Source organism: Corvus hawaiiensis, chromosome Z (assembly GCF_020740725.1).
Source record: "Corvus hawaiiensis isolate bCorHaw1 chromosome Z, bCorHaw1.pri.cur, whole genome shotgun sequence".
Classification (NCBI taxonomy): domain Eukaryota; kingdom Metazoa; phylum Chordata; class Aves; order Passeriformes; family Corvidae; genus Corvus; species Corvus hawaiiensis.
Window position 1 is genome coordinate 46156491 of NC_063255.1, and position 121896 is coordinate 46278386.

Here is a 121896-nt window from a genome sequence, read left to right on the forward strand (position 1 = left end):
GTTTGGGCACAGGTCTGTGAAATGTACACACGCCCTCCTTGACCTAAAATGGGGGACAGAGAGAAACACCCAAATGGGAGAGAGAGAGAAACACCCAAACTGTGGCTGACCCCTCCTTTGCACTCACTAGAGGTGGTGAAGCTGTGTCTGGGTGTAGTAACGCAGCCACCACCCTCCCTCCCTGGGAACAGGGTAAAAATTACTGCTCTTACAAGGCATTTGACACAACTGCAAATGATGAGAACACACACTTGAAGTGAAGCTGAGATGCACAAGGCTCCTTCTGAAACACAGCTTGATGCTGCAAACCACTCAGAGTGTGACTCACACCCGTGACTTCCCCGTCACCACTATTAGGGCTGCAGGACGGCTCTGCAGGCAGCGACAGACTGAGTCACCAGCTCCCCTGTTTTCATGAAGCTTGCAGAGGAAGAAATTAAATCAGACCATGAATCCAGTGAGGTTTTATTGGAGTTTTGCTTTTGGAAAGTATGGTGTGGGTTTCTGCTGGGCCTGAAGTTTTTCCACAAGCCCATCTCAGCAGTTTCCCTGCTGCCTACTTCTACCACTCATTGCACATACACATAGCCTGAATATGTATTCTTCTACCAGCTCAGAAAACATAAGGCTTCCAATTATGATTTTTAAACTTACGAGCAGTAAAAGCAAAACCAGAAAGACAGAACCAGTGGCTTAATTACCCTGAGGATATTTAGAGTAATGTTAAGTGATACCAGTTGTGAAGATTCGTGAAGGTTAACCACACACCTCCTAATTGCTTTGAAATTCTACTTTGTCCCTGGAAGAGAATTCGCGTCTGCAAGGGCTGATAGAAGGAAGTCTGAAGAGTCACAAAGAATGAAAGGCAGGCTAACAAAACGGGGAAAACCTCTAGCTTGTGCAAGGCGGGACATGGTAATTAACAGGAAATCCCTAAGGTTCCATAAAGCCCAAAACATACCAGCTCAAGCCTTCAGATGCAAAACTGTGCTATTTTCTTTTGTTTGGCAGCATGCTACATGCTTATCAGGAGAAAAATCCTCTTAAATGTAAATAGCCATAATGTTGATTAGAAGCTAAATAGTAAAATGTATTACAGCTCTTTGTTCTTTTAGTAGCTCCTTACATTGGGAAAATTTCTTTGCAGTGAGTACTTGTTCTTGAACCATGCACTCTTGTTTTGTGTATGTTCCTTCCTTAGGCTGCTGGGTAGAAATGGAACAAAAAAAAAAAAAAAAAAAAAAACAAAGAAACAAAAAAAACCACCCCAGAATATAAGCAAGACTCAAACACAGAGGCTTGGTTTTGTTCCATCTCTCCTGTTTGGGCTATTCCAAGCAGTGAAAGGATAACTAGAAAGTTTAGAAGTAAGAGACTGTCCATCTTTCTTATTTAGGCATGTACAGTGGTTCTATATTCATTTAATTGTTTAGTTAAAAATATCCACCAAGCAACACTGGCTCAGGTTTCTATGTAGACTAAACCTACAGAAAAAAGGGAGAAAGAACAAGAAGTTACAACTACTAGTCTTTGACTAGATTCACTGCAATGCAGAACCCTTTAATGGTCACAGAGAAGAGGTCATCAGTGAAGTCTTGAAAGGGACTGAGATTCTCACTTGAGTTGACTGCACTACAAGAACATATTGCACCATACAGTGCTTTCCTGTCCTTTGACAGAAGTTTCTTCTCTTTGTAATAGCTCCATTCATTCATGTTTAACTATATGGTGTCATTCATAATTTCATCTATATCTCACAGCTATTTATTCCTGAACATATTTACTTGCCTTTTTCCCAGAGCTCTCCAACAAACTACTTCCATTCTCAAGCAGAACATACCCACAAGCCAATATAGCCATATAATGACAGCCATAACTTAGAAGAAATCTGACAATCACTGGTAAGCCTGTGATAGCTGTCCCCTGAATGCCAGTCTGGCAGGAAAGGATAGGTACCTGCTTCTGTGACCCACATGTGACTGCCACATCACTTATATGGCCCGAAGAAACAAAGTTACACTGCATGTAAAAATGGCATAATGTGATGTTTTTGAGGTTTTTATTCTTTACCCATGATCTTAAAATCCTCACTGCATTTGCAAAAGCTCTTCAGACCCACAATTTCACAACTATTTCAGTTCCTGTATCATCATCCAAATTAGCAGTTTAACGCTGAAACTGTTCAACTGTCACAAAAGCATAAAATAAGTGGTATCACCCGTGTGTGTGTGCAAGGAGATATTTTTCTATCACCAACTGCATTTCCAGTTTGCTGTCACTGTGAGTGCCTCTGGATTCAATTCCAGTAGAGGGCAGAAATCAACATAAGGTTCACCAAGCACAAATTTAATATCCTCAGGTTTTGCCAGAGATGCTCAGTAGAGATGTGGCCAGCCCAAGATTTTGCATCCAAATGGGATTTGAGAGAGTTTGGTGTTGCATGTGGTGCTAAATTCAATGTTCACTGCAGCAGCCAATGCTCTAATGAAAAGTTTGTCATCCAAATATCACCAGCCTTTGGGCATATTGCAGTTTGAACTTGATCCCTGTCATCCAAGTCTCTCTCAGTTGTACAGTTCCTTGTTTCCAGAGAAGTAAAAAGCCATTATTTTTTAAAGCATTTATTGCTGTTAATGTATTTTTAAGTTCTTAGACATAATGCCATTATACGGTCTGTGTAGCATACTGTTCAGTGCCACCTTTCAGTAGTATGCTACTTGTAGCATCTAGATCCTAACAAGACAGAAAACAAAGAAGGAATTATATTTCAGAAAATGGTGTCTGTGCAAAGCAAGTGCTACAGGGGCACAAGCATTTTTCATGCAAACGATACTACCAGAAAGCAAAGTTCAAATATATATGTGAGAAACTCCAGTTTGGAAATGAGCTGTATTTTGAAGCCCTTCTTTTTCCTCTCTTTTTCCCATGAGATCCTTTTCCCATATATCTTTGCTTTCATCTCTTCCCTACTGATGGTGACCCTGTCACCCTTGCACCAGAAAAATAAAAAAGCTCCACAGAAGGTGTTATTTCTACCTCCAAGGACTACTGATGACCTCAGAGAGGCCCAAGATCCTCAAAAGGCAGCAAAATCTCTCACCCTCTTCCCTGAAAAACATTTCTGCTATAATCTGGTAAAAAAAATATGCACCAAGGGTAACACATAACTTGTATCACCTCAAAAAAATCTGAGTTTGTAAGTAAATTATATTCCTAAAGATTATCATCATTTTCTAAATGTTCAGTTGTTATCCTTAATATTATGTATAATCTAGAGTCCCTGTGGCTCTTGGTTTTACCTTCCCTGTCATCTCAGCCTTGCAGGCTTCCTTTCACAAGAGCACTCTCTTGTTTAGGCTTGGTAAAATATGGGATGAAAGATGAACCTATGCATTTGCTTTGCAACTTTAATTTGGTGAAATTCTTAACTGCATCTGTTTAGCTGTGGTAATGGTGGCTAATGAAAAAAATCAATAGCTGAATACTTTCAGCAGCTGAGGTAAGAAAAGGCCTTCAGACAAGAAGGAAAAGAAAAAAACCCTAAAATATGTCTAAAATAAGAACAGAAATGAATCTTTTTCTATTCTAGAATATGAACTGGATTCCTCAGTTAAAATAAGGAGGAAGCATCACACCCTTCAATAAAAAATCTTATTTCTTTATATTTTATGATAGTTTTTTCTTACTTGCATGCACATAGCTAGTCACTGCATATCAGATCAGCAGTCACTACCCTCACCTGTAAACAGAGAAGTGTGGTTCAACAAGACTTTTTGGAAGGAAAACAGGGAGAGAGGTTGCTCTTCAGTTCTGTTTCTATGGCTAAAAGCTTATTTCTGACGAGCTTGATTGGCAGTGGTGTTCAAGCTGAGGACTGCCGCTTCTGAAATATTTTGCAGACGTGTTTCTGGGGACAGCTGCTGTGTGGAAAGAGAGGCAGGGGAGGCACTTCTCCCTCACACCACACACCCTCCATCCTTATCAATGGTTTATAGACCTCAGTGCAGCCTACAATTTTGCCAGGAAAACCATAGTCAGAGGTGAGTATGGAAGAACACTCTGCCCACATTGACTCACCTGGTTTGGTCTACCTGTCTGCACAGCTGAAAGCAAGGGTCCAAGGCTGCAGCTGAAAACATCTCTGCCATGATATTAAAGACCACAGAAGCCACACTGGCAGAGGAACTGATACCTAAAGTGACCTGAGCTGTTGAAGTCTCAGATACATAAGAACTTCCTTTTGTGGTGCACAGACTCATGCTGCAGTGCAGCTCTGTGTGTGGGGAGTCCGCTGTGGCCATGCAATAACCATAAGCAATTGCTTGGTCACATCTCATTTTGTAAATGAAAGCCACTTTGGTTCTCTGGTGGTAGTAAGCAAATGAGATGGCAGGTGATTTACCAGATGATGCTAGCACACTTGGAAACTTGAAATGTCTTACAGAGTCTGAGAAAATTTACCTATTTCATGGAATGGGGCTAAAGGAGGGAGTGGTATGACATTATGTGTCTCTATCTCCTCCCTTCCTTCCTTCCTTCCTTCCTTCTTTCCTTCCTTCCTTCCTTCCTTCCTTCCTTCCTCTTGTGGTGACTGTTAATATATGAGGTTATATGTGCTTAACATCCTGTGCATACTTTACTTCCCCAGTTCACGCCGTGTGTTGAACTGGTCTCTCCAAATCCACATGAGTTCTGCTGCCTCCTCCTCTTGCTTCTCTGCCCCTTCTTTCACCCTCTGAGCTTTCTTCTGAACACAGGACTGCCTCCATGGCAGCCTCCACTTGAGCAGGACTGCCTGCCAGGCTCTAGGAGCCTTCCAGCACAGGATATTTGCAGGGGAGCAGCCTTTGTTCCATGGTTGTAGGAGCAAGAGAGCGCTTTCATTCACTGCCTACCTCCTCAGGCAATTAGCGTGGCAGTAATGACAGTTCTTAAGGGTGAGCTTCTTACAGGGCTACAGTGAGCTTTAGAAGGGACAGGCCTGATGACAGCAACCTCAAGATGTCTGAAATACCACAGGGATCTTCTAATAGGATACAGGAATGCCTTTATTCCTGTTGACTGGCTACAACTGGAAAGACATATGATTTTAATTTTAGCTAGCTCTGCACCATTTCAGAGAAATAGTTACAGGAGTATAAATAGACAGAACAGCTCTTCAGACCAGCTCATTGAAGTACCCCCCCACCCCCAATGCCACAATATGGGACCTACAATAACACCTGATGGAATAGAAAAAAAACAACCATAGAAAGTCTTCATGCTTAACACATGTGATTTTGTGTACTTTTTCCTGCCTGAGTGCATTTGTGCCTGTTCACTGAACAGCCAGGGGAAGATAAATGCCAAACTAGGAATCCACAAGGGTTTTTTTTTAGAAAAAAACACATAGCCTGCCTTCCCCTCTAATAATTTTGTTGGATCCTATAACAGATATTTTATTTGGATTTTTATTTGTTCAATTGTCTTTTATTTAATTAGCTTTTTTAAAAAAAAAGGTTGGTATGGAACTTGAACACTATTATTATAAGGAAAGACACAGCTGGAATAATACACACATTTCATGTGGCCAAAGAAATGATAGGCTGTCTTGAGGAAGATGGCCCTTCTACTGCAAACCTGAAGGTTTCTGAGTACAGTAAAGGCAGAGGAGAAGCAGAAAGTAAATCAGTAGGATTAAGAGGATCCCAATTTGGAACAAATTAGACTTACTCCATTAGCAGAACAACTATGATATGTGTCTGGAGGTCTAGAAAACCCCCCAGGGATAGTTTGTCTTTGGGGTACCTCCTGGTGTCCAGAGCAGAAAGGATGCCATATGCTTTGTAAGTTAGTCCTGTTAGCCAGAAACAAGGCACAGAAGGGAAAGCATCTAAGTCCCGTGAGATATTTTTCAGATTTTTTTTTATTTTATTTTTTTAACTGGCTGTGTTTTGTCTATGTAGCCAAAAGCTACAAAAACAATAAATACTGTTTTAAAATAATGTGTTGAAAGCACTGGTCAGCTCCCTCGCTGTAGGAGTTTTCAGTTTTTCAGTCATGGCTGATACATCTGACTGTGTAAATATGATATGGCTTCTTGTTAGGGACTAAACACTCTTTTAAAAAAAATTTTTTTTTTTTAATCTGACACTGGAGAAACCCAGAGCTTCAGGGAGAAGACAAGGCTCAGTCTGAAAGCTCACAATGGAGCTGGATACTAGGGGACTTTGCCTCTGGCTGCTATCTTGTTGTTTGAAAAGACATTTAATTTTCCTTAAATTTTATTATGAAGAATATCTTGAAACTGTGAGAGCAGAAAAAGAACACAGCAGAAGGACATTTGGTTCATACATCCTCTCAGTAGTCCAGTGTTTTGCAAAAATTGCAAGCAAACAGGGATAAGGGGATTTTATTGGTTTTGAATTGCAAAGATCTCCTTTTATATCCAGTGTACTTGCCAGCACACTGTTCCTTCTTTCCTTATCCATCTTTTACTCTTCATTCCTGGAAAGAAGAGTAAAAGAAGTATCTACTAACCATTTGATGATTTTTGGCACATTGCTAGCCCACCCCCAAGCTTGGCCCCTGCAGCTAAACTTGACCTGATGCTGTTGGTCTCCACTTTCTGTTGTAGAGGTCCTGAGTCTCCGTGCAGTACCAAGAGAGGATGACATGAATATTGTACTGGGGCAATGCACTCACCTACTCCGTGAACTTGTCTGGCAGGGCTCTTACCCTTCAACATTCCTGGTTTGTCTGTGGAAGAAGGGCAGTGGTACTGCTCCAGTGTGTGCGGGGTTGTGACTTGAGTGACATTACAGGCATAAAAGCACTCAGGCCCTGCAGTGCTGCAGTGCTTCAGACAGGTCAGCTAAGTTGAAAATCTTAAGGGAAATCTTACCATGTAGAGACTGAGAGGGATAAATAATGAAGGGCTGCAATTTACCTAGATATGGGTAGTGTCTAGTGTCGTATCTGTCCCTACAAAGCAGGGAACAAAGCAGCAACATACTCTTTGACATGTAATGTCACATCTTAACTCAGAATTGTAACTCAGTGGGAGGATCACTGTGGGAATGCTTTGGTTTTGTTTGAAAGTGGAGCTTGTGAATGTACTGCCTTGTGCACACTGGTACATATGTGCACATTTCAGAAACATACTTGTGTTCCCAGGAATGCTGTGACTTGTCCAGCAGAGCTGGGGAGTCCCAGACCACTCCCAGTAACCCCATTCAGCAGGCAACAAGTAAGTATACCAGTGATACTAGAGACTTGGCTTCACAGAAGTACTGAGTTACTTTCACTTCATAATTAGTCAGATTTACCTTCCTGAAGTCCTACTGGAAAAGTCAACAGAGTGTAAGGGGTTTGTTAGCTTATGCTCTTCCAAAGGATTATTTAATGGCAAAGCACAGATCAAGCAGGTAGCTGGCTCCCTGAGCTCAACAGTGCTGAATATCACACAGGAAAAGGTAACTGAGGTTGACTCAATACAGCATTCTCTTTGCCATATTGGTAATGCTTCTGTGAATACAGTGTTCTGTCTCAACAGTTAAATTGCTGTGTTATCTGAACACCAACCACTGCTAAAAACCCAAAGTCACTTCAAGCTTTCGCCACTCAAAAAGATCAACTTTAGCCATAGCACTCCCATACAAAGGATATCATCAAGATATCCAGGGAATATCTTTGTAGAGCTCAGGTAATGGTTCCCTGGATGCAGGGAGATGACTGCAGAACAACATCCTGCAGCACTTAATGGGTGGATTGTAAAGGAGAGCACTGGGTAAAGAACAACAAAATTATGTGGAGAAGTTGTTTTTGGGGGATCCTTCCTCCATGCCTGATAACAAAGCTACTGGGCACACTACTGCCAGGGTCCTTCTGATGGCCATCTGTGAAAGCCACTCAAAGGAGTTCATTTGTCCAAGACAGGAAACACCCAGGTCTAAAAGATAGAGGATAATTACTTGCACTGGAAAAATCTCCATTGTAACCATTGAAAAGTAACTCAAGAATCAACACAGCAGTGTAGGATCTCATAAGAGTATAGGAGAATAGTGTAGGAGAATAGTGTAGGAGAATAAATACACCAGATGCTCAGGTGCTTAAGCACTGAAAGTGCAAAGAAGTGAATAGGAATGACCATCACCCATGAGAACAATGTCAGCAAAGTATGGCAGGTCTGGGTTAAAGTAAGGGGGAAGCAGCAAATCTCAATATAGTTATATGTTGGGGTCCCTCCCCCGCCGTGTAGCCCTGGGAGAGGGGCCCTGAGGGCACAGACACGGGGCTTCCCTGCCCCTGCTCAGCCTCGTTCCCATTGGTTGGTTTGTGTTCCCTGCGCAGGCAGAAGGACCCTTGGTCCCGTGACTGGAACAGTTCCTGGGCAGAGCTCCGGCCATGCGGCTGGAGAAATAAACATCTCTCTGAAACAGCTAGCAAGAATCTGTCTGTCCATATATATTTCCTTTCCACGGGACTCCTGGTTTGATATATGCGTGTTGCAGGATCCCCACTGCAACAAATGGTGGAGAATTTGAGAGCAGAACGATCCCCGATCCCTAAGCGACTGATTTGTGTGAGTAAACCCTGGAAACTTTGGATTCCTCTTCTTGGTTTTGCTTTGCTATTCCGTATCTAAACTATGGAGGAACCGTGGGAAGACTCTTGGCTCTCAGAGCCGCATATGGACATTTATCTTAAACTTAAAATGATTCTTGAACAACGATTTGTAAATTTTAGCTTGATTCAAGCTCAAAAAGAACTGAAACACTTCCTGGCATGGTTGTTTAAGAACTTTTTCTATGTTTCTTGGGATTTAATTATTACCAAGGGCTTTTGGAAAACCGTTTGGACACAGTTAATACTGGAGTCAAAATATATGCCGATGGAAGAATATTTTCGTGAATATTATTTAGTTACCGAGACTGTTGAGCAATGTCAGCTGTGTCCTGGTGAAGGGAAGCGTGGCGCAGGGACCGTGCGGCCCAGGCCACGTGCACCGAGCGCTCTGAGAGCAGCAGCGAGGCAGTTCCCGCGCGCGGGCGGAGCCACGCGAGCCGCAGTGTCGGTGGCGGAGCGAGGCGCGGCGGGACCCGGCAGTGCCCGCCCGGTCCTGTGCAGTGCGTGGTGGAGCGAGCCCCGTGAACGCCCGGCCGAGAGGGGCGGCGCGCGGGCGGCGGCGGGCGGCGATGGCGGTAGAACGGAGCCGCGCCCAGCCGAGACGTGCGCTGGAGCGGGGCACGGGGGAGTCGTCGCTCGGGGGCCCGGCCGAGACGTGGGTGCAGCGCCCGACATCGGCAGCGAAGCTGCGACCAGAGGAGGCGACGCACGGAGAACTGAGTGGCACGGCCCGGCCCGGCCCGCGCAGCCCCGAACGCGACCCCGGGAAGAGCGCGCAGGCACCAGCAGCTCCGACAATTCCAACACGGGAGCGACCGAAAGAGACAGCAAAGACGCAGCGAGACAGAAAACAGCAGCCACTCGGAAAAAGGAAAAGATCATAGCAACTAAGACCTTAGGGATAGTAAAATGGTATAATGTTAAGCAAAATTATGGTTTTATAACAAGGTGTGACAACCAGCAAGACATATTCGTGCATAGAACTGCTATTAAAAAGAATAACCCTGAAAAATGCATCCCAAGCTTGGGAGATGGAGAGGTGGTGGAATTTAATGTTGTACTAGGGAGAAAAGGGTTACAAGCATCGCAGGTCACTGGGCCTGATGGTGTTCCTGTAAAAGGCAGTATATATGCAAAAAATCGTAGTCATGTTAGACAATATCTCCATTGTAAGCCCCCCCTACAGTTTCCCTTTCCTAATCCCACCTTTCCCTTTTACCCTATATCCTATTACCCCCAGTGTACTCCCAATCCGTTTTTTCATCCATGGTTTCCCTCACAAAACCATGCTTTTGCCAATTGTTTCCCCAAAAATCCCTTTCCAATGCCGAGTGGGGGATGAAAAGGGGGAGGGAAGAAGTTAAACCCTCTCCTGCCTCAGTTTCCCCACAAAGCATGCTCAGAGTTCTGTCTCCCTTCTGTCAGCCCTAAGATGTTCCACAGAATCTGTTTGGACATTTAAAGACTCAGGAGGGTGGCTTGTTTTGTCTTGAATCTGTTCTTGTTATGTTTATCCAGTTGTTTTCATTCTCCTTTTATTAAAATAAAACGGGTGAGGTGTTGGGGTCCCTCCCCCGCCGTGTAGCCCTGGGAGAGGGGCCCTGAGGGCACAGACACGGGGCTTCCCTGTCCCTGCTCAGCCTCGTTCCCATTGGTTGGTTTGTGTTCCCTGCGCGGGCAGAAGGACCCTTGGTCCGGTGACTGGAACAGTTCCTCGGCAGAGCTCCGGCCATGCGGCTGGAGAAATAAACATCTCTCTGAAACAGCTAGCAAGAATCTGTCTGTCCATATATATTTCCTTTCCACGGGACTCCTGGTTTGATATATGCGTGTTGCAGGATCCCCACTGCAACAGTTATAGACACAGTAATGCCTGAAGATATTCACAAGGAAAACCTGCCTCAGGTACTATCTACACAAGAGCAGCATTTATGAATAAACAGTATATTTACAACTCAGTGAACTAGAAGCTATACAGTGAGAATTGGACTTCACTTAGATAAGAGACCTCAAATGTACTGAGAACTGTACCCATGAGGTTTCTTGGGGAGAAAATGGGAACTATTTTTCCACAGGGTGTGTAGATAGCACCCAGTAGGCTGAGGCTTGGTGACAGAGCAACAGGAAGAACTGCCCAGCTACACAACTGACCACAGAACAAAACTGTGTTGGTGAGGATTAGCACAAACCAAAAATTGGGGTAAACAGAGATAGAGTCTTCCTAGGAAAAAAAAAAAAAAAAGAGGAACTAATTAAATACAGCTGCCTATGATAACACAGATCAATAATAATGATTAGACAGTGAAAAACCTCCTCTCATCTGGAAAAATATTCTTCTGACCTCGGGTTCACAGCATGCTGAGCTTCTCACCAGCAGGTACACTGAGACCCCTGCTTGCTTTCAGAAAAAGAGAAAGATGCAACTTTAAACAGAATAGTCATCTTTCTTCATATTTTGAAGCTTCTAGGAATTTAATTACTAAGTTTCAATTCCTTTTGTATACAAAATTAAATTTCCTGGCTATTTTTTCATTAAATATTAGTATTCAATAACCGTAATCATTCTGCTGTGTTTCCCAATTATCTTTTCCAGTAAAGATGTTTCAAAGTCAATTCTTTAGAAATTAATCATAAAGTATTTCTGGGACAAGCAAAATTAGGTTTATCAGTGAAATAATGAAGGTGTCACTTCTTAAATTATGGCTGGAATTAAGATTAATTTGCAACTTGTGAAGGTCAGGGCTGTAGACGAAAATTAAGCGTGCCACTGCAAAGCAGATCCACATTAAGTTTACGAGAACAGACACTAGATTTTCCAATGAAAAAAATTAAAGATTCTGTATCTCTGTCCCTAGAGCAAGCATAAATTTAGGAAGAGAGTTCAGGAAGAAGCAATCAGCATGCCAGTCAGTAGACTTCACAGAACAAGATCTTAGGTCTTACAGTAACAAAATTAGGAACTAGAATGGGAACTCCATTTGAAAGGTTCAGCATTAAGTTTACAGAAGAAGAGATCATGCCAAATAAATGTAGTACAAAGCCACACCATTTTAAGAGAGGAACTGCAGAAAATGAAGCAAACTACAAAGCAAACAGAAAAAGGGAAGGGAAGGGAAGGGAAGGGAAGGGAAGGGAAGGGAAGGGAAGGGAAGGGAAGGGAAGGGAAGGGAAGGGAAGGGAAGGGAAGGGAAGGGAAGGGAAGGGAAGGGAAGGGAAGGGAAGGGAAGGGAAGGGAAGGGAAGGGAAGGGAAGGGAAGGGAAGGGAAGGGAAGGGAAGGGAAGGGAAGGGAAGGGAAGGGAAGGGAAGGGAAGGGAAGGGAAGGGAAGGGAAGGGAAGGGAAGGGAAGGAGCCTACAAGCAGACATGGAGGTTTCAAAAAATATGGTGTTAGAAGCCAAAGTAAACTGTGTACCACTGCTCCAAAAGAAAACAAAGCAAAACAAACCCTTAATCATTCACAGTCTGTAAGAGCTAAAAAGCTTTCAAAAGGAAAACACGACATTTAAAAAATGGAAAGGTTACTTAAATGAAGACAACAGGAAAGTTTTGAAAAGGGATTGGGGCAAATTCACAAATGACAAGTCTGTCAGTGGGCTATATAGTGCATAGGGAAGTGCTCTGGAACATCCCTGACAAAAGAATATATGTTCCCAAGCCCCACCTCAAAAAATTTAAGACAGTAGATTTCTTTTCTAGAGTTTCTGAGAAACTTCTCACAGTGTTCTGTTCATTAATCCAGCAGGGCTAAGATAAGGGCTATACTCAGTGAAGCTGAAGCAAGGGGATATATTCACGGTATTCGGCCCTGTCGTAACACTATACATGTAAAAGCCCCTCTCCCTCTGTCTTATAGCCCCCTTTAAGTACTGGAAGGTGCTATAAGTTCTTCCTGAAACCTTCTCGTCTCCAGGCTGAACAACACTGACCATCTGAGCCTCTCCTCATAGCATCTCCATCTCTCTAACCACCTTGGTGGCCTCCTCTGGACTCACTCCAGCAGGTCTGTGAAATTCCTGGGTTGGGACCCCAGAGCTGGATGCAGTGTTCCAGGTGGTGTCTCACCAGAGCAGAGCAGAGGGGCAGAATCCCCTCCCTCCCCTGCTGCCCACGCTGCTTTGGATGCAGCCCAGGACACGTTTGGCTTTCTGAGCTGGGAGTGCTCATGGCTGGGTCATGTCCAGCCTCTCATCCACAAGAATCCCCAAATCCTTCTTCACAGGGCTGCTCTCAATGAATTCTTGTCCCAGTCTGTACCCACATCTGGGATTACCCTGAAGACAGTCCTTCAAGTAGAAGAGGTAGAAACTTCATTCTACAGGATACCACTTCAATTCATCCAATACTTTGTTATGGTGCAGATACTGCAACACACGTATGAAACAACGAGGCCCATGGAAAATAAATATATACGGACAGATTCTTGATAGATGTTTCAGAGAGATGTTTATTTCTCCAGCCGCATGGCCAGGGCTCTGCCGAGGAACTGCGGCAATCCCGGGACCTGAGGGTCCTTGCCCGCGCAGGGGAGCACAAACCAACCAATGGGGAACGAGGCTGAGCAGGGGCAGGGAAACCCCGTGCCTCCTACCAGGGCCCCTCTCCCAGGGCTACATGGCAGGGGGAGGGCCCCAACAATACTTAGCTTAGGATTTATTTTTTCATTTACTAGAGTGGTATTTAAAGAGCAATGGCAGCAATAAGGAGCAAGCAGTAAATCCAGATTTCTGCTTCCAACAGATAGAAATACAAATTTCATTAGGCATCACTGAGTTACGTCTATGTCTAGTGTTAGTCCAGGTACATTAAAGAGCAATGAGAATAACAGTAAGGATATAATGGAAAGGCAGAGCCTTAGGTTAAAGGTTTGGGATGAGAGATATAACTGATCTATAGAGAAAGCTATGCCAAACTCCTTTTGTTGACTAGTCCCCACAGTCCATTTAGAGTAAATTGTTTCTTAGTATCATATGTTTCAATTTGTGTTTTCATTTGAGTTATAGAAAATGAAGAAATTCTAAGAAAGTCACAAAGGTTAAGCTGTGGCAGCTTCCAGGATAGTGAATTTATGTCTGAGAATGAGTTGTTCGCCGTGAGAAATCCAGGAAAGTAAAAAACCACAAAGTGACAAAATTCTTTTTTAAAAATGTATCTGGGACACGTAGATTATTCCCATGGATGACTGTGGAGCACGAAATGGGCACACTAGGTATTCCCCATAAGGTACTCCCCACACACCACTTCTCTGGGACATAAAGCAGTACTGCAGTCAGATGGATGGCAATGTCTACCTTGATGAGGACAAAACTTGCCATTGGTGAAGTATATCCTCAGTAGTGGAAAATGCTACACAGCTTCATAACGGAAATAAATGGCAAAATTCCCAAAAGACCTGGATCAAGTGTTTGCTTCATGTTTCCTGAAGTTGTCTTCCTACTCCAAACAAACATGATTAAGATGGTTATGATGTGTCTCCATGCAATTTGCAGAGCAACTGCTCTTACTTGCCTCTCTGCCAATCTGTGACTTCAAAAGGTTACCTTACGTTTATATTTAGTGAAGAAATGGAAGCTCTTGCACCAGTATTTACATACTCTCAATAACTCTGCAAGCAATTATGTTCTTTGCCATGTGACACAGCAGGTTAAAAACCCAGGTTTTTTTATTCCTGAAGCCCATTTTCTTCTCTCACAGCAAACGCAGAAATTTTAACTCTTTATCAACTGAAACTGGTCCTTACTATATAACTGGTCCTTACTATATATATGGTCTTTACTAAGCACAATACAATTTTTTTTGTTTTTGTTTCTTATCCCCTTCTTGACATGGGAAATGTGAGTTGGATCTTCAGGGTAATTTCTTCTGGTAGTGAGGGAAAACTTCCATCTAGGGATTAGAGTAGAAGGGCTGTATATCCAAATTAATACAGAGCTCCCCTTACAGTTTGCATCTAGCATCCACTTGAGTCCAGACAGGTCCAAAGAGAGTTTGTTGTTGTAGCAGCCATTTCTGTTGAAAAGGTTTGTACCATACATGCAGCAAAGAGAATTTGGATGGAACAGGCTCTATTTTCTAAAAAACATCAGCCTTATTTTCTTCCCAAAAGCATCTCGTGTGACTGGAACTCTGGCTATGAAATTGTAGGGCTAAATAGGGAGCATAGAGAGAGTCTAGAATATATTAGTTAGTCATTAAGCTGCTCAGTTGTGGGTTGTGAGGATTGATGAGGTTGTTATTTCCATACCAACAGTTTGCTCATCACTCTTTCTCTGAAGAGCTTCTTAGATAAAGGCTGCAATTCTAGGGTACCTCAGAATGGGTAAGAGTTTAAATTAAGTAGAGGGATCTGGACTTCTAACAGGAAAAAGAAACTAAGTTTACTCAAAAATTTCTCATGTTGAAATTCTGGAATTCTCGTAGGGTTTTCTTAATCTTTTGAGTAACTTCAATATGGGAATATGAAGATAAAGAAGGTAATTATTTCCATTAGACAGGAACAATTTGTGCTTCCAGACAAATAAGTCTTACATAAAAGCCCAATAAGGAAGGATTTGTTTGCATCATTCCTATCACAGTTTCCCAGACTAAGAAATTGTGTTAGGCATCTGGATATTTAACTGCTTTTCCAAATACAACTCAAATGTATTGAAGCTGCAGATTACTCCTCACCATGTACAAATTGCTGCTGAAGTCAGACAGAAACCCGCTGCATTCACATGTTTGCAATTGCTCCGTGTCCTCATGGAACTATGCAGCAGCAGGACATTAAATGGCATGAAAAGTATTTGTGGAACTGTGATTTGTTACACTTGTTACCTCTGACCTGCTCATAATTCATACTGAAGGCATAGAGCTCACTCTTACTCATGAACCTTTCCTGTGGCAAGAGTCTTTGTCCTGTGTTTCACTTGCATGCATCTCTTATTTTCCCATTACATCAAAAATTTTGTTGACAAGATGCAAAATATTGGAATATCACAGTTCCTGAAAAGCATCGAATCCTTTACTGAGGAATCTGGATCTGGAGATTATCCCATCCTTTCTTTGCTTGAAAAGAATTTCTGGAACATGAAAGAATGTCATCTCCATTCCTCCCTGCTCTGCTCCTGGTCTGAAAGTAGAGTCATGTCAGGATGCTTTAGTGACAAAATTATCAGTTTTTATTGGCTTTCATTCTATCCAGCATTCACGAGCCACTCAGAATAAGAAGGAGACATCTTCAATTATTTTTTCTACTTTGCTGCACAATAGGTGCTCTGAGGCACATGCTGTGACTCTTGGGGATGGTGCTGTGCAGGGCTAAGAGCTGGTCCTGATGATCCTTGTGGGTCCCTTCCAACTCAGCATATTCTGTGATATTGTGATTTTTTTTACTTTTTTCATTAAATCAATCACATTCATACCAAAGTGGCTGAATAATTGAGACAAATTATATCCATTATATCTAACTTCTTTGTGCATGAAAAAATTTGGGCTTGTCTTCTTGGTTCTGAGAATACTGAGACAATTTTGGCTGATGCACATGCTGTTTAAAATACTATTCATCTTAGCTGATGAAAGGAAAAAAAATGATGGCTTCTTTGCTGGAGGAAAATGGCATATGCCATAAAGTGCCATACAGCACTTCACTGAGTGGAAAACTTCTTCATGCCAACAACAGACAGCGTCTTCCTAATCTCCCCAGTTTTTGATCAACTGAAGAAAGTATTGCTAAGGCACTTGAACAGTTTTCACAATTTCCTGGTGTCTTGGAATCATGTTTCAATTCATTGGTGGTACAAGGTTTCCTTGCAAATCTGTAATGCAGAAGCTGCTGAGGTCATGCCAATACATCAGAAATAGTTCTGCATGTATGCAAGAGGCAGAGCTTTGCTCTTTGAGCTAAAGATCAAGGCAGAAAGGAAGGAATGGCTTGTTTCTTCATGGGATGAGCCAGAGAAATAAAATTATCCTGTATACACATTATGTTCAGTGCAAGGTCATGAGCAACAAAGAGTGTGGGTTCTTGTGTTATTAGCAAGAAGAACAAGCAGAAGTCTTCTTTATTTGACTTCTGTTTGCAGACTGTAAGGAGATTTTCCTTTAAGAATCTGGGTTCTGGAAGATACAAGGAGAGGCTGAACAATTCAGACCGTTTTCTGTTCTAAACAAGAGTTTCCTTCCACTGCTGACTGATTAAATACAATGGTTAAATACGGCAACCCAACTGTTTGGATTTCTAAGGATTGGAAGGATTTAATTAATTTTGGGATAGTCAGTTATATGAGTGCAACGTATAAGCGATAATTAGTTGGTAAAAAGCAGTGAAGCAAAGCAGGAGGAGTTCCCTTTCTTTCTCCCTCTGCTGATAAGCTTCCACAAAATGAAAAGACTCAAGGCTGAGGAAATGTCCATTACAGAATGTGCCCACTTTTCCTTGCAATACCGTGTTTGTCCCTCTAAAGCAAATCAGTGGTTTGGCAGTGCATAATTGTTGGAAATGCAAATGGTTGCAGTGGCAGCTCTGCCCATTGCTTCAGCACAGGCAGAGCTTTCAGTCCTAGGCGTGACCCTTCTATTCCCTCAGAGTCTGCTGCCTGTATCACAAGCTGACAGTGGAAAAATATCCATCAGGCAGAACCACCTCCCACAGAAGTCCACATGTTCACCACATGTTTTCCTGCCTCACCCTTTGAAGACTCTGCTGGGAGCATCTGTAAATGCTTCCTGTCCATATTGGAGGAGGCAGTGAATTCTCACATCCTTGAGTCAAACCCTGCAAACTCTGCAAGAATCTCAACCTGCTACTGACTTAGACCTCCAGTGTTAAGCAGCACCAGCAGAAGGGCAGAGATAACCTTTCCCCAAAACTATGGACCTTGTTACAAATGCCAGTGTGTTAAATAAGGGGTTAGCTAACCTGGTGCACTGAAGTGATCACAAAATGAGTATGCAAAGCTGACCATCACATCCTATACATGTTCACTTGTTCTGTGAATTTACAAAAAAACTCCTGAGAAATGCCACTTTGCAAAATGGACGGGAAAATGCTGTATCCATGACAATAGTGCTCTGTAGCCTAGATGCCTAAAAGGCAGTGCAGGAGAGCTTTAAGAGCCACCAAGAAGTTACTGCAGCTCACCTGTGAGTGACTTGTGGCAAAGAAATCAGGACGTGCATTTATGACAGTGTCCTCCAGGAGAATCAGCACACTTCCATTGTTTGTGGCAGAGGAATGCAAACAACCCAGTCAACTTACAATAGCTGCAGTTTAAGTCTTGTTTGCATCTGATAATATTTTATAACCAGAAAATATGTCTGTCATGTGAATAAGGAGAGGTTACAGAACTCCCCACAGTGACAGCAACGTGATGTGTGCTGCTGCCACAAGATAAATATATTCAGCCTGCTTTCAGGTGCACAGAGAAGAAGAAGACAGTAAGGAGTAACTTGCATGTGTTATTCTGATGGTTGTCTGCCCTTTAGTTTCTCCCAGAGGCCTCTGAAAGCATTCAGGAACTTAGCTCTGCATGTGCAGCCCAGTCAACTTAAAGATGCATGATGGTCCACTCCTTCAAGGAACTACTAGACATAGAGCACATGAAAAAGGTGTGATCACAGGTCACAGCCAGGGCATAACATCTGCCTTTCTGTATCACTTGGCCAGAAACACCAGAAATTTTAGGGTGGTTAGTTTTGCATATATCCTTCCAAAGAACCATCTATTTAGAGTGCGCGTACTCTAAGCAACCATGCAAACACAGGCTGCTGAGACCACTTAAACGAGGTTCAAGAAGGCCAAGAGCCAAGTCCTGATCTTGGGTCAAAACAACCCCATGCAGCGCTATAGGCTGGGGACAGAGTGGCTGGAAAGTGGCTCAGCAGAAAAGGACCTGAGGCTGCTGGTCAGCATCCAGCTGACCGTGAGCCAGCATGTGCCCAGGTGGCCAAAAAGGCCAATGGCATCCTGGCCTGTATCAGCAATAGTGTGGCCAGCAGGACCAGGGCAGTGATTGTCCCTCTTTACTTGGCACTGGTGAGACTGTGCCTAGAGTGCTGTGTTCAGCTTTGGGCCCCTCACTGCAGGAAAGACACTGAGGTGCTGGAGCGTGTCCAGAGAAGGGCAAGAGATCTGGGGAAGGGTCTGGAGCACAGGTCTGATGTAGAATGGCTGAGGGAGCTGGGTTGTTTATCTTGGAGAAAAAGATTCTCAGAGGAGACCTTACCACTCTCTACAACTACCTGAAAGGAGGATGTAGCCAGGTGAGTGTTTCTTCTCCCAGGTAACAAGTGTCAGTACAAGAGGAAATGGCTTAAAGTTGCACCAGGTTCAGATTGGATATTAGGAAAAATTTCCTCACTGAAAGGGTTGCAAAACATTGGTACAGGTTGCCCAGGAAAATGGTGAAGTCACCATCCCTGTAAATGTTAAAAAAATGTGTGGTAATGGCACTTGAGGACACGGTTTGGTGGTGAACATGATGGTGGTGCTACCTCTACAGCTGGATGATCTTAGAGGTCTTTTCCCACCTTAATGTTCTCTGATCTGGCCCTTCTTTCTTTTATGACCACTCCTGAGAACTTGACACATTGTGGCAATGAGCTGTGCCTAGGGACACTTGTGCTATCAAAAGTGTAGAGGCAGTGTCCACACTTAAACAGGATTCATATTGTCAGTGCACACTGACTCTGTCCATCCATGACAAATTCTAATATCAATGGAAGGGAAAAGCAGCCACATTTTTAAGGGGTGTTTTAAGGGATGCTAAATCACTCTTTATGCTTTCTCAGAAGCACTTCACTTTTTTCTTCTTTATTGTTATGAATAACAGCAGGCAAGCTTCTCTAGGACCAAAAGAGTCAATAATAAAGATTTCGTCAAGCTATTTTGGGAGCTTTGAAAGCCAATGATTTGTTTTGCATATATCTACAGTGGGTTAAGTGGATGTATCTGGTCTGTACAGGGCTGAGCCAGTATCCAATCTGTTCCCAAAACTTCCTATCTACTCCTCCTTTTACTTCATGGGGTGCAGCACTTGCAGAAAACTTTTCAGATAAGATACGGCTCGTGACTTGTTTCCACACAAGTTTGCAGACATAGTTCTTGCAATCCCATTTTGAGCATTTTGACAATAATTTTGTGTTTTCAGTGTGCTGGAGGGATCTCATTTCTTTCTCAGGCATCACTGCTGAGTTCTGCCACGGTTTCTTTTAAGTTGTGAATGTCACATATCCTTAGCATTACTGCTAGGACTTTTTTGACTGCTGCTCTGTTGTTTTCCATCTTCTCAATTGCAGCTTATATTGCTGACATTTCTATTACCGTGGTATTAATGATATCTTGGCTAAGTTCCCGCATTTCACTGGATGTTGTATTAAGGTGGAACTAACTCTGTTTGGAAGTCCTGTGTCTTCTATTTTTTTTTTCAGTGTCGTTCTACCCAAATCTGAGGATGTTTTGCACCTTTGCTTTCAATTCACCCATTTCTTCTTTTGCAGATTGTCACTTGGGAGAAGGCTCTGCATTTACCCACTTTACTGTAGTTTCTTCTTCAATCATTAGTTCTTCACTTACTTTTTTTGCATTGCATTTCCCTGCTCTGTCTGCTTCCTTGGGCACCTCCCTCCCTCACCTGGAGTTTTCCAGTGAGCTTTGCAAGAGTTCTCATTGTGGTTTTTTCTTTCCTGAGACGTTCTCCACAACTCTCAGTTTCTCCAGTTCTTGCTCACTAGATCGATATCCAGTTGTTCCACAAGTAGCTTGATGTGTGCTGTATCTGGGTAATGTCAGTTATTCTTTCAGTGTGCCTTTTCTCCTTTCTCTCAATCCATTCCTCAGTAAAGAAGGAGCTTCTTGCATCATTGTCTTTCTTTTCCAGTACATGATCTGCCCTACATTACTGCATCTACTCTCCATTTTCCATTATCTGATTTCTCCTTGCAGGAGCCTAGCTGCAGTGTTAGCTCAGCTCTCTCTACCATGCAACACTGCTTAAAATAAAATCGAGTATTTCTGAGAACTGACTGTTCCTCTTACTGTGACTGCAGGAATAAAAGTGTAACATGATCTTCTTCGTCACAGGAACTATAATGCCTTCTGGCTGAAGGACAGGAGTTCTGTTTCTGCTTTGTGGGTCCTCCTGCCAATGTTATTTGTGCTGAGTTGTGTCTTGCTAAGCTGATTCTGCTCTTGAAATCAAAAGAGGAACCTCAGAATGAGGAAGGGCAAAGGGATTGGTCATAGTGTTATACATTCATTACTAAAGCTTTTGCTCAAAGTACTGGACAATCTTCACAAACCTTAAAAAAAAAAACAAAACAAACAAAAACACTAGCCCAGAACCAGAGCATTAGGAAACATTAGGAACTCAGCAGGAAGGTGAAAAGTTTAAACAAGTGAAAAACACAGTAATAGACAGCTGTTGAAGATTGTGGTGTAGATGGCTTTGTACAAAAATATTAATGAAGTACATTGTCAAAGACATAATACCTCTAATTCACCCATATGTAAACAGGCACAACTGCAAACGAGTAAACCAAACTCAGTCACTTAAACTCCGACTTCATCTTCGTGTGTGTCTGTACACAGAAGCTGCATTTGAGAAAGAAGGGATTTTACTTGTGCATGTTTTGACACATATCAATTATAAAAATCTTTGAGTTTATTTTTCAAGTATATTTTCATTTTCTGTAATTAGAACTGGGCAAATTTTGGACATGTCTAATTTCTTCATTCTGGCACTTGGGAGCTCCAGAATCCTGTTTTCAATTGCTAGATCTCACAGCAATTACATGCACAGCTTTGAGGAAAGCACTAAATCCCTCATTTCTTAGTGGAGAAGATATCTCTTCTCTGTCTCCTGCTCTTTGCTTACTTAGACTGAAAGCTATAGAAAGTATGAATATCTGTTCATATCTGGCACAATACAGTCCTGATCCCCTGGATGGAGTCTCAGAGGCAGGAGAGGTGCTGCTGCAGTAGAAAGAGTTTCCAGATCCACCAGCAAAGGACTGAGGTGCAGTGAAGGGTAAGCAAGCAGGCAAGCAAGAAACAAGCACCTTAGTAGCCATGACTCACAAGAGCTTTCATGCAACCTATTGCTCACTACAGCACAAGTCAAGTGCTGCACAGTTTAAGATTAAACAAAAGAGCAGAGATGTGTAATTACTTCTTGGTGCGTTTGGGTTTTTGGTTTTTTTCAACATAGACATAAGCCTTTTAACACTGCTATAGTTTGGTCTTGTTTATATGTTTATAGCTATGGCTTTCCCACTCCTGCTGATAAATAATCTCTTCTACCAAGGTCAGTACTAGTTGCTTCTGTCTGAGCACACCTCTCAAAGACACAGGAAGGTGGTCTTGTCTGTAAACAACACTGAAAAACGTACTACAAGAGATATTCAGTACAACAGAGGTGTTTATTAGACTGAGCTTAGAAGTCTCCTACATAGACTAAACTGACTGGCATTTTGAAGTAGACACAGATAAAGAGACAAAGGAGGTCAGTGTACTTTGAAAGGAAGAGACCCAAATGAGAAGGAGGAATGTGTGTCCTTCAGCATGTACATTTCTGCTTCAAGCAGTTACCTCGGCCTTTGAAAGCCAGCCTACCTTTTTTCCCTGAAATGTTCAGATACATAAACCATGTATTGATCAAATCTTAATATGAAATCTAAAATCAGTCATGCCTAGAGGGCAAAATATGTCTTTTACTGCTGGCAGGAGAGATTTATGGCATCACCGATGACTTCAGTCTTAAGAAAAATGAAAGAGAAATATGCTTGCTTTTAAAACATTCATCTTAGGTGAGGTCTTCAGGTATGCTCAAAACAGTTTTTTAAAAAAGCACAACTCATTTTTTCTGTCACCATGTTCCTGTAGCATACAGATGACTGGAGACAGACACAGTTCTTTGACTAAATGGAAATTTTGTCTGTTCTCCAGATAATGTTGTTTGCAAAAGGAAACAATGAAACCCATGGGATGATATTGAAGACAAAAGGCATTTTATTATTATTATGCTAGACATTTGGTTTTGCCAGCTTCAGTTTTCTTGCTTTTTAATAAAATTGTGCTCTAAAATCCCAGAACATTATACAGCCTTTCAACATTTCTGCTCTATACCCAGTCTTTTCAGTCCATGTGATTCAACCAAATGCATCTTCTTAGCACAGTTTTTCTGAATGACAGCAGCACACTGACAGTGGTGGAGTTAGAAGAGGGTTTGATAGCCAGGTTTGCATCTTTTGTGTTGTCTGCAGAACCAAGCTATCCATATTTCAAGTGCTTCATGGACCAGAGGAGGAGGAATGTTCAGAATTAGCCTGCTTTCAGATTTGCTGCAGGGTGGAAGGGGAACTTTATGGGTCACAGCTGTGCTTATTTGATGGTTTCCTGGCTTTTTACAATTCTGCCACCCGTAAGCCACCAAGTCTGCCATCACACAGCGGTGGGTGGAGCTTTTACAGAGTGGCTCCAAGCTGTGACATGATCATTTTAAAATCCCAGCACAGGATTTGTTTTGCTGTTGGAGATTGGCCTCCTTTTGTCACAGAGGCCCTATTTTACCCCGTCCTCTGTGGCCCTGCACCACATGTCCTGTGTTCTGCATCACTGAGAGTCAGGTGTGACATTTCCACTGCCAGCTGGCAAAGCCAGGCCAGTATCGTGGCTGTGATGTCGTCAAGGAGCTCCAGTTCATGTCTGTGTCATTATGACAGTGGCATGCTAGTTTACACAGAGATGAAAGTGTGTGGCACAGACTGAAACCAGGACAATGTCTGCTTCAGTAAGAGCCCATAGCAAGACATGGTAAGGAGTAAGGATACTCTATGCCAATGTACCTTTTATGTCATTTGTAACTCCAAGCCAGGAGTCACATGCTTCCAACAGCTAAAGATGTATGGGGTGGCTGTGCACCAACTGCATTTCTGGGGTTTTTTTTAAATTATAGGACTTGTGGGTTGGACTTAAAACTGATGTTTCACTCTTCTGAAGACTGTCAAAGCCTGGTCTCCGCCTCAAAGAGTTTACAAATCCCTGCTGTTGCTTTCACCAAGTTTTGCACTGATGCATTTAAATGGAACATTTGAAGCAAGAATATATTTTTTTTACTACAGTTATTAACTTCAAAGTTTTCAAGGCTCCCCCTCCATTCTGTATTCTGAGGAACTCTCTTCTTGAAACCTCTGACCCTGGCATGCTCCAGAAATCTTGGGAGCTGTTCTGGACTGCAGCAACTGCCCAGCTCACAGGTGAGTCCCAGAACTGCACATGCCACCCTCCTCCCGCACTTCTGTCTCCAGCCGAATCTCCACTACTCCATGTTGATGAGAGTTTCTAAGGATAGTGACCTTTTAGAAAACAGATACTTTTTTTACAGGCAACCATTCACTACTCACCTGAAGATAATCCTCCTCCAGATAAAATCCATATGTGGGTAGAAGAGAAGGAGATTCACTGTTCTTGGTAGACTCTTGGAGGCAGAGTGGAAACTAGAATGGGATGGTACATGTTCTCATCATGCCAACGATGCTGAAAGGAGCTTTTCCTGCTCTGCACAGGAAGCATACTTACTATGAGAGATAATCTGCTATTTCTTGTAGTCAGAGTATTTTGTACTTCCAGCAATATAAAGCAAATACATTTTTTGGCATAAAAAAGCCCAAGCTCCTGACTCAGAAGGAAGCAGAATAGGGAAGTCCTGCTGCCTTTTATTCTCAGGCTTCATTCCAGGGAGCACGGGTATTTGTTCTGCTGAATGAGCAGTGTGAGAAGGTTTGCAATTTGACGAGGAGCACTGTGCACAATCCTCGCTTGAATGACCGACCAAAAGAGCATCTGGAAACCAACCGTTCTGAGTCACAAGGAGCACATTGCTCCACGCTTCCTGGGAATGTGCTAAAATTTAAGGCCGTATTCCTATTTTGAATATGAGGGATATTGTTCTGTCACACTCCTTTCAGGTACTAATGGGAGTCTCAGGCCAAGCTACCTAGGCACGCAGACAGTGGTGTGTACCCCTTCATGTAAAGCCACTTAAATTACATCGGCCCTTTACTGACACTGAGAACTTGATTCTGACCCCAAACATTAACTCATCGTTGCCTATACAACCTTTGTACTTTGTACTGATTTCTGGAGTTCACACAACTTATGCATGTAGCTGTGTGAATGACTTCATGGTCTTCTTCTTATTAGGTACTATCACCCCCAAAAAATGTAATCTTTCACCTACTGTACTAGGTAAAATCTTGGCTGAATCATACTAGGCACAAAGAATGCGTCACAGTTCAAAAGGAAAAAGAGAATAATAGGGTCCATAAGAGTTTGGCTGAGAATATATTCTTTAATGCAATAAATTTAAAAGCTATCTTAGCAAAGTTCATGAACGCATAATAAATCATGGTACTCAAAAGGCTTACTTAGCACATTATATAGATTTTAATTTAAAATTTAGAGACTGTACAAAATTACAGTCCTCTCATAATTTTTTTAAAATAATTTTGCATCAGGATTTTTCAAGTCTGTCACACAATAGGTAACTTCACTTAATCAGTGTTTACAGGACCACATAAGCTCACCTTACCTGAGTTGCAAGAACATTCACTACCATGCAACTGCATTCACCCTCGTCTGGGAAGAACCCAGGGTGAGGAGTGGATTTAACTTGACTCATTCAGCTGCTCAAAGTCCTCAAATGCACCTTGAAGAAGAAAGGTAGATTCTTTTCAGTCACATAAAGAGAATCCTTCCTTTTTGTCATTGCAATTTTCAAACACATATATTTTTTTACTGTGTCTCAGAAAGTAAGAGACATTGCCGGGATGATGGACCAGTGACTCAAAATGGTATCTGGAAGATTTTGTCTGAAAAGGAGGCTTATTTCTGTTTATTTCTTTTTCAGGCTATGAATATTGTCCAATAGATGCCAGCCAAATGGAAAGAGGCACAGTGATACTGCTGTTTCCAGTGATTCAAGCCTTACTCCACCTGAGTCAGGAGTCATTTCTTTGACCAAGAGATTGGGTCAAATCCCTGGCTTAAGAATTTCTTTCCAACTAAAACAAGTTCAACAGAAAACAATCTGAACAGGGCACATTTGTGAAGCCTTGACATTACGTAGCTTAAGTAAGTGGCCACGAGCGTGTGCAATTCAGCAGTAAGGCTCCCAGTATGTAGAGGCAAACAACCTTGCACCCTGACCTATTTCTTCTTGTTCAACCTCAACATTTTGCAACTTTCGTAAGTGTTTTTGCTGAGAAGGAAAAAAATCCAAATAATTTCAATATATCTGCGTAAGCGCTAAAGACCAAATTTCTGGTTGAGCAATTTAATAATGTGGGTTTTTAACTCCACCTTCCTGTAGGGCAAATGCTTCTGCAGTTCCTGTTAACCTTCACAGGGTGTGTAGACCTAGCTCAAAGAAAGAAAAAGTCTTTGTTTTCAGACTTCATGCACAGCTTATTATCTGGAGACTGAATTTTGGCCCAGGGTCTTCTGTGGACAGGTTCCAGAACAATTTGAAGAGATCAGTCTCAGGTGGTATATTAAAGATTTTCTATTGCCTTTGATTGTTGCATCCACTCAATGATCATTCAAATGGTGTCTGTTCCTCTTCATTAACTATATCATAAAATAAATTTTAAAATCATGTTCTTAAAAATTACCATTATTATTCTGATGTTAAGTTCAAATACTCCATTACAGGTTCGTCTCCTAACTGCTATGGGGATAAAAATTAATGCCCATTTTAATCACTCATTGTTAAGTTTCTGGTTGTTAATTTAATCCCAAAACTAGCGAATATCTTCCTCTATTCTACTCTGTTGAATAGTAGTAGTGGGCAAAACCACACAGCATGGCCTGTTTCTAATTATCCTCTCATGTTTCCTCCTAATGAACAAAAAATCTCCATTTGGTACATTGCCTGTTAACCTCTCTAGAGGTCAGTGCCTCGTTCCTGTAATGTAGCACACCTTTTTCCCTTACATTTAACACAGCTATTACTTTCTGGAAGGCAGGATGTTTCATGGTCAGACTGCTGCACAATCAAGCTGCCCTTTTCATTCAATGTATTACGTACTTCTGTATTTGAAGGCTCAGGGAAAGGTAATTAAGTCTGACCATGAGGGTAATAGCTGCCACAGAGGTTGCCTTGGCTACTCATTCTTTGTGTGCAAAATTGATGACTGATAAAACATCATATGATAAAACATCATATCCATTACTACCATCAACAAAACAATAGGTATCAGCAACCCATATTCTTCTGCCTACCAAACAGCTTACTTCTGTCATGGTCTAAGAACCCCAGGTCTGTGACAGGAAATTTCAACCAATATACTTTATTGCTAATTAACAAGCTGCTAGTTACTGATTCCGTACTGAGAAATAGAACAAATAAACACATAGGGAAACATCTCAGCTTTGTGCCTGACACCTCTCCTCCTCTCTTTTTACTCTCTTTGTTGCACTCAGCCCTTCTGACATGTGACTGATGACACAGGGGACTTCGTTGTTGTTCCTTTACTTTTGCTTTTCTCATTTCTGATTTCACTGCCCCAGTACAGGGTCCTGCACAGGCTGTACACCCTCCTCAGCCTCCTCCCGGCCCCTCCTGGGTGACTCGTTGTTCTGTGCTGCTTGACAGGCTCCTGAAGGCAAAAATTAAAAACCAAAATCTGATGGGGCCCCAGGTTTGTTTTATGGCACAGCTCAAAAGCCAGAGCTGGAACTATTTTTTGTTTCTCTCAGTGCTGAGGAGGTCACCATCAGGGCAAGTATGTCTCCAAAGAGTTACTATGGAAATTACCACGCACTTTGAACACCTTTTTCCTACTGAAAGAAAGGAGGACTGGGCACCTAGAAACCTTAGAAAACCACAGAAAATCACAAGCCAGCCAACTTCTGGCAGCTGGTAAAAAAAGTAGATGTGCCACCAAGAAAGGTGTTCTCATATTTTAAAACTATGGGGTTAGACTTCCATCAATTTTAAAGTGGCTTTAGTTGATGAGGTCAAGGACTCTGTTCCCCCACTTTGCTGGCATTAAACAAATGGCTTTCTACTTGTTTTCCATTGTAGCCCTTACTCTTCCTACCCTGTGAAAGAAACATAAAGGAACTACAAGAACAATTGCAAACAAATGCTGCAAATACTATGTGTGGGATTGTAAACACAAACAGTGATTTAGCCCTAAATGGCAAAGGGAGTAGCAGGCAACCAGGCCTTCAATTATTAACTAACAAGGCTGGACTGACCCCGAGGTTTCCTCCGTGCTTGTGAGGCAGAGCAGGGGCATTTCACCGAGTGCACAGCATCAGCCTGATTGGGAAAGCAGTGCTGTGGGAGCCAGCCAGCAGAGCACTCCTAAGGGTGCAGCAGCTGGGTCACATGAGCTTTGCTCCTGTGGTGCTGAGCAAAGCCTTCAGGTATCTTGATCATCCTAGCTTACTCTCTCTGGGTGGGGAACTGAATCCAGACCTACACACCTCTTTCCATCTGGGGTGCCCTAGAGTATCCTCTCCCCCTATTCCAGAAAGACACAGAAGGGTTTTCTGCAGCTTCCTTGTGTGCCCAACACCTACAGGATGGGTGTTAGATAACCCTAACAGTGTCTGTGGAACAAGTAATGAGATGGTGTGGATCCCATTCTTGTAAGGTGGAGATCATTCCCTGTCTTTAGCATCCCTGAGACGCAATGCTGAAGTTCAGGAGAAGCAAATCTCACAGACCATCCTAAGAAAAACCTGGGATGTTCTTCTTAGGGAAATGGAGTTCCCAGCTCTGTTATCTGGTATCCATGTCTCTTGCCTTCCTGCTAAGGAGGGCTGACATGAAAATTTCCCCTACAACCTGACCTCTGCTTCTTTCTCGGTGTGGCTGTGCCCCAAAAAGCTGTATCAGAGATAACTATTTTCTACCAACACCAACAGAGGTTTGGGGGAGCTAGGTGAAAAAGGAGGCAGAAGAGTCCCAGGAAAGAGAAGAAAGCAGAACTTGCCTCCAAGGGTCTTGTGAGCAGTCACCATCCACACTTGTCTACTTCAATTTTTTTCCCTCCTGCTTGTTCTTCGTTGTTTTTTGTGGGTTTTTAAAATTTATTTTACTCTAATTTTAGCTTTCTTAATAAGTGCAACCTCAAAAAGACTGAAATGGAAGTAAAATAAGAAATAAGAGACCTGGTGTCACTTCTGACACTAGGGATCGAAGCCTTTCCAGCCTGTCAAAGACAAGTGTGTAGCAGAAGCCCAGCTCTGGTAGAAAGCCTTTGCTCACAGCTAACCTAGTTCTAGATTTGATTTTTTTCCTTTTTTCCTGTCCATTATGTCTGAGGATCAGAGATGAGTCACAAAGGACAGAAATATGTTTGTTACTACACCAGGCCTTTTTGTGACAAATAGTGTCAGTGGAGCCACGGTGAAGATAGAGCCAGTGCTGGAGCTGAGTACTGGAGCAGAGAGAAAATTTCAGAGCAGGTGTGTAAACCGGAAAAATTAATCTGCCTGTGGTAACACACACAAGGAAGTGGGTTCCTAGACTGTTCATCAATTAAGCTTGGAGACCAGAAAGATTATTGCAATAGGAATTCTGTTTAATAAAGGAGGCATCTCCTCTGAAGGAAAACTGTATCTCCTAGTGCCTGTCATTGTTCCTGTATTTTCACATATCAGGAAGGAATTTCTCCCTATGTACCTACAACTATGATTTTCTTTTGTCCTACATATTCATCACAGGATAACCCCCTTGACTGTAACGGAGTGTCACCTGGCATGCGTTTTCCTGTGCCTTGGAAGAATATACCGTGCATGGATCCTGCATACATTATTTAAATGGAAGAACTAAGAAAATAGCATGAAATGTATTCATCAGCTTGACTGACAGATGTGTTGCACACCTGCAGGTCAGGCGAAAGTGGGGACAGAGGCATCTTCTCTTTTGCATTCTGCGGAATTCTGAGGTTATTGAAGGTTTTTAATGGTGCAATCAAATCATTATAAGCAAAAAGCTACAAAATCAAATTCAGAACAATGAATGCATCAGTTCATTAATGGAACAGTTCCAGCCATCTGGTATTCATATGTTCTACTCTGGGGCTGCTATTGTGCAGACATAAATGACCCAATCTTACCTTCCAGCAACAGCTTTCATTAACTAAATATATCCATATTCTTTATTGCTCAGCTAATATTACAGGCCCTGTCCTGTGTTTTGGGAAGGTTGGTGAGCGGGAGTGGGTTCAGTTTTGGTTAAACCTTCAGTCCCACAGTATTTCTCCTTTGGGTTTGTGTGTGTGTTACCCATCCCATGGTGAACATGGCACGTCTTGGAAAACTTTTAGTGACTTCTGCTGCTGAAGCTCTAGAAGAGAGAGAAGGGGTCAATCATTATTTCAGTAAAAATAACAACACTTAGACACTAGTAAGAAATACTGTCTCTTGAAGGAAACATAATTCTAATGTAGGACTGAATTTTTCACTTGCCGTTATTTACTTTTTTCAAGTGATAGCTCCAGCAGCTCGTCAAAGCCCACAGAATCACAGAATGGGTAAGATTGGAAAGGACCACATTGGGTCATCTGGTCCAACCTCAGGGTCATCCCAGAGCACATGGCAGAGGATTGTGTCTAGGCACTCCTTGAATATCTGCAGTGAGGGAGAGTCCACAACCTCTCTGAGCAGCTTGTTCCAGTTCTTGTTCACCTGCACAGTAAAGAAATTCTTCCTCATGTTCAGGTGGAAATTCCTGAGCATCAGTATTTGTCCATTGCCTCTTGTCCTATTACTTGGCACACTTGCACCACCAAGAAGAGCCTGGCTCCCATCTCTTGGCACCCTCCCTTCAGATATTTTCAGATGTTGAAGAAGTCCCCTCTCAGTCATCCGTTCTTGAAGCTGAGCAGGCCCAGCTCCCTCATCATTTCCTTGTAAGAGAGATGTTCCAGCCCCCTTAGTGTCCTCTGCTGGACTCACTCCAGGAGCTCCATGTAACTCCTGGCATCTAAACAGACCAAACGGATGTGAAAAGTTATATACAGTACAGAGGCATCCATCTGACTTTTTCTGAGCAATTTATTTTTTTTAATCCTGTGAAGGGGTATGGCACTCAATTTATTGGTGTACAAATATCATCCAGTTCAAGGTGAAAGGGCACAGACAGGATAAGTTATGGATTTTAGATGCTGTCTGTTGACTAAGGATCTCTGTTGGAGCAAGATTTTATGTTCATTGGACCTTGCAGCTATAGCCAGAGGGCCAGGTGCTGGAGCAATGCACCCAACAGCTGCCGCTGCGCTTGCTGGAGGTAAAGCTTTCCTTGTTTCCCTGTATCCTCATGAGAAGCGGGATTTCAGTCATTTCATGGCAGACCAGGGCCCTATGTTTGATGAAGAGACAATCAGAACAGTATTTGCTTCCCAGTCATCCCTTAACACCCTACAAACAAATATTTTTTCGACGACCTGGAAAACAAAAGGGTGAATGAGCAGCAGTGTTCAGGCAGCATAAATGCACAGCTTCCCTCAAACAGCAGTGGTGACCCAGCCCCAGGCTCCAACACAGGTGCTCCTTGGAGCTGAAGGACACGTGGGAGAGTGTTCAGTGTTGCAGCCACCCCATGGGAGACACCCACCCAGCCTCCCCCCACTGCCTTCCTTCCCTCCATGGAACCTGCAGCCATCCCTGACTGTGTACACAAAACCATAGCTCCTCCTCACTGTCTTGCCTCACCTTTACCACAGTAAAGCCACAACCATCACCTTCCATCCACGAGCCTCCTGGCAACCTTCTGCCCCTATACCTGCCCCAGACAAACCCCATATGCTTCACACAACCATCAGTTCTTGATGCATCTCACAGCATGTGATTCGTAAGACTCTTAACAGTAACACAGAGGTTTATGGTTCTGTACGAGATGTGACTGGATTAGTCACTAATGCACTGAATTCCTTTACATCTCTGGCAGTAATTGCCTGAAACATCTTGCAAACCCTAGTCCAGTCATCTCAGGGCAACATGGGTTATGTGCCAGAGAGTTTCAAGTGACAGGACAAACCCAAACCTTCTTTCACAAAGAGCCCTGAGCCCTGGTCACTTGGACAGACACTGCTCTCATGTCTGGCTCTGGCATTGTCTAAACAGCCTGATCTGACCTAGATCTTGCCACAGAGGCTACGAGGAACAACAATCTCCTCTGCTTTTGTGGGTGCAATATGTGCTCAGGCACCTATGGGCACCCATTTTTCCCTCAATCCTGGCCTTGCAGCTCAGCTGTTAGGGGCTGGGCATGGGCAGAAAGCCATGAAGAGCCAAAGCTTGGCATCAGGAGCACTATGGTTCCATCAGCTTTTCAGCAATGTGCTACACTTCAGAAGGATTAGGATATCCTTAGGTCCAGGCAATAAGAGGCTGAACCAGGGAAAGAGAGACTTTCCACAGAAAAATCTGCACTTTTACCTTGAGAACTTTAGAGGTTTTAGAGGAGTTTGTGGCTCACAGGACATCATGCACTGCTTCTGCATCACAGCAGGAGCCCTGAGGAGACTGAACCAGGGCAGAAGCACTGCTAACTGTCACAGAACAAAGATAACATGGCTTTATGGATAGGGCTGCTTTCTTTCTGTGAGATTTCTGATGTGCCTGAAGTTTCTCTGGAAAACAGCATGTTTTCTAACTGTAGGTAATGTTACTTGCTCAGATTCCTCTGCATCCTATTCTGAACAAGATACAGAGATCCCCAGCATGTGAGCACTGGGCTTCAGATAGTATGTATGTAACAAATGAGCAAAAAGTCAAACTCCAGAGAGTGCTTTACTCTTTGTGAATTGTTGGAGAAGTTCTTTGTAATGTAACACATGTTTTAGCAATCTACTGTTAATCGCGAGACTTTAAGAAAAAAAAGATGATCAATAAAAAGTGAAAATATTGTTCAAGATCTCTAATTATTCCTATCTCAGATAGTGCTGAAGCAAGCCATTTGTCCCCACAGTAATTAGTAATGATCTAATGCTTCTTTCAGAGCACCCATTGCACACATTGCACAAAATTTCAGCACATTTCCAATTTCAGCAGATTTCCAAAATTAAATTATCCATTGCTATCCACATCACAGTACACTGCATAGAGAAGTGAGAGAGTGAAGAAACATCTTAAGTGTAAATTCCGTGAATTTTTATTTTTTATTGAAAATACCAGAGGTACTTTCCAGGCCCAGACTGAAGAGGAATTAGATGTTTAACTTTTCTGGGTTTGTATGACTAACCTTGCAGCCACTCAGTTGAAACTGTATAAATGCTGAGAACTAAATACAAATATATCAGTGTCTGCACATGTTAAGCATGCTTATGATTTGAATCAATTCACTAAATTGAGCACATGGAACTTGCATGGTTTGTTCTGGAAACAGAAGTTTTTCCAGACTGAAGGATGTGAAAACTACTTCCCTATCTAATGCAATTCAGTACATCTGTGTGTGATTACATAAACACGTCTCAGACCACAGAGCACCACAGCCAAGTCTCATAGCAGTTACATTCATTAAACGTCAGACCATGTGATCTTCCCTGAACCTTCAATATTTGCCTGTTTGTAAGATTCACTGAATATTCCTTAAATTTTCTATTTAGAGCAAGAGTGCTTGACTAAGAATTAATTACATTATCCTTGAATAAATCACAAGTCAATGTTTCAGGGCTGGGCAAGCATGCCTGAAGTCACTAACAGAAAATAAAACAACTGAAAAAACATTGCTGCTTTACCTACATCAGTTCACTGAAAGTAGACTCAAAAATACTTTTCTTTTAAATGTTTGTGATCATTTTACCTGCATATAATTCAATCTCATGCATAGATCAGCCTTTCCCCATGAGCTCAGGACTGCTATTTTCTGCTATTTTCCTTCAGGGGTCAATAGCTAGAGTTGCTGCAGAGAACATCCCAACCAGCAATTTTTGAGTAACCATAGGGATGCTAAGCAGTGGTGATTTCCAATTTGGAGATGCAGTAGCTCTTAGCAGCAAGCACTGTCCTTCTGCATGCCTGAGGTCGTAGGTCTCACCCACAGAGATGTAAATCTTGTCAGATCACCCTTTGCTTGAAGCTTTGAATGCTTTTAACTTAATCTTGGTTCTTAGAGTGGTGTCTGGGCAACTGGCTGAGGACAAGACAGACTTTGTAGACATGTACAGGCAGTTCATGCCCCAAAAAGATGAGTGAAATCTGGTTTATAATGAAGCTACAGAAGAAATACTGCCACAGGATTGGAAGAACCAATTTTGCATTCTGAAGACCTGCTCTCTAATCAGTGGCTCATGTAAGTCGTCCCTTTTCTACCACCAGCGGAGGACACATGCAGTTTGAGCACACTGTTTCAAGCCTGCAGTTGTCCAGGATGTGGCCTGAGCATAGCTGAGAAAATTACTAAGATCTGTCACCATAATTGGTGTAGAGATGCTAAACCATGTATTAGAGCTTGTAACAGAACATGCTTCTTGGTCACTTCTTGCAAACACTTGGTAGCTTGCTTTGAACAGGTAGAAGACGAAATCCAGCATTTTCCAAAGTTAATAGCCTGCTGAATACTTAACAAACTTTCCAGCATGTTTCAGTACAAAAACAAGGTCTGTGTGGTGACAACAACTTCCTAAAGAGAAAGCACCTCACCAGCCATGACAGCAAGAGACCTGCTCTCACTGATACAAAAAACCTTCCTAATAACCATACCCTTGGTGCAGCAGATACTGCCAGTAGACAGTGTCATCACTGCATTGATGGCATACAAGCAGAGATCAGAGTTGAGAATTGCCTCTGCTACTTTCTGGTTCTTTGAGAAGTATGAGTGCTTTAAGTGGGCTTGGTGCTTCATTATAGGCTTTTGTACTGCTGGAGGCATCGATGGCTTGTACAGCTGTGTGTAACCTCCCTAGAAATCTCCCTACAGGGGTTAGAAACACTTTGCCATTTCAACCACTGAACACTAAGTGTTGTGCAACATACATCTTTCCACTTGATACATGTACGTGCAAAAGTGGCCTCTAAATGCTCCTGCAATCCAATGAAATCAGAGTATTTCACAGTAAAAACTGATGGGGGGAAGGGCGTGGGGAAGAAGAAGTAATTCGAACCTGATTTTCTATAATAAAATAATTCTTCTAATCTGGAAAACTGTCTGTTGTGCAACCCTGTCCCTTTTCAAGGATGAGTGCTCGGTGAACCTGCAAACTGACTATTCCTATGACTGAGGTTCCCAAACGGCTCTTGCCGACATCGGCAAGATATTCGAAAGTTTCACAGGACGAGCACTGCGGCTGCTCCATAACCACCTGCATACCACGCCACGCAGCCCAAACCCCACGGCCCTTTCCCGAGGTAGCCTCCGCGACCGGCCAAGGTCTGCTGCAGAGAGCGGGCGGCCGCCAGCGCAGCGGCTGCCGCAGCTCCCGTCGCTGCCCCGCCGGCGCTGGGGCACGCGTGGGCTCTGCGAGGCGGGGCGGGCACACCTGGGCCCCGCCCGGCGGAGGAGCGCGGGCGGACCGGGGGCGGAGGGAGCCCATCCCGTCCCGTTCCGTCCCTCCCGCCCCGTCCCGTCTCGTCCCGCTCTGTCCCTCCCCGTCCCACCCCTCATTCCTCCTTCCCTCCCTCCTTCTCTCCCTCCCTCCCTCCCTCTGTGCGCGCCGGCGGCGGCGGCGCCGCGCTCCCTCCAGCCGCGCCCGCGCAGCCCCCGCAGGTAAGCGCAGCGCGGCGGGCCCGGGGGCGGAGCGGGGCGGGGGGTCCCGCCATTCTCGCCTGCGAAAAGGTGCCCGCTTCCCATTCCCCAAGGGCTCCATGCCCACGGCACCCTTCCCCTCCTCACTTCGGCTTTTTTCTCTGGTGTTTCTGAACCTGGTGTAAGTCCCGCAGCGCGCAGTGGTGCGCGGGGCGGCGCGCGTTGGCAGGGGCCCCTCGGCGGTGAAAAGCTCCTTCGGAATGGGCTCGAGTGGGCTGCAAGCGTCAGGTCAGGCTGCTGTTCCTGCTGGGCTAACGTCTCCGGGGCTGGCCTGGAATAAGTGATGGGCACTTGTTTGATTAAGGGACACTAACAGGACTTATTTAGGGTCTATCTTCATATTTTTCTTTTCTTTTTTTTTTTCCTTTCCTCCCCCCGTCCCCCCCCCTCCCCGAGGTCTCTTTGGATTTATTTATACCAAATTAAGGCAGCGGAAAAAGTCTTAGATAAAAAATGGTTGCCACCTCTCTCTCCTGACTTCCTCAGTCCTTCGGACGAAGAGCCTGCTAAAGTCCGATGGGAGCAGTGTCGGTGTATCCATGGTGTTTATAAAGGTAAAGCACAGGGAGAAGATAAATGACAAGCGTAAGGGTGTGGATTATTAGAGAAAGACTGGGAGCGGGGGGAACAGGAGGGAAGCTTGAGGACAAAAGCCGTTAGCAAACTGAAGTGAGAAGACAGAGGTGGAACCAGAGGGACCAAGTTTCTTCCTCTCACTTCTTTTCCTGTGTTCTTTTTAAATAGCTTCACAGCGGGAACCATCCCAAAAAGCTGCTTCCTATGGAAATATGTGAAAAGTTTTCATTATCAGAAAAATGTTGGAATGTCTAAGTTTAATTTTCTTGGGGATTTCTCTGTGAAACGAGCTCACACCTTCATGATTTCAGTTGTCTGTGAATGTTAGAAGCTGCCCAAATCTTCCTTTTCTTCTTTTTTTTTTTTTCCCCATCCTTATTTGCTCCACGTTTGGGTTCCCTTTTTGTGTGGTTTTGTTGTTGTTATTGTTTGCTTGTTTGCATGGTTTTTTGTTTGGTTTGGCGTTTTTTGAAGTTTCAAGGCAAAATAACTTGGGGGTGACCCTGTAGGCAGCTTGTGTTCTCAAAGTGTGGGGCAGTTGGGGTAGCTGCAGTCTTTTTACTGCTAAGAACTGCTGCAACTCTTATCTCTTCAAAGAAAGTTTTTTCATTGTAAGTCAGGTTTGGTGTGTTGTACCATTTGGTCTCAAATGAATCACTCTCAGGTCTGGGAGTCATGTTTCAATTTGGCGGCCAGGGCTGTGTGCCATGCAGCCTGTTACTCTTGTGCGAGGATGGGCTATACTGTAGTACTAAAATAATGTTTCTGGCAATTTCAGCAGTGGACTGAAGCAATACTCTGTGTGCACAGGCGTAAGTGAAGCTCTGCCCTGCAGCTCGCTATTACTGGCTCTAGGCGTGCCGCATGTTTTTCCTTAACTGATATGTGCTCGGACTTACAAAGCAACTTGATAGGCCTGTGTTTTACTGTTGTTTTTATTAAATATTAACCACACAAAATCAAATGCTGTCTTGCTCCAGAATAGATTGACACTGTCTCATCCTGTGCAGTTGTACCTGAACAGTGGTTGTTTTCCTTTTTGTGTGGCAAATAACCAAGGAAATGTTATTTAGGAATACTGAGAAGCATTTTTGCATGATCAGTATGGTGTTGTCTTTATCACTCCCTATTACAGATTGCACTAGTTAGACCCTTGGCTGCTATAAACCTTGTTCTGAGAACTTAGCAGTAGCAGTGCTGGTTGGAGAGAGGAAAACATTGGCTGGTGTCTGCTTTCTCTTCCTCTGCTCTTCAAAACAAATACTGAGGGTCAAAAGGTTAAAGAGCTTTTGAGACAAAACACATGGAAAATGCAAAATTAAAGTAATGCTACACTGCATACCTAGCTTTAATATGTGAACTCTACGTGTGAGTAACAGACAATCTTATCACTGTGTGCAAAAATACTTTATGGTCATGTGGTTTTCATCAGTAACTCTGGAAGACTGTAACTAAAATGTAATTCCTTCTCTGCTTAAAAATGGGAGAAAATAAAAATCTGTCTTTTACTTTGTCTTGTAGTGTCACACAGTGAAACTATTTGGGGAATCCAAGAGAGGGTGTTGAAGAAAGTGTTTTGCTCTGGAGTAGAAATTTGGGTAGTACTTACATGGGATTCACTTTTATATCACTGTGATGAGCCCTTAATAACACCTTAATGGATAGTTAGCTGTTTCTCAGTGGCCTCTCCATATTAATCTTGCTTTGTCTCCTATTCAGAGGTTTAAATCAAAAGGCAAGTAATTCTTCTGAGCAGTTTATTCCTTTGGAAGACCACCACCATCTTCCGTTTGAGTACCCAGCAGTCTGAGCGCTCTGAGGTGAGCTGCCTTCTCCAGATGTCAGAAGAGCTGGCTTTGAGCACCTCTAGGTGGTGACCTGCCAGCACTTACTGAGCACTGTTGCTGTGTATCTGGCTTTTTTTATCATATGGATGCAGAGGATAACTGAGTGCAGCTCTTTTTGCCATCAGGGCTGAGTGGGGAACTCTTCACAGCTGTTGCTGATGGTCTTGATGATGCCCAAGGATACGTGGAAGAATTTGAGAGTGGGAACAGGTTGTACTGTGTGGCAGTTGTCCTTTTCACTGTCATTTCCCTTACAAAATTAGAGCTTGCTACATAAGTGCAATTTCCTTCCTTTCATAAAGAAAAATGCATATAATTTAAGGCACACGTAAATTCAACTTAAATCCATCTAAATGGGATATTTGAAGAGTGGCTGCTACGCATAATGCCAGGGGAAAGATGCATACCACTGTTTTACTGAAAGAAGGATAGAACAATCGATATTTGATCCCTCCAGCATCTTTAGTTAGTGGATTAGTTCTTTATATGTTGTGCATTTCACTGCTTCATCTTTCATGCTGAACTGTATTATTTTTTCTATCAGTTTAGTAGGGTGAAAAGAAAAGCAACTTTTGAGAAAATAAACAGTATGTCTTTTCTTTTTCCATCTTCCCATGTCCTTTTCTTTAAGATTGCTTGCAATTTAGGTATGGTCCTCATTTGTTGCCTTAGGATTTTTGATAATCTGAAGGGAGGACACTGCTCTCCAGAAATGCTTGATCATGAGGAACTTGAGACAGTAATAGCTTGAACTGGCAGTGGTTATGTAGCACCTGATGTGGTTTTGACTTTTCCAGGCGTCACAAGGTGATACTGTAGAGATGTGGCACTCTTCAATAGTGCTGCAACTTACACACTACATGTTTTTCCTCACGTGTTTTTCTTCATAGCTAAAGCAGAAGCTTAAGGCTTCATCAGTGGCCCATAGATGTCAACGGTAAAATCTATATCGGCACTGAATGACTTTGGATCAGGTGAGAGGCTGATGTGTTGGTTTGACAGAAATACAAAATTATTCACAGGGCAGAAGAAAGCTCTGTCAAGGAAATGAGAGCTGCTTTTCTACTGACATGTCATGGAACTTGAATTTTGGTTTTCTTCATTTTTATTTCAATCTTAGCTTCTTTAAAACGTGTAGAAGTATCACCTGTTCATTCTTGCACCTTCATTGATGTGCTGATACATGTGACAGTGAACATCTGAATATCTGGTGCTTTGGTTTGATTTTTGGTGAAAGTAGAGGAGTTCTGAGAAGTGCCTGTCTTTGTGTACCCAGACCTCTCCTTCTCTCATCAGTTGGTGTTTCTTGACTACCTGACACTCTTTCCATACTCCCAAGCTGATTAACAGCACACCTGATTTGCAAAATCTTGCTAATTGTTTGGCTGAAGGTTGCACTCTAGGATCAATTTTCATTTTTTAATGACTGGTGTCTTTAATTGTTGAAAGTACTGTTTCTATTTGTGCAACATTGAGCACCAGAAGAGAAGAGAGCCTATGTGGTGGTGCTGGTTTAGATAGTGTATGTGTGTCCTCATGTCACATGGCAACTCCATGATCATGGCATTTCCCTTACAAGCTCTTGACAAAGAACTTTTGAGATGGTTAAGGTTTTGTATTTCTCTACAGAGGAACAATAGCCTTGCTTGGACTAGTGCAAGTGTCCAGAATTTCCTGATAGGCACAAACTACAGGAGTAGTTTGTTGACCACACTTTTTTCAGTCCTGTACCTACTTCGTACTGGATCTGGCTGCTTCTTGACCCAAATATTGTAGGCAGTTAGTGCACATAAAGAGGGGAGCACTGGTGTATTTACCCCAGAAGTAAAGAAGTGTTTCTCCTGAAAATGAAAGTGAATCTTCTCCCTTTGCTTCTGGCAGGCAAAACCAGCCACAGAGTTGGGTGGCTGCTGTGGTGCAAGGAGTCTGGGTAAGGCGTGCCTGCCCCTTCCAGCAGCTCAGCTGGAGAGGGGGAACCACATCCCTCCTCCTCAAGCCACTCCCAGGATGAATAGCCTGGACAGGGTTCTGGGCTGGGATGTGTGGAGAGTGTTTTGCTTTCCAAATGCCTTGAAGATTTGTGCCAGTGGACTTGGTAATGGATAACGGCCTGGCTGCTGGTCCTTCTGGGGAAACAGGAGCAAAGTGTTGTGCCTTGCTGTTTCCCACTCCTACGTTACAGTGTGGTCTGCTGCTGAAATGCTGGTAGGTGGTGTGGATCAGTGGCACAAGAAATGCCTTCAGTTGCAAAAGTGGGGAGGCTGGATCTCTTTTAGAAGGAAACATATTTTGGGAGTACAGATACTGTATTGCTCAGAATTTTGTGCCAACTGAATTATCTTTATTTTAGACTTCTTTAACTTGAGATGCATTGGAATTTTTTTTTTTTTTTTGGCTTCCATGTGGTGTACTCTAGATAAAATTTGGAGCTACTTTCATTTTCTTTTTAAAAATACAAAGGTGATAAATATGAGAGCGCAACATTATCTTTCTGCTTTTGCTTCTCGCTGTGACTAAGAAGCAAACGCCTCCTGAAGTGGATTTTTGAAACTGCTGAAAAAAGTGCCAGTGAGTTTGATAGTCATATGCAATAAGCTTCAGTTCAGTGCCCTCATGTTGCCATATTACAGACCATTCTGGCTTTTCTGTAGGAATTTACATGCCACAGTGACCTTCAGAGTACTATGGATTTCACTGGCACTTTATGCAGTCCATCCATTTCTTTGCCAGCTAGAAAATGTGTTGCATATTGCAGTGCTTGCAGGAGCAAGCAGAAAAGCATTGGATTGACATCAAAGGCAAGATCTTTCTGTACAGAATTCTTGAGATTGTAAGAGTGGTAAAAATCTGGCAAAAGAAATGCATATTGTTTTCCATTGTAAGGCCCTTTCCCTCCCCTCTCTCCCTATCTTTTAGGGTGTGTATGTCAGATACGAAATGGTGTTGGTACATTATTTACAGGAGAGAAGTTTTTCTTAGAAGTTCTTCGGCCATTTGAGGATGATTGTTTTCACCCTGGATGGAAAAATATAGCTATAGTAGTATCCCTTTTTATTAAGAAGAAGTTAGCTGCAGCTTAAACCAAAAAAAAATAAGTGTTGGATGAGTATTGAATGTTTACTGCATAGAGAAATTTGTATCTTCTTTGAGTAAGTGGGTGATTATTTAACAGCAGTGAGCTGAACATGAACTCCAGCAAAGACTTACTGGAATCCAGGGAGTCAAGGGAGATGCTGTACAGGTCACACCCATTTTTTTAGGTGGTTATACTTCAGGTTGGTTTTTGTAGGAAAGGAGAAAGACTGATAAACTCTCAGTAGGAAATACCTCATAGCTTTCAAGTGTGGCAAGTGTTGTTTTGTCTGCTGCAAAAGAGTATTGATAAAGGGTCTGTAGCTGCTGGATTTCACTAAATGTTTAGTCTTTGATAGTGCAGTCTGCTTTTGACCTGTTGTGGTTGTCAGGCCTGCTGGACAGTGTCCTGAAGCCTTGAGCTGCTGCTGGAGAGAGAGCAAGGGAACTGGGGTGGCATTGCATAGCTGCAATATATGAAGGGCAGTGTGCCTCCTTGAGCCAGGATGTGGGTGTCCACAGCCAGGATGCTGGTGCAGAAGAAAGCCCAAGTTTGTTTGCTGCTCAATTCTGAATCACCTTTGCTGGTGTCAAGTGAGGTGGAAGGGCTGAAGGGGGATGGAAGGGTCTGGGGATGCCAGCAGTGCAACAGTCACTGTCCCTGCAGCTCACAGCACAGAAGCCCGGTGGGTGGTGAGCACCCCTACTCTCCTGCTGCTTTGGAGCAAGGGGAAGCAGATTGGCAGAGTGGCACCAGCTGCAGTTCTACCCGTTGGCTGGCTGGTGGCAGGACACCTCAGAGGAGGAAGGCAGGTTAGTACCTCGAGCCAATGGCAGTGTCAGGAGAAGGTCACCTTGCCCTTAGGCATTGCCTTGCACTGGGAGGGACAATGGTCAGTATTTTTTTGGTTTGTGTGCCTGCGTTAGGTGCTTACTGACTTTCTTGGTGGGATCTGTTTTCTTGTGGTTACTGTGTTTTTTACAATCTCTTATTGCAACAGTGGTGTCACTTCTTGGGTCCTAGAGCTTTCAGGGTTTTTTTGTGTTACTAACCATTTTCACAGTTACTTGTAACCGAATATGAAGTAGCAAAGGCTGGCAGTGTCTATGCGTGCCTGATGTTCTATCCAGACACATCTGAGCTCTTTCATTGATACTCCAGCTAATGGAATAAACTGTTCACTTTTGTGCATAATTCAGTTGTTGTTTCCATGCCTATTGTGAGAGGTGTGTTTTCAGTGATTGTGCGTAGAGACTGGATCAGTAGTTTTACAAGATATGTACAGTTCTCTTAGGAGTTGCAGTGGAAAGTGTTGCTTTCATGTGGTAGTGAAGCTGTAATGTGGGACATAAAGTGGAAATTTGGCTACCTTGCCTCAGGTTGTGCTTGTAGAATAAAACATTTCTATAGTTGCATCCTTGCTTTGAACGTATGAAACTAATTATTGAAGTAAAAAAGCATTTGGAAAGTTGGTAGAGGAGTGTTAGATAGACCAGCATAGATTCGGACTGATGATGATAAGTTTGTCAATCCCAAAGGAGAGCAAAGCACAGTAAGGTCTATATTAATGCTGTGTTGCATGTCCTGACTATTACACTTGGAAGATGTCTTTGCGAATGTGTACACAGCCCTGCTGAAGTGTTGTATGTCGTATTAGCAGATTATCAGTACAGGATGATAACTTGAATGTTCCCTGTATCCATCTGAGAATGTCTCCAGACATTTCTGTCTTGTCAGGATGAACCAGCCAAGCTAGTAAGAGCATGTTGTCCTATATGCCACAGTAACACTAGGATGTACTAGGAGTAGTGTTTGAACATGTGTTAACCATCCATGTAATCATTAGATTTGGGAGAGGAGCAAAGCCTGGGCTTTCAGTGAAGAGTTCATTGGGGTTTTCAGCTGTTTCTATCCACATGTCTCCCTGTTTGTTGCTACATTCCCACAGACACAAGTCCAGTGCATCAATAGGTCATTGCCCCTTCATTCCTCTTGTCAAGGAAATGGAATTCACTAATTGTTTTCCTGAGATGCTGCAGTGGGACAAACAACTTGAGGGAAATGAATGTGTGGATAGGTACCCAGCATTCAAAGAGTGTCATCTTGAGTGTGACTCGAAAGATACAATTATAAATGTTTGTCAAGTCTATTGGTCTTTCTGTCTTTCCTTTTCCTTGCTGTCCCTCCCACAATGTGTCATACATGGAGAGCAATTCTGTGGAAATGAGCTAGGTATCTTTGAGCTGCCCTGGGCATGGTTTCTGCACAGGGCTTTGTGAGCTGTCCCAGTGTGGTTAGCAACAAATCAGTGTGATTTTTGCTCCTCCTAAAGCTTTTGATGGAACTACTGAAAACTTTACCTCAAAGCAGTGTATTTCTCTGTACAGAAGCCTTGCAAACAAAAGACTTTTCTGAATTAGTGTTTGCTCCCCTAGTCTTTTTGCTTCTTGTTTACAGCAGTTACAGTGTCCTATTTCAAATAGCCCATGCTAATGGGACTGGAAACTGACTGAGGCTTCAGGGTATTCTGTAATCAGAACCATCCTGGCATTCAGTGAATAGACTGAAAATAGGTCTCTAGAATTATTTCAATTTTGCAAACAGTTGATAGGAATAGCATAGGTTAGTGCCTGCTTCTCCACGAAGTACAGTGTGTTTCTGTTTCCTGCCCTGGATTGCTTAAGTTTCACGTGCAAAAGCATCCTAGGAGGTTCAGCCTAGAGGAAAAAAATCAGGGGGAGATGTGCAAGCTGATGAAAACCTGATGACAGGAGGGAATCACATGATTGTAGAACACATAAATGCCTTAAAAATAATATGCCTGAGCAAACACTTATGCCATGATCCTGCATATTTCCATCCTCAACATCTCCTCCACAAAGTCTCTTGCAGTCAGTTGCCCAGATTTTAATGACAAAGTTCTGTTTGAGAGACTTGTTTACAGCTTTATCAGTTCTTCTTTCTAAATTGTTCCTAAAATGCTATGAAGAGTCTGTGAAGGGACCTTTAGTATAATTTTTGTGCAAAAGCAGTTACTTTTTCTCTCAAAAGAGTGGCACAAAACTTCAGGAACAGCTTTGGCAATGAAGCCACACCCTGCTCCTTCGTGCTTCGTTATTGCTAGGCATGTGAGAAAGAAGGGGTAGAAAATACTGGCTTTTCTTGAAGCTCCCAAGATGAGGTGACATTTCTTGGTTGGTAGGAAACCCAACTGTGCCCTCGCCGTGCATCTGCGTCCTACAATTGTGCCAGAAGTCATTCTGTGTTCTGTATATCCCTCTGGCTGTTCCTCTTGTGGTTTGATTAACTTTCCCCCCAAGACCCTGCAAGTGTAATCTCCTGCTTGTATAAACTGTGTCTCCACTAGAGGGGGACGCCAGTATAGCTGTAGTGGGAAGCTCTGAGGATCTGGTAAGTTGTGGTGCTTTACTCTTCCTTCTGGCCTGGCAGTGTTGCCCGTTGGGTTGAGTATTCTTGGAAGAAGGTTGCTGCAAGACTGAAGGCAGCAGCTGACCAAGTAATAGGCTTTGGGTTTTTCCAAAACACTGTCAGTTCTGCCAGCATGCCATAGTGTATTTTTTTATGGAATCATGGAATGGTTTGGGTTGGAAGGGACCTTAAGGATCATCTAGGTCCCAAGCCCCGACCACATACAGGAACACCTTCCACTAGACCAGGCTGGCTGAAGCGCTGTGCAGCATAACCTCAATACAGTTCCAGGGATGGGGCATCCACAGCCTCTCTGGGCAGCCTGTTCCACCACCCTCACAGTAAAGAATTTATTCCTAATACCTAATCAAAATATACCCTCTTTCTGGGTCAATTACCCCCTGCAATATCACTACGTACCCTTGTAAAAAGTCCCTTCCCAACCTTTTTATAGCCCCTCTTTAGGTACTGGAAGGTGCTATAAAGTCTTCCCAGTACCTTCTCTTCTTGAGGCTGAATAACCCCAATTCTCTCAGCCTGTCTTTGTAGGGGAGAGAGGTGCTTCAGCCCTCTGATCATTTCTGTGGCCCTCTCTGAACTTGCTTGTTCTTCTCTTCAGAGGTCCAGAGCTGGATGCAATACTCCAGGTGGGATCTCCTGAGAGTGGAGTAGAGGGGGAGTGTAAGGTTGGCTGATGCAAGAGAGGCTGCTCAGTAGTGGGAGGCTGAAAATCAGACCCAACATGCCTAAGTGGGCTGTGTCAGGGATGAGAGTAACTGTGCATGGGCCTCAAGCTTTGGTGTCATGGACACCACTGGTGTGTGCAATTGTGGGATGCCTAAAAAATCTGGTTTGTGGGTGGATTTCAGTACATTCTCCTTTTGTGGCCTGGATCCCTTGAACTTCTTAGTTTATTTGTGCAGTCACAAAAAAAGTCTTAGTGGTTCCCAAGTAATGCTTTATGGCTTATGCTTTTGTTGCAAACTGTCTGAAGGAGGCTTTGAAATGTGTATGTATTTAATGTTTGTACCCATGCTAATGTGCACCGAGTTCCAACGGAAGAGCTGAAGGCAAACTACTAGCTAGTTTTTATTCTCTTTTTTCTTTAAGAATAGTCCACTGATATTCAGTTGTACTTTTGTCCAATATGACTGTTTTTTCACCTTTCTTACTCTTTAAAAGAGGTGCAAAAGGAGTTTAGCTAAAAAGTGGTGAGACAGACTAGATAGTGCTTGAACGCTAACCTGTCATCGTATGTGTTAGAACACAGGTTTTTTTGGTTTTGTTCTGTTTTTACATCAACTCCATTCTGCCTTCTGGCTTTCTGTTTTCCACTTGAATTTGTGGCATCTCCCAAATATTCTGATTGAAATATTTGTTGTTTCTGCTGGGCATTGTGTATATTGAGAACCTAGTCAGAGAAGCTGAATAATCACTGAAGTATGGTGTGAATTTACAACAGCCTACTTAATTCATGTGACCTCTTGTATGCTCTAAGAGCCTGTCTGCTAAACACAACTCGGAGTTAATCCAAGTCAATTCTTAAAGTGAGTTAGTCAAGCTGTGAGCTAATCCTCTGTATTTACCTGCTTGTTCAGATAGGCAGCAGCCTAAGTTGCTTTAGACTTCACTTGATAATTGAAAGGGGAAGGGTCAGAGGGAGAGGTGATGAAATCTTGGTGTTCTCTTCATACCTCTCCTTTAAGGGCATATTTCAGTAGTGCTTTGCATTTATAAGTCTTGAATTCATAGAATGATCAGCATAAGCTACCCGAGGCCAAAACCCAGTACTCTGCTGCAGTTCTCTGCATATCTGACAGCTGCTGCTGCTCCCAGGGTATTTTGGGGAGTGTGTTACATCCTGATCATCCATAAAAACAGTTCCACAGAAAGTCCAACTGGTTGAGTTGGCATACTGTAGACAGCAGGGAGCATGGGGCAGACTGTGAGGACAAGGAAACCCAGTTGACCTCTGCCAAGAAACTAGTAACCAGCCCCAATTTTACAGCAGGGATTCACAAATTCTGGGTGTATTTTTCTGAGCACACCAGAGATTTGCATGATGGACAAGAAGTAAATCCCTTTCATTCATCAACATCAGGATTTTTGTTGTCTTGAGCTACTGGGTTTCCTCCCCCTCCATCTTGACAAGATCAAAGGTAAGATCGTATTTCTGGGTCACTGCTGTCCATCATATAAGTTTGTTTGTGGCCTTGGGAAAGAGCAGTGACATGAGAATAGGGAATTTAAATCCTGTCATTAAGATAATTCTTTCTTATTGTTAATTCTAGGTTCTTTCAAACTTCATTCAGATTAACTATGCAAAATACAGCACTGCGGAAAGTGTCTGGAGAACAGTCAGTTGAACCAATGCAGATGTTGCATAAATATTCCTGAAGAAGCATGACTGTTATTTCTGGTTTGAGCAGTTGATAAATAGTTCCTGTGTCTGCATTGATGGTGGCCTGAACCACCTTAAGATATTGCCTGGCAGTCTTTAATGTATTTTCAGGAGTAGGGGGAATAGCTGGCAAATTTCTATTTCGGATAAACTAAATTAAACTGCTGTTTGTGCATCACTGGTCATGGTGCATGTAGATCTATATTGAAGTGGTGCCTTTGTAATTTGGGGTTTGGCAGGCTTAATTGTGAACTTCCTTGGCTTCAGCATTTCCAGATTATTGTATTTTGTGGTGGTTTATTCTGCCTGAAGATTGAACATCTGTTTTGTGGATGTGGGGGAAAAGGAAGTACTCACTTTAAGGCTGGCCCCTCTCAAAGCTGCTTAGAGAATTGTGACATTTTGTTATCATCCAGATGATTTTTTTATCTAGCAAAAGGATATTGCCTGAACGTTTAAATACAAACTTGTTTCAGAAGAGTGCCAGCCTATTACTACTTCTGAGTTTTAAACAAAAGGTGGAGTTTACTAATGGAGTCTCTGTTGATGATCTATGGAAGTGTTGAATTGTATCACTTGTTATTTCTTCTTAGAAACAAATGTTAAAAGTCTTTTTGTAAGTTGTTGAGAAGATCAAGTTCTTGTTACTTTTTCTGCTGGGGAGTGATAGTTGGAGAAAAGCATTATGATTTTGTATATAGTGCTTCATGCCTTGATACAATCATAATCATACAATGGCCTCGAAGCGACCTTAGAGATCATCTAGTTCCAGGCCCCCTGCATGGACAGGGGTACCCTTCCCTAGACCAGGTTGCTCAAAGCCCCATCCAACCTGACCTTAAACACTTCCAGGAATGGGGCATCCACACCTTCCCTGGGCAACCTGTTCCACTGTCTTACCACCCTCACAGTAAAGGATTTCTTCCTAATACATAACTTAAATCTACTCTCTGTCAGTTTGAATCCATTCTCCTTCCTTCTGTCTCTACATGATCTTTTAAAAAGTCCTTCTCTGTCTCTCTTGACAGCTCCCTTCAGGTATTGATAGGCTGCAATTTGGTCACCCTTCAGCCTCCTCTCTTCCAGGCTGAACAATCCCAAATCTCTCAGGCTTTTCTTGTAGGAGAGATGCTCCATCCCTCTAAACATCTTGGTGGCCTCTTCTGGACTCACTCCAAGAGGTCCATGTCCTTCCTGTGCTGGGACCCTGGAGCTGGATACAACAGCACCGCTCAGCTTGGTGTCCTCTGCAAATTTTCTGAGGATGCACTCTATCCTTGTAGCTGTGTCATTAATAAAGTTGATACAAAGGTCTTTGCCCACTGTTACCTTTTTTAATTATATTGATTAGTACACAAAATAGTCATGACAATATATTAAGAGCTAAATTCTGTCTATTACCCTTGCAATTCTAGTATTCAGAATCATTTTAATTAGCAGCTCCTTGCTCTGTCACTCTTTCTCTTTTTTTTTTTTTTTAATAACAGAGAGAGAGACAGAAGAGGACAAAAGCATGCACCATACTTGCTTCTTTTATACACTCATGTGCACACAATGCTGGCAGCAGTTAGTAATGCATCTTAAATGATGAACTATCCATGGTTACTTTGAACTTTTCTGCCTCTTAGTTTACTGCTTCAAATTTCATGTCTGTCAGTAAAAATAAACAATTTTAAAAGAGTTTCAGAAACTGCTTTGAAATTACTTCTTTTAGAAGGATTTGGTACTATGGAAGTCAGTATGATGGAAGTGTATATTTTGAAAATATATTCATATGACAGCAGCTTCATTGTGGTTGTGCTATGAGAGACCATCCATGTTGTAGCGACTTGTTTACATAAGCCTGAGCAAATTGGCATTATTCTCCTGGAACTGGTGTCTAGCTGTATTTTTCCTCTTTATTTTCTTGTGATTCTAGAAGTTTAAAGCGGTGAGATAATGTTGAAATTAGATGATTGCATGAATTATTACTCTAGAGTCTTCCTAGTTCATCTTGCTTTTACTTGAACTGCAGAAATTAAAAATTCACTTTCAGGGATATCTTGCTGCTCCAGTACACATCAATTAAAAAAACATTGTGAAGCTGCTGCCGCAGTTGTTTCTTGAAGATGGTGCTGTGGCTAGCAGAGATGTTTTAAAGCAATTTTTGTGTGTCTGTATTTTTCGTGTGGTTGTTTTATGCTGACCTGATCATTGTGTTGAAGAAGCTCCTAATACATCCAGAGACATCCATCTACCAGCCAGCAATCCCTTGCATTAAGGCAGATGCTCACTCTTTTCCCCCAGAGAGTGGGAAGAGGTTCTCCAGCCTTGATGAGTGGCAAAGGAATGGTCATCTCTAAGAAATTCTTAATAAGCAAGCACTAATGGAAGTCATTAGGAGAAGCTAGATAATGACTGAAATAATTCTAGAGATGCTGGATAGTAATGGGGAGGCAAACTGATGTGTTGGCTTTAAAAGGCAAACTGCAGGAAAGTGAGAAAACTGAGGAAGCCATGCAGAATTTTTTTGTGTTTTCAGACAAAGCTCAGCTTTTCAAAGAAGTCAGAGGCTTCAAGAGAAGATGAGGTATCATTCTGGGTTTAAAAAACAGCAAGAAAATGCTCCCCAAGAGATGGGTGTGGAATAGATACAATATGGAAATAATCAGGAAAGGAGGTTTAGCAAGTGAGAGAATTGCACTGGATGGTGCAAACTGACCTAGGTCAGGGAAGTATAGAAGGGATTCTGAAAAAGGACAACTACATAAAATAAGTGGAGGTTTTGTCTGACTGCAAATGAGCTTTCAAGTGCCTCAATGTGTAGCAGAGAAAGAGGTATCCTGTGTTTAACAAAGGAAAGGAGTATGATTTGGTTTTGGGGAGCACAGTCATGACACTTTTAGCAAAAGAAGTTGAGATGTTAATAGAAAATTACGAGTGTGTTTCTCTTTTTTCTTTATTTGGGTAAATTTCCTTTCATCAGTATGCAGAGAAACGTGGTGTGCTGGCTGCATCCCTTGTGGATTAGCCTGCTGCTGATGTGAGTCCAGTTTGTATCATAATTGACATGATGTAGGGTGAATGTGTTCATGATTTCACATGTTATAATGCCAAATACTATGGGTTTGTTCTTTCAAAGTATAAAATGTGACATCTTCTTCTCCCTCCAGAAACCCCAAACAACAAAATACACAACTCCAAGATAAAAACAATCCCTGAAAGAATGAACAACTTGTAATTTCGGGAATAATCTACTCATTTAAGGTCTTCTGGAGGTCCCTTCAGGGGCTGAACCTCAGAGTAGGTAAAGGAGACATCTGTAGTTTAGTTACAGACTCTTGAACTGTCTGCCATTTGGTGGAACCCAGTGCATGACTGTGGTCAGTTTGCTTTTGCCATCCTCAGAAGGAGTATGAGGCATGGTTAGAGGCAAATTAGAGTGGCATGTGGAAAAGATTTCCCTGCAAGATAAAGGCTTGAGGATATTATACTATCTACTGGTTTGTTTGATTATTTTCATTGAAAATCTCTGAAGAGAGGTTTTTGTCTTTTTATACATTCAGATTGATGATCTGCTTTTATTTGGGGATGTGGGCAGGGTCTCTAACCTTGCCCTGGTGGGATGACTTGGAAGGTATCTCTGCTGAGCCATGTTCTTTGTGACAGAAGATAATTTCTCTGAGAGAGTGCAACTGCATCATGATATTATTTAATTGTTGTAAATTAATTCAGTGCATGCTAAATAATTAAGGTGACAGATCATCTCTCTAGTCTCACAGTGGGGAAAGAGGGCAGTTTAACACAACACTCTCTCTGCAGAGTTTGTGAAACTATTTAGCTTGGTTAAGGAGGCTCTACCTGGGGCATCTTTGCTGAACTTCCAGGCTGTATTCTGTCATGGGAAGCCTTAGCAGCACTCTTGTAGTGGTCGTATTGTCGAGGCCAGAACAATGATCTTCCCCAGATTAGCCACAGAGCTCCTATTCAAAAAGGTTTGACTGACGTAATTTTTTTTTTTTTCTTGTTTGAAGCACAGACTGCACTGTGAATGCAAATGACTTAGATTTGAGATCCTTGTGTTGTGGAAGAGTCCTACTGAATGTAAAGGCAGTTTTTAAAATTTACATAGAAATAAATTTCTAGCCTGAGATCACTACTGAAATCTTCATCTTTTTTCCTCACATAAAAAAAGCTAAGAGCTGTACTGTGAAAGTAAAGACTGAGGTAGTGGAAACTGGAAGTCTCTTTTAGCCTCAGGAAGTTGCAAACTTCTCTGCAGCAGCTTTTAAAAAGTCTTTGAGATGTACAGGTGTGAGTTGGTGGAAGGCAGAAGGAAAGGTAGGAAAGACGAGTTTATTTATGTTTACTTTTTTTCTCATTAGTAATACGTTTTGAGACTTCTGCATTTTAATTTGATCTTTAAGTGTGCTCCCATGTTGGTTTGGTTTGGGTTTTTTTGTCAGATGCTTTTCAGGTGCCTGGGCATCTTGGGATTAAATTTTCCAAGGTGTTGTCTGTTACTTTGTTTTGATTTGCTTAAATAAAATCTGAGTGCTCTGGCTGATGATTTCAGTAAAGCAATCTGCAAGCTGATACACATCTAAACATGCTGCCATCCTGCTTTTAATGCTGTTAGTGGCTAAAGAGGTGGTGGTTGTAATTAATATTAAGCCGAATGTATGTTTTGGCTGACAAATCGCAATCAAAGCAGGCATCATACCAATGCAAAAGTAGATGTATTACTTACATGGAACCGTAGCAGTAATAAAATCTCTGACTCTTTGTTATATCTTTGTAAGACTGTATCACTTCCAAGACAATTGTTTAGGACACTGTTGTTCTGAAGGGGCAGCAATGGTGTAGGCATTACCTGTTTCAACATGTTCAGTTGTTGGGTTTGATCTGAACTTGGGAGATTTTTGTCCTGTTTTTCTGGTTGTTGAAGTCCTGAGAGCTCAGATTGCTGAAAACAAAGAAAAAAATCCCATGAAAGCACACACACAAAAAAAAAACCAACTGAGAAAAGCCAGAAAACATGTTATGTGCATGGGATAAAAGGAGGGTGTTTTTCAACAACCAGAAGAGGATAATGCCATTTTTGTGATCTGATCTGCTGGGGTGTCTGTGCTGTTTTTGCCTGGTCTCCCCTGAGATTTTGAGGTGGGTCAGGCAGCATGCTGGAGATCAAATGTCAGGTAGTGATGGCACTTGCTCCACCGGTCTTGCTGGAGGCTGTTCTCCTGTTCTCTCTCAGTGCCTAGGCAGAAGGCTGTCTCAGCTGGCCTCACTGACAACCTTCTGTAATCCGTCCCTGTCACACAGAACATCCTGTGAATGCAGCTCTGGTAGTGCTTCTGCAGCTCTGCTACAAAATCTTGTTGTGCTGCATACACAACAAGAAAAGCTGTCAGGTGAGTGAGGTCAGGAGAGAGGGTTTAGTACCAACCGGTTCTGGGTTTTGGGCCAACCAGCTCAACTGGCTTTTGTAGTTCCCAGTTCGTTTATTATTGATAAGTCATTTTTTGGTGACAGTGAAACATTTAAAACATTGTGTTACTCTTCTTGTTGCAGGTCTCCCTCCCTCTCCTTCCCTCCCTTCTGAGCCTTAATGATATGTTTTTTAGCCAGTTTCTGTGTTGTTCATTTATTGTGTCAGGTTGGAAAATGATCCTTTTTAATAATTGCTCTGGATATGTTTGTGCTCAAACAGTGCAATGCTTCATCAACAGTGGGAGTTCTGTGAGCAGAAGCAGCCTGCATAGAAATTGATGTCATTGGATTAACATTCTCAGTCTGTGAAATAAAAATTCTGATCTCTTAAACAATATCTGCAAAGAATTGACATTTAATGTCAAAGTGGATTAACCATTGACAACTGCAAAGAAATTACTAGGTCCATAGGGGATCCCTCCACAGGGACAGGGATTTGATGGAAAAATGTTTCTGGATATAAATTGATTTCCAGTTGTGGTTTGGGCAAATACATGTGCTGTGTTTTGGGGATGAGGTATTACTTATATAAGCATCTTTTACTCTGTGTAGTTATTGCCTGTGTTGGTGTAAGATTTTTTGACCCTATATAGCATGCTAGTCCAGCAGCAGCATGAAAAATTCACTTTATTTTCTGTGAGGATCTCAGTTTCTTCTGCAGAAGTGAATGAATAAGGTCAATTTTGTTGTACCTTCAGTCTGTCCTTGATCTTTCTTCTTAAAATTAAATATCTGGCCAATTTCTTAGAGCTGGTTGTAACTTTGTTACTTTTGTAACTTTTGTCGCTCTTGATACTGGGAAAGGGCAGAATCAAGTATGTTTTACTCTGGGTTTTGGTTTTGGTTTGGTTTTATTTCAATATTAGCAAGGTAGAGATTTCCTATTGTTGTTTCTGAACCTCTTCATATGTTAGCAAATTCCATTCTATTTTCCTAGACAGTGAAGTTAGACTCAAGAAATGTCTGGCTTTACTGGCAGGGACTGTTTCCAGGAGGGTTGATGGTGCAGCCAGCACAGGAAACATGGTGAGCTTGTCCCTTGTTTTTGGCACTCCCCTTCCAGACTTCCATGACCCCTCAGTAATACTTCACAAATCTGTTTTCACAGTGAATTTGTTCATTCTTATGAAGAGCTTCCAAATGGGTGAGCAGCTATAGCTCTGTAGTTCTTTAAAGCAGTCTGGCTAGTGATTAGAAACAGCAGACAGGAAGGCTTTGGTGGTGGAGATGTTTGTAGAACTGGTCTTCCTGGGAGCAATGGAGGGTAGTGTTGCATGTGCTGCAAGAACAGGTGTAACTTGTGTGTTTTGTTGGTAGTTGGTCTGAAGGTGTGCTGAATAGTTGCATTTACCACTGCTGAACGTATTTAATCAATGCCATAAACTAGATCTAGTAGTATTCCAATACTTATTGCCATGGTAATAGTGGACATGATGACACTCTTTATCCTGCTTTCTGGAGAGGGGTGTCAGGTGATAGAGCCTGGCTGATACCAACCAATGTGCAGAATTTGTATTGTAAAATGTATGTATTCAAACACACGTGATCAGCAAAGTTTGACTGGGACAGTTAATTTTGTGCTAGCTTCCAAACTGTTAGTGCATGTGCTGAGGCAGGAGAAAGGGTAGTCTCTTTGCTGAGACATCAGAAATTTGATGGGGAGATGGTACAGAGTCTCATTAAGTGGAAAAAAATCAGTCACTGTTGTCAGAAGAACTTCAAGGCAAGAGTATAACAATGGGCCACACCATCTGTCTGGAAATCCCCTCTTTTATTTATTTTCTGCTTCTTTTGCCCAATACTGAATTGCAACTATTACCTTTTTGCAGCTCTTTTAAGTATTGAACAGAGTGCAGGAGGTTATCCTCATTTGCAGATACAACACCCCATGGAACAGAGAGAGGGCAGAATTAGGAGGAAATTGTAAAGATCATAACCACTTCCACTGAGGAACACGGTAAATGCAGGCAGCTCAGCTTGCAAACTGCACACACTGAGCTACCTGCATTAAATGTATTCCTCAAAACTTAAATTATTTTGGCTTGTCCTAATGCTTTGGTGATGCCCTGGTTTTTGATAAAGTAAAATCAAGGGAACTGCCCAGGAAATTCAGTTTTTAGGAGTAAAATGGCAAGATGGACTTTGTCAGTTTCCAGTGGGTGTAATCAACAAAATAGCAGCTGTGTCCCCACCAACCAGCAAGAAGGAAATGCAGACTTTCCTACACATTGTGGTTTTTTGGAGGTTCCATATTCCAGAGTAGAGTCAGATTGTAAGCCCTCTCTATCACGTGACGTGGAAGAGGGATGATTTCAAGTGGGATCCTGAACAACAAGAAGGTTTTGAGCAAATTAAACAGGAGATTGTTCATGCAGTAGCCCTTGGGCCAGTCAGGATAGGACAAGATGTAAAAAGTGTGCTCTACACCGCAGCCAGGGAGAATGGATCTTCCTGGAGTCTCTCACAAGAAGTACCTGGGAAGACTCAAGGACAGCCCCTGGGGTTCTGAAGTTGGGGATACAAAGGATCCAAGACATGCTGCACGCAGTCTGGAAAAAAGTATCTGGCAGCTTAGGAAGGGAATCAATCTGCTTCAGAAGAGATACCAAAGTATGGCTCCTCCTGGCACCCCTACTGCCCAGTGCTGGGCTGAATGTTCAAAGCGGAAGTTCCTTCCACACTTCGTGCCACTGATGCTATGTGGAGTAAGTGGGTTGCACTTGATCACAACGTGAGCTCAAATAGGAAATCGAAATCGCTACAAGTCATCATGCTCTGGCCCAAAGGCAAAAATTTCAGATTATCATCAGAAGAGGAGGAGGAGGAGGTGGTGACGTCCTGAGGAGGCCCTACCACATAATCAGCTACCTGGAAATGAGAAGCTATACTCTCTCTTTACTGATAGTTTGTGCCATATCGTAGGGATATGTCAAAAATGAAAAGCTGCTGTATGGAGTCCTATATGACAAGTTGCAAAGCTGTTGAGGGAAAAGTTGGATCAAGTCAGGTTGCAGAGCTTAAAGCTGTCCATCTGGCTTTGGATATCGCTAAATGAGAGAAATGGCCAGTGTGCTACCCTTTACACTGACTTGTGGATGGTGGCAAATGCTGTGTGGGGTTGGGTGGAACAGTGGAAAAAGGCCAGTTGGCAGCACAGAGGGAAACCCATCTGGACTTCCGAATTGTGGCACGACATCTCTGCCTGAGTAGAGGAGGTCGTGGTAAAAATATGTCCTGTAGATTCACATGCATCCAAGAGTCAGGCTTGTGAAGAACATTGCAACAGCAGACAGGTGGATGAACTGCCAAGGTTAAAGTGTCTTGGGTGGATCTGGACTGGCAACAGGAATTATTTCTGGCTCAGTGGGCCCATGATGCCTCTGATCATCAGAAAAGAGATGCAACACTCAGATGGGCTCATGGTCTAGGTGTGGATTTAACCATGGACAGTATCTCCCAGGTGATCCATGATTGTGAGACATGCGCTGCGATCAAGCAGGCCAAGCGGGTGAAGCCTCTGTGGTATGGTGGGCGATGGTCCAAATACAAGTATGGGGAGGCCTGGCAGATTGATTACATCACACTGCCTCAAACCCGCCAAGGCAAGCGCTATGTGCTCACAATGGTAGAAGCCACCACTGGGTGGCTGGAGACCTACCCTGTGCCTCATGCTACTGCCCGTAACACCATCCTGGGCCTTGAAAAGCAAGTCCTTTGGAGGCATGGTACCCCTGAGAGAATCGAGTCTGACAATGGGACTCATTTCAAAAACAGACACCTGGCCCAGAGAGCATGGGATTAAGTGGGTGTATCATAGTCCCTTTCGTGCCCCAGTCTCTGCAAAAATTGAACAGTGCACTGAACTGCTAAAAACTACATTGAAAGCAATGGGTGTGGGACCTTCAAACATTGGGATCTACATTTAGTGAAGGCCACTGGTTCGTTAACACTAGAGGCACTCCCAGTTGAGCTGGCCCTGCCCAGTCAAAACCTCCATGTACTGTAGAAGAGGATAAAGTTCTTGTGGCACATAAGAGAAGTGTGTAAGGGAAGACAGTTTAGGTTAGTGCTGCCTCAAGAAAAGGCAAACCCATCCATGGGATTTTATTTTGTTCAAGGACCTGAGTGTACTTGGTGGGTAATGCAGAGGGATGGGGGAACATGGTGTGTACCTCAAGATTTGAGTTTTGGGTGAGAACAGTCTGTAATGTTGAATTATATAGTATTGGTTGCTGAATGACACTGCCGCTATATGCCGTAACTACCATGGGCAATGATTATGGATGCTCCAGATACACCAGTTGTGAGATCCTCATAGATCCTACAGTCATGGACTAAATGACGCAACAGACATCTTGGAGGGACAGCCACTGACTATGGAAATGATACTGTGTTTGTGTATACTTATATATGTATGTATGTAAAGTTGCAAAGTGTAGGATCTGGGCATGATGTAGATGGCATAGAATAAGGGGTGTATAGTGCTTGGTTTTTGGCCAAGACAGACTTAATTTCCTCACAGTAGTTGTGAGGGGTCAGAGCTTGGAGCCTGTGGGCATGCCTAGGTGGTTGTTCTACCCCATGGACATCACCGCAGGGGGCTGGAAGTAAGGGTATCTTGCTTCCAAGAAAGAGTGAGGGGGTTTGCAGTCAGAAAAAAAACATATGGGCACAGAGGGTCTGTGCACAGTTCATTGTCTCAGGTGCAGCATGGCACCAGGTCGGTCTTTGAGCACTTTAGCATGTAAGTCACCCTCTTTTTGTATACTTACGTTATTAATTTTAATGTTATTGCTGTTACTGTTCATATTCTTATCTCATTGCTTTAAATTGTTCTTATCTCAGTTTGGGACAGTAGGAAAACACCTCCATGAGTCCATAGTAGATAACTAAAAGTTTGTGCTACCACTATCATTTTAACAAGTAGCAAAATGAAATGCTAGGCAGGACAAATCAATGCTGCTGCTCTTCCCTGGATGGCATTCGTTTTTATTTGTGATGGCAAGGCTGCCATGGTGGGATGATGCATTTATTTGTGAGTTGAACAAATTAATTGCGAGCAGGATTGTTTAGTGAAGGCTGCCAGAAGTAAGTGATGCCAAATGAATACTTTCAGATGGCAAAAATTCAGATGGGACATCTGGAAGTGTGTCATTTATGTGAGATCTTTTTCTTACTTTCTCACCTTTTTTACATGGTGTTCAAATGTTTTATTTTCTTTGATGAGTTTACAGGACCTATCCATCTGGGATCAATTAGTACTTTATACTGTAAGCTAAGTTTTTATTCACCAGTGCAGTAAGGGTAGCTTTGTTTAGCTAAATTGCACTTAACAGCTTCAAGGTCACAGTATCACCATCTTCAGAGTCATGTAATCCAGAAACTTGAAGTCTGTGAAGTCAAGACAAAGTGATACCAAAAGGCACTCTCATACAGATGCAGGAAACCAAAGCTGAAAGAAGGCAATAATGCAGGAGACCTGGAATTGTCTGACACAGGAGACAGCACAGGGTGTGAAAATCCAGTTTTCCATTCTGTCCCAGAACCTTAGTGGAGGGGAGCAATGTATATTTGTGGCCCCAGATGAGATACTCAGTGATGCAGAAGTCATTGGTACTGCTCTATTACTGCAAATTTGCAGATCACCAGTGCGCTGTTCAAGGAACTGGGGAGGAAAAAGGGTAATGACTTTAGTCACTGGGTTTTGTAATGGATTTTCCGAAAACAGCTCCTTCAAGAAGATGCTTGTAATGCACAATTGCATTTCTCCTAAGTACTCCAAGTAATGACAAGACTGCATGGTTCCTCTTTTCTGTTGTATCAGACAGCTGATCCACAAAGCATGATGCTTAATCATGGCATATCAGAGAGCAGAATGTTTTATTTGGTGAGGATGCATTCCTTCACAGACAATCAGAAATTTTATCATTTTCATTTTATGAATTTTAGATCCTGATCCAACATGTTTCCCCAGTTTGCAGTTCTCTAAATGTACTCAGTAAAGACAGCAGTGTCCATCAAGAGAAGAGTACATTAAGTGGTATTTGCCTGCACCACTGGCAGTTCCAGTCTTTGGGACATGTGAATCTGCTTCCAAATTTGGGGATTTTTTTCAATGCTCTGCAGTGTAGCAAGGTATCAAAATCTCATTAATAAGAAGCTACTCCTGTGCTTTTGTTTTTCAGAATTTATTTTTAAAAAGAAATTACATTTCTTGTCATAATTCCTTTAGTGAAGTTTATTTGAGGATCCTGTTCCCTTTATTTGCAGTTCTTGAAAACACAGGGCTGCACCCTAAACTTATATAGGTATTAAGTTAGGAGCCACTTTTATTTGCTTAAATGGAGTCTGCCTGTTCCAGCACTGCTGTGAAATCACAGTCCCCTCTTGTATTTTTTTATTGCTGAAGATGATGAGGCAGGTGGGGAGTGGGGGGAGAGTTCTTCTGTACAGGCTGACCCTTTTTTTGGCTAGAATGCTTTTATGAGCCTAACCATTTGGCAGAAAGTGTTTATCATTGTGTACGTCGTAATCAGAAGGTTGGAATGAAAGCTGTTTGCATAAGAGCTTTCCTTTTCCCTAGCCAAATTGAGACATCAGTGAAATACAAGCAATGAAAATATAGGTGTAGAAGGGGAAACAAGAAATGATCATAGGCTTAGGAAATTTTTACCACTTCATGTAGAAAAATGACTACAGGCATATTTCTTCTCTCAACTGCATTAAACACTCATTGGATTTTATGGGTTAAGCTTTTTCTGGCATTTGTGTTCTACTTTAAGTACACAGAGCTAGCTAAAGCCTAAACAGACTTCAAATTTTTTTCTCAGTTTTTTGGGTTTTTTCTTCTTTATGATGCTCCCTAGTAAAAATGTTTGTTTTCTCTCCTTTTTGTTTGACAGACAGGATTCTAAGCATACCTCTGGTTTTGGTTTAGACAGTATTCCTTAAAGGCAGCTTCAACTGTAATTTTTTCTCCACCTTCATTATCCAAAAATGGCAGCATTTCAGGATTAAGAGAAAAGATTTTAAAATAAACTAGCAATGACCTGTTGTAAAGTAGGTGCAGTGAAACTGCTGCTTTTAAGCATGCTATGAGATGAACAGAAAAAAAAAGTCTTGTGAGATGTTATTTAAGTTACAACTGCAACAGCTCACAAGACAGTAAAGATATGCTGGTTGAGGATTTTCAGGCTGTTGATAGAGTTCTACTGAAAATCAAGTTGCAGAAGCTTCCCTAAGTCAGAATTCCAAGGTGATGCTATCTGTTCCCCCATCCATCCATGGAAAAATTAGTGTATTTCAGAAAATTAGTTCAACTCTCATTTTTGGAAGAGAACGGGTAGCCCAAAGGTTTTCTTTGTTCTTTGACTTTGTGAAGGCTATCTTGGAGAGATGCTACGTCTCCATTTTCTGCCCTCCCCATGAGTATAGTAGTAGAAATTTGGAGGAGGGAGTGGAAAGAATGAATGGTTACTAGCAAGAACTGAGTAGGAAAGAATAGGGGTCACTGGAAAGCTATATAAAGATGGAAAAAGTGATCCTAGAGCTTGGAAGATGAGACAGCTACATGTGACGTAAGGCATGTGGGGATGTGTTGAAATGAGAAGCAGGCATTTCAAGATGATGCTTTTTAAGAAGGAGGAATAATTTCCACAGTGGCGTGCAAAGGCTGAGTTTAAATTAACAAGACCAAAAAAAAAAGACATAACTGAATCAGAAAAGCATGTGAAGCATAACTTTCCTACAGCACTTATCTGTTCTTTCTTGGCTTGGTAAGTAAGTGTTGCCTGTGAAAAAATGAACTTGTGGCCAGGAAAGTTACTGGCATTGTCTGTGTAACTATAGCATGGCCTCAGTTTGAAAAATACCACCGAAGTTTGGAGTAATTTTTGGTGTGTTTATTCGATGCAGGTAACACTTTGTATGAGTAGATTTCTGCCATGACTTGCAGAATAGGAAGTGATAGATACAGAGAGCAATAGGTGTCTCTCAAAAATCCTTTCCATGGTGACTAATTTGTGGGTTGTGCTGTATATGTCTGGTCTGTCTAAGGGAAAAAAGCAGCCGTAGTCTCAGACTAGAATTTTTAAATGGGATTAATATCTTGGACATTTACAGGGGTTTCCCCCTCCACCTTTTTGTTTGTTTTCTTTGCACACAGGAGTAGAAAAAGAAAAAAGTAGAACATATCTGTGGAAGCTGGACTGACCTTGATAAACATGATAGCTATGGAGATAACGTCATTCTATTGAATCAGCTGATTAAATTTTACAGTTCAGTATATTTAACATACTGCAAATTTGTGGCTACCTGGAAAGAAGGGTGTTATATTTTTAAGTCATAATGTATAAGGTGTTTTTCTTAACAAAGAAGAAAAGTTCATGTGATCACTGAACTGTAGAACAACAATTATTGAAAGAATAAATGTATTCCAGCAAGAAATTCTATGAGTATTAATTTGTGGGGATTTTCTTTTTTCTTTTGTTGTGGGGGAAAAGGTCAACACAGTTCCAATGTTCTGTAGGTGACCATATTTTGTTGCAAATCTGGGAGCGGTCTGTGCATTAGCCTTCTTGCTGAATTCATTTTGTGTGATCCTAGTTTGTGTGGTGAAGTGAATTTTCTTCCTATTCTGGAACAAACTCCAGTATCCCCTTTGAAACTTCTGCAAATCTGTTGTGAGTGGTCATGTCAGCAAGTGGGGCTGTACAAACTCAGACTGGTTTTGCAGCAGCCCAGGGTCTTGTGTGTTGACTGCCCACCCAGTTCTCTTGTTATTCTCAACAGTTTGTTTTTTTTCCCTTCCTGTTAGGAATAAATATCAGTATGACTAGCGTCTGAGGAAGGGCTTCTGTGTTCCTACAAGAGCTTGCTGGTGCAGAGGAACAGTGCAAGGACAGCAGGGACATTTTGAGCTACCATGGATATCCCCACCAATTTGGTGCCATCCTCCATGATGTCCCAACCTGAGGTGATTGAGGTGAGTAGACCACGATAAAACTCTAGCAGGTGAACTGATTAGACCTCTTTCTTATTTCCTCATTAAATACTAGCATTTTCTCCTCTGTCATTTTGAGTCATCGGGGAAATATTTCCTGGAATACTGTATCAAAGACACTCATCACTTACTAAGAGTGTTGTTATACTGTTACACATGACATTGCTGTGTTATACTACTATTTGTAGAAGCATATATATATATGGCAAAATATGATCTTTATTGACTCCATGTAGGTGATGACTGCACTACAGCTTGATTTTTACTGTGCCTAATAAATACAAAATAGAGGCTGTAATGTGGATAAGTTGGACTAATACCAAAGGAAATTTCAAGTTCAGTGTTCTTAATCAGAAAAGTTTTAAGTGAAAAACAGTAGTAGAATTAGTAACACATTTAGAATTACTAACACACTAATCTTGCTTTCATGAATCCAGTGTCTTTCAGACTCATTTATAAAAGTGATTTCTTAGCTTCACGTACTGAACACCAAGTACTTGAGTTTTCTGTAAAAAGTAAAAACTACAAAAAGAAAAGGAAATGCTCCTAACAGTCAAGATTTCATTTCAGAAAAGCGTTTTCAAAGTGCTTTTGACTTCACAGAGACCCAAGTGCCTGTTACAATTTAAAACATTTAAGAGGTGTATTTTACTGAAAAAGGCACCACAATTAATTAAGGTAGATATCAGAAAACTGGACATTTGGAAAACTGGACAAAAAGAATTTGCCTTTTTTTAAATTCTTGTTTGCTGGGGATTCTTTGGCTGAGGAGACTATAGCTCTCAGCAATATGCACTGAGAAGTGCCGTATTTCAAGAATCCCTAGACTCTGTGAGATTAGGAAAAAACATGTCCACTACTGGGTGATGATGTGATATGAGCTGAATCCAAAGTCTGCTTTGGAGAAACTTCTTTGTGCTACTCTTCTTCCTGTGTTTCAAATGGAGACCTAGTGTATTTTAAAAGCATATTTCTTGCTTTTGAGTCTTTGTTAAGGTCCCAGAAGAATTTAGTTTCTTTACAGCACAACAGAATACCTGGTAGGAGGTAGATGCTGCATGCTTCTGTACCAGGCTGCATAGCTATTGCCAGACTCCTCCCTCTTTCTGGGGAAAGGCTCTGCCAGGCCACCACTGCACATTTGCACCCCTCTCTTTACAGTCTGCCTCTTCAGAGCCTTCTTTATGTATGAGTGCGGTGGGTTGACCTTGGCTGAGCACCAGCTGCCCACCAAGCCACTCTATCAATCTCCTTCCCAAGGGAACAGGGAAGAGAAAAATAATACGGAAAACAACTCTTATGTTGAGATAAGGCTGTTTACTAAAGCAATTAAAAAAAGCAAAAGTTTGTGTATGTATAAGTGAAGAGAAAATAAATTAATCTCTGCTTCCCATTGGTGAGTGATGCTCAGCCACTTCCCGAGAAGCAGGGCTTCAGCGGGTAGAGCGGCTGCTCTGGAAGGCAAACACTGTAAAATGACCAATGCCCCTGCTCCTCCTCCTTCCCTCCCTCAGCTTTTGTATCTGAGCTGACATCATATGCCATGGAATATTGCTTTGGTCAGTTTGGGTCAGCTGGCCTGGTTGTGACCCCTCCCTGGACCTTGCCCACCCCTAGCCCCTTGATGGAGGCAGGAATGTTGGAGAGACAGCGCTGATGCTGTGCCGGTGCTGCTGAGCAATAGCCACAACACTGGTGTGCTATCAACACCTTTCCAACTATCACTGCAAAGTGCAGCAGTGCTGTGGGGGCTATTACAGGGAAATGAGCTCCAGCTCAGCCAGACCCAATACAGTCTCCACCCCTTATTGCACACCATTTATGTCATACTCAGATCCCACATCATTCATCTACTGTTCCTTTGTATACTTCATTAACTACTGTCCCCTGCCCTTTCACAGATAGATACTATTTTCCTGTCTCATAAGCTTGCTTCATCCCTCCAAATCTCCCTTCCATTGGGATAAGTGGTCAGGACAGAAGTGGTATACTTGGTCATTGGGCACCGACACCAGCTCAGACTGGGTTGTCATCGCATTCTCCTTGCTCTTCACAAAATTCGTTCCTCATCAGTTCATGTCATTCCCACTACTTTACTTCCTATACCATACAACTTATACCACAGATTATTTTCCGCCAAGATTAAATCTCCTTGAGGCACACACCAGGTCTCCCCATCCTTTCTTATTACTCATCAAGTCATTACCCACCAAGTACACCCAGGTCCTTGGGCAAAGACAATCCCACAAATGAGTTTGCTCTAGTGAGAGGAGAAGTCCACACTGACTTCCCCAGCCACTTCCCTATGTGTAGTGCAGGGACCGTATCTCCTCCCGCAGCATGTAGGGATTTTGTTTGGGTAGGACCAGGGCAGTCAGCAGATCCTCCAGCGTTAACCAGCGAGGTGGCTTCTGCTAAATCTGCATCCCAGTGCTTCCATGCCCCATTACCTAATGCTCTTAACATAGTCTTCAGCAGTCCATTATACCTCTGAATCTTCACAGAGGCTTGTGGGTGATAAGGGATGTGATATATCCACTCAATGTTGTGTTTCTTTGCCCAAGACTTTATGAGGTTATTTTGAAAATGAGTCCCATTGTCTGATTCGATTCCCTCTGGGGTACCATGTCGCCACAAAATGTGTCACTGAAGGCCTGAGCTGGTGTTCCAAGCAGTGGCAATGGTTTACAGGGTATGTTGCTAGCCAGCTGGCCAGTTGTTGCCTCTACCATGGTGAGTATGTAGCTCTTGCTTTGCTGTGTTTGTGGCAGTGGTCCAGTGTAGTCAATTTGCCAGGCCTTACCATATCAGAAACCCAGCCACCACCCTCTATTCCAAGGAGATTCCACTCATGTGGTTTGCTTGACTGCACTGCATTTCATGTTTGTGTGTATCTAAGGATTGTTCAGGACAAATTCCTTCTCAAAGGGAGAATAAGAGCAGCTGTAGGGTGAGAATGAGTGGAAGAAAAGCTATCACATGTAAAGTGATCAGCATGGTCACCATTCTGTTGTGTTGAATAAATGCACATGTCCTGGGTCTGCGGGGAGCTTTTTGCTGAATAAATTCTGCCTGGACTTATATCACTAGGCCAAAGACTAGAACTGAATAGATGGTTCTGGTCATTGATTAGTAATCTAGAGGTCTCCCTCCACACTCAAGTTTTAGAAAGTGTGCTTCAATGAGATTTGACTTGGGAGCCAGAAAGAAATGACAACAACAAGTGAAGGAAAGATGGTATTTCAGTGTGGGAGATTGGTCGAAAAAATACCATTCTCTCATCCTCGTGTTTTAAAAGGCTCAAAATTGGTATCTGTATGAGAAGACTTAAATGCTTGCATGAATTCCCACAGATTTCAGTAAACTATTGTGGATATGACAGTTGATACAAGTCTTCAGTCATATATAAAGAGTAACATCTCCAGACAGTCTGCTGGGAGCCATGTGTATGTTTCTGAGAGAAAGGCAGACCTTTTTAACAGACAAGGACATAGTGACATACATATGTAAAGAGACAATTGCTAGATTAAATATTGAAGTAAAGCACTTTCCATACTTGGATTGCATGGGCTTTCACCTTTCATGTTTGTGTTGACATATAAATGAATTTTTGGATACAGTTTAGAAAATAACATCAATTAAAATACTTTTTTCCTCCCCCCGCAGAGGACATTATTTTGCCTTTTAAAATTGAGGAGATGCCACGGCGTGCTGCAGAAGTCATTTAGAGACTAATGTTTTAAGGAAGGATTTTTTTTTTTTTAAACTTGGAAGTAACTTTGCATGCCTTTTGCATGAGCTAGATGGCATATTAGTAGCGAAAAGAAGAATTTTGCTACTTTACTTGAAACTTTCTTTATTTTTTTTTAATCCTTTATTTTTAAACTTTCCTTTGGCATTGCCAGCATAGTTGGTTTCCTTCACATTTGGTCAATTTAGACTTAGAAGTAAATACTATCTGTTTTCTATACCTATATATGTATTTGCACATATGTTTATACATTGCAGTAATAAATACTCTTCTACTTATCATCAGTCCTTTAACTGTGCCAGGCAAACAAGCTTATTTCCCTTGGGAGAGAATCTCAGAGACCTCAGGAGAACCTTTTGTAAGCCAGAGCTCCCTCTGATAGGTTTTTGCTTGGAGTTCAATCTTACAGATGCTCATGGTGGCACTACAATAAGAGAACTTCCTCTTAATTTAGTGGTAAACGGTATTTTCCCCAAGATTTATCTTCTGAGCCAGGTAAAAGATTCACATTTTGAAAAAGTTTTTGGAAGCCACTTCTTGGTACCAGATGTGAAATTGCTAGTACTGTTTTAAATATTCTTACTGCTAGTGTGTCAACATAGGACCTGCTTCTGGTGCTCCTCACTATTGAAGCAACGCATTTGCCACAGTCATGTTTCTTCACACCCTCCCAGTGCACTGACTTACCCAAATCTCCCCTCTTCCTTTCCACCCCCAACATCTTGTAACCAAACACAAGTGGAGATTAAGAGCACAGGCATCTTGGTGATGTGTACAGGTGTAGAGTAAATAAAGTTTCAAGGTAGTTTAACTGTCCGTAGCTGTGATCTGAAATAGAAAATAATTACAAAACGGCATTCACAAAATGTCAAAGAAGTCAATAAAACAAAAATTTTCCAAATATGCTTTGAGTTTTTTGCCATGGGATTTCATGGTAAGGCAAAAAACTCTGTAAAGTTAGTCACAATAAATCAAAATTTAGTGGTTTCTGATTAGATAAACTGTTCTGTTCCTAAAGATGTAACAGAACTTTTTGATTTTTAATTTGGAGATATTTTGTGTACTTGTTATGACTTTATACCTCAAATATGGATAAGTAAAATGATCTCATAGAAACCTGACTAGTCTGTTTAATGCATTATCAAAGTTAAATAATTCTGTAAGAAGCATTTAGCATCCCAGAGGGCTTTGTTGTTTGCAAAAAAAGAAACATCACAAGTGGTGACCCATACTGATGAAAGTACTCTCTGAAGTGATTAGTATTTTCTCTCTTTGTGAATGGCATGAATTGAATTCTGCAGTAAAAGCTTTGAAGAAGCAATGATTTGAGCTTCAGTTACTTAATGAATCAGGGACTTCCAACAGTGCCTCAGAAATGTTTAAAACAAGAAAACAACAAAAATTCATCAGTCTCTCTTTGCTTTTGCCAGCAGTGGATCCTACCAGCCAAATACTGGAAACAAATGATTACATTTAAACACTGCCTTGCAGCTGTTCCAAAGAGAAATCCAGAGCAGTTTCCATTGGAGTGGCCTTTCATGGCCAGAGCCAAAAACCACTTCTCCCACTCTGTGCCATTGAATACAACTCTATTTTCTCCTCATTTTGTTTGAATTGGAGTGGGAGAGACTTAAACTGTCATTGCCACAGATCGGCTATCCTTTTCATAATATGTTTGAGAACAGACTGCTGAGGGATGGCACAGCTGTTGTCACCCCTTTCCCCAACAAAGCGCAACACAATTTGTGTTTTGGATTTGGTGCCCAAATTTCTGCAGTCAACAAGTGTGTGGATTTTTTTATCCCCCTTGAGCTGAATAAACAAATTAGTCTTGTTACCAAAACAGGGCTCTGGTGGTGGTAAATATGGTAAACAAGAGAACAAAAGGAAATGGTGAGTCTGGAAAAAACAATTTGTGATTTGAAGTATATCCACCCAGTTACAGACATCACAGGGGAAAATAAAACACCAGTACACTTTTTTATAAAATTATTTTACTATATGAGACTACTGTAGGTTCAAAATGCATCTCCATTTTATTTAAAGTAGACTAATACTGCCTTACAGGCAGTAAGTACTGTGTGAACAAGTTACTTATGGAGACCCCATTGTTTCTAAAGCTCTGAGACAAAGATTTTTCTATCTTCTGTTTATATATTTCACAAATATTTCAGTACATCAAAGCAAAAGAAACCCAAATTGTCTAATGTGTATTTCATGAAAAAAATGTATTTGCTATTATAAACACAGAATAGTCATCTTATTACCATCTGTAAATCTCTATTTCCAGTCTCAAAATGAAATTTGCTATGCTCATTAACATAAGCATTCTGTTTGTAGGCTAAACTCTCCCAAGTGCTTGCTTTGCTGGCTTGCTTGGTGAGGAGTGATGGGAGGTGTGCCCTGGAGGTGGAAGTAGCCCTAATAGCCCATAGGATTTCTTCAGCATAAAATCACAGTCTTTGAGCTGTTGTAGCTAATAATTAACTCCCAGTTTGGCTTAGTGAGCGCCTAACTGGACCTAAAAGATGCATGTTGTAAGTCATTATGCATGAAAACTCATTTAAGATGTTATGGGTGCAGATTTTTTTCCCCTCTGACTGCTGGCACTCTGGCTTCTGAAGTGAATGGATAGGACACTGTGTGCTGCACCTCTCTCTAGAAAACTCCTCCCAAGGAGGGGGTCTTTGACAAAGATCTGTCCTGCACTGCACTCATCCTCGCAGCAGCGTTCAGGGACTCACAGCAGTTTGGATGTCTGTCGGTGATGTTCAGGGTAAGGCAGGTGGGCACTGGGGGTGAACTGGGCAAAATAGTGTAGCCCCCCCAGTCAGCATCATGGCAAAGACTTTTTCTGAAGGCATAAGAGGTGGAATATTTCAGTCACTAAATGAGGTGATGGAATATAGTTGTCTTCCTGTGTCCCCCACAAAGCCACAAAGTGTTGAGCTTGTGCCCATGTTTGGCTAGTGTTTGTGAAGCTCAGCTTGTCGTGAAAGCTACCCCAGAAGGAAAAGAAGTTCTAAGAGCTTTGCAGAAGCCCTTTCTGTACTTTGTATGGAACACTTGGGCTTAAGTATCCAATTTGGGCTCAATATGCTCTACCTGTGCCACAGCCAATTATTTTATCTTTGCAATATCTCCACATTACAGTGGGGACCTCTCTTTGAGAGAAGCTTGCAAGTCAGAGATAGGGTGGCAGAATAAAAATAAATCCTTATTAATCAACATATATATGCCATTCTAGCAATGTAAGTGAGGATGTGATGATGCAGAACTATGCCCTGATGCATCTCCATTTTTTCCTCCACTGGAAAACCTTCATGTCTGAATTGCTGGCCCAGTTGTGGACAGATGAATTCATTCTGTCTTTTTTTTTTTTTTCCCTATTCTTCTAGCTTTTAATTTCTTAAATCTCCTTTTGCTTGCAGAATTTTGGAAGGTCAACAACCTCTCTGGTTTTTTAGCCAATCTGTGGAGGTCATAATCATAGTTAACCATTGGGATCTGTGTCACTTGTCAACTATACCTCTTTTCACACTGTTGCTAGTGGCTGGGTCTCTTTAATACACTGAGACATGTTGGGTTACGCTTGCAGGTATAAACTGTAGGATACAGAGAAATTCCCAGTTCAGTTTCTAGTAGTTTGGACATTTGTCAGCTCCAAGACTCTGTAGTAATACAGTCTGCTACAAAAGCATCCTAAAAATTACTGGATTCACTAGCTCTTGCCACATGATCCTTAAGTAACTTTATGATTTAGCATGTTGTAATAGCGTTAAAGGGATCCCCTTGCAGAGAGATTAATTTCCTCCTGTCTTGTCAGCTTTGTGAAGGGCAGAATGAGTCTAGTGAAATGAAGTAACCTGTTGTGATAGAAGCACCACATCTTATTATGTACGTTTATCTTTAAGTCCATAGAATGGTTGCTTTGAAAGATGCAATTCTGAAGAGGAGGAGCCATTCTATGTTGGTGATGCGGTTTCATACTTTCATTGTGCAACTGAAAAATATATCTGTGCATAAAACTATAATGAATCACATCCTTGTCTTGTGACTTTATGATTTTTTTTTTTTTTTTACTTCTACTGTTATCTTTAAAGGAAACACATCTTTTCCGCTTTATTTTAAAGCTTTTCTTTCATGTTTTGCAGTTTGAAAAGTAGTCTGTGTTTTTCATTAGGTAATAGAGAAATGGTTTTTTGCGAATTGGATTTTTTTTCTCATCTGTTACAACTTTACTTTCGTAAACCCCATGTTTAGCAGTTGTGGGTTGACGAAGTATTTACATATTGATTCAATTATGCCTATACTTACTTGCTTATCCTTATTTTAAAGATATTCTTAATTTATACCCTTCTTTGGGATTTTGAATTTGGCAGTTCCCTGAAGTTTTCCAGCTTGATCCCTTCTGGTATGTTGGTAAATTTAAGAGATTTATCTAAGTTGAACACAGTGGTACTGATTTCCGTTCACTGCTGCACTAAATGTAAAGATATAAGATAGTTATTACAGTTTTGTAGTCTTAGTTTACTACACCAGTATTAGAAAAATGAATTTTTCATCTCCTCTGTGTTCTGGGTAAGAAAACAGTGGCATGTGGAGGTTAATTCAGCAAAGGACAAAAAAAAGAGGAAAAGAGTGTGTTTGGAGAGTTTAGGGTTAAGATATTTTTAAAAGATTTCCTGGATATGGACTCATTCTTGTGGCTTACAAGTTTGAAAAATGCTGTAAAACTCAGACCTTAGTATTCAAAGAATGTTCCACTCTGTTTCTCTCAGCAAGAAATAAATGCACCCATGGATACTGGGGGTGGGGAGATAGGGGCCCGCCTTTTTTTGTTAGGTGGATCAAGGAACTCTCCAAAGTCTGCGATGGCAGAAGGTAAACTGGATCGTCTTCACCTCAGGCACCTTGTGCTAATTAATGCTTTTTTTAGGCAGTATGCATCAGTGGTATTGGAAAACTTTTTGATGTTTGTTTTCCACCCTGAGCATCTCTCCATCTTTCTCCTGAGCAGCCCTCACCAGGTGAGCTGTCACTCACCATGGAGCCAGCAGGATCCAGAGATCCCCTTTCACCTTCCTGTTGCAGGCAGACAGTGTTTTCTCCTCTCTGGTCTCTGCCCTCAGCGGGGGGCAGGTAGTAATAGGCTGCTCAAGGACATCCCATGGTCAAGCTACTATGGATCCAAACCCGCACCGTGTTCTTTAGGGTGTGATGCAGAGGTGGGGCAGAAGCAGGATGAATCAAGCAGAAAACATGGGAAAGCTTATATGGGCTCTTCTTCCCAGTGTTTCCACTGGCACCCCTGTGGTGTGATCCCATACAACCAGAGGAAAGGAGACAACCAGGCAAATAGTGCCTGAAAAGGCCAGTGCTAAGGTGACTTGAATGACTAATTGCAGAAGGAGAGTGGGTTTTGTTTATTAAGTCCAGGCACCAAATTTCCTGGTCTGTGCACTGCGCTGTGGTTACAACTACGTCTCATGATAATAAGACATTTAACTCCATGTACCTGTGATTTTCTTGTTCTTTGATTTGGGACAACTGTGTCTTGAGTCAACATCACATGGCAAGAGGAGACTTTGCTTTTAGTCTGCTTTTACTCCGTTTTTCTTTATCTGTCTTGTTGGTTTATAAGTCAGTGTTTTCTTCCACACAGATGCATCCTAGAGGTTTAGTTAACATGGGCAATTTGCAGCTCGGTTTGTTTAAAACTTCTGTTGAGATATACTGAATGGATGAGGTAAATCTCCGGGCACCACACATCTGGCTTGCACAGGCAGTGAAACACACTGAGTGAAACTTCAGGAAATTAAAATATAAACTTCCCTGCCCCTTTTCCTGCAGGGGCAGGAGAGGGGATGGGGTCTGCCTGCTTGCATATGCCTCTGTGGTATGTTAACACTTTCAGTACTGAGAGATACCTTGCATTTCTGTCCTGCTTGAGCCTTTCCAGTCAGCATCACAGCTAAATGTGATGCCTTGGGATTTTTATGTTTGTGACCTGGGAGGTCAAAACCTTCCTTTAAGATATACACTGGCATCCGAGAAAGCTGATCATCTGGAAGTCCCCTGTTTGAACTTTTGTCAGCAAACTATCTCATCTTCTTCTCTTCTTTCCCTTGGGGGTGAAAAGATTACTTTTAAAGGAGATCGTGGGTTTTAGATTAGAATGCCTTAAAAACAAAACTTCTCCAAAATCCCTTACATGAGCACAGCATTTTGTTTTTCTGTCTTCAAAATGAAAGAAGCAGCAAGTGAGCCTCATGCTAACATCCCTGAGATTGCTCGAGTGCTGTCATGCTTTTAAATTCAACAAGTCTGACTCTGTAGCATTTTGCATACTCTTATGTATGTACATACAGCTGAACATGTATGTTCAGCCTTGGCTTGGCATTTTGTGAATAAGTCAAATTTTTTGTTATATTTTGTTTCAGATTTCATACGAAAAGCTAGGGGAGAATATTACATAATCAGGGAATAATTTATATTCATTTTAAACATTCTAAGCCCATGTGCAAAACAGAAACACAAAGAAAATTAGAAGGACAAAGAAAGTGAAAGCATAATACCTGCCACATTTTACATTTCTGAATTAAAGTACATGTTTTTCCTGGTGTAGCAGGCCTCTTTCCACAGGAGCAGCAGTGGAGTAGGAATCATTACATATGGGCAGCAGACGCCTGAAAGAAAAAAACAGAGCAAAAAATACATAGTCAAAGAAAATTTATTCAAGATCACAAATATCCACTAGATCCTGCATCCAGCTAGTCCTACAGCAACTGAAAACCCTGTGCATTACATAATTAATGCAGATGTTGGCAAGCTTTTATAAGGGCCACTAATTCATTCATACGACTTCCTCTCTCCCTCAAGGATTCTTATACTTGACCTGTTGTTACTACAAGGTCTTTAACTAAAGAATTAAAGCCAGATGTCTTGTAGCTAGGTCTCCTTTTGTTAAATATCCCTTATAAGTAAATTTTTTTATATGCAACAGAGAGATCCTACATGAGAACTTCTAAGATTTCTTAAATAATTAATGCTAAAAGGCTTAAAAACAAAAAAAAAGGGTGGATGTATCCTAGAGGAACAATAAAAGTATTATACTCACTGTGCTGAGAAATACTTTTTACTCTAACTTTATATTATCCTGGGCCTGCAGATGTTTCTGGTCGATGTTTAGGCTGGAGGTAAAATCTTTCTCAAAAGGCCTTTAACATAGATTTAAATGTCACGTAGTCCATTTGGGATATAGGTGGAAGGTTTTGTATATTGCTTCATTGGCATTGGCTGAATTGCATTGACAAATGTAGAAATGAAAAGAAACAGAAATAGCTTTGGGTAATTCTAAGGAGATCTTTATCAGATAGTATTTTCACTTGATTCGAGTTACGAATTCTGTACATTTTTGTTTTCAACAAGAAGGTTAGGTTAGCTGTAGCACTTCCTGCAGGGTAACTGGAGCTGTCCAAAACATATGGTTTCATTTGTATGTTTTAATGGGAAGAAAGTACGGTCTTTTAGTGTCGTTGATCTGTTCTTTGACTAGGCTTCTTACCTGCATTGCTAAAACTGGTCTGGTTTTTGTAAAAATTCAAGTTTAGTTGATAGAGTTCCAGAGCAGTAAAAGCAGACGGGCAAAGGCAGTTCTTGTAGAAAGAGACTTTTTGACATGTGTTTCTTGGTTTGATTTTTTTTAAATTATTGTTTTTACATCCTTGTTGTTTACCCATGCTATACAAGGAACCAGGATATTATTCAGAGGGATTTCTGTTCTTAAGGTTTGCCTTTTGGGAATTGCACCTTGTGTAATTGAATGGAGCTGAGAAAAGAAACTCATTAGGCATTTTCTTATGAGCCAACAGTTTTATCCAAAACTTCCACATTCTGGTGGAATATGGGCTTCTTTGTTGCCTCCCTAGCTGTTCTCAGCAGAGTACTCTGCAAAGAAAATGAATCGTGTTCTCTGACATAGCCATGACAATATTTAATGCAGGAAATAAGGTTGGACGTTTTTAACACTAGTTAAGCCAAATATTACTTTTCTTATTTCTTGGCTCACTTCTACTTCATATTGGAATAAGTCAGTTCTGGTGAGTTATACTTAAAAGCATTGTGTATTTCAAACTATTTCTAGAAACGTGGCTGATGCTCATAGAAATGCTATGTCATGCTTCCTTTATTGCTCATAAAAGCACTCCGTGCTTTATGGATATACATTGTCCCTGGTAATTCACAGTCTCAGCGCATACTAACAATCTTTATTTAGGGTGTTCTTCCCCCTTTTTAAGACAGGACAAGAAGGAGTAGCCATGATGGAATGAATTAAAACCTGCTTGGGAATGTAATGCACATTTCCTCCTCTTTGAAAAGTTATTCTTCCTCTACAGACAAACAACAGTTTTATGCACTGATAACATAAATAAGGTGTCTATCAGAGTTAACTTTTTTAATTATGAATTGCATGCCTTTCCCTTTAACTGAATCTTTCAGCAGGTCTACTTGGCCAGAAGCTCATTTTCTATGCAATTTACAACTACATTAGAAATCATGCTGGCTTCCAGAGCAGATGGAACCATTTCTGGTTGTTTCTAATCTGGTTGCCGTTACTAGATTCCTCAGAGCAATTGTTTGTGAGTTGTGGAATGCCACTTGGTCTGAAAAAATAAGTTTGTTCTGAAGCGTATTCCTTTCCTGTCCCCCTCCCCGCTCTCCATGCATGTCTCATCCATGGAGGCAGTCATATGTTTTCAGTTCTGATGTCATTCTTTTTTTTTTTTCTCTCTCTTTTTTTTCCCCTCTTCCTTCAGTCCACAGCCATGAGCGAACCACAGTGCTACTACAATGAAACCATTGCCTTCTTTTATAACCGAAGTGGAAAATATCTAGCCACTGAATGGAACACTGTCAGCAAGCTTGTAATGGGACTGGGGATTACCGTCTGCATCTTCATAATGCTGGCCAACCTCTTGGTTATGGTGGCTATTTATGTCAACCGCCGATTCCACTTTCCTATTTATTACTTAATGGCCAACTTAGCTGCTGCGGACTTTTTTGCAGGACTGGCCTACTTTTACTTAATGTTCAACACAGGACCCAACACTAGAAGACTGACTGTAAGCACCTGGCTTCTCCGTCAGGGTCTCATTGATACCAGTCTGACAGCCTCTGTAGCCAATTTGTTGGCCATTGCTATTGAGCGGCACATTACAGTTTTCCGAATGCAGCTGCATACTCGGATGAGCAACCGCCGAGTGGTCGTCGTAATTGTTGTTATCTGGACTATGGCCATCGTCATGGGTGCCATACCAAGTGTCGGATGGAACTGTATTTGTGATATCACTCACTGCTCCAACATGGCACCGCTCTATAGTGACTCCTACCTGGTCTTCTGGGCTATTTTCAACCTGGTCACTTTTGTGGTCATGGTGGTCCTATATGCTCACATCTTTGGGTACGTTCGCCAAAGGACTATGAGAATGTCCAGACACAGTTCTGGACCCCGCAGAAATCGGGACACCATGATGAGCCTCCTGAAGACTGTGGTCATTGTGCTTGGTAAGTGCTGACTTTGCTCACCCTGTTGTCCCTGCTCTGTTTCTTATCAGGTGATATCAGTCATATCATGGTCAGTGATATCATGGTCAGCTCCTGGGAGTCAGCAGCATTTGGAAGATACTAGAAGAGGTGCAGACAGTAAAATACCTAGAGTTCACTACTGTGACCACTGGGACTATCAAGCTTATTTATGGAAGTTCACATAACAAACTTGGTCACTCACCCCTGTAACATGAAACTGGTGAAAATCCAGATGTAATGTGGTGGGGTTTTTGCAGCAAGGTATGTTTAAAACGTTTTGTAGCAACCTATTATATGCAGTGTTTGCCCTTTTGTCTTTGAAGACGCCAAATGGCTTCAAACTTAAAATAGTAAAGGGAAGGCTCAGTATTCCACTGAAGTACCTATTGTCTCCTTTTTGCCACCCAAAAGGTATTGTGTGTATTCATGTAAAGTTCCAATATATTGAGAACAATGAGGGGCTACAGGCTATTCATGAAAAGATTGTGTGTTAAGCAGCACTGCATGTACTCAATCCTATAGTGTTTGGCACATACCAGTATGTGACCATTTGCTAATACAGGAAAGTAGCGTGTGAGATACTGGTGTGCTTCAGCACACTGCTCAGGAGGTGCCTAAGCTTCAGAGCTTGGCATGAGGGAAATAGCATAACACAATTTGGATTCAGGAGGTTCTTGTCATTTTGTGACTAGTATTACTTGGGTTTTGTCTGTGGCTCCCAGTTTCTTTATGTAGAAGCACAGCCTGAATGCCGAGTACCATTCCCTGGTGATCTTCTTTGCTGTTTGTTCTGTTCTTTGTTGCTGCAGATGACAGTGAGCTGAAGGCAGCAAGGATGGTGCAGGCTGTCTCCTTGTCCCAACATGTGTTCTCACCCATTAGGTCTTCCAGTACAGTACCTGGGTCTCTAGGTATCACAGTATCCTGTAGCATCAGATGTTTGCCCTAATAGTCCATAAATGTAATTGTTATACAGTCCACAAAGCCCAAAACTTAGGCCCATTTCTCTCCTTGACACTATGGTTCCCATAGGTTTATGCTGCAACTTGTGCTTTCTATCACAAACGTGGCAGAATAGTTGCAGAGTGAGTCACTGTGTCACCTCACTTGTTAGTTTAAGAATGTACATGTTGTACTCTGACCTAGTGATTGGCTTTTTAACCAGAATATGAATTGTGCAGTTAACTAACCTGCTAAACCATTGATAAGACGTATTCCTCCATGTCCTGCTCTTCTCTTCAGGGAAAGAACCTCCATGAGTTTTGCAAGGGAGACTGTAGCAGTTGGTAGAACCTCTCCTGACTTCTTGGTGGTTCAAAAATCTGTTCCTTTGCACCTCCATGATTCTCATGGCAGAAGGCAAGATGAGCTCTTTTAGGAAACAGTTCCCTGTTTTCCCTCCTGAAGGAATTACTGTTCATACAGGAGTGTCGTATTTCCTAAGAGGTGAAAGAACTGGCTCAGACTTAAAAAAAAAAAAAAAAAAAAAAAGCCCCCAGAAACAACAACCAAAAAAAAGTGGGTGGAAAATAGTAGGGACTTATACCAATGCAATGTGGAGTTGTAGCAATAAATAGTCTTTGAATAAATAGGAATTGTCAGCTAATCCCAAGCACGTGTAGGACTAGAGGTATGTGTATGCAGCAGGAAGGGCAGGTGGTGACTGCACTGTCCTTTTCCTGTGAGAAGAGGTCAGAGGGAAGACCCACTGTGGCCACAACAATAGTGGTGTACAAGGAACGTAAAATCCTTTTTTTCCCTAATAAGCTTTCTTTTTTTCAGATATTGTTCTAGAAAGAGAGAAACTCCGGGGGTTAAGGGGCATTAGCTAAACTGAAGGTGTTTTCAGTTTAGCTGCAGATGTAGTTCAGTAATACCCATGACTCCTCATTAAGGTGAGATTTTTCAGGACTGCAGGTAGCACATGTTGAAGCCTTCTTCAAAATTCGAACAGGACCTTATTTCTTGTTACTGCTGCACTTCATTCAGTGTTTTGCACACTCTGTACTTTGCCACCTCTTCTAATCTGCATAAAATAACCATTTACAGAAAACAGTAACTTATTATCTTATTAAATCTGTTCAAAGGAAACAAAGGCACTTGTAGGTTGTGACACTTTTCATCCTTTTTGCAGCTCCCACCTTGGTATTATTTTGCAAAGGGTTTGGGTTTTGGTTCAGTTTGGCTTTTTTTCTAAGCAGTGTGGTTTCTAGAGGAAAACTAGAGGAGGTCAGTCATAGGCCTGACTATGTAAAGTGTAAAGAAGCAGCAGTGCTTTCACCTCCTTACCACCTGTGAGGCACAGTTGCAAGATAAAGCTGGTTGGGAAATGGCTGTGGGTGTGTTGTGTAAATTCTTTTAATTTAAGAAATAAATAAATAATAGGCTGAAGCCAAGAATTAGGGTTTGGGGTAACCACAGAGACTTCTGGAGAGTTAAATTATTGTGCATCAAGGTGTTACCAGACTGCTAGGTGCACCATGAGAAATGTTCATTCGTTGCCATTAGCTGGCGAGTACCATCCCATATTACTGAATTTGCACTTCAGTAGAGGATTGTTTTGTGGTTGTAGAGAAGAAAAGCTAAGCATCACTTCAAAGCACTTCTGGGCAACAGATATCTCAGCTATCAGCAGGTATCTCTCAAGCAAACGGTGTGGTCAGCATTGTTGATCAGGCAGGTGTGCTGGTGCTCTATCACTGTTTGTAGTCTACTTGTAAGTCTGGCTTAAAGTTTTCTTAAGCAGAAGATTTAATTTCAAGGGTCATACTTCCTGAGTGCCTTCTTGAAAAGGTAGTGCTGCAAGTTTATCTACTGGAGCTTTGGGAAGGGCAGAAAAGGTGAGTGTCAGGCTGCATGGAGCAATTTGCTGAACATTTATCTCATGTGATCTGGCTTCTTCTACATCTGTGAAGTTCAAAAACGTGGAGGAAAAGAACCCCTGCCTTTCTTGATGCTGCAGATCAGGGTAATAATACATTACTCAATACACTGGTTTGAGGCAGAAGCCAACTTTTTGCAGGAAGTGAAGATGGGAAAGAAAGTTTATTCTGAAGATCCCTCTCCCTCCTCTACTACCCCACAGCTGAGTGGGGAAGGGAGCTGGTTTGTGTCAGCCTATTTTACACAGGAGAAGACAATTCATTTTGGAGAAGAGGGAGGGTGCCCTGGGATTCAAAGGAAAACAGAACTGGGAGTCTGGGTAAACCTGTGAGCATTGGCAGAGGGAGGCAAACCATTCCTCATCTTAGAATCTTTGTTAAAATGCTGCTCAGCCGTAAGTAACCCCATTGTGAATTGGGCAGCAGTGAACTGTTCATTTGACTTTTAAACTTCCATAAACGGGTGGCCTGGAGTTGTCCTGCTGGCTGTACTCCCAGGCAAAGCCATGCTGCTGCTGCAAGCAGAAGAGCATCTTTTCCCCTGTCCGCATTCTCTCTGTGCTTTTGGGGGCAGGAGGGGGAGGGAATAACACAAGAGCTTCTTGTTTGTTAGCTGCCTAACACGGCCTGCCCTCCTCATGCCTTGCTGCCTTGCTCCAAGAGGAGAAGACCTGCCCCAAAGGGGTGCAGTCCTCCAGGCAGTGATGCTGTCAGCATGTGCAGGGAGGGTGCCAGCTGCCTCTGACAAGAGGGTGATTGTGTGGGGAGGGCTATGGCTGCTTGACGCGCTGACTGGAGCAGTCGGGATCTGGCACACTGCGTCATCCCACAGAGCGGGTGGGATGCTGAATCCTAGGAACAAGTCAAAAGCAGAGAACAGATTTTTTTTTTTTTTATGCCCTCTTGTTGTTTTTTTCCTTGAGTAAAATAGTTTAAACAGAAGGAAGTGATTTCATAGCTGAGCCCTTTTTTCTTTTAACAAGGCTGCTTTTGAAATCTTTCAAAAGTAACAAGGAACATAAAGCTCTTTCTCTAAACCATGCCTTTCCTTTGCACTGGAGCTAAGGAAGGACTGATCTGTGCACTGCACATAGCCATAAAATCATGTCTGGTTTGGCTTGCCGCTCAATGACACTTTGCCTTTCACCACCACCATGTGTTCCCTTTAAATGAGCAATCACGGAGCAGGCAGAAACTGAACAGATACATCAGCTGAAACTTGGCATCCTCTCTTCTGTTCTCCACTTTTTCTCATATTACATTTAAAGACAAAGCTAAACTGTTTTTCTGGTGGGGATTATAGATTCTGAAAGCACTTGTCTGGGCCAGTTGTAGGTTTGGCCCAACAATGGGTGACAATATCTAACTGTTGTTTTAAGAAGTAGTGAAAGCACCAAATTAAGGATTTCAGAACCCAAGTCTGGATAAACTAGCTCTGGTCCATATTTGCTTGGCCTGCAATCAGTCATGAAAGGCTAGGATCTTTCAGTTGTTTTCAGGTGCATACCTGCATTTGTAGAGAACTACTGGTTTAGAATGTTACTGTTGAAAAGTTAGCCTGTATTTCTCCTGCCTAAATGCTGTTTAAATATCCATCCTAATTTGTAACCTTGTTTTTACAGTGTGGATAACTCTGCTGTATACCTCCATATGCATCTTTGGGCATTCCTCTCTATTTAGAATTTAGACTGTGAGATTGTGATACTGAGGGTTTGTAACTGAATTTCAAATAAGCACAATACCTACAACCCTTCTTATTTGTATTTTACTAATCCTGATGATTAACCTTACTATGTTGGATGAGTTCTCAATGTTGTTTGCCCAAAATTAGGCATGCCTGTTTTTACCCACCACAGTTAGCCCCCAAGATGTAGGGAGACCAAACAATGAATTCATAATTGTTTACCCTTTATGTTCCTGGGAAGTAAAAAGACACTTAGGACTTCCCTGCCGGTAGAATCATCCACTTTGTTTACAGGAATGTGGTTTACTCTGTAAGACTGGGAAACTAATGTGGGCACAGATAAAAAAGGTGAAGGGTCTTTTTGTATAAACTGTTTTGACTTGAGGGAGTCTCACTGTTTTTGAAGACAATCCTTTACTTATTATAACGAAGAAATAAGTGCAAGAAAAACATCTGGAAGTTCACTATAAACATCTGGAAGGGTAGAACTGCTCAGCAACAGCTTTTTTCCCGCCCTCTCTGCTGCAGTTATGGATTGCATGAGACTTATTTTTTTACTTTTGTAGCTTTTCTTTCACATCTAGGTACCAAATGGGGTTGGAAAGCAGCAAAATACTGTTAATGCACACGAGTGTTCATATATGCTCTAGCTACACAGCTGAAGCAAATAAAGTTCATTATTGATAACTTTAACCTTTCTGAGTGGTTGTTTTGATATGCAGTCTGTATCTTGTATCTTGTAAAACTGTTCCCTGTTTCCTCTCATGCAGTAAAAGCACTTTGATTATCAGTAGAAAATAAAAAGACTGTGAAATAGTGCTACAACCTGATTGAAAGCACATGGCGTCTTCACAGAGGCATGTCTTTATTTCCATATCCCTCATGGAGTGTCAGGTAATTAACTGGAATGGCTTATCTTTGTTGGCCTTAAGGCTTAAGCAATACAAAATATATTTCACCAGTTACCAGGGCTGTGGTCCTGGGTGGAGATGAAGATGATCGTGTCTAGACAGAGCTTGGTTATGGTATCACTCAAGCTTTGATAGACCTCCCCTGCACACAGAACATTATTCCTGTGAGCCAGAGGAAGCATCAGCCCCCATAGCACAATGCATCTTATAGGAAGATCTTTTGGAGAAGCCAGGGTTTAACTCTGAGTCCAGTGACTGTAAGGAGACAACTTCACCTATTTACATCCTCCTTGAGGAGTCCTGCTGGTGTCAAGAGAGATGAGCTTTCCAGCAGCATTTTCCCTGTGATGACTGAAATTGAGGGTGCCTTAGACTGGGGATGTCCTTCCACCAGGTAGCAGTGGCCTCATGGGGTGAAGAGCAGCATCCAGTCAGGTATTTTTCCTTGTAATTCTTACCTTAGAGAGTTGGGCTGGACAGTAAGATCAGGCTGGAGTTCAGATGAGAGCAGCATTTTTCACAGCTTCTTCTCTGGAAGTGGTGCAGTGTGAAGCCATAAATACCATGTTACCCTGTAGTCTGTGCAGGGGGCCTGTTCAGAGTCACCAACCCTGCCTGACCCCCGCGTCACAGAAATCGCTTGTGTATTGATTTAGTCCTGACGGAAAAATAGGGCAATAAACTCTGGAACTGATGTGAGCAATACAGGTCTGAGCATCAATGACTTTCTGTTCTAGCACACAGGGTGCCATTATGTGTAGTCCCAGTGTTTTCGGATAAGTATATTTTAAAAGTGCATAAACTGGGAATTTAACCCTACAGTCAAGTAAACTGGGAAATTGTTGCTGATGACTGTAGTCTAAATGGAGAGCTCAAAGAGTTTAAAGGATAAGTTCTTATTACATTGTTTGGAGAGGGAAAATTTGTAGTAAATGCTTTCAGAGCTGCAGTGTGACAACAGTACTTTCAAGCTGTATCATCAAATAATTGTATGAAAAAGTGAAATCTTGATTAAAATTATTATTTGTAGCACACCTTATCTATCCTGCAGGATTTTGATGACTTGGGTTTCTCTTTCTTCTCTCAAGGCCTTAGGAGTAGTTCTGATTGCTCCTCAAAAGCTTCTTGCAGGAAAAAAACATGCATTCAGGGGGTCGGTGATTTCCAGACCTTGCCATTTCTACTTATTGTCTATTATGTATTATCTTTTTGGTTTTGTTGCTGTTTTTTTTTTTTATTTCCCCTGTGCATCTTAATGACATTTTAATATTGACTTAAGTAACAGTGTACTTTTAGCTTTCAAGTAGATGAAGGGGAATGGAACTCCTCATATTATTGCATATATTTGTTAGAAGGTTTCATTGTGAAATCACTCAGATTTAATAACAAGAAGTTTAATTTTTAGTCAGTGATTCATAACAAGTGTACTAATATTTTTGTGTTTGTAAATGTATTCTATTTTCTTGATAAATACTGCTTGATCACTATATTAGACAGGTCTAGCACTGTTTTCTAACAGGAAGATAAATTTTCGCAAAGAATTATTAAAAATCAGTTAAGTTTTCTTTTTGCAATTAAAATAACAGAGGCATGAAAACTTGCCAAGGATCTATGTACAATATGTATATTATTATGCAGTGATTGTAGTGTGTTTAAAATTAACACCCTTCGCAGGATGTTTCTTGATTGCTTGATACATTTCATGCTGCTAGTAAAAGCAGTACTATGTGTGCTCTCTCTCAAAATCTCAGTCACTGATCATTTTTGTTGTCATTTACAGTTCTTCAAATGAATTCTGGTGGATCTTCTTGAATTTTTTCTAGTAGTCCTAGACCAAATCTTTACCTGTTACTGGTTGGCTGGTGAGAATGCTGAAAGGACAAATAATAAGGAAGCGCAGCATCTGGAAATCACAGTGTGGTCAGTTTGTTTGTGTGATAAACTTCCTAAGTAGCTTTCTTTTCCTAAACAAGTCCATGCAAGCTCCACTTGATGAAGCAGAAGTTTACTGGTGCCTTGTATCCAGGCAACTCTCCCTGAACCCAGAGTGTGGCTGACTGTGTAGGGAGTCTCATTCTAAATATTTTGCTTTATTTCTTCACCAACTCTCTCAATTTTATTGCATCCACAGCTAAAGCTGATAGATCCCTGGTAACTTTTCTCTAAAGGATTCCAGGTATCCTTGTGGCATTCGATGCTTCACCCTGGGGAACCCAGTTGCAAGTTTTCCCCTTTTTTCCCCCTTCAGTTAAGAATAAGAATTATTTATTTTCATTCAGGATCCTTTGAAAATGCACTTTGAGGAACTTCCATCATTTCCCAATATAGGAATGTTGTTTTATTTTATTTTATTCTTGAGAGGGAAAAATGTCTCTAGTAAATACATTCCTTTAAGTATGATGAAAATGAGGCCTTGTTTAATAAAATCTTACCCCTGACTTCAGTATAATTTACTACCTTTTCAGGGAAAAAATAAATTTAAAGGGCAGATGAAAGCTCTCTTCCTTTTTCCAAGAATTGCCAGAAAGAGGCATACCTTAAGTAGGTCTTGCACTTTTGTTCATCTTTTGATTAAAAAAAAAAAATTATAAGCAAAAAATTATTTCTAATTGCTTGCATAAGTTTCATCCTTTTTCGAAGAAGCTTCTAAAAATGAATTGCATTGGCAAAAGTAGGTATATTTCTCAACAGGCCCTGAGAATTGATTTTTATTTTCCTTTAATTTAATAATAGGATTTGGAAATCACACCTTGACCCTGAAAAATAGAATCCAAGACTTTCGTTTTGATCCAGGTAAAATAACAAAATGCTGACTACGGAGTGATAGTCACTTACTGAAAATCCACACTAAATCAAAATTAATTAGTAACATCTTGCTCTGAGATCAGACTCCACTTAGCAGTGCTACATCCATGAGTGAGTACTCATCAACCTGGGCTTCTCTAAAACAATGCAGATGGGCACGTTTTGTGAGACATTTGCTCTAAAACAGAGGCCTTGGTAAACTTTGCTGAATACCCAGGCCAGAAATTGTTACCAAGAAGAGATTTTGAAAATCAGATGTATGAGAAGGCTTACTGTAATGCCAGCACATGACTAAGTCCTACTCATCTCTCAAAATTTGAAAATTTTGAATTTTGAATTTTTTTGGAAGAGAAAGTGGGAATCCATCCTGTCTTTAGAAGAGGCAACAGTAGTGCTTTTGCAAAAGGGCTGCTCACCACATAACATTTTTGTCCTCTAGAAAACCCATAGTTATATGGGGATTTTGATTGTAAATGTTTTGCTTATTTTGTTCACTTACTTTCCAGATTATATTTCTTGCCCCCTCAGCTAAAACTGATACGTCCTTGGCAACTCTTAAAGCAAAGCATTTGCAGTCTGAAAGTTTGGGGTAAGGTCCATGTCCAGCCACTGGCTTCTGTTTTCACCTTTGTGATACCATTTGTCCTTCCTGTGTTTCAGCAAACACCACTCAAATGCTAAGTCAAACTTACAGCTAGACCTCAGCTTCAGAAATTATGTGAACAAAAATGCCAGCTGATAACTTCTCATTGTAAAACTGCATTCAGTGAGGCACTGAACTGTTGTTTGTTTCCACCAGTGGAAAGCACTGACAACAACAGACTGTTTTGTGCAAGAGGAGCAGTGGTGCTCCTTCTGCATTGCTTCATTGCACATGAGCAGTGTGATTAAGTATTCTGGGTTGTTTGTTTATTCTGGGATAATCCATGAAAACGGAAAATTAACGATTTTCAATATCAAATTATTTTTGCCTTTATAGTTTCAATGAAACTATGGCTCTTAACATCGAAGCACAGAGTTATTGCTGATGGCAGAACTTGCTGAGACATCTGAGGTACAGCAGCCAGTCAGTGCAGTGGGAAATGGTCAGCAGTGAATGCTAGCTTTCAGACAGCAGCCATGCCTCCATCCTTCTAGCCTCAGCATGAAAAGAATGTTCAACAAAAAGCTTAGTTTGAAAGAAAAAAAAGAAATTAAAAGTGGTCCATCAGTGAGCTCAGTGACAGCATCTCCATGAGTATGAAACACGAAAACAGGAAGCAGGAAGCTGTTCTGCCAGCACCAGAAGAACTCAGAATTGTGTTTTCCTTTCAAATGCAGATTCTAAATACATTTATTTTAAAAAATGGCCAAAGATCTTTTCAGCTTTTTTTCTTTCTTTTTTTTTTCCCAGCCCTTCCATCATAAGTTTCTCTCACACACTGACACATTTGATATCCTTCTTTAAAGCTGGAAGTAACAACAGCAGCAGAAGATCCCCATCCTTTCTGCACTTCTCATTTGGGAAAACTTTGTGTCGCACTTCTACTTTCCTCAGCATAAGAAAATGTCACTGAAGTTCATTTTCCTGTATCCACATGGGTACATGTACTGGTACTATGTCCAAGTGTGCTGCTTGTGAAATGTGGCAGGTCTGCTGGTGGACACATATCCTTTCCCATCAATGCCGAGAGAACAGCAAGGGCTCAGAGCGTGTATGGCAGGTCATGAAACTTTGGAAGCTGTGGCATCATTTGTAAATCTGAGGCATTTAATTCCCAAGCTCTAGTGCTGTCCATCAGTCTGCGCTATTTAGTGAGGTACTGGAGCAAAGGGAATTGCTGTAAGTGAAAATCTTTGTTTTCTGGACCCACCAGCAGACAGGAGGTATTTGAACACCATGGGATGAGTGCTTTGAAGTTTGTGGATTGGGTGACCTAAAGTTTTGCAACTGGGAAAGTGAGAACTTGGTCTGTAAAGCTGCCCCAGACATATCTGCCATGGGGGTGGCCATCTGCTTCTGCAAGGAGAACAGCGTCTTATGTGTTGCATAAGGTTGCATGACGTTGAAGTAACAATTCCTTGATGATAGCATTAAAAGCCTCTGAGGTTACTGTAAAGAAAAATGTTTGAGAGGAGAGAGAGAGAGAAATTCTGTTGCATTTTTTTGTGTTTGAGTAAGAGCTATCTGCTTGGGTCTTTCTGTTTTAATAAAGTACTTGGTATCTGATTACAAGTTTGTTAATATAACCATAGATATGTGAGAACACTTAAGATTTTTGAAATATCTTCCTTCATGAAAGAAGTCATCTCCTGAAGAAAAGGGAGGGAATTTAGCTGTTAAAAGGAGAAAAATCTGCCAAGCTCCCCTGGATTCAGTACCTTCCTTGTTCTTCTAAAAGCAGTTTTGAGGGAGCTGTTTCCCATCTTCTGATATTGATATAACCTCAGAAAGAACTTGTTCTGACATACGGCATTGATAATTCTCATCTTCCCTTGTTTTAAGTTGCTTTAAGGTGCTCATTTTTTGCTTTTCTAGAGAAGTACAAGGAGTAATTTAGAGATTAATTTTCTAAAAATTACTCCGCAAAAGCTGAGTATATAGAGAGTAAAAAAAAAAACCTGTGTAAAATTATTGTGTCTTTGTAGAATGGCTGCCACTTTCTTCTTTTAAACAGACTAAAATTGAAAACTGGATAGATGCAATGTTGTGGGACATAGCTCTAAGGGTGCTGGGTGCCAGGGGAACATCGCTTGCTGCCTGCATGCTGCCTGAAACTCAGCCTTGTGAACACATTTGGCCTTCCAGATGCATTTTGTATTTACCCTCCTTCAACAAGGAGAGAGTAATACCAGAGTATGTTGTAACTTTACTTCTTTCCCACTTTTGTCTCACACACACACAAAAAAAAAAAAAGGTAAAGTGAATGGATATTTGTTAATAGGCTATAATGTCCCTGTAGACCATGGGGACTGAAAATGTCCTTCATTGAGGGTGATCTGCATCTGATCCATGCCTATTTAGCCAGAGTTCTGCACAAAATTAGTTGTGTGGGTTTCTGTGTTTCCAGCAGAAAAGCTTGATTCACTCTGTGGGGAGGAGGGATCAATTTAAGTCAACAAACAAAGCAAAGTACTTAGCTTGAAATAAGTAATGTAGCATTCTTTAGATGAACTTTCAGCTTATTCACCCATCAAATACCTGAGTGCTGCACTCACCATGTGTAGTGCTGTTACAAAGCAGAAGGCTTTCAGGTACACTGGCCTTGCCCCCCCAAGTAGGGTGAGAGGTGTGGATAAAGCCATAGAGACTCCAGAAATATGAGCTTTTAGGCACATTCCAGAGAACACAGTACTGATTGATGCTGTTTCCCATGAGATTTTCCTTTCATTTAGTTTTTTTTTGATTCCTCACCCTCCTGCCTCTCCTTTCCCTCTGTTCCCATCTCTCCACTGTCTTATTTATAACTTTATCTGTGTGGCCTTGCCCCTGTTCGGCTGGTGGGCAGGAGCAGCACCTCTGACAGCCAGACGAACTGCCAGGATAAGCCGTGGGAGCCTGAGCTGTCGGAGAATGTTCTGGGGCCTTCACTCTCTCCTGGAGCACTGGTGGCCCCATCTCATGTGCCTCTGAGCTGGATTGGGCTGCCAGACTGTCCTGGCTTGTGGCATGGCATAGAGAAGCAATTTCAGGCCTATTTCCAGAAAACAAAGTGCATCCATGTTCCTGCAAAGCATTGTCATAGGCATAAATATCCAGTATATAGAGATTTACTCCTAGAAGGAAGAGCAATGGGTTTTTTTCCTGAATTATTGGAACCACATTGTGAAATGATAGGCCCATCTGTTCCGTTTTTACCCTGCCAGTTCACCATTTAGGCCTCTCCTTGATTTATCTCTCTGATTGAAGGAGAGAAGTACCTCAGCAGGAGGAGTATTGAGTTCTTTGCCTGCTGGGTAGGCAGCCATTTGCTTCCCAGCTTCCCTGAATAAGCTGATCCAACAAAGGGGGGGCACCAGGATGCAAAAGACCCTGCTGTCTTTGGCCACTGGCCAGGCACAGGTCAATTTACTATTGCTGCTGAGATTTTGGGGGGTCTAGGGGTTGGGTTTCTTTCCTCCGACAGCTCCCTCTGCATCCATGGGAGCTCACAGAAACCAAACAGGGCTGACACATCCTCTGGTTAAAGCTGCAGAGGATACCTGACTTTCCAACCTCTCCTCAGTGCTCTGGGAAGCTCAACACAAGTTGACAATATAAGAAAGGTACTTTATAAAATTTATTTTATTTTTATTTTTTGTAGTTGTCTTGTACTTCCAGTTCCTAAGTCCTAAGTACTGATTGATCATCAGTAATTGAAAAAGTAGATTGCACAGAAATAATGGCCAGTTAAGGTGTGATCCATAAGAAAATTGCACCTGTTTGAGTATTTACGATTGGGAGGGATGTATAGCTATCCCTACAGATGTAGCAATTCTCTAGGATACAATGCATACAACAGTGCCTCAGATTCCAACATCTGCATTTAAAATGAGTGGAGAGAGCTGGCTGAAGCACAAGTTCTGCATTTGTCTGTATAAACACAAGGATTTCTCCACAAGTGCTGTTGAAATCTTAGCAGGGACACAAACCAGATTTTAAACCTGGCCTTGACCTTGAAAACAGTGATGAAATACATTAAAACCTTGACCACGAACCATTCATAAGCTTTGTACTTTATTGCACTTCACTTTAGAACAATACTCCTTTTTCCCCAAAGTTTGCAGACTGGTCTCCGGCGTCCATAGGCTGTCAAGAGTTACCCTTGACTCATACAGTACAGGGAATCTTGCAAAGCGTCACTTACGGGATGTCTCCATGGCATATGGCACTGTTGAGTGCAGATTTTCCCCAAAATAACGAAGAAAATGTTATACTTGACAGAGGCTTTATTAGAGAAACTTGACATCCTTTTCATTTGAAATTTAAGTTCACCGCCTCTTTTTGCTGCAGTTGCTTTCAAACAGAAGAGATAAACGTCTAATGGATGCACCAGTTTCACTGAGCGTCTCCTCAGATGTATGTAAGAAAGCAGAAAGCAGAATAAATAAAAATGTCAGCCCAAGCAGAAAGCTTCTGATGTTGTAAAGAGTTAAGTTGGGTTTTTTTAATAGAAAGTAGTGTTAGTACAGTGCCCAGGCTCCAGTACCCTGATACGCCTAAAAATCTGCATGTATGCAGTTTTGAAGGCAGCATTTTGTAGCAGTGTATTATAGTGGAGTTCTGTGTGTGCTGAAATCTGTGATAGTCAGAGATGTTTGTTGCCACACCTTGAAACCATATCCTCCACTTCTGTGACACAGACTGACCACTTTCAAAAAAAACAAGAAAAGTCCACATGCTTGGAAGATGGGTAGTATATTTTTTTGTTGTTTAAACACCTCTATTTCTCACACTTCAGAAAAATAAAACACAAAGTGCTTGGAAATCCCGGGCACATTGCCAGCATTTTAAAGACCTGAAAAAGTTGTTACGCTAGCAGTAGGTTTGGAAACTTGATGAACCAACATGAGAGATATCAGTAAGAGAAATATCTGGAAATATTTAATGATTCAGTTGCTCAGTTCATGTATGAATTTTTCTTTAATTTAGATGGAGGACTTGTGTTAGAATATTTTCACCCTTACTGATTAAAGTGTGTGTATAGATATTGCAGTTTGTGCCCTTGGTATGAGGGTTTTCCAGGGGACCCCTCATTTTTGTGACCACAGCCGCCCTGTTTGTGGCAGTGTTTTCTGGCTCCAGGACTTGGTTAGAGTTCATGAGCATTCAAGAGCTGATAAAGACACCTCTGTGATGCTGTCACATTAAGAGTAAGGCAAACTTTTCTGACACATGAACAGTAAGGAAATTTAACAGGAAAATAAATGCCCTTGTGTTCCAGCTGGTCCTCAGATATCAAAGGAGCTGGTGGTGGCTGGGCTTAGGTTCTGGGTCATAGACAATTCATAGACTAAGCAACAGAAATACAGAGCCAATACAGCACTCTAAATCCTGTCATGTTTAATAAGAACTACTCCAATTCCAGACTCACAGGTAGAACAATACCATACAATACACTGTAAGCCCGGTTGTGCCCAGTGAACCCTCATAGCCAGAATAAAAACGTCTGATGGCATTCAATAGCTCTCATGGCCAGGTAAAAATAGTGTCATTTCATGAGCAACAGAGGTGCGGGTTCTTCTTGGATTGCTCATGATCAGTACTCTCTGTGGAAGCACGTGTGAATACTTAAAATACAAATAATACAGATAATGACAAATGCATTAAATTGTGAGATGAGTATGAGCAATGAAAGTGTAATGACAACGTAAGCTAGCTTTCTGAATTTCCCAAAGCGCTTAGTAGAGCTGAGTCTGACCCAGTAGGTGTCCCTAAGGGTGAGGAGATGTGCACAGCCCATTGAGTATCCCTGGATACATTCAGAAAGGACAACTAGGAAGAAAGATGGAGAGGTGGCAAGTTACATATGGCCCTCTTCTGCCATAAACAGCTCTTGAGGTTGTCTCGTTCCACCTGGCTGACATATCTCAACAGAATGTTTCTCTGGAGAAGATTAAGTTTTAACTGCATCCATAAACTTTTACATGTGTCTGTTGCAGTGATATGCAATGCTCTTGCATGCATTGGTACCTCTGCCTCTCCCTTTCCCTGTGCTCATGGACAGTGCTCATACAGTGCCCACTGTTTATAACTTACTGGAGCAAAACTCTCCTGTTTGGGGACGGAAAGAGAGGTCTGGCCTCCCCGTTCTCAGCCTTCCCTTCCCCAAGCACACACAGCTTGGGTTTTACAAAACCCCATGGTTGAGGTACTGATGCAAGCTTCTCCAGCCATGGGTCAGGTGGAAGGAAAGCAAAGTTCACATGAAAGCCGTGTCAATAAGGCAGAAGGGTGGCTGGATTGTAACCAGGACAACATCTTGTGCAGTGGAGCACGGAATGCACCAACAAAGAGACTCACCTGGCATCCCAGCACTACGGGCTTTGCAAACTGCTCAGCCAGCTCCACACATGAGATCCACAAAACACTGATTAAAGTAGCAGGGAGTGAAAACTGTCCTGGACAGACCGTGTTACTTGCCCCACATCTGTAGCAGTAATAATCTTCTTAGCCACTGATGCTGCATTCTTAAAGGGATTTGAGCTGGTGAAACTTGAATGAGCCTTCTCTAATAAATGCAGTTAAAGACAAGAGGATAGATAATGAAAAATGTAATTAGTGAATGCTTGTTTTCCAAAAATATGAGCTGAAAGTACTGTGAAATCAACAAATTTACAGTAGGCCTGTCTGGAAGTTCTGCTTAATGTTACCCTGTTCTTACCTACATATTCTCATACTCATAGATAATTAATGAGCATGATTACAATATCAGGGTTTGGATGGCAGGACAACAGCAAGAGCACCAATACCAATAAAACACTTGTGGTGTCACTGGATGCCTAAGGAAGCTGAATGCTCCTTAGTTTGAAGGGCAAATAAGTGGGGTCATCTCTGCTCTTGTTCTCCCCTCATAGTTTGCAGAACAGTAAGAACCCAGCAGATAGGAAGCTTGCAGTGGTGGTTGGTTTGGCTCCTTATTATTTAAGGCACAGCTGTGATCAATCTCCAGGCTATAAAGTTAAAGAAGAGCAGCTGGAAGCATGGGTTTTTCCTACAGCACTGAAGTGGCCCCTCTGCCTTGCATTTGACCTCATCTAGCTAGCCTGACTTTGGTATGGCCACTGCTCTGAGCTCTGTAGAAAAATCTGGAGAAGCCAGCAAGTATCACCAGGAACTTCAAGTGAAGTCTAGCAAAAGCTGATCTGAGTTTACCTCAGGGATTTTTCTTTATACATCTCCCCTACACACGGCTGCTGTGTTGGAGTTTACCACAGTGTTGCCTCAATATTCCATTGTTAAAACATTTTAAAAGAAAATAAAGTTGTCTCTGAGTGGTGTCCTTCAGTACATTGTTTAGTAGTTAGGAGAGTTTTAATCTTTTCTGAAAAAAGAAAAAAGCTTTGTATTTCATTTAGAACAGCAGAGGTACTTCTTTGAAGCAACTAATTTGCTGACTAGAAGGATTTTGCAAGTGATTTTCTTACAATGTACTAATTGCTTGTTTATCTCTTTTTTTTTAAACCCAAAAATTCTTCAGTGGAGGGCCTTTTTGCCTGGAAGGTCTGAAATTGCAGGCAGTTTCCTGTTTGCTTTAGGCACAAGCCTACAAATATCTGCTAAAACAAACCGAAAAAAACACAGTCCTGGAGAAGTCTTCCAGATTCATATATCAGCATGTCTGTCCCAAAATAATCTGACTTGAACTACTGTGAGCAATTATGAACTAAAACATCAAAATTATCCCACAAGTACTATTTTGGGGGTGTGTTGGAGGAGGGGTACTCAGTGTAGATGCTTTGATTAGTTGGCATTGCTATGAAACGTATTTCCTGTGTCCCCAGGTTGTACCTCCTGGGCATGTGCTGGTAATAATGAGCAGTGCTGGTGGGCACAGCCTTTCTGCTTGGTGTGGTGCATTTGTTTTTTTCACATGGAGCAATACAAAAGCTGGCAGCAGGAATTTGAGGAGGTGTCCTTTTTTTGATCCTCTTAGCCCTGTTTCACCCCTTTTGCTAGTCTGTCAATTTACTGCCTCCTCAGCCCCACAGGTGATCTGCAGACATGTGCAGCTGCTAAATGTAATGCAAGTGGAAATTTCTTTTGTTGTTTGGTAGCAGTCTTGGTCCTTCGGTTCCTCTTCCAAAAGGCAACAACAACTGATATTGTGCTAGTTCGATTTTCTATTTCACAATCCTGCCTCCATTGTAACGTTTAAAGCAGAAGGACACAATACAATAGATGCCCTAGGCATATTAAGACCTTCTTTTGAAGGCTGATAACCTTGCCAAACCTTCTTGTGGTTTTCCACCAAGTGTGGAGGAGTGTTTTGTTTTCCTTTCAGAGGCTGGCTTTCAATGCAGCTGTAGGGATTGCAACTGTTTGTTTTTGCAATTGCTTGTGGGAGTTAGTGGAGTTACAGTTTATTTGATGGATGACTCCCTGCTTGTATGCTGTCTCCTCCCTTGGAGCAGACATCCCAGTCCTGCACCTAGAGCCTGTTCACGCAGAGAGCTCAGGGCAGCGTGCTCCAAAGACATGCCTGGTGATGGCACAGGATCAGAGGGGATTAGACAGCTATAAGGGCCGTCAGAGAGACAGAAAAAATTAGGCTCGCTTTCTGGATGCTTCATCACTGTCTGCAGGAGGTCTCAGGCATTCCAAGTGTGAAGCAAATGCTTTCACAGGTATTTTCTGTCTCTGGCAGTCACTGGTGTGATCTGCATTGTATGTTGCTATCTGCCACATCTGTTGGAACTGTTGTTAGTGGTTCTTCTAAAAAGTAGAGTTCTGCCCTGCTGTACATAAGGTTATGTGCATTTTCACCAGGTCACCTTGGTCTGCATCTTAGAGAATTGTTTAAACTGTTTTTTCTGCTTTGAAAATTTCTAGATTTTTTAATTTTCAGCTGGCAAAGATTTTACATTGGATGGCATGTAAATCCCCTATCCCTTGAGGAGTGAAGTCCCCGGCAAGCAGAGTGCTAAAAAGGAAGAGTTTTCAAGTTCCTGCCTGGCAGAAGCAGCACATTGACTGGCAGGTCCATGGGGAGCCCCTGTGTAAGCGTAGCCATGAGCTCTGCCCTGGCAGCAGCTTCTCTTCTCTGTGTCACTGTGAGAAACAAGTTGGCTTTACCCTTAGGCTGGAGACAGGTGACGGAAGAAAACGATTACTGATGCCTTTGACGGTCTCATCAGAGAGGCCAGGAGTTCAGTGGGAACAGAGACTCATGCTCATGCAGCAGAAGACCCAGGACAAAGCTGAGCAGCAGGCAAGGCATGCTGCAGAGAAAGCAGCAATGTTAACACCTCTGCCTTCCTTGCATGGTAGATAGGGACTGGATCTAAATGACCTTTGTCTGGCACTTCTCATGAACACCCCTGAAAGAGATGAAGGTGGCTGGGAGTCAGCCCGTTTTTGGCACAGGCAGTTTTCTGCTGCTATTCAATTACTCTTTCATGAAAGGGTGGGAGTAAGAGAATTGAGAGTTAAGACTTAGTGCTTTTCTTTTTTATTTCATCATTGTTGTCGCTTTTTATATATAGCCAAAACCTACAGTCTTTTGCAGGGACACTGGAGAAAACTGTCTGCCAGAGGTCAAAGGAGTCACATCCTCAGAAATTTGCAGATTGAGCAACCTTCAAAATAACATGATAATGCACTTTTTTGTGGTTTCAGAGGCTATTTGTATAGCAATCTTTAAGCCAAGTGACCGAGGATGTGGTGCTAACACAGAGCAAGCACTATTCTTGGGTGCTTTTAGATGCCATACTTTTCTTAGCAGAGGTTAAATTTAGAAGAGGAGAGCAGACTGCCAAAGGTAGAAGACTGTTCCTGTAAGCCAATAGAAACACAAGGATCAGTTCTGTGTGCCAAATCAAGCTCACATCTCTGATAAATGCAGTGATTTTGGGGAAGCTTAGTCACAGGGAGAAGACACATCACTTGTTTAACTCAGAAGCCTTTTTAATGACTAACCCTCTAAGTGGATGAGACTGGGATGCCCTCATTTGTAGTTATGAGGATGTAGCTGCATTTCCAGAGTTTTACACCAGTGTTTACTGCTGAGAGAAAGAGCTAGCTTAAGATGCATCTTTTTTTCCCCAGAAAATGCATGATTTGGCAAAGTAGTTCTTGATGATATGACTTGAAAGAGAGGTTAGATTTTATTAGACCTCTCTACTGTGTTTACCTGAAAATTTTAAATCAATATAGATTCTGTCATGGTAAATAGATAAAACTAAATTGCAGAGAAGCTGCCTCTGGAATCCATCAGCAGCAATGAAACATCTCCAGTCCTGTTCACTGAATTTCTCATTTGAAGTATGGGAAATACTGTTTTTACCACAGTGAAATTATAATCTGCAAGACAGCAAACACCCTAATGAGTAATCCAGAGGCACCTGGGAGTGACAAAGGGTTGCTGCATCACTTTAAACAATGTCTTATTTTTACAGTGTGGAAATACAGAACAAAACCTGTATTTTCTGCCCTAGATATCAGCCTCAAGTAGATAATTTTAAACAGGTACATATAGAATTAAGAATTATAGAATTAACCTGGAATTTACCCTTTTGATAAGTATATACTTACCACAATCAAAACGTGGGTGGTTCTTCACTCAGTGCTTCTCCTGTGATGTGCAATGCCACATGTGTCTGCTCCCCTCTGTTTTAGCAGTGCCATTTGTAGGTGCCTCCCTGGTGGTGTGATAGCCTGAGTAATGTCTGAATGATCTTAACGCTGCTTGGGTGGTGAGGTGTGCAGGCAGCTAAGCATAGTGCCATTCATGTGCAGTCTGTCCAAGGCTGCTTCTGCTTTAAGGCAGTAGTTGGATTTCTTATGTTTAGGTGAGGACTAGAAAGGCTTTTCTGACTTGTCTATATTAACTTGTCCAAAGACAGACAGATTTTCCAATCAGATTTATCTTAGAGTGGCATTCCCTTATCCATAGGGGATTACCCTGTTGTCCACTTCACTTTGGAGCTTGTGCTCATTTTCTCAGAGGCACAACTGTCAGCATGGATTCTACTTCTTAAAACTGTTTTGTGTGACCAGTCTTAATGCAATTCCATCAAATGGTGTCTACCACAGCTTAACCAGATAGCTATAATCAGGTAAATGTTAGTATGGCTGTATAAATTAAAAGCACACACAGGTTTTTTGCAGTTGAGGTAGAGCTGGTGTTTAAGAGTAATTTTCATTATTTCTACCCCTTGGTAACACTTTCTCCTACTCACAGTCGGGCATTAGCATGAGAGAAACAAGTTTTATTCATATTAAGGAAACTGACAGAGGCTAATATTTTTCTTCTAATATTATTAGTTTAATCTTATGTAAGAAACAAGACAGTTCTTTATATATTAAATTGCATCCACCCAGCCTTCATTTAGAATCTTGTGTTGCAACTGGAGCTTATCCAGACATAATACCAGTAACAGTTAATGTCCTTAACAACAAAGGAAAATACAATTAAACAATCTCTCGTAGCAAAGTTGTTTGATATCTGCTAAATGTACTGTATTGTTTGAGCATAGCATTGTGACCATGCCTGGGAAAGTATCAGAGTACTGCAGAGAGTATATGGATTTCTGTAGGAAAAGTGGGCACAACAGGGCTTTTTCAAGTTGGCTGTGAATTATTTTTCTGCGATTGGAAACTGCAACTACTAGAAAAGCAGCAAAACACCCAGGTCCCAAGCACACTAAACTTGCAGAAGCAGGCAGAGGAGAGTCCAGTCTACGATCCCTGCTTGTGGGGTGCCAGCTGTCCTGCTCCTGCCTCAGATGACCTCTTCCAGTGAGCCTTCACTTTTGCATAGGCGTGTTCACATTTCACAAGACCTGGTGACCTCCAGCTGCCCCACATCCAGGACATGAAAGCTTCACCCAGGCACTTCAGACAAGGTCCTATTGCTGTTCAGGGAGAGGTCTGTCCTCCACCTGAAGTCCCAAGTCATTCCTATGAGCAGTCAGGGCCCCTAAAGAGAATCCTAGCTGAGTTTGGACTAGGGGATTAAAACAGGCTGTGAGGTATGAGCTGAAGGTTGTTTCTTGAACCCATTAGAGCAGACCCAAAGGAGGCCCAAGATGATCAGAGGGCTGGAGCAGAGGCTCAGAGCAATGGGCTTGTTCAGCCTGAAGAAGAAAAGGCTCTGGAAGAACTTCTAGCACCTCTCAGTACCAGAAAGGGGCCTACAGGAAAGCTGAAGAGGGACTTTTTCCAAGGGCATGGAGTGATAGAACAAGTGGGAATGGTTTTAAATGGAAAAGGAGTAGATTTAGATTAGAAATTAGGAAGAAAATCTTTACTGTGAGGGTGATGAAGTACTGGAACTGGTTGCCCAGAGAAGTTGTGGCTGTCCCATCACTGGAAATGTTCAAGGACAGGGCCCTGAGCAACCTTAACAGGTGGGTGACATCCCTTCTCATGCAAGGGGTTAGAACTAGATGATGTTTAAGGTCCCCTCCAACCCAAGTCTTTCTAGGATTCTATGATTCTTGTTTCTAGTTTTCCCCAGCCATCTCTTGCCTGTTTTCTTTGTCCTGTGACCCAGGGAGACCAGTATGAGCAGCCTCTTATCAGCTGGGCTTACGTGTTCATTTTCCGACCAAGCTACCAGCACTGATTTGGGACTGTGGGAGCATTTCTTTTCAAGTTGCACTATAAAGGCTTGTCTAGAACACCTAAAAGTTGAAAAAGACACCAAAATTTCCTCTGTGTGTCAGGTTTTTTGGCAACAGAAAAACTGCATTAGGACTACTGTTTGTCTTTACACAGAGATAAGTAATCAGATCGCTTTGGCAACAGCCAAGTTTTTATTCAGACATGAGCTTCACATATCTTTATGAACTTAGAAATCAGTTGGAATGCTGACCACTGGCATTTAATGACTTCCTGTTTTTGTCTAAAATGCTTTCTATAGATAAAGCCTTAGTTTCTTCGTTTGCAGAGGAGCAGTGCACCATCTCTCTGATGCAGTTACTAGGTCAGGAACAAATTCCATTTTTCTTGTTTTGAGGGGTTCAAATGGATGCAGATAAATTGCAACAGGATTAAGCATTTGCTTTTATTTTTGGAATGCATTTTGCGCATTCCTCTTTGCAAGGTGTTCTCTAAAACCAAAACAAATACCTTCTAAAAGAGGTCTATCCAAACACATTGGTTTGCAGATGTCAATTGAGAAATAATCCTGGTCTCCTCCATTTGCATTAGCACTTGAGTTCTCCTTCAGAGATGTCAGCCGTGGAATACTTGAGGGCAGCTGAATCAGCTGGCCAGAGACCAGTAAACTCATTCTGTGAGACTGCGAGCATCAGGCAGGGAATTATATCAAATGTTAACCTGGGCTAGAGCTTGGCGAGCGAGCACCCATGAAATAAGCAGGTCTGTTCTGGTGGCTTACTACTGCCCAGTTTCATTTTCTCTTCAGTTAGCTTTATTTTGTCATGAGTCCTCCCCAGGCTTGTCTGTCTGCTGTTTCAGATTTCCAAAGCTTTAGATGCTACAGGGACAGGCAAGTGCTTGGACCACATGTATTGGAAACATCCACGTCTGGTGCCAGGTTCTGTGGACAGGGCACCTAGTGGTGTCCAGGTGGGAAGACAGATAGGATCTTCACAAGGAAAGCCAGAAGTCCAAGTGTCAGCATACCCTGCCTCCAGCATGTGGCAGCAAGCACTCGGGGCAGTAAGCCCAAGGTGCTGCAGAGAGCGAGCCCACAACGATTCCCACAGCTGCCACTTGTGAGTCCTGCTGAGGGAAACCTGTGCTTCATCACCTCTGGTCTGGACCTGCAAACTGAAGCAGGAAAGGGTGACAGGTGTTGGCCTACCCTGAGATAAGGGAAGGTATGGTCACTGTAGATGCAGCCCTACTGACCATAGTCATTTTGTGTCTGAGTAGCTCCATGCTCAGAGGCGGTGGTTGTGCAGCTACTGGTGCCAATGGAATTGTTGGCTAATGGCTCTTGTCAGCTCCCTGTGCAACACCATGATAGGTCAGGTGTTTCTTCAACTGACCTTTTATGTAGTAGGTGTAGGTGCCAAAGTGTGTCTCGTTTAAAAGAAAGGCTTTGACCTAAAGATTTCACCAAGGAATCTGGTGATAAATTGTCAGGAGCAGTGTGGTGATGTGGGTACTGGAAGAGAACAGGTAGAGCAGAGGCTGGCCTGTAGCAAAGGAGTCTAGGTGCCAGCAGAAGTATCATTTGTGGTCAAGACAGTGTGTCCCTTTAGAAACAGTCTTTTACTTTATTTTTTCTGAAATGGAAAAAGGTGATGAGGATTGGATGGATAAACAGACACAGGTGAAATACTAAATATTAAGGCCCAGAGAGAGGTGATGCTAACATACACTCAGCTTCATTCTTTGGGGTCAAGGCTTACTGCTCCTCCCAGCCCAGCCAGAGCACAGGCAGAGCCCCAAGGCTGCTTTCATGTTAAGTCATTAATATGTTTTAAACCAGATAAATGTGTGAAGATGGAAGCAGATGGGTTCCTCAGAGAAAGAATGGTTTGCTGACAAAGATAGCCACGCCTTGAACACCAAAAAAATTCTATGCACCTTCAAGGTGAAGACAGATGTTTGAAGCAGACACATTCTGTATTCCTGCTGAGAAGAGGAAATACAGTTTTGAGTAAGACATGATCTCTCTGTTCCTACAAAATCCAGCCATTATTTTGTACAAAATCTGGCCAAGCTCTCCTGCTGAAATTCCCAGAACAAGACTCAGGAAGAGGTTGGACTGTGTGTGTGCAAGTAGCTGTGGAGAAGGTAGGAAATCAGGGGTCTGATGCAATACTAGCAGAACCAGTTTCTTCTAAAATCCCTTTACAAGCCATGGGTACAGTAGACTGAAAAATCTCACAGACTTGTCAGTTACAGAGTTCACATGGAGTTAAGATATTTGATAAAGCTGAGGATAGGATTTTGTCTATAACTTGCACATTCAGAGCTGCTCAGCTCATGGGAGACTAGAACAGGGATCCCTAGGGATGGGGCATATATAGTGTTTTGAAAGACAAGCTGGTGGCTCATATCACCCAGCTCCTCTCATACGCTCTCTAGTCGTGTATTTTCTCTTATGTGCTCACATCCTCTTGCCGCAAATCATCCTAGAAAAGTATATGTAGGATAGTGGTGCATGAATATGAATGCAGATTTTATTTATCTTTGCTTCATTTCTCATTTCATGTTTTACACTGCTATCCTCTCTTTCTTTCTGGAGATATCTCCTCTTTGTTTTGCACACAGTCACACCAGATAAATGTTTGGCTTTGAACACAAAGGCACTCATAGTGTTAAAGTCTCCCAGAGGCACCTCAGAGAAAGCAGCATTTTACAATCAATCAAAAACTGCAGAAGGAGTGTGCTATGAATCTCTCACTCTTTCAGAATTCATGCAGCTTCATTAAATAAAGACACCTTGAATAAATGAAGCAGTTTTGATAGCACCTTTTTCAACAAAGCTGTTCTTACTGGTACCCTGTAGGCAGCTCTCTTCCACCTGGGGTATTTTTCAAGGACTTTCCTTCACTGTCATCTTCCTCAGGTCTTTTAGAGTCTGTGGATGGAGAGGCAAGCCTTTTATATATGAAGTTCTTCAGAATTTGCCAAGTTTAGCATACAATTATTTTAAATTTATTAATCTGATCTATATGTGGTAATCTCATTTTATTTCTTCACATGAAAATTCCATGGGTGGAAGCAAACATTACCCCTTGTTAATTATTTCCAGCAGAAAATGCAAAAAATAACAACAACTGTGTTTTTATCCACCAAGAACTATTAGCTATATTGTAGTAATATTATGGCAAAATTAGGGACTATGTCAGACTAGAATTAGAAAAATTGCTCTTACACTCTGTATGTTTACAGCATGATGAATGTTCTTCATGATCTTGGCATCTATAATCTATTCATTTTAGATTTCATGCACTCATATTTGTGTCAGGGGAAAACAATACATAGCTGTAAATAAGCACTATTGTATGCAGCACTTATCTCTATGCATGCCATGCACAAGATAATGCTCAGTGATAAGGAGGATTATTGATACAGTTTACAGATGTCTAGGACATGAAGCAGTCCAGTTGTGTTGCAGCTGATGAGCTTGCTCCTCAGATAGCATAGCAAGTGGCTTTCCCTGCTGAGGGTGGGATTATATCAAAATGTGGAAAATGCGAGGCACTTCTGTAGCCCTTTTTGGCTATGGTTTTATTAATTAACACAAATTGTCCACCCAGAGCATTGCTTTCAGTCTGCACAAAGTGCAGAAGGACTCTTCTCCCTGTTGATAGCTGGGATAACAGTGATGCTCAGTGTCTTCTCCTCTCTCAGTCACCATTGTCCCAGGGGAAGGGGAGGTGCAGCTGCCTGTCACAGATGCCACTCTGAGGGCAGGAGGGGATTTGGAGAGGACAGCAGGTGGACAGCAGTAGGACGACAACAGCAGCAGATTTTAACTGTTCCTGCAGTTCAGCTGGAATGGATCTTTTGTCTTTGATATGCTAGTGCCTTATCCTATTCCTGTAATCTTAAAAAAACTGCAAACACAGGAGAGTTGTTTTTTTTTCTTCTCTCCCTCCCTAAAAGAAGCCCTCTCAATATTTTTCCTCTCCATGTAGACTGAGGAATTTGTGGGGTGAGTGTGAGCCCATGCCAGAAATCAGGGTTAACACACAAGATAAATAGAAGAGGGCACATCAAAGGGACACAGTATGGTTAAGGCAGAGAAGAAGGGTGTTTCAAAGTAGGTGTGCTTTGACAAGAGCTGCATCCCTCTGGAGCCTCTGAGGGACAGCAGTGTGTGACTTGGCAGAAGCGGAAGTCCTTCTCTTATTTTGCTCTTGTGAGTTAGAGGAAAACAAATGTTCATGCAATAAACACAGGCATTGGCTGTTCAAGGCAAAAGACAAAAACTAAAAAGAAAAAAAAGAGTGCTGCTTAGGAAACACTTTTCCTGCTAACACAAGAAGTTTCATGAGCAGCCATCCTGTCTGGTATCCTAGTAATGAGTGACTAGTTCATCAGTGTTTATTCTTGTGCAGCTCACTCTTTTCTGCTGCTGGTTTTTGGAGTTGTTTTCTCTTTTTACTCTTCTATTCACTGATTTTTGTGTGATTTATCATGGCTGGTTTCATAGGCCTACTGCCTACAACAGCCTTTACTCTCTTGCAATCAAATCTGGCTGTGAGGCCTTGTCACATTTACCCAAGGCTTTCCACCATCCAGCTACCATGGAAACATAATCTGCACTGGTGCACCAGACAAGGGTTCAAGACAGATGTGATGTAGTCATATCATGGTCATTGGAAAGCCCCCAGTGGATTTCTGCCACAGCTCTGCAATAGACAGTACATGAGGTGCTGGAGTTTTATTTCTGGATGAGAGGTATCATACAGCAGCAGAAAATTAGATTAGGTCATAAATGCTTTTTTGTAACTCATATTTCCTGCTGTAAAACATGCTTCTAAGTCCATAGGGACCCTTCAATCTTTTAAGAAGATGTGGTGCTATTTCTCTGGTTCCTCAAGCTTTCCTGTCTGGTGGCTAGCCATTCACCCCTCAGCCTGATAGGCGTTTCTTTTTCACCCAGCCCTCTATGGCCCAGCCCTCAGGACAGACCTTGGCCATGCACCATGGGAATGTTTCTCTTGCTGCAACTGAGGAGCTCGTTCAAATTCTTGCAGTGCCAGTGCCTTCAGGCGACTGCAGGGCTGGAGGTAACATCCCAAGGTGCTCTCTGTCCAGGCAACAGTGCTCTTCAGCCACCCAAGGATTTAAAATCTGCACTGTTTTTCAAGTACGTTGGGCTCTCCTAGTGCCATGGTATGACTGTGGCATATCCACAAAGGTTCAAGTCGCTGAATGCAACAGATCTGCTTTGTATGTGTCTCGGTTTTGAAAGACAGGTGTCTGCTAAGGAAGGCAGAGGCCCCCCTTGAAGTGGCAGATATAACCCCTTTTCCCTCCAAGTTATTATATTTTGAAATCAAGAGCCTTTAGGCGAAGATGTGGGAAATAGGAATAACAGTTCTTTACTATACATATATATGTATATAACCAGTCAAACAAAACAACAACAACTCTGGCAGTAACAGCAAACACAAACCCAGTGCCAGCCTTCTCGGCTGTCAGGCCCTTTCCCCTCGGGTGCAGTTCCGCTCGCAGCCGGCAGGGGCGCTGGCGGCTCCCGGTGAGCAGGGCAGGTGCGATGGTTCCCCCGCGGCTGCAGGGGGCGCTCCGGAGCGAGCTCGGGAAACCCGCGGCTCTGGTGCCCTGGGATCCCGGGAAGGGATGGGACAAAGGCTTCACAAACCGCTGGGCAGCTGATCCCGGGCTCTCAGGAACAGCAGGCTGGAGTGGCAGGGACGAACGGCAAATCCCGGGTGGCAGACGAGATGTATCCAGATGGGAAAAAAACCACGGAGGCCCAGGCAGGCAGGGCGAGCAGGGCTACAGCGTAGCGAAAACTCGAAGCAGCAGTGGAGCAGGGCAGCCACAGCTCGGTCTCCAGCAGGGCAGGGAAAGCGGCTTTTGGGGTCCCGGCGTTGCTTCCAGCAGGAAGAAAGAACGGCCAAAAAGAAAGAAGCAGCAGCTCCTTTCTCTGCAGCTTCTCTCTCCGGACGCTCAGAGCGAACTGTCCCCACACCCAGGTGTAGACAAAAGAGTAGCCAGGCTCGCCCCACTCCCCTTTTTGTCTTTCTTAAGTACAGCTATTTGTCCCCTAGCAACATGCATATGGGAGAAAATTCCTTTAACAGGAAAACCTAAGACTAAACTAAAACCCCAACATTATCCACCCCGAATTTTTTCCCATACTAACATGTTACATGAAACTTAACTTTTTTTTAACCATATAAATCTATGCATTACCCAAATTATATACAAATATACATGCTGATACTGATACAAATACAGAGCCATGGGTAGTTCACCCTAAAACAAGGTCCTCTTGAGGTAAGCATCGGGTCTCTCCATCCTTTTGCATCACCCACCAGGTGCAGCCTGGTCCCTGAGCAAAAACAACCCCACGGATGGGTTTGTCTTTGCTCAAGGCAGACTTTACCCAAACAGTTTTTCCAAGCATACCTCTCATGTGCACCACTGGAACCTTATCCCCGTCTGTTGTTTGTAGGGGTTCGGATTGGGCAGGGCCTGCTCGGCTGGTGGAACCTCGAGTGTTAACTAACCAGGTGGCTCTTGCTAAATGCATCTCCCAGTTTTTGAAAGTCCCCCCACCCAGTGCCTTCAAGGTGGTTTTAAGCAGTCCATTACACCGCTCAACCTTCCCAGCTGCTGGTGCATGGTAAGGGATGTGGTACACCCACTCAATGCCATGTTCTCTAGCCCAGGTGTTTATAAGGCTGTTCTTGAAATGAGTCCCATTGTCAGACTCGATTCTCTCAGGGGTGCCATGCCTCCAAAGGACTTGCTTTTCCAGGCCCAGGATGGTGTTCCGGGCAGTAGCATGAGGCACAGGGTAGGTCTCCAGCCACCCAGTGGTGGCTTCTACCATTGTGAGCACATAGCGCTTGCCTTGGCGGGTTTGAGGCAGTGTGATGTAATCAATCTGCCAGGCCTCCCCATACTTGTATTTGGACCATCGCCCGCCATACCACAGAGGCTTCACCCGCTTGGCCTGCTTGATCGCAGCGCATGTCTCACAGTCATGGATAACCTGGGAGATACTGTCCATGGTTAGATCCACCCCTCGGTCTCGTGCCCACTTATAGGTGGCATCTCTGCCCTGATGACCTGAGGCATCATGGGCCCATCGAGCTAGGAACAGTTCTCCTTTATGTTGCCAATCCAAGTCTATCTGGGACACCTCTATTTTCGCAGCCTGATCTACCTGTTTGTTGTTACGATGTTCTTCATTAGCCCGGCTCTTGGGGATGTGAGCATCTACATGACGGACCTTCACGGATAGCTTCTCTACCCGAGTGGCAATGTCTTTCCACTCTTCAGCAGCCCAGATTGGTTTTCCTCTGCGCTGCCAGTTTGCCTTCTTCCACCTTTCCAGCCAACCCCACAGAGCATTGGCTACCATCCATGAATCAGTGTAGAGGTAGAGCTTTGGCCACTTCTCTCTTTCAGCTATGTCCAGAGCTAATTGGACAGCTTTGAGCTCAGCAAATTGGCTCGATCCACCTTCTCCTTCAGTAGCCTGTGCAACTTGTCGTGTGGGGCTCCATACAGCGGCTTTCCATTTCCGGCTAGCGCCTACAATTCGGCAGGAACCATCAGTGAAGAGGGCGTATTGTCTTTCACTCTCTGGTAGCTCGTTATATGGTGGGGCTTCTTCGGCACGTGTCACCTGCTCCTCTTCTTCTTCAGAAGATAACCCAAAAGTCTCACCTTCTGGCCAGTTTGTAATTATTTCCAAGATCCCAGGGCGACTTGGGTTTCCAATTCGGGCGCGCTGCGTGATGAGGGCAATCCATTTGCTCCAAGTAGCGTCGGTGGCGTGATGCGTGGAGGGAACCTTTCCTCTGAACATCCACCCCAGCACCGGTAGTCGGGGTGCCAGGAGGAGTTGTGCCTCTGTGCCGATTACTTCTGAGGCAGCCTGGACTCCTTCATAAGCTGCCAGGATTTCCTTCTCTGTGGGAGTGTAGTTGGCTTCAGACCCTCTGTAGCTTCGGCTCCAGAATCCCAGTGGTCGGCCCCGAGTCTCACCAGGCACCTTCTGCCAGAGGCTCCAGGACAGACCATTGTTCCCGGCTGCAGAGTAGAGCACGTTCTTCACCTCTGGTCCTGTCCTGACTGGGCCAAGGGCTACGGCGTGAGCAATTTCCTGTTTGATCTGAGTGAAGGCTTGCTGCTGTTCAGGGCCCCAGTGGAAATCATTCTTCTTGCGGGTAACCAGGTAGAGAGGACTCACGATCTGGCTGTACTCGGGAATGTGCATCCTCCAGAAACCTATAGCGCCTAGGAAAGCTTGTGTTTCCTTCTTGTTGGTCGGTGGAGACATTGCTGTGATCTTATTGATGACCTCAGTGGGAATCTGACGTCGTCCATCTTGCCACTTTACTCCCAGGAACTGGATCTCTCGGGCAGGTCCCTTGACCTTGCTCTTCTTGATGGCAAAACCAGCTTGCAGGAGAATTTGAATTATTCTCTCTCCTTTCTCAAACACTTCGGTTGCGGTGTTCCCCCACACAATGATGTCATCAATGTACTGCAGATGTTCTGGAGCCTCACTCTTTTCTAGTGCAGTCTGGATCAGTCCATGACAGATGGTGGGACTGTGCTTCCACCCCTGGGGCAGTCGGTTCCAGGTGTACTGCACGCCCCTCCAGGTGAAGGCAAACTGAGGCCTGCACTCTGCTGCCAGAGGAATGGAGAAGAATGCATTGGCAATGTCAATAGTGGCGTACCACTTTGCTGCTTTGGACTCCAGCTCGTACTGGAGCTCCAACATGTCTGGCACGGCAGCGCTCAGCGGTGGAGTCACTTCATTCAGGGCACGATAGTCCACAGTCAATCTCCATTCCCCGTCAGACTTGCGCACAGGCCAGATGGGGCTGTTGAAGGGTGAGTGGGTCTTGCTGACCACCCCTTGACTCTCCAGCTCGCGGATCATCTTGTGGATGGGGATCACAGCATCTCGATTTGTCCGATACTGCCGGCGGTGCACTGTCGAGGTGGCAATTGGCACTCGTTGCTCTTCCACTTTCAGGAGCCCAACTGCAGAAGGATTCTCAGATAGTCCAGGCAGGGTGTTCAATTGCCTAATGCCCTCTGCCTCCACAGCAGCAATCCCAAATGCCCACCTGAGTCCTTTTGGGTCTTTGTAGTAGCCATTCCGGAGGAAGTCTATGCCCAGAATACACGGGGCCTCTGGGCCGGTCACAATCGGATGCTTTTGCCACTCCTTCCCAGTCAGGCTCACCTCAGCTTCCAAAAGGGTCAACTGCTGTGATCCCCCGGTCACCCCAGCGATGGATACAGGTTCTGCCCCCACATGTCCCGATGGCATTAAAGTACACTGTGCCCCAGTATCAACCAACGCATCATATTTTTGTGGCTCTGATGTGCCAGGCCATCGGATCCACACCGTCCAGAAAACTCGGTTCTCCCATGCCTCTTCCTGGCTAGAGGCAGGGCCCCTCTAGCCCTGGTTATCATTCTTTCCCTGGGCGTACATGCTCGAGGTACCTTCAAGGGGATCCGGCATATCATCCTCCCTTCTGTAATGCCTGGCAGCTCGGTCACGGGAGGCTGAGGCTACCTTCACCTTAGCGGAACCCCCTCGGTTAGTGCCTCCCTCCTTGAGTTCACGCACCCGCGCTGCCAGGGCAGAGGTGGGTTTCCCATCCCACCTTCTCATGTCTTCCCCATGCTCACACAGGAAAAACCACAGCTCAGCTCGTGGGGTGTACCCTCTCTCTCTAGCAGGGGGACGACGGGCTCTGACTTGGGGGCCTGTGACTCGCACTGGTGCCACACTGACCCTCCTCATCTCCTCCCTCATCTCCTCCCTCATCTCCTCCCTCATTTCCTTCCTCATCTCCTTCATGTCCTCTTTGAGGTCCTGGACCACAGCAGAGACATGAGCTTTCAGCGGGCCATTGATCATGCTGTCATAATGCCTGAGCCTGTTGGCAACAGAGCCCACTGTTTCTCGGGTATTATCAGCATCAATCGTTGCAATGAAGGTGGTGAATTGTGATGGCCCTAGCCTTGCCAGGTTCCACATCATCTGTCCTGTGCACCTGACCTTATCGGGGTCATTATCATGCTGTCCATCCTTCCCAAAGAGTACCTCTAATATTGCCACCTCTCTTAGCTGTTGGATCCCTTGCTCGAGTGTCTTCCACTGCATTCTATGATGATACTCCTGCATTCTTTCTTTGTGAATGAACCTTTCTCTCACACTCATTAAGAGCCGCTCCCAAAGAGAGAGAGGCCCTGGCTCCCTCACAAATATCTGGTCCACACCTGGGTCCTGGGTCAACGATCCCAGATACCTTGCCTCACCACTATCCAGTTGCACGCTTGTGCCCATAAGGTCCCAAACCCGAAGCAGCCAGGTGGTATAAGGCTCACGCCCCCTTCGCACAATGTCGTTTCGCATAGCACGGAGACTGTCGTGCGACAGGGACTCAGTGATGACTTCTGGCTCTGGCTCTCCTGCTGGTTGTGAGGGCCCTGGTTGCCCATCATCATTAACTGGTCGTACTGATTTGGTCTTACACTTCCTCCTTTGCGCAGGGGCGACTGCTGCTGGCTGTGGTTGTCCTTGTGGTTCAGCTGAAGCCTGGACGGTTGTAACATCCGTGGGTTCCACTGCTGCACCATCGGACTCACCCTCTTTGGGGCAGGGAGAGGGTTTTTCACTAGCTGAGGAGGTGTATTCCCTTAGCAATTGGCATATCTCCTGGCGCACCTGGCCCATCTCCTGGCACATCTCCTTGCGCACCTGGCCCATCTCCTGGCATATCTCCTGGCGCACCTGACCCATCTCTTGGCACATCTCCTGCATCCCTTTTGCCAGTACCCCCACCCAGTTTGGGTAGTCCATTTCTGAGGTGGACTGTTGGGCAGTATCAGTCTGTGGGGCGGGATCTCTAGTGTCTGGGGCTGTGGCAGGCTCTGGCTCTGGGGTAGGATCTCTAGTGTCTGGGGCCGTGTCAGGTTCTGGGGTAGGATCTCTAGTGTCTGGGGCCGTGTCAGGCTCTGGGGCAGGATCAGGCTCTGGGGTAGGAACTCTACTCTCTGGGGCCATGTCAGGTTCTGGGGCAGGATCTCTAGTCTCTGGGGCTGGTGTCCGGGTAGATATCCAAGCCAATCTCAACTTATCCTTGAATGCTAAATAGAGTAGGCCTATCAGCAGCAGATGGTTAGTATTCAGAGGGAATTTAAACCCTTCGAAAATTGATGGGGTGGGCCCAAAGAACTGGTTGAGGGGTTGGGAGAAAACTTCCCCTGGTGTCATTTCCTCACAGAAGGTACCATTGTTAACATAACCCCAAAAACATGTGCTCAGTGTGTGATAGCTGTTTATCCATGTGCCCACATTCCGGAGGAAGTTAAAAACCCATGAATTCCTCACCTTCTCGACCCATAACGCAAGCTGGATAACAGCAATGGTAGCCTTAGTCAGAGGACCCATATTCAAATAAGGAGCTGCAAAGGGGAAGAATATAGCCACGGCTACATGCCACCCAAACCAGGGTAAACTAGACCACATAGTGCTGCCTAACAAGGTTCCAATATCCAGCACACAAAATAAAGTTATCGAGGAACTGTTATTCCTTTTTCACCTCTATCTCTTAATGCCCTCAGGCCCCACGTTGGGCGCCAAGATCTGTCTCGGTTTTGAAAGACAGGTGTCTGCTAAGGAAGGCAGAGGCCCCCCTTGAAGTGGCAGATATAACCCCTTTTCCCTCCAAGTTATTATATTTTGAAATCAAGGGCCTTTAGGCGAAGATGTGGGAAATAGGAATAACAGTTCTTTACTATATATATATATGTATATAACCAGTCAAACAAAACAACAACAACTCTGGCAGTAACAGCAATCACAAACCCAGTCCCAGCCTTCTCGGCTGTCAGGCTATTTCCCCTCGGGTGCAGTTCCGCTCGCAGCCGGCAGGGGCGCTGGCGGCTCCCGGTGAGCAGGGCAGGTGCGATGGTTCCCCCGCGGCTGCAGGGGGCGCTCCGGAGCGAGCTCGGGAAACCCGCGGCTCTGGTGCCCTGGGATCCCGGGAAGGGATGGGACAAAGGCTTCACAAACCCCTGGGCAGTTGATCCCGGGCTCTCAGGAACAGCAGGCTGGAGTGGCAGGGACGAACGGCAAATCCCGGGTGGCAGACGAGATGTATCCAGATGGGAAAAAAACCACGGAGGCCCAGGCAGGCAGGGCGAGCAGGGCTACAGCGTAGCGAAAACTCGAAGCAGCAGTGGAGCAGGGCAGCCACAGCTCGGTCTCCAGCAGGGCAGGGAAAGCGGCTTTTGGGGTCCCGGCGTTGCTTCCAGCAGGAAGAAAGAACGGCCAAAAAGAAAGAAGCAGCAGCTCCTTTCTCTGCAGCTTCTCTCTCCGGACGCTCAGAGCGAACTGTCCCCACACCCAGGTGTAGACAAAAGAGTAGCCAGGCCCGCCCCACTCCCCTTTTTGTCTTTCTTAAGTACAGCTATTTGTCCCCTAGCAACATGCATATGGGAGAAAATTCCTTTAACAGGAAAACCTAAGACTAAACTAAAACCCCAACATTATGTCATTGTAACTTGGGTTTGACTGAGTTTGTAGAGTGTTAAGATGCACCTGGAAATTACTGACACTGTACTTTAGGCTGCTCTCAGTTCTGATTCTGAGCAGAAAAACATCAATATTTTGGTGTATGCTTAAGGCTTTCCAGTATATGGCAGCAGGAAGCTTTTGGATGTCACTGTTTTATTAAATGTGATATTTTTAGATCTTCATTCTTGGTGAAATCAATTCACAACAGATTTCTGGGAGAGGAAAAATTTAACCTCACTTTCAGCTTACTTCAACAAATATTCCAAATAAGAGAAGAAAAAAAAAAAGAAAAAAATTCAATCTTTGTTTTCCTTCCAGAAAAAGAATTCCATGTTTAACAGATGAGGTTTCCTAAATCTGAAGCCTGACATTTATATGTTCCTTTGTACCTAACTCAAACATGTCCTTACCATGAGTGTTGCCTCTCAGTATTTTCCAGCGTACAACAGTTAAATAAAAAGTATACAAACCTGAGGTATTTTATGTGATCATTTACAAGCACTTAATAAGCTGCCAGAGCCATTAGCATGGGGGGATGTTTTGCTAGGAGCAGAAGAGTGACAACTTGCGCAATAGTGACTTCCTTCCAGAGCTGGGTGGGAAGGCAACCTTTGTTTTTATCATTTTTCGGTGTAGTTTGAGCTGCACAGAGCAATTAGTTGCTCAACCACAGTCCACTTTTTCTTCAGTGCAGCCAGTCAAGCCTCAGTACATAGGTTGTCAGACCTGTCTGAGATACTGAGGAGCCCAGAGAGGCTCAGGAACTCCACCTGAGACCAGTGTTCAGTGCAGTGAGCTGCATGTGGATTTTTCTGGATGATTTTCGGGCTTTCTCAGGAGCAAATTCCTGTCTGCTTCACCGTAGAGCTTCTTGTTGCTGTTTCTAACATATCAAAAATTATGCCAACAGAATGTTCTGTTGTTCCTCAGGAATACATTTTAAAAAAAGGTAATAAATTGGAGAATTGGAAGCTTTCAATTGCAACTTTGAACAATGTTACGAGAGCTTTCCTGCTAGCTCCATTGTTTCCACATTGGACTTTTCTGCTACAGGCCTGGTGAGGATGCTATCATTGTCTTTTGTCCTTCACTGTAGATCCCATGACTTACAGTGTTCCCATGTCTGATGTGGTTCTCCCAAGGCAGCCTATCATGAAGAAAATACATGCTCGAGCTAGATCAAAGTCCACTGCTGCCTCACTAGCTAGGATGCTGAACACAGTTTGCACAATTTCAAGTGAATGGTTTAATTTGAATTACTGACTTCGTTTCTGCATAAACCAGCTCAGCAGAGATTTTCTGTGCAGAGAACAGACTCTATCGGCATGGACAATCCTGCAAATAAGAGATGCAGTTTTCTACTCTTGTGGGAACAGGTACAAGGAAGGCACAAAAGCCTGTAGTCCTTTACATGTGTTTCAAGTACTCTTTTCTAGGACTGCTGGAATCCAAAACAGCTGCAGACAAAAGCTATGAAGTGGATTCATGTGTTTGGTGCTATCTCAGCATGGGAGAGTTTCATCCCCATGCTGTCAAATTGCTGCCAGAGACCCTAACAAAGTCATTTGGTGAAAGGGCTTGATGCTTTGTACTGGCAGCTGGCAATTCATCCCCCAGCTTTTTTCCATTGGCAAGCTTTGTTGGTCAGCAAAGTGATAGGCATTGAGTGGCACTGTGGCACCATTAGTTGCAAGCAAGCTCAGTTTAGGGATGCTTTTTGGTGTGTAAAAAGCCTGTGTGTGTGGTTTCCTGGTTGCTAACCAGTGTCCATCACCTGGCGTACATTGCATATTTGCAGGGCCCTTGGGAAAATGTTCTTTTATTTCATCTGGGTGGGTTTGCTGTCCAAACAGAAAGGTGTCTGCACAGCTTACAGTTGCCACTGCCCAAGCTGGAAGTTGCTGGCACCTTCTTGGCAGGCATGGCTAAAGGTGTGCATGCTGTGTGACCTGATGCAGAGACCATCACTGAAGAAAAGATGGGAGCAGTATGTTAACAAATACCACAGTGACAGGAGAACCAGTTTGAAAACAGCACTCACTGCATAGTGCTGGGAAGTCTTATTGTGCTGCCTGTGCTAATCCTGCTCAGTGATGATAAGACATTGGTTTCCACCTCAGTAAAGCAGCCTGAAAAATCTCAGGAGGCCTGTCTTTGTTCTGACATGATTGGTGTGTAAGGTCTTCCCCAGCAGTGCTTATATTTAAAACCTCCCTAACCTTCAAGGAGTTACCATCTTCCTTTAATTCAGTACTCCCAATAAAGTACAAGGCATTTGATTTAATTTCTGCATTGAGCTCTGAATTTTGTTCTGGGCTTTGTTCTCCTCAGAGCTTTGGAAAACAGAGAAAGGAGGGGGAAGCATTTTAATCGGGGTAAGACTCTTTGGCTTTGACACTATTGAAGCCTGATGAGCCTCTGAATTTCAATTGAATAGAGCCCTAAGAAAAGAAGTAGATCTGTTGAAGGGCAGCATTTCAGTGCAAGAAGGATGTGTGTTTAGGACTTTCCATTACATAATGGGGCTGAAATGGATTAACAAGACCCAGGCTTTCTTTTTCTTGGGAATTGCTGCCTGCCCCACTCTTTTTCTATTACTGATGCTTCAGTCACAGCACTCACAGAAAGGTTTTCTTTGTTTTTATTAGTTTGAGAAGTAAATTGCAGCATTGTTTCTCCTGATCAAGAGATTGATTAGTCAGAGGTCTCTAACTGAAGGGAAAAAATGTTCCTCATTATCAACTCTAAATGTAAATGTATTTGCCAAGCAGAGTTTCAGATGGTGGGGGCTGGGGCTTGGGGGTGTGTCTTGCTCTTTTGATGTGCTGCCCATAACCATTTACAAATCTTTGAAAGGCATCCCTCTCATCAGGTCAATGAAAATAGAGTGTGGGAACAATGCTCTTGAAAGAGAAAATTAGCCATTCCTGCTTCTGGCTGGATGGTTCTTGAGGTGTTTTGACAAGTAATGATGCATTAGTATATTTGTGGAGTTTGTGTTTTGTCCATTCTTTCTCTTTTTAGGTGCTTTCATAATCTGCTGGACCCCAGGTTTAGTCTTGCTGCTCCTTGATGTTTGCTGTCCCCAGTGCAATGTCCTGGCCTATGAAAAATTCTTCCTGCTCCTGGCAGAGTTCAACTCTGCCATGAACCCCATCATCTACTCCTACCGGGACAAGGAAATGAGTGCGACGTTCAAGCAGATCCTCTGCTGCCAGCGCAGTGAGAGCACCAATGGCCCCACCGAAGGCTCGGATCGGTCAGCGTCCTCCCTCAACCACACCATCTTGGCTGGTGTCCACAGCAACGACCACTCCGTGGTGTGAAACCACAGCCAGCCGTGTGACCAGCAAAGGGCAGCAGGCGATGCCGCGGGGCGGGGCAGGTGCATGGCCCCTGGGAAGGTAACCCACTCACGTTTTCTCAAACACTAATGGACTACAAGCGCATCTTTTCCAGGGGGCCTGACACACCAGCACAGACCGCCCTGTCCACAGGACTGGCCATGCTGCAAGGCCTTTGATTCCTACTTCGAAAAAGCAGAACATAGTTGCTTTGCAGCAGAGGTCATCGATAGCCCATGAAAAGCCTTGCTGAGACTCTGTTGGACTTTGCTGCATCTTGGTGCCAGTCTGAATCAACTCTGATTAATTAAGCTTATACCTGCTTCACTGCATTTACATGTAGCCACTTAGTATTTTTAAAAAGGGAGTAAAGGGGATAAAAATATGCCTATCATTTAATAGACATGTAATATGTATCACCATCAGCATGCTTGTGATGAACATTTTCTGTGCAGGGAGTAAAACTGTGCTGTAGTCTTTGTATCCTTAGCCACACTGTCATAACTACAGTAAAAAGAAAAGTATTTCTTTCTAACACAGGCAACAGGAAGATGAGGGAAACTGACTCTTCTTACCTTCATTACCGGAGTTAGAGAATGCATGTTCTGTGTGTATGCAGATTGTTTTAATTATGAAAAAAAAAAAAAAAGCTCTTTGTAAAGTCTGCCGGAAAGTAGAAAAGTATAGACTGTATTCCAGTGTTTGTTTAGATTATGAAATAAACATACTTTAGTCACAATGTATATAAGGTTCTTCTTTGAAGTGTGGTATGAAATATGTAACATGCGAGGGTTACCAAGTTTTTTATGGATAAGTTCTTAAAGTAGAACACATCCCTAAGGCTCTTAAAGGGCTACAGTCAGGTTGGTAGGTTGCAAAAATTGTATTTATTGCATATTCTTGGAATGCTTTTCTTGTTCATGGCAAAAAGCATATGCATTTTTAATGGAAAAAAAAGCTATGTTTTTATGGAACCTTTCTTGTAACTGAAAACAAAACACCTTCTGCATTTTTGCACTGAGAAATATTTGGGGAGTACTGTTCAAATTATACACCCTTCCTTTCAAAAGCAGTGGGCCGCTAAGAACCAAGGCACAATTTTATTTTGTAAAGTCAAGACTTTACAAGGTAGTCATCTATTGCAAATGACTGGACCATGCTACAGATAGTAGCCACACATGTACACTGTTATAAAAACCTAAGCTAACAGGTGGGGTTTTTTTCATATGAGACTGTTTTGAAGAGAAATGTCACTCGTGAATATCGGTTGCGAAGAATCAGTGATACTAAACAAAACTCCTTAACAGGAGTAAATGTGAGCAAAGGTGGGATCTAGCTGATAAAAAACTTGAGACCTCTTTCTAGGAAACTGTGTGTTCTCCTAACAATGTAAAATACATCAACAGTAAATTCCTGGCACTGTTTTCATCATTGTTTTGTCTCTATAACAAAAAGAAACAAACAAACAAAACAAAAAAAATCAATTAAAAAAGAAAAAAAAAAAAACAAACAAAACCCACACTCAGAAAAAAATAACCTCACAAAACAAAACAAAAAAACCCCAGAGATGTATATCATTAATTGTACCGTACTGGAATGTAACTTACAGGACGATATTCTCCCATTTGGGCAGGGAGAAAATGGAGGGTAGAGGCTCAGCCCAGCAAAATCCAGTGTTTTCTAGATCTCTTGCTTTGAGGAGATGCTCAGGTTTTATGCTTCCAAGCATGAAATAGCTTGGAATAGGCAGTTCCTTACTGAGCAAAGGAAGAGTAACAAGTGAACAAAACCTGCCTCCACTGACTAAAGTGAGAGTTTTGACACTGCTTTCAGTAAAACTGAAATCCACCTGAATTGTTGAGCGAATTTTGTGTGGACACTGTGGAAAGTAGAGTAGGCAGAGAGAATAAACATAACGTTATCTGCCAGTTGACCAAGGATTTGAATATATCCACTTGCTTTGAACAAAACCAGTCTTTTTTTCTGACTGTATTTGAGAGCAAGTTAATGTACAGGTTGATTTGGTTTTATTTGCAGAACTGTACTGAGAAACAGAAGAACAGGCTGTATGAACTTTTTCATTTAAAAGCATCTGCTTGCTAATCCACTCATAATTTTTCCTTAGCACCTGCTTGATATGAACTAGTGCAGGTAAGCAGAAGAAAGGAGAGGGTAAGACTGCCTCCAAAGGCAGGGCACATCTGACTGAAAAACAATTTCCTTTTCTCAAGAGTCCTTGGAGTTCCTTTCTTCCTTGGATCCAGGAAGAGCACTTTTTCCTGTCCCTAACATCCCCACAGAAGTAGAAGATCACAGACACTATATTCTAGGGTTTGGGGATTTTTGGGCTGGGGGGTTGCCCTTTCCAAGTGTCCTTCTCACTGCTGTTTGCATGCTTTTATTGAATCTCATCCAGATAGGGTGGGAGGATGATGTCACAAAACAGCAGCAAATCATTCACCCTAGTTTAACCTGCTGGAAGTGTGGTGGGTTTTGCGAAGCCATGGGTGAATAATTTGAAAACAGGGGTGGTGTGGTTGTTCGAGACATGGGTGGGTCCAGAGGCCCCTTGTGAAGACAGATGCCCAAGGAGGTTTTCTGTCATCATTGTGATTGTGACAGATGGCAGTTGCTGTCCAGGTACATTGATCAACCCAAGGAGGCACTCAACAATTCGAGAAGCTGGACCTTTTGAACTCTTGAGAGCAGTTAAATTTCTGTTGTCAGGTCTATTAATCCAGGAGCATGTCTGACAGCAGGTGGCTTTTCTTCTAATAGGTGAAGTGCAGTGTTTCAGATCAAATGCAACAGGAAGAACGTCGCTTGTGCAATTCTGCTAGAGGAACTCACTGAGCGTGTGACTGCTGTATAAAAATTTGATTAGTGCTTTGTGTTGTTGACATGTTGTCCCTATATCCTTAAGAAATCTGATCTGTGAATTGAGTGGTTCTTTGCAAGCTAATGAAATTACAGCTCCAGTGAGCAAAGAGAATAAAAACCAGAGCCTGGAATAGAAGGATTCATTTGCTGCGTTCCTTAGAATGGTTCCCATGCCATTTGTTTTCATCTCAGAATTTTTTTAAGTTTTGCTCTTCTATTCAGATTTTCCAGCCTCATTGTGCAGTTGTAGAACTCACTTCTGCTACGTGAAAACACGGTGCAAAGTACTTAGGGAAAAAAATTGCCCCACTTATTTTTACTTATCTCAAATTCTTCAAAAGGTTTTAGAAGACTTCTTAAAATACCAACGATCCTCCCACAGTCATTAAAATTCTTCTGTTGCTGACTGCCTCTGGTCCAAGTAAATCCTCTTGAAGTTCAAATGTAATGGTGTTTGTGTCAGCAATTGTATTGGTGGGGAGTTGTGTATTAAAAGGAACATTATTTGCAGATCAAGGAAAATGTGTTTTCCTACTTCATGTATTTTCTGTGGCAGTATAAGTCTGAAAACTAATTAAAAAGATGGCCTTTGAATTTTAATTCCCTGTTACTGTGATATATAGGGAGACTGGGTGACCCATGGTCAGAAAAAGCACAGCTTTTATATAAACGGTTGAAAATATATTCTATGTGTGTTTGACACATTGGTTTTCTGGTCAGCACCTTTTTTTGTTCTGGGTTTTCTGAGATCCCTTGGCAGCTTCAGGCTGGCTTCTGACTGAGATGCTAAAATCTGGGCAGATAGAAGAGAGGGCAGACCAAAAAAAAGGCTTTTTCAGTGATTCCTTGAAATAAGCATATCTCTCTGTCCGTAGTGCACCAGCAACAGAGTTTTTTAAATAGTTGCCACAAGATTCACCATTGTTTGTTTTACCTCTGCCCTTGCCAGAGAGTCACAGCTGTAGCAGCATTTAAACAAACAGGAAACAAAGGCTCAGAGTAAGCCACTTGATGAAAAGGACCAAGGGCAGGCCTGCTATCTTCATGGGGCAAACTAAGCCTGGGCAACTTGGATGTCAACGAGGAAAGGACATGTCTTATGTCCAGTGTTTGAGTTTTCCTTCCTCTCGAGACTAAGTAACTTCTCAATAGCAGCATAAATTTGTCCCAGTATGGGATTGCACTGAAATGAAACTTTTTGGGTCACCCATGGTCTATGTCTTTTGGTCTGTACTGGTGTGCTGGGCAGGGGTTTAACCATGGCCAATCTGGGTCCCAGGAGCAGTGTGTCAGGGAAAACTCAAGTGGGCTCTGCTTCTGAAGCAGGTTTTGTAGCTTTTTCTGACCTTTGTGTTGCCCCAGAAGTATGCTACCAGATACCATACTTAACTGTTGTAAAGCCATCTGGGGTTTCTGTCTGTGACACTGCTGCAGCCAGATCTGTCTGCAGTAGGTGTCCATGGACAAAAAACACGCAGCTTCTTCTGTGAAAGAAATAAAATTCTACCCTGTAGATTGCTCTTCCCAGGTGGGATTAAAAAGAACACCACCAGATGGAGAGGCTTTGATGCAAACATCCCTGGTCTGGTTTTCTGTGTGAATCAAGGTGATGCAAAGCAGAGCTGGCAAAGGCATTTCTCTAGTGCATTGTCCCCACCTTGTGAGGAGGTGTGACCCCATCCCCAGTGTCCCTGTCATTGCCCTGTCATTGCTCTGGGTCCCTTCTGACCATGAGACTGGAGGTAGCTGGCAGAGGTCAGTCTTAGCAAACTGGCTGGTTTTTTCCACTTGCTGCAAAGGTGAATACAGGCTTTTCCTTTTTCTGGTCCTGTTAAGGGCTTTCCTGTTACTGCAAGTGTACCTGTTATGCCCTTTGCAGCCAGTTCTTGCTGTGAGCCATCAATCTGTGCTACCCAATGTTGTCTGTAGGGAGGGGATTTGCAACTGCAATCTCGTTTGTTCGAACAAATTCCTTGGGCTTTACCATTTGATTGGGAAGGCCACTTCCAATAGAGAGTTAGCTTAAAAAGTATTAACACCCACACCTGCCCAGCCACGGCGCCTTAAGAAAATATGCCTGTATCTCTCCTTCCATTTTCCTCTCTTAGAGGGTTTTCCAAGAAGTTATTCACCCAGCTCCTCTTTTCTAAATCTTTCAAGGATGAAAAAATGAAGCTGATATGTAAGGAAAACAAACAAAACACCCAAACAAAAACAAAAAAATTACAACAAAAACCTCACAAAACAAACAAACTAAAAAAAAACCACAAGGAAAACATGAGCACAAGGCTATTAAACTATGCTGCTGTCTTCTGTGGTACGTGGAAATCCAACGCACTGATAGCTGCCAGCATTTTAACAAGAGCCTCCATGAAATGTTCCCGTTTGCCTGTGATAAAATTCTGATAACCAGAAGTGTATGTGGGAGACTCAGGAATCTGTTAATTTTTCCTGTTTAAATAAAGCTGTGTTTGTAATTCAAAAGTATTGAGAGAGCCAATGAGGTTTGGCAAACAATTTTGTTACTAAGTGCACTTACTGTAAATGTTTAGAGGTTGTATCTAGTACAATAAAGTATTTGGCATGTCTAATATGGAGTGTGAAAGAAATAACCTTTTTCGGGAGACCTGGTATTTTTTGGATGTGGAGGGGAATTATTCAAAAACCACTGTACAAGGCACAGGCTTGTCTCTTCCAGGAGATAGCATAGGGCTAAAACACAGGGACAGCAAAAGGACAGATTATTTCCAGTAAACCACTTAATCCATTCTGTTTGATTCTTAGGTGCCCACCTTCCTTTCTTTGAAGTCCACATTTCCACGATTTAACCTCGGGCTTCATCTTGTTGCTGTAGAGAAAACTCTTCCCGCACAGAGAAAACAAATTACTGCTTCTTTTCCCTGTCCCTCTTCCTTCCTTTCTCCCTCTGCTTTCTTCCTTTCCTTTTGCCCTTCACCTTCCTTTCCCTTTTGCTGTGCAAGGACATGTTTCTCCTACAATGTGTCCCCAGTTTTGATTTAACCATAGAAAGTTAACTAAACCAAATTTGATTGGCTTATGTATAGGAATGGATGTGTCCACATAAAGATCTGCATAGCCATAGGAAGGAGGCAGGAGTGAAATAAAATTATTCTATCAGTGCTGTTTAAGTATAGCTCTTTAAGACTCTATTTTTATGCTAACTCCTATTTCATGTTTTGAAGAAAAGAGGATTTATGTAAAGGGTTCATTAGCCCCCTGCCTTTTGTTAGAGAGGCCAATCACTTACACACTGATGGAAGCCAAGTGTCTGCTTCAGCAAAATGACAGAAAAAGAAGTTTGTGTTCCTAATCGCTCTAAGCATTATTAAGTACAAAAATAAAAAATGAGAAGAGTTCAAGTTTTTTCATCTCCCCAGATCCTGGTGATTCATGACTAATGCCCTGGTGCTGGGCTTTCCATGGCATGGCGTGTGTAATGTAAAGCAGTCCCATGGAGCTTGATTGCTGGACATAATGAGCAGAAAGACAAAATACACAATTGCAAAATAAATCATGTCTCATGAAAATGCACTGCAATACCTCTGGGATTTTCTGCGTAAGCCCTGGATCACCATTTGCTGGGAAAGCCAGACTGTTTATATGGCGATCTGTTAACATTAAATACACAACACGTGCAGCGCCGCAGCTCGCAGCCTTAGCGTGCAGTAGGAGACACAGAGCAGGAGCTCTGAGAGCAGAGAGCCAGCACATTTGAAATCACAATGCTCAGAGCCTGCAGTGCACTTCCCTGCATCGCCTGGGCTAATGCTTCCATCTTGCTTTGTGCCTTTTTGTGCCCCTTCAGGACAGGTGTGTCTGGGTGGGCAGCACTGCCTCGCGTGAGCTGGACCCAGCAGGAGCAGATGCAATCAGCCTCTTTCATGTTTATCTAAAGCCTTTCTCCCCTTAACTGCTCAGGCTTCACATGGTTATGGATCTGCTGCTCCCCCTCTAGTCCTTGCATGCCCAACCTCTTGCTGAACATTCTTGTCACCTCTCAGCGTCCTTCCATTTCCTCACTTGTGTTGCCTTTCCCTGTGCCTCCTCCAGAAAGCTTAAACCATCTTTGTGGAAAGCTCTAGGTGACAGCCAGGTGTTTTACACCACAGATACAGTTCCTTTGTAGTTCTCTGGAGGACAGGGTGGAAATGCAGTTAAAGTCAGTTGGCAGTATATCACAAGTGGTGTTCCCCAGGGCCTAGTTTTGGAGCCAGTTTGGTTTAATATCTTTATCAATGATGTCTTAAGGGTTTCACTATCCCTGGAGATATTTAAAAGTTGTGTAGATTTGGCACGTAGGGGCACGGATTGCTCCTGCGCCTGACACTGGTAGGTTAAGGGTTACAGTCAATGATCTTAAAGATCTTTTATAACCAAAACAATTCTATGATTCTATGGGAAATAAATAAATACAATATATAGAGAACAAGGAAGTGGAAAATTGTGAGAAGGAAGGGACAACACAGAAGACACTCCCCTACCTTCTGTGCAGAATTTGGTTTATGACCCTTTCAAAGGCTTTCTGGTAAGTTCAGGAAATAATTCTTGGTTGTGGCTTTTGTTCAAGAGGAAAGAATAATACCCCTTCCATGGCATTACTTTTTTTGTCTCTGATGGAAGACTTTGTTGTTTTAGGTGTATCTAGTTTATTAAGAGATCAAAAGGCCATATGAAACAAGGAGAAGCCTTCCCATTTACCACCCACACTGAGCACAAAATTAAACTGTTTTTAAATAAATGGTGTTCTACCACTCAAAAAATTGAAGGATGTGTCAAGGATCACTGATATAGGTTGGGGTTTTTCTACTCTGTCTTTCCAAAGTTCATGATATTTGTGTATTTTGCTGCTTACTCTGCCACCGATTTTAATGTTTGTACATTCTTCTTGTCCTCAAGTGTCTCTTTGCAATCCTGCTTTTCAAAATATGTAAACACTCCTTAGTTCAAGGGAGTTACTCAAAAATGTGCCTGATATGAGCTACTCCAGCTGCTACTGCCTTCCAGACCTCTCTACTGTCTGATCACAGTGAGGGCTGATTTTGAGCCACAAATATATGCTCGAAAGTGACAATTATTTTGTTTAGAAATTCTTGTGTCAGGGAAAATGTCTGTATCAAACTTATGTCCCTACAGCTAGTGCAGTGTGCTTCAGGCAAGCTGGCTGCCCATACGGTGTTTCTTAAAGAGACTCATCAGGAAAACAGGCTTTCCTGAGCTGGGTTGGGTTAAGGGTTTGGAAAAGGTGACGGACTTTTCTTTTATTTTTGAAACATCATTTCTACATCTTTGCATGAACATGCTTAGAGGTGAGCTGTTGTTTAGTCTTCAGATCATCTGTCCTTCCTCCTGCTGTTCAGACATATGCACGCTCCTGTTCATGCCCTTGAAAAAGCCTGCATATTTTCCATAAAGTGCAAAACCTGTTTTTCAGTCCACATGCTGAAAAGCAGAAGGCATCCACACCTGATCTACCAGAGGGAGTGCACAGGAAAGTGGGAACTGTGGGGCCCTTGACTGTCAGACCTCTTTTCTTGATAGCTGGACACATGCACATTCTGAGCTGTGATGTCTCTTTCGATCTGAGAACACCAGACATGTTTAGTAACTTATTCTAAGGGCACACATAAAACACAGTTGTGACACAGGCAATGATTTTGCTTAGACAAACTCCATCAAAACTTGCAGGATTGCAAAACTTTCACTTGAAAGGTATATTTTTTGATTTCTATTTTTTATTTCTGTGCAGAAAACTGAAAGACAGTGGGCAGCATTACTTATCTTTTTTTGTAAACAGAACATACCCTGAATCTAAGTAAATGTTCCAAAATCCAGGAAAAGCACAAAGAACAAGACTAAAGGGAGAAACTACTTTTTTTTTAATAGCAATCCATAGACTACAACTTCCTTTTTCGAACAAACCATGTTAAACCTAGCTGCTGCAGGAAGATTACTGTGCTTGAAAACTGCTGCCAGCTTCTGAACCTGACCTGCACCCTCTGAGCTCAGGGAAGGGGGTGCAGTTAGGGATGTTTTGTTCATCCCCCTGCCATGGCTGTGGTAGTGTAGGGGGCAGCAGGGACCAAAGAGGCTGTGGAGGGGGGGTCACTTGTGTCTCTGGGGTGTGAAGTCAGCCCAGGTGGGCAACTGTGCCAGGGCAGCCCTGCCAGGAGTAGCAGCCACAGGTGAGCCACAGAGCCATGTGGCAAGAGGGACATGGCAAAAAATGTTTGCAAGTAGTTATATGAAATGGAACCAAGCTGGATTACCCTCTTGTCTGCCTCTAGCACTTTACAAAGAGGTGGAATCTCTGGGGGGATACAGCAGAACACCACTAAATTGGGATTGTAGGAACTATATGGTCATAATGAACTTTTAAGGTGGATTGTAAGGATTCAAGACCTGGCCCATAGAGCAAGGATATAAATTTTGTCTGGGATGAGGCTTGTTGTCAGGAGATATCACAGTGCTCCACAGTGAATTCAGGCTGGGATCCTCTGCAGCACAGTCCTTAAATTGTGCTTCATGGCTGTAAGTCAGCTAAAAAGGAGAGGTCAAACGACATATATGGCTTTGACGATATGAGAGGGTCTTTCCAGGAGAGTGTTAAAAATGGCAGCCTGGTGGCCCCTTTGCCTCTCCAGTGACTCCTGGACAGTGGAGATCTCTGGCTTGCATTGCCTGGCCCAAAGGCTGAGCTGTGGCAGCAGAAGCCATCCCACAGCAGGTGTTGCCAGCAGGATGTGTGTGTATCCTGCACACAGAAGCAGGGTGTGGGATTTTCTTTCTCTCTAGCATTTGAATAGCATTTTAAAAGTTTCTTGCAGCATAGTAACAGCCAAGGTAGACATTTTATTTATTAGTGAACAGACACCAGGCAGTGGCGTAAGAAAAAACATCTAAGTCATCTATGCAAAATTCAAGCTCTTGCTTTTTCTACTCATTTCCAATGAACGGTAGTATAAAAGTACTTGTAGTACTGTTGTTTGTTTTTTTCTCTTGATGTCTGTGCTCTGTT

The 121896-nt window shown here is 42.7% G+C and overlaps 1 protein-coding gene across 4 annotated transcripts; it reads left to right on the top strand.

Moving 5' to 3' along the window:
* Nucleotides 1–35250: 35250 nt before the first annotated feature.
* Nucleotides 35251–117451, top strand: LPAR1 (lysophosphatidic acid receptor 1). Of its 4 annotated transcripts, none has more exons than XM_048291545.1 (4): nucleotides 35251–35306; nucleotides 60959–61126; nucleotides 73715–74462; nucleotides 111661–117451. In XM_048291545.1, the coding sequence occupies exons 2-4, from the start codon at nucleotides 61067–61069 to the stop codon at nucleotides 111960–111962; spliced, it is 1110 nt and encodes a 369-aa protein (XP_048147502.1). In that variant the 5' UTR covers nucleotides 35251–35306; nucleotides 60959–61066; the 3' UTR covers nucleotides 111963–117451. The 4 variants fall into 4 exon arrangements, with proteins under 4 accessions (XP_048147502.1, XP_048147503.1, XP_048147506.1 ...); XM_048291546.1 differs by lacking the exon at nucleotides 35251–35306 and adding an exon at nucleotides 35747–35899; XM_048291549.1 differs by lacking the exon at nucleotides 35251–35306 and adding an exon at nucleotides 39880–39973.
* The last annotated feature ends 4445 nt before the right edge of the window (nucleotides 117452–121896 follow it).

What these genes read in the sequence shown, in the direction of transcription:
- LPAR1 (XM_048291545.1), top strand. Translation starts at nt 61,067, where the DNA reads ATGGATATCCCCACCAATTTGGTGCCATCCTCCATGATGTCCCAACCT. An exon ending in CCCAACCTGAGGTGATTGAG is followed by an intron (nt 61,127 to 73,714) that starts GTGAGTAGACCA and finishes CTCTTCCTTCAG; the next exon opens with TCCACAGCCATGAGCGAACC. An exon ending in GACTGTGGTCATTGTGCTTG is followed by an intron (nt 74,463 to 111,660) that starts GTAAGTGCTGAC and finishes TTCTCTTTTTAG; the next exon opens with GTGCTTTCATAATCTGCTGG.